Source organism: Vicugna pacos, chromosome 13 (genome assembly GCF_048564905.1).
Source record: "Vicugna pacos chromosome 13, VicPac4, whole genome shotgun sequence".
NCBI lineage: Eukaryota > Metazoa > Chordata > Mammalia > Artiodactyla > Camelidae > Vicugna > Vicugna pacos.
Genome location: NC_132999.1, coordinates 48525161 through 48666400, shown reverse-complemented (window position 1 = coordinate 48666400; position 141240 = coordinate 48525161). Strand labels below are relative to the sequence as shown.

General features: G+C 45.7%; 5 protein-coding genes, 1 non-coding gene and 1 pseudogene across 13 annotated transcripts; 4 read left to right on the top strand and 3 right to left on the bottom strand.

Annotated features, from left to right (window-relative positions):
- The first annotated feature begins 7574 nt into the window (after window positions 1–7574).
- Window positions 7575–8681, top strand: LOC140701011 (Holliday junction recognition protein-like; annotated as a pseudogene).
- A 19086-nt stretch (window positions 8682–27767) lies between these two features.
- WDTC1 (WD and tetratricopeptide repeats 1) lies at window positions 27768–87065 on the top strand. 3 transcript variants are annotated; one of them, XM_072975017.1, is made up of 16 exons: window positions 27768–28190; window positions 42164–42311; window positions 43733–43816; window positions 67211–67257; window positions 67707–67818; window positions 70486–70673; window positions 73008–73190; window positions 73935–74029; window positions 74442–74557; window positions 75833–75908; window positions 76524–76632; window positions 77403–77576; window positions 80660–80895; window positions 82319–82571; window positions 83567–83701; window positions 85072–87065. In XM_072975017.1, the coding sequence occupies exons 2-16, from the start codon at window positions 42264–42266 to the stop codon at window positions 85139–85141; spliced, it is 1926 nt and encodes a 641-aa protein (XP_072831118.1). In that variant the 5' UTR covers window positions 27768–28190; window positions 42164–42263; the 3' UTR covers window positions 85142–87065. The 3 variants fall into 3 exon arrangements, with proteins under 3 accessions (XP_072831118.1, XP_072831120.1, XP_072831117.1); XM_072975016.1 differs by having other exon boundaries at window positions 27771–28190; window positions 83509–83701; XM_072975019.1 differs by lacking the exon at window positions 82319–82571 and having other exon boundaries at window positions 27770–28190; window positions 80660–80892; window positions 83509–83701.
- On the bottom strand, window positions 52538–52644 carry LOC116283024 (U6 spliceosomal RNA). Its single transcript, XR_004192569.1, has one exon. It is a non-coding gene; the product is annotated as a U6 spliceosomal RNA (small nuclear RNA).
- A 7447-nt stretch (window positions 87066–94512) lies between the features above and the next one.
- On the top strand, window positions 94513–108928 carry TMEM222 (transmembrane protein 222). Of its 2 annotated transcripts, XM_006196842.4 has the most exons (6): window positions 94651–94873; window positions 103491–103575; window positions 104865–104896; window positions 106364–106460; window positions 106545–106675; window positions 107843–108928. In XM_006196842.4, exons 1-6 carry the CDS (start codon window positions 94677–94679, stop codon window positions 107928–107930), a joined length of 630 nt encoding a protein of 209 aa, XP_006196904.1. In that variant the 5' UTR covers window positions 94651–94676; the 3' UTR covers window positions 107931–108928. The 2 variants fall into 2 exon arrangements, with proteins under 2 accessions (XP_072831116.1, XP_006196904.1); XM_072975015.1 differs by lacking the exon at window positions 104865–104896 and having other exon boundaries at window positions 94513–94873.
- Window positions 108929–112589: 3661 nt separating this feature from the next.
- SYTL1 (synaptotagmin like 1) lies at window positions 112590–121295 on the top strand. 4 transcript variants are annotated; one of them, XM_072975014.1, is made up of 15 exons: window positions 112590–112737; window positions 114885–115113; window positions 116087–116235; window positions 116458–116530; window positions 116613–116658; window positions 117157–117193; window positions 117444–117547; window positions 117697–117810; window positions 118050–118216; window positions 118497–118593; window positions 118916–119074; window positions 119384–119462; window positions 119583–119682; window positions 120651–120856; window positions 121063–121295. In XM_072975014.1, the coding sequence occupies exons 2-15, from the start codon at window positions 114923–114925 to the stop codon at window positions 121200–121202; spliced, it is 1662 nt and encodes a 553-aa protein (XP_072831115.1). In that variant the 5' UTR covers window positions 112590–112737; window positions 114885–114922; the 3' UTR covers window positions 121203–121295. The 4 variants fall into 4 exon arrangements, with proteins under 4 accessions (XP_072831115.1, XP_072831114.1, XP_072831113.1 ...); XM_072975013.1 differs by having other exon boundaries at window positions 117157–117205; XM_072975012.1 differs by having other exon boundaries at window positions 117121–117193.
- MAP3K6 (mitogen-activated protein kinase kinase kinase 6) lies at window positions 121173–132964 on the bottom strand. 2 transcript variants are annotated; one of them, XM_072975008.1, is made up of 29 exons: window positions 132282–132964; window positions 130820–130959; window positions 130709–130732; window positions 130242–130432; window positions 129959–130127; window positions 129460–129566; window positions 128873–129043; window positions 128671–128783; window positions 128097–128256; window positions 127731–127893; window positions 127535–127654; window positions 127377–127426; window positions 127194–127289; window positions 126970–127057; window positions 126758–126891; window positions 126236–126363; window positions 125865–126001; window positions 125435–125540; window positions 124783–124940; window positions 124487–124679; window positions 124241–124379; window positions 123798–123957; window positions 123482–123658; window positions 123115–123220; window positions 122690–122852; window positions 122491–122603; window positions 122323–122396; window positions 121971–122047; window positions 121173–121745 (listed from the first exon to the last, which is right to left on the bottom strand). In XM_072975008.1, the coding sequence occupies exons 1-29, from the start codon at window positions 132622–132624 to the stop codon at window positions 121667–121669; spliced, it is 3879 nt and encodes a 1292-aa protein (XP_072831109.1). In that variant the 5' UTR covers window positions 132625–132964; the 3' UTR covers window positions 121173–121666. The 2 variants fall into 2 exon arrangements, with proteins under 2 accessions (XP_072831109.1, XP_072831111.1); XM_072975010.1 differs by lacking the exons at window positions 130242–130432; window positions 130709–130732; window positions 130820–130959 and having other exon boundaries at window positions 132282–132417.
- Window positions 132739–137216, bottom strand: FCN3 (ficolin 3). The gene is given in 6 exon segments (XM_015237725.2): window positions 132739–132845; window positions 134525–134637; window positions 134639–134765; window positions 135583–135716; window positions 135817–135950; window positions 137148–137216. Coding segments are annotated over 6 exon segments (684 nt in total).
- Between the last annotated feature and the right edge of the window lie 4024 nt (window positions 137217–141240).

Here is a 141240-nt window from a genome sequence, read left to right as displayed (position 1 = left end):
GAGTTCTTCTTACAAGAATTGCCTCTTCGTCCCTTGCCTGTGTTTCAACTTGTTTGCTTGGCTTTAGTTCTTACCAATTTCTAGGTGTTATTTATATGTAAATTGCAATTATCTTCTCCCAGGGAGTCATTTAGTATTTTAGTTTTGTTTATGGTGTCTTTTGCCATTTATAAGTTTTTAATTTTAACTTAATCATATTTACAAATGGTTTCCTTTATTCTTGGTGCTTTCTGAACTACCTTTTGAATACCCAGCCATGACTCAGCAACTCCCTAACAACCATCAGCTCTCCTGACTTGATTCACATTGCTCCTTTGCCTCAAATGCCCTTCCTCCTTTTCTACTGCCAAGCAAGCTCCTACTTATCTTCAGTGCCGTGAACCAAATGAAACTTTCTGTAGGAAGCCCCTCCCAATTCCCCCAGGTAGAGAGTTGGCTGCTTTCTCCACAGTGCTCCCACAACTTGTCTACATCTTTATTAAAGTACATATCACATTGTTGTCTTGCTCTTTGCTTCATTGTATGTCTTCTTTCCCACTGGATTATTACTTGAGGAGTGGGACCCCATGTAATTCATCTTTCTTTTCTTTTTTTAAAATTGTGTTAAAATATATATAACATTTACCATCTTGTTTTGTTTTGTTTTTGGAGAGGAGGGGAGGTGATTAGGTTTATTCGTTCATTCATTATTATTACTTTTTTAGTAGAGGTGCTGGGGATTGAACCCAGGACCTTGTGCATGCTAAATTCAGACTCTACCACTGATCTATACCCTCCCCACTGAACCATTTTTAAATGCATATAGTTCAGTGGTATTAAAAACACTCACATAAAAAGAATAGAAAAAGAAAAAAAAATTTTTAAGAAAAAACACTTACAGTGTTGTGCAGCCATCACCACCATCCATCCAGTAACTCTTTTCATCTTGTAAATCTGAAACTCTATATTTATTAAACAATAGCTGACCCTTCTCCCTTCCTCCCAGACCCTGGCAACTCCTATTCTACTTTTTGTCTTTAAAGCACCTTATGTAAGTGGAACCATTTATTCTTTTGCAACTGACTTATTTCACTTAGCATACTATCTTAAGGGTTCATTCATGTTGTAGCGTGTGTCAGAATTTTATTTTTTAAGGCTAAATAATATTTCACTGTACGAATATGTTACACTTTGATAATCCATTCATCAGTTAATAGACACCTGAGTTGCTTCCATATTTTAGCTATTGTGAATAATGCTTTTGTGAACATGGGTATACAAATATCTCTTTGAGACCCAACTTTCAATTTTGGGGGGTGTATACTAGAAGTGGAGTTGCTGGGTCACATGGTAATTCTGTTTAATTTTTTGAGGAATTTCCCTACTACTTCCCACATCTTCTGCATCATTTTACATTCCCACCAACAGTGCACAGGGGTCTCAGTTTCTCCACATCCTTGCCAACATTTGTTGTTTTCTGTGTTTTTGATAGTAGCCGTCATAATGGATATGAGATGGCCATTTAATTTATCTTTGGTATCAAACACTGGGCATGATGCAATGTTTATTGAATGACTGAATGAGGCTATAATCTGAAACAGTGGTCTTCAGACTTTTTGCTCTTGTGCCCCACTGAAAGAATTTTTTCAAATTCTGTATTTGTGAGGATTTCAACATGAAACAAATAGTGCACTCAAAGTAAGACAATTCATGAAGGTCATATATGCCAAAGGGCTAATTTAGAAGGCGTAGTCAAGGTGTAGGGAAATCACAAGGAATTAGGCAGGAAGCTGGGAAGGTCAGCAGCCAGGCTGTTACCACCTAAGGCTAAAGGGGCAATTTCTCTGCCTTAAGAGGATCACTAACTTTCTGCCCAGGACCAGGGCCAGACTGACTAGGCTTCCAGGGGTGGGGACAAGGGGAACAAAGACCTTGACCTCACTTTCTTCCCTCCCTCCTGTCTCCTGGCAGGACTTCCCATTGACCAAACCCAAGCCAAAGCTAGAAAGCACAGAGTCATTGATGTTCTCCATCCAAGCCAGCCAATCAGGGGAGAGGAAGGGAGGAGCAGGGCAGAGAATAGATTTGCTGGTCCACATGCAGGTTATCGGGCATGTTTTTAAATTGACAACTAAAATGTTCATCTTAAGTGTAAACCACTGCAAAGGATATACTTGCTAGCACACTGAAAATATTTTAAGTAAAACTGTTCAATCCACTGAATGTAAGTACCATCATGATTTGATACGCGCAGGCACTCAAGAAAATAGCAGAACAAGCTCTACTTTAACAGACAGAAATGCTACATCACTATTTTTTAATCCTTGAATGTATGGCCACATTTTCCTTCCTTTCACAGAATGTTGTCCTGGGGTAATATACTTTATACTGTAACATCTGTTATTGATTATGTAATTCATACTCCAACAGAAATTTACATATAAAATTTCAATTTAAGAAACTTTGAAATTTTAATAATTTAAAATTTCCTTTGATACTAAGGGTCTATGTTTTTAAATTTCTTTTGATCAAAGTATCACCATTATTATTATATAGTACATAATTGACCAAAGCAACACAACATTTATCTTTTGAAAAATGATTATTAAACAAAGAGTAAAATGATATTGGAAGTGCATCTCTTACTGAAATAGATTTTTTCAATTTTTTTCATGTATTTATTGGTAAATGTTACTTATTGCTGAGTGAAGCTGGGTTCAGCATCAATTTTATATCTATTTATAATTTTTATAAATAGAATCTCTGAGGAACCATGTTCAAACAAATAAGTAGATAAAAATGGAGGGAGTTTTGTTACAACAATGTCACCTAATTATTTGAATTCTTTTGGAGTTACACGCCAAAAAATTACATAATGACATGTCATCAAAAGTTATTTTCAATGACAACAAAATCAGAACCTCCTTTAACTCTACTGAAAGTAAAGAACTGGCAACTGCCCCACTTGCAAAATGCCTTATTAACTAGTCATTAGAGTTCTTCACCTATGGTTGGTGCCCTGGGGGTGTCTGCCCACCGAGGTAATGCTGTAGGTAAAATTCTGGGCTGAGAGCCTTTTGTAGAGTGTGAGCAGGGGAAGTGGGAAAGGAGAAGATGGACCTGGACCTCACAGCATCTTCTCCAGAAGATGGGTCTTAGGAAAGAACACAAATAGACTCTGAAGATCTGGATGTCAGTTCTTGGAAGTATCTGTGCCACAAACCCTTGCCCTCAAGGCACTTCCCATCTGGTAGGGGAGAGAAGTCAGCAAATTGCCAAAGACAAAATGTACTTAGAGTAGTGCTGTAAGTGTTAAGGGAGTTTACTTCCAGCTGGGGGGAGGGGGCGGGCAGGAAAGGCTTCACGGATGAGGTGTCATGTCAGTTGCTTTTCAGGTTGGGAAGGATTTTGACAGAAGAGATAGTGGAGAGGACATCCCAGATGGAGCACACTGAATGAACAGAGGCTCAGAGACAAGAAGCCACAGGGCATGTTTCGGGAGTGAGCAGAGTGTAGACATATGTTAAGAACGGGAGAAAAGGCAGAGCCATAGAAATGTAAAATCTCAAGGCTAAAATCTTAAGAATCACCTAATCCAACCTTCACCGTTACCACCACCACTCCACCAAAATCCACTCAGTGCTCAAAAACATCTAGTCGCCACCATGAAAATACAATGTAAGTCACACACATAATTTAAATTCTTCTGATAACTGCTAAAGAAAAAAAAAACAAGTGAAAAGAAATGAGTGAAATTAAAGTTTTTTTGTCTTCTCAGAATTGTTAAATCCCCATTATTAATTTACATGCAGTAAAATTAACCAATTTTAAGTGTATAAGTTTTGTCACATGTATAAAATTAATTTTAATAATGTTTTATTTAACATATCTAAAATACTATCTTAACACGTAATCAATATAAAAAACAGTTATTGAGAAATTTTACATTTTTTTGTACTAAATCATCTCAATTCGGACTAGCTACATTTCATGTGCTCAATGGCTCTATGTGGCCAATGAATGAAACACAGATCTAGAGGGAACCCATTATGTCCTTTGACAGCTCTTGGTAGTTATAAAGTTTTTCCTTAGATGGTAGAATAATACTGGCTTGGCTTCTTCTTTAAACATCTGTATCTTCAACTTGTTTATCAGAAACACATATTAATACAGAATCAGGACAGAAATAAGCACTAGGTATTATGGTTGTTCCTGTGAGGGGCATCCTGTCCTGGCCTTGCAATTCAGGGGAAGGTTTCAGGAGGAAGATACACAGGAATGGACATAATTAATGCTAAAAACAGATTTGATTATGTTCAGCTTATAATTATCCTTTAAACTGTACTTACATGTTTGATGTACTCTTCTGTATATATTTCACAATTTAAATACAGAGGTCTACTCCCCAGTAGCAACAAGCAATGATCCAGCATCTAGATTTTGGCTTCTAAAAACTATTCTCTGATAGAAGAAACCAGGGATCTTTGGAGAAATAGATGATGTTAGAGATGGGACAGAGAAAAGACAAAATGAGCTCAGAGCACCCTGCAGTGCCAGAAAGTAAGGAAGTGTTCAAAAAACAAAAAGGTGGGGCATGGCAAAGGCTTGGGAGTCAATCTGAAAGAACTCCCAATGTCCAAAGATGGGAAAACTTGAACAACCAAAGAAATAACATAGTGTTGGATTATAAGCCAAAGTATAAAATGTGAGTCTATACTGATAAAAAAAATAAATGATTGACTAAATAAATAAATAGGGGAGAAGAGACAATTTTTAAAATTTATCTTATTTAATCCAAGTAATTTATATATCTTCTTCCCCTTCCAGGAGGTGGAGCTTAATCCCACTCCCTAGCCCTTGAATGTCAGCTGGATTTAGTGACTTGCTAAAAGTAGAGTATGGAAAAAAGGGTGGGGAGTAAGGAGTGGGAGTGGGTAGACTAAATTTACAGTGGTAAAATCTGGCAAATATCATGAAGTGATGGAGGTTAACATCACCAGTAAGAAGTCATGTGGATAACATGTGACCCCTGACAGGGTGTGATGAGAAAAGCACTTCCTTTCCATGCTGTTCTTCTCCAAAATGCATAACCTCAGGCTAGTCATGAGGAAAGCATCAAATAAGTCCAAATTGAGGGCCCTCCTGCAAAATACCTGACCCGTGTTCCTCAAGACTTTCAAGGTCACAGACCAGAGGAGACTAAGGAGGCATGAGGACTAAATGTGATGCAGGAAAATGGATGTGGGGCGTGAGGAGGGCCATGTCCCAGGTCTTGGTGGAGCCCCTGGGACGTGCCCCACCAGGTATGGGTCCTTGGCTTCATGCAGGAAAGAATTGAAGTGGGATCCACAGTTGAGTAAAGGTAGATTTATTTAGAGAGATACATACTGCATAGAGTGTAAGGCAAGAGAAAGGCAAGGAAAAAGGTGGGAAATTGGGTGCTCAGGTTAAAGTAAAAATAGGTACACACTCCATAGACAGAGTGTGGTCCATCTCCAAGGAGAAGGGAGTGGGAAAAAAAAGGGCCGCTAGGTGTGGTGTTGCCAGTTTTTATGGGCTCAGTAGCTTCACACGCCTACAGGTGGGACCGTTCCAACTACCATGGGGAAGGGGCTGGGATTCTCAGGAATTGGGCCACAGCCCATTTGGTCTTTTGCAGTCAGCCCTGGGACTGTCATGGCGCCTGCAGGCATATTATCTATCATGCTGTTAAAACGAGCATATAATGAAGCTCAAGGTCTGTTAGAAGTCAAATCTCCCGCCAACTTAATTTTCAAAGCCAACTGAGAGTTGAATCTTCCACCATTTTGGTGTTAAACTGCTGTCATTCCTTGAATGGCTGTGCCCTGCTCCCTTCCCTCCTGTCTCAAATGCAGTGTAGTATCCTGGAGGGGATCCTGGAACAGAAAAAGGACATTGGTTAAATCTGATTAAAGTCTCAGGTTTTGCTAATAATAATGCGTGTATTAATGTTGATTCCTCAGTTTTGACAAATGCACCTTGGTCATAAAAGGTATTAGCATTAGGGGAAACTGGATGAGGAGTGTGTGGGAAGCCTCTTGATTATTTTTGCATCTTTTCTGTAAATCTAAAACTATTCTAAAGAAAAAGCTTAATTAAAAAATATATCACATATATACATGATATATGTGTATGTATATCATATATGAAATCCAGGGGAGAAAGGCACCAGAAAAAAGAAAAGTCTTGCTTACTGGAAGCAGAGGCTGCATTGCAGGGAGCACGGGGATAGGGGGTGGGTGGAGCTGCAGACCCAACTGAAACTATAGGTTGGGTCAGCGTTAAGACTTTGGGACTTTATCCCATGGCAGTGAGGAACCATTGAAAGCTATTAAGCAAGGGTGTGGCCGATTACATAGTGACTCAGCCAAGGCCACACAGTTTGGCTTCCTCTGGCCCCTTTCTACCCTCCCCTACCCAATGCCCCTTCCTTCCATGTGCTCTTTATTCTTGGCCTTCAGACGCCAAGCTGTGGCATGAATCTAAGTCCCTTGCACAGAGATGATCCTCCACTGCCCACCCTCCCACCCCAACCCTATCCTGGTTTAGTGGTCTTTAAAGGTTCAACATTTAGAATCTTCACATGCCACACCTGGTAAGGGGCAGAGCCACCTTTCAACCTACCCAGCCCAGAGACCCCTGGGCAGGGAGGGCAGGGTGGAGCCCTTTGTAAAAATCCCACAAGCTCTAGGTGGAGTCATTTCCACCACACCCTCTCTGCTCTCTCTTCTGTCTCCTCCGGTAGTGATATGAAACCAGTCCCTCGGTGGGGGAAGGGAGCTCAGGGGCAGAAGAAGGAGCTTGGAGACTGAAACTAAGATATCGTGTCACCAGGAAAATTGTCCTTTGTCCATCTTTCTTAGATGGCCTACTTGGAGGAACAAGTATGTCCAGGTCAGCAGCTAGGGGGAAGAAAAGGGGAGAGAAGAAGTATCTGTGTAGTTTGCCCTCCATATCCGTGGATTTAACCAACCGCAGATCAAAAATATTCAGAAAAAGAAGATTCCAAAAATCAAAATTTAAATTGGTTGAGCACTGGCAACCATTTAGATTGTATTTATAGTTATTTACATGGCATTTGCATTGTATTAGGTATTATAAATAAACTAGAGATGACTTAAAGTATACAGGAGAGTGCATGTAGGTTATATGCAAATACTATGCCTTTTTATATGAGGGACTTGAGCTTCTGCGGATTTTGGTATCAGCAGGAGGTCCTGGAACCAATCCAGCGTGGATACCGAGGGACGACTACACACTTTTCCTGACAGCAGTTGTAGCAGTGAGAGTTCAATGCTAGAATTTCCATACCTTAATTAAGACAGTTTTCTCCATCCTGTATCTTTTATCCCTCCATGGACAAAAGAAAACAAAAAGGCTAACACTATTGAGCAATCTGTCCTATGCTAGGCACTCTGCATAACTTCATTTGGTCCTCACAGCAATTCTATTAATATACTCATTTTATAGGTGAGAAAACTAGGTGCAGAGAAGGTAAGTGACATGCCCAAGGCTGTGCAGCTGAGAGGTGGCAGAGGTGGGAGAGAGCAAAACGACTTGAAGTCTTTAGAAACATGGGCCTGAAAATGATCTTGGGAAGGAAAGGAGAGGAGCTTGAGAGAACGCCCCAGAAGCATTCTTCACTGACTTAGGCTCCAGTGCAGTGTTATCACCTTGATCAGGAAAATAGGTTTATGACATTAAAAGTGGTTAATTTCACCTGTAAAATAGCTTCCAGGCCCAGCATACTGAAGGCGAAGGAGGGAATCATTATAGGGAAATGGAAATCAAATTTGACAAACTTCACCAGGAACATTGCTAAAGTCCCAGGAAGTAGCTGTGTCTGACAGCCCTCCAGCTCCTCAGCTGTGGATGTATACAAAGGGGGTCCAGCAAGCTGTGGTAGCCCCTGGGACTTAGAAGCCCACAGGCCAAGTAGCCCTCTCTTCAGAGCAAAAGCTAAGAGGCTAAGCAAGGCTTTTGAAAACTTTGGCAAAAGATCTATCAAAGCGGGTAGCTGCCTGCCAGAGACGGATTCCATCCCCTCCCTTTCGAAGACCGACCCCACACATAGCCTGGGCCGCTGGCTCAGAGCAGACCTCTGCCGTGTTTGTCAAGAAAATGATCTGGGAGGATTGAGAAAGTCAGTATTACTCAGTAAAGCCACTTCAGTACCAAGGATACAACCTCCAGGCTCTGCAAGGGGTTGCTACAATGATATTAAAGAAAAATTTGACAAGCTTCATCAAAAGTATTGCCAAAAATTGCCTCAGCGGACGCAGGTGCCTTCACATACTGGATCATCTCCGGATAAAACTTCGGGACTTCGATGTCAAAAAGAAGACTTAGGAAAATTAAATTCAGACTCTGGCTTCCACGGCACCCCAAAGTTGTCATCATCATCCCTGTGGAGTTTAAAAGAAGTCCCCTGGGCTCAACCACAATTGAGGCCCCTCCAACCACTGGTTTTGCTTTGGTTGCCAGGGGTACCATCAGTTCCCTGCAAAACAAAGCCGACTATCAGACCCGCAGGTGTTCAGACAGTGGCCCAGACCTTGGGATTTCTCCCCTGTGAGCAGTCCCATCCCAAGGTCGGGGAAGAGATCGGCTCTTTGCAGCCCAACTGGGAAGGGAAAAACAGGAAAGAAAAACGTATCTTTCTGGATGGAAGAGAAAAGTGATTTTGTGTTAGAAAAACTCAAAGCTGAAAATCTATAGCCAAGTTATTTTACAATATATCTCTCTTTCCCCTCTTCGTTTTTGTGTATTTTTTTTCATTCTCAAGAATATGTGAGAACTTGCTTCACTTATCCACCCTTCAAAGCAAATTTCAATGAAATTGGTTCCATTGAGATGACTCTGAGTTCTTAATATAGAAATTATTTTAATAAAGTTGCTCACTTAATAACAACAACAAAAAATCCTTGTCTTCTGGAGAGGAAGAAGAAGGCTGCCTCTGAGTTAGGATGCCCCTAGCTCAGGTCCCACCTTTGCCACTTCCTAGTGTGTCACTTTGCTCCTGAGAGATTCAGTTCCCTCTGTAAGATGGAGATAACAGTAATGTCCACCTCATGGTTGTTATAAGTAAAATTATAGATGTTCAAAAACAGTGTAAACATTGAAGTGTTATGTAGACATGAGGATGATTGTTATCTTTCTTGGCACTGTGCTGCTGCAGCACTCACAGGCCGTGACCCACCATTTTGCACTTAATTATACCCTGCCTCCAATTATCTGCTCTTGCTCCTCTGTGGTAGCCTGCTGTTTACAACCAGGGCAGAAGCCAACTGGGATCACATCTCTCACAGCTCTTCTGCATCCCCTAGAGTTCAGAAATCAGTGCTGAGCAGCTAGAAGGTGTATTTTATTACTGTGATTGTAACCAACTACTCACTTTGTTGATCACCTATTATGCACTAAGTACATATTATTGCTCAGAACTAACCAAAAGATAGTTTTATTTTTTTATTTCCACTATGCAAACCAAGGCTCAGAAAAATTAAATAACTTATCCAAGGTCACAGAGCTGTTTTGACCATGGAGGCAGGGCCTTGAGAGTCTTTCTGGAACTGTCCCCAGGTTGATGTTAGGAGGCTCGTGCCTTTCTATCTACTGGCTCTTCCCTTGGCCATCAGCTGAGCTCTATCCAGAGAAAGAGAAAACAAAATCAAACTGGAGGCTTGTCAGAGGAGGTGGCTTCCATGTCATAGGCCACACATAGGGACAGGAGACTTTTGACACGTAAGTTAGGTATGGCTCCACCAAGAGCAGTCACAAAGCCTTGGTCCTGTGGGTGCAGGGGGTGAGAAGCCATCAGGAAGAGCCCTGGGACATCTAGCTGTATCAGCACTGAACAGCTGCCCATGTCTACATGAAGAGAGTAGATAGGAGTGGGATCTGATGGCCAAATTACTCACAGTGAGGGAGAGATCAACTCACAAGGGTGTCTTTCCATCCTCCTTGTCTAGAATTTGATCCAGGAGGAGGAAATGCAGGATTCACAGTACACCACTAGGTGGCACTGTGTGAGGAGGGCACACAAAACACACAATTAGGACCTTTCAACATGAATAATTAGAAGGTATTTTAGAGCAAGCAAACGGTAAATACTTCATTTTACAGAAGACATGTGAGGCACAGAGAAGTTATCCAAATTGCCCAGTTTTGTGGCTAAGCCAGTACCAGAGATCCAAGTTTGTCTGTTTCTAAGTTCAGTGCGCTTCATCTTTAACACTCATCAAATCACATCTAGATGCCCATTTTATCATGGTGTTCTCCTACTCAAGTCACTGATGTTCTTCTTAGCCTCAGTCTTCCTGTGCATAGAAAGATTAGTCTAGATCCATGATGCCAATGTGGCACCTACTAGCTATATGTGGCTATTTAAATTAAAATTAATTAAAACTGACTAAAATTTAAAATTTGGTTATCAGTCACACTAGCTATATTTCATGTGTTCAATAGACAGTTGTGGACAGTGGCTGTCATATTGGACAGCACAGATATACAGAATTTTCATTATTGCAGATAATTTTAATAGACAGCACTGGCTGGTATTTAAGGTTCTAAGCTTTAGTATCCTACGGATCCTCTGTGAGAGCATTGGCAGATGTAGGATTAAGTGCATAAAGTTTTCTGGGTCTCAGCCTGAGTTTTTAACCACATGCCAGCACTGAAGGATACAGAAGAGAATAAGATGGATAAAAATCCTCCCTTAATGGAGATGACATTCTAATGGGCCTAAAGTACTGAGTCCAAAAACCATAGCTCCTGCAATCAAGGTACCTCAGAAACCTGGGTCTTAAACTTGAATATGTATACATATCTAGTTAAAATGCAGTTTCTGATTCAGTAGGTCTGAGGTGGAGCCTATGAACTTGCATTTCTAACAAGTTCTTTGGTGATGTCAATGTTGCTGGTCCCAGAGCACATTTTAAGTAGCAGAGATTTGGAGAATTTTGTGCAGGACAAAGTTGGTATGTGTGAGTCAATTAAAATAATTTGTTTATATTGTGGATCTTCCTGGGAGATCTGGGTTCAAACCTCACTCCTGGGTAGCCCTTTCTTCCTGGTTCTCAAAACTAGGTTAGGAAGGCTCTTCTGGGCATTCCTCACACTTCCCTTAGCCTTGTGCTGTTCATGCTACATTACTTTTCATTTCAAATCTTTGTCTCAGTCGCCCCCATGGAGCATCAGTCTCCTTCACTTCTATACCCCCAGCATCTAGCACACTGTATGGCAAATAGGAATACCAATTTGAGTACTGAGAGTTATTTACATATCTTCTTTACATATTCTAAATACAAGTCCTTTATCATATATGTGAATAGCAAATATTTTCTCTATCTGTTACTTCTCTGTCCTGTCTTTCATACTATCTTGTGAAGAACAGAGGCCTTAATTTTAATGAAGTCCAATTTATCAGTGTTTTTAATTATAGATCATGCTTTTGTTGTCATATCTAAGAAATCTTTGCCTAACTCAGGGTCATAAAGCTTTTCTCATCAATTTTCTCCTAGAAGTTTATAGTTTCAGGAATTACATTTAAGTTTATGATCCATTTTGAGTTAATTCTTATATCTGGTATAAGGTATAGATCAGGATTCATATTTTTGAAAATGGACATTCAATTGTTCCAGCACCATTTGTTGAAAAGACTATCCTGTTTCCATTGAATTGCCTCTGTAACTTGGTTGAAAATCAATTGACCATATGTATTTGGGTCTATTTCTAGATTCTCTGTTCTCTTATATTGATTTTAATATCTATCTGTTTACCTATACCATACCATCTTTATTGCTGTAGCTGTAAAAGAAGTCTTAAAACCAGGTAATGTTACTCCTTCATCTTTGTTCTTTTTCAAGCTATTCTGGTTCCTTTGCCTTTCAATATAAATTCTAGAATCAGCTTATCATATTCTATTTTAAAATCCTGCTGAGATTTTAGTTGGAATTGCAGTGAATGTACTGATCAGTTTAGGGAGAACTGACATCTTAACAAGTCTTCTGATCCATTAACATGGTATATAAATCTCTAGTTATTATCTCTTTTTTGTTTCTCTCATGATCGTTTTTTAAATTTCTGCATATAAATATTTCACATATTTTGTTAGATTTGCCTTTAAGTATTGCCCATTTGTTTATGCTATTACAAATAATACTTTAAACATTTTCAATCTCCAGTGATTTATTACTAGTATATTAGAAATACAACTGATTTTTTGGATATTGGCTTTATATCTTGCAACCTTATTAAACTCATTTAATAGTTCTAGAAGCTTTTTAATAGGTTTTTAGTGACTTTCTAGTAGACTATTATGTCAGCTATGAATAAAGACAGTTGTATTTTTTCCTTTCCAATCTACATGCCTTGCATTTCTTTTTCTTGCTTTATTGCACTAGTTAAGACCTCCAATATAAGACTGAATAGAAGTGGTAAGAGCAGACATCCTTGTGATATTTCTGCTTATAGAGGGAAAGCAGTCAGTGTTTCACTATTAAGTATATGATATTAGCTGTGGGCTTTTTTTTAATGCCCACTGTTGGTTAAATAAATCTCCTTCTATTCCTAGTTTGCTAAGAATTGTCATTATTATCATTGTCATTATTGTTAATGGACATTGAATTTAGACAGATGCTTCTGCTGCACCAATTAATATGATTGTATGGTTTTCCTTAGTCTGTTGATATGGTGAATTACATTGATTGGCTTTCAAGTGTTGAATGAACTTTGTATTCCTAGGATAAGTCTCATTTGGTTATGATGTGTGTCCTTTCATATGTTGCTAGATTTTATTGTTAGTGTATATTTTAACGTTTCTTGCAACTATGTTCATGAAAAATATTGGTCTGTGATTTCTCTTCTTGTAATATCTATTGGTTTCAGTATTAGGATAATGCTGGTCTCATAAAATGAGCTGGGAAGTGATTTCTCATTTTCTATTTTTTGGGAAAAGTTTGTTAAAATTTATGTTATATCTTCCTTAAAAGCAAGGTAAAATTTTTCAGTGAAGCCATCTAGTTCTGGAAAGGGTTTTTTTTGTTGTTGTTGGAAGGTTTTAAATACAATTTCTTTAATAGATTATTCTCAGGTGAATTTTGGTAGTTTGTGTCATTCAAGGATCTGTCCATTTTATCTAAGTAAGCAAATTTAGTGGCATTAAATTATTCATAACATTCTCTTTTTTAAATAAAATATTTGTAAGCTATGTAGCTAAGCCCCCTTTTTCATTCCTGATTTTGGTAGTGTCTTTTCTCTTTTTTGCCCTTATCAGTCTGTCTATAAGCTCATCAATTTTACTGGTCTTTTCAAAGAACCAATTTAGGTTTCACTGATTTTCTTTATTCATTTACTTTCAATTTCATTGATACCTATTCCTTTTCTTTTTAGGATTTAATTTGCTCTTCTTTTCCAGTTTCTTAAGGTGGAAAGTTAGGTTATTTATTTAGAACCTTTCTTCTTTTCTAAATTTGATACTATAAATTTTCCCCTAAGCATTACTTTAAGCTGTGTTCTACAGATTTTGCTACATTCATTATCATTCAATTCAGAATCTTTTCTAGTTTCTTTTGTGACATCCTCTTTGATCCATGGGTTATTTAGAAGTGTGTTATTTATCTTATGGCCCCATGTTCCATGAGCATTTGAATTCAATGTACATTTTGCTATTGGTGAGTGAAAAATTGAAATGTTCTGTAAATGTCAGTTAGGTCAAGTTGTTTGATAGTGTTGTTCTAATGATTACTCAGAGAGGAATGTTGAAGTCTGCAGCTATAATTGTGGATTTGTCTGTTTCTCCTTTTTGTTCTATCAGTTATTATGTCATGCGTTTTGAAGCACTATTGTCAGGACATACATATTTAAGATTGTTGTGTCTTCTTGATAAATTAACCCCTTTATGATTATGTACTGTCTCTCTTTATCCCTGTTAATACTACTTGTTTTGAAGTCTATTTATCTAATATTAGTATAAATATTTCAGTTTCTTTTGATTAGCATTGGAAATAGTAGAAAACAATATTGTTTTCTTTCCTTTAACTTAAAAAAAAACTTTTAACTACCTAGGTCTTTATATTTAAAATGGTTTTACAGTAGACAGAACACAGTTGGATCTTGCTTTCTGAATCTAATATGACAACTTCTGCCTTTCTATTGGGCTGTTTAGGTGTCACTTTTTTAAAGGTAATTTTTCATGTGGTTTGATTTAATGTCTTACCACTTGTTTTCTATGTCTCATCTGTTTTTTGTCCTATTTTTCTCTTTTCCTGCCTTCTATATCAGTTTTTTTAATGATTCCATTTTATCTCCATTATTGGTTTATTAGTTATACCTCTTTAAAATTTTTAGAGATTACCCCAAGATTTATAATATACATATTCAATTCATCACAATCTACCTTCAGATAATATTCTACCATTTTTCTTACACAGTAAGAATCTTTTTTTTTGACATTTTTTATTGAGTTATAATCATTTTACAATGTTGTGTCAAATTCCAGTGAAGAGCACAATTTTTCAGTTATACATGAACATATTTATATTCATTGTCACATTTTTTTCTCCGTGAGCTACTACAATATCTTGTATATATTTCCCTATGCAATACATTATAATCTTGTTTATCTATTCTACATTTTGAAATCCCAATCTGTCCCTTCCCACCCCCTCACCCCCTTGGCAACCACAAGTTTGTATTCTATGTCTATGAGTCTGCTTCTGATTTGTATTTATGTTTTGTTTTGTTTTAGATTCCACATATGAGTGATCTCATATGGTATTCTTCTTTCTCTTTCTGGCTTACTTCGCTTAGAATGACATTCTCCAGGAGCATCCATGTTTCTGCAAATGGCGTTATGTTGTCAGATTTTATGGCTGAATAGTATTCCATTGTATAAATATACCACATCTTCTTTATCCAGTCATCTGTTGATAGACATTTAGACTGTTTCCATGTCTTGGCTATTGTAAATAGTGCTGCTATGAACATTGGGATACAGGTGTATTTTTGAAGTAGGGTTCATTCTGGATATATGCCCAGGAGTGGGATTCCTGGGTCATACGATAAGTCTATTCCTAGTCTTTTGAGGAATCTCCATACTGTTTTCCACAGTGGCTGCACCAACCTGAATTCTCACCAGCAGTGTAGGAGGGTTCCCTTTTCTCCACAGCCTCTCCAGCATTTGTCATTTGTGGATTTTTGAATGACGACCATTTTGAATGGTGTGAGGTGATACCTCATTGTAGTTTGATTTGCATTTCTCTGATAATTATTGATATTGAACATTTTTTCATGTGCCTATTGATCATTTGTATTTCTTCCTTGGAGAATTGCTTGTTTAGGTCTTCTGCCCATTTTTGGATTGGGTTGTTTTTTTTTCTTACTAAGTCGTATGAGATGCTTATATATTCTGGAGATCAAGCCTTTGTCGGTTTCATTTGCAAAAATTTTCTCCCATTCCATAGGTTGTCTTTTTGTTTTACTTATAGTTTCCTTTCCTGTGCAGAAGCTTGTAATTTTCATTAGGTCCCATTTGTTTATTCTTGCTTTTATTTCTATTGCTTGGGTAGATTGTTCTAGGAGAACATTTTTGAGATGTATGTCAGATAATGTTTTGCCTATATTTTCTTCTGGGAGGTTTATTGTATTTTGTCTTATGTTTAAGTCTTTGATCCATTTTGAGTTTATTTTTGTGTATGGTATAAGGGAGTGTTCTAGCTTCATTGATTTACATGCTGCTGTCCAGTTTTCCCAACATCATTTGTTGAAGAGACTGTCTTTATTCCATTGTATATTCTTGCCTCCTTTGTTGAAGATTAGTTGACCAACACAGTAAGACTCTTACAACAGTATACTCTCAGTGCCTTCCAAGCACCTTTTACACTATCATCATGCATTTTACTTTCAAAGGTGTTATAAATGCCACACAATACATTATTGACTATTCTTGCTTTAGTTAGCCAATTATTTTTGAAAGATATTGAAAATAAGAAAAATGTCTTTTCTATGTATTTTTACCATTTTGAACACTCTTCATTTCTTTGTGCAGATCCAAGTTCCCTCTGGTATCATACGCCTTCTGCCTGAAGAACTTCCATTACCTTTTCTTATTGTTAAGTCTGTTGACAATGGATTTTCCCAGCTTTTGTTTATTGTTCCCTCAGCTTTCAGCCACCCCTGCACCCAGGCAGGGGTCCTTGTCCTTGCTCTCACCCTCCTCCTCATGGCAGCCTGCTGTTGCTTGTAACTTGCTACTATGCTGGTCGTGGTGGCAAGAAGCAGGGTGGGTTTCTCTGTTGTCCTGATCCAGTCTGTCTTTATGCGTCTGGGCCCACGGCTGGAGTCTTCTCAGCATCCCTGCCCCTTCTCCTGGGAGAGCCAAATTCTGCCTTGTGTTTTGGTTGGTCTGCAGTGTTAGCAGACCTCAGCTTGGTATTGCTGTAGGATCCTGGGCCTGAGCTGGTTTCCTACCCTTTCTGGAAAGGTAGAGGGTTTCTGCTTCTAGTCTTCTCCAGCTGCAGCCGGGCCTTGCTTGTGTTGTCGGGTGAGAGCATTTTCTTTATACTCACCACTCCAGGCAGATGGGCTTTGCTGCCACTCATTTAGAAGCAACAGATCTTTCCTAGGAGAGACCCAGGCATGAGAGTTGACTTCGTCTACCCTGGAGGCTTAAGGCCTTTGCTTTGTTGAAAAGAAGGAAACGTCTGGAAAAGTGTGCGGGACTTTATGTTCATCCTTCAGCAGCAGTCAGTTATCCCCTACCATGATGGGGCTCTCTGGTCTCCTGCTCTGCCTCCAGTCTTTCTTGTCAGCACCCATTGGAGGCCCTTGGAAAAGAACCTGAAGGGAACACAAACTCCTCTTGTGTCTGGGCCTCAGTCCATACCAAACCTATATGCTAGCCCACGCTTGGACTTCAAAATTTTGTCAAAATTTTAGCTAATTTCTTCTTACCAGCTTCTCTGGCAGCCACTTCTTTCTCTTGTGCTTTGACAAAGGCACAAATCTGTGTGTCCCATCTCACCTCTGAGAAGTTCAACTGACTTGGAATTCAGCTGATGTGGTTGCTCTCTGATGGGCTGGGGGAAAAAAGCATAACCTTGTAGATTATCTGCCTTTTTCTCATTGTTAAGGTGGGGGTGATGTTCTTTGCCATTTTCTTCATCAGAAGTAGAAGTGAAAGCCTATGGAATTTCTTGAAACTTACCTTTTGTTACTAAACAATACATATTGGGGTGTCTTTTTATGGCAGTACTAAAGGATTTACATAGTAACTCAAGACCACTCTGGCTCTAATGGAGTACCCCACACAGGAATGTTGCCAAAATTAAATCTTGAACCCTCAGTGGTGGGTCCAACTTTGCTGCATGTCCAGTGTTTGTGCCAGGCACTGTGGGGCAAAAGATCCATTCATTTACTCAGTAAGCATTTACAGAGAGCATTCTGTGAGCAGATATCTACCAGGCTACCTGCTGGAGATTCTGCAGACAAACATGGTCCTGGCATTTACAGACCTCACAATATAGCAGAGTGAATAGTTAAAAAAAATCATGGCATGTGGGTGGTAAGTGCCACAAAAGAGGATGCTATGGGAGATTATGACCAGTGATCTAACCTAATCTTGTTCAGGGAGGCATTTCAGATGAGAGCTGGAGGGTCAGTAGAAGTTAGCCAGGCAAAGAGAGGAGGTATTCCAGTTACTGTGGGTATGTATCAAATTCCCCCAAATCTTACCGGAATTTATTATGATCATAAGTTCTCTGCATCAGGAATTCAGACAAGGCAGGACAAGATGTCCTCTCTCTACACCAGTATCAGGGGCCTCAGCTGAAAGACTTAAAGCTGAGACTTGGAATCATCTAAAGGTTCAATTATTCACTTATCTGGTGGTTGATGTAGGCTGTTGGCCAGAGGCCTCTGCTCCCCTCCACATGAACCAGTTTGGGATTCCCCAGATTCCAGGGACAAACATCCCAAGAAAGAGAGCCAGGCAGAAGCAGCACCATCTTTTATGACTCAACTTCAGAAGTCACTCAACATCACTAGTATTATGTTCTATTTGTTGAGGCAGTCAAATAAATCCCACTCAGTTTCAAGGGAAGGGGAAATAGACTTCCATCTCTTGATGAAGGACAGCAAAGTTCTGGAAGAGCATGTGGGACAAGAAATATTGCTGTGGCCATTTTTGAAAAACACAGTCTGCTCCAGTGGGAAGAGTATTTCAGTTGAGAGAATTCTTGAACAAGTCTTCCAGTGGGAGAAGGCAGTGCCCATCTAAGGATGAAAAAAGAGACTGGCATGTAGCCAAGAGAAAGAGACCAGTATAAGATGAGGCTTAAGAGGTCAAAAACCAGATGGAGGGTATAGCTCAGTGGCAAAGTATGTGCCTAGCATGTACAAGGTCTGGGGTTCAATCCCTAGTACCTCCATTAAGTAAATAGATAAATAAACAAACCTGTAAAAAAGAGGCCAAAGTCTTCATCCTTGCCCTTGAGGAGTCTGTCATCTTAACAGCCATAGTGCCTCAGTTACTTCCTCATCTGTTTCAAGCAATGATCCTACGAGGGATGTATTATTATTTTACAGATGAAGAAACGAAGCATCAGTGAGGTCAAGTGAAAGGCAATGCAGGAGGGGCAGGGGTACTCAGTGATTTTAGTTGACACATGGATAGACATTTTACATGTTAATAGTTAACATCTTTTTCCATAGAAAAATATGTCTAAGACAACAAATGCATATTATAGTTGGGGACAAATTTAAGACGTGAATTGATTTAAAATGGACTTAAGGGAGAATTATTAAATGAATAATAGTATAGAAGGCTTGTGAATATGGTAATAATGATAAAGATGGAAGGTAAATGAGGAGAGTTTGAGAAATACTAGTAAAGGAGTAAGTGCGTGGGCTCTGTCTGGAGTCAGATTATATCCTGACCAGTTCCAGGGGCAAAAAAATCCCAAGAGAGAGCCAGGCAAGTTACTTAGCCTCCCTGTGCCTCAGTTTTCTCATTTTAAAGCAAAATAATTATAATATTTCTCTTCATAAGATTGTCATGGAGAATAAATTAGTTAATATTCATAAAGTACTTAGAATAATTCCTGGCACTTATTAAGTGCTATGTAAGTATTTATTAAATAACTAAATTAAATCAACTTACTTAAGCATAAAAGGGACTATATTGGCTCTTGTAACTGAAAAGTTCATTGGTGTCTATTTGTCTTCAGGCTGGATCCAGGGGCTCAAAATATATCATCAGTTCTCTCTCCCTCTACCTCCTTTCTCCCTTGTTTCTCTCTGTCTCTCCTCATCTCAGCCCTACTCTGCTCTGTGTTGACCCATCCTCAGGTGACCTCTCACCCGGTATAAACAAGGCGGCCACTGCAACTCCAGGGTTAGAGGAACTGGACACAGCTACCAGTCCAGAGAATAAAGACACCTCCTTGCATTGTTGTAGGAAAAGCCCTTGTTTTAGCTCTGATTCGTTCTACTTGGGTCACATGACCATACCGTAACTAATCACTGTGGCCCCTAGGGAGGATCCCGCTTGGCCAGTTCAGTTACAAATGCAGCCCTGACCGCAAGAGGTAGAGCGAGTTTCTCCAAAACTTTGGACTGAATATGTGTGTGTGTATGTGTGTGTGTGTGTGTTGAGGGGCGGTGGTTCTCTAAGGAAAATCCAGGTGTTCTTCAAAGAAGAAAAGGATTAGCTACTGGAAGAGCAAACAAGAAAACAAAAAGTCTTCTAAATTAAGAAATCTTGTAAATTATCTTAACTCGCCAAGCCTGTTTCCATGTATGAGTGCAATATGAGTGCCCACAGAATAAAGTCATGGTAAGAATTAAATGAGAATGAACATTTAATACAGTTTAGCACCATACCAGTCATACAGTAGGCACTCAATAAATATTAGTTATCAGTAATACCAATGTCACATGTCACAGAGTTAGTAATGATGGAGTTGGAATTTATACCTACATTTTCTGGTTTTAAAGACTAGTTATCTTCAAACATTTCAATTGGCTTTTTATAGCAGCAAACCCTCTCATCTCTGTAGTATTTTATAGTATATAAAGAGACTTCACCTGCATTTTTCTTACTTGATCCTCACAATAACCTCTCTGCCCTATGCAAATGTTACACAGTTGGAGAACTGGAAACTTGAAGAACAATACATTCACTCCACTCACTTCTTCAACAGATATTAAGTGTTCACTATGTTCTATTGAGAATGGTTTCTCCTAATGCTCCAGCTTCCTTCCATATTTCCAATGAAGAGCACTATTTTTTAAGTTGCTGGTCATTATCCACTAGTAGGTCATGAAATCAATTAAGTGAGGTGTTTTAATTTTTAAAATTAAATACAAAACACCAAGTGCATCCCAAATAGTGAACCGGAGTCCTGGTTTGTGAAGCTCTCATTCAATCATATATTTGCATATATATATGGATACTGAGTCATGATGAAAAATGGAGTTCCCTCTGAGACCTTGTTAAAAAAAAAAAGTAAAAGCCATTGACTAGCAGAGGATCTCAAACTTTTTGTCCTAGGACTCCTTTACAATCTTAAAAATTATTGAGAACCTCAAATGCCATTAGTTTTTGTAGGTTGTATCTATTGATATTTACCACGTAAGAAAATAAAGCTGAGAGAATTATAAATCCCAGGAATACACAGAATAACTTTTTTATGCACTATTATGGATATTGTTTTGAATTTGCAGACCACCTGAAAGGGTCTTGGGGACTGGTTTACAGGATATCTGTTTAAATGTTTCTTTCTTTCTTTTTCCCCCATCTTCCTTCACGGAGGCACTGGGGATTGAACCCAGGACTTTGTGCACACCTGAACATATGCTCTACTGCTAAGCTATACCCCCGCCCTGATCCCTGTTTAAATGTTTCTGCCCAATTTCTAACTCACCCTTTTCAAAACATACACACTATTTTCCTCACCAAATCGATAGACCTTCCCAGGGTGCCTGTTTCGTCATTGGCAATACTCTCCTTCAGTGACCCAGGATTCAAACTAAGGATTCTGCTTGAGCTCGGTTTTCTTTATCTATCGGAATCAGTACCACCAAATCTCATCTACCTCTCTTCTCTCTTCCACATGGACAAGGTCTGGAATTATTATTTGGAAGGTAGGCTAGTGTAATGATTAATAGCATAGATGTTGCAGTTTACACAGACCTTGTTGCAGTACTTTGGGAAAGTTACTAATGCATGGCAAAATTAAAAAATACAGACTAAAAAGTAAATTCTTCCCTCTCCCATCCCAGAGCCACCCTTTCCCTCACCTAGGAAGTAGCCACTTCTCCAATATCAGCTCTCAGAGTCTCTAGTTTCATGTCATCCCTTAATTTTTCTGTCTGTCAAACACCAGGCTCACCTCGAACCCTCCTTGGCTCTCCCCTAAGAAATCAGAATCGGTTTCTCCTTCCTGCTGGCAAATGCCACATTAACCTCTACAAACTTACCAAATGTATTGTTTTGAACATAGATACATTCATTGATCTTACTATATTATGAGTGAATAAAACAATGCCTTTTGCCTTTGTAAGCCTGATGTCTACCCAATTCAATACTTAATGCAGTGTGGGTGTTTAGTGAATCTTTGATGACTGAGTGTATTTCCTCCGATCAAGAATTTTCAAAGACTCGCCAGTGCCTGTGGGGATACAGTCTAAACTCCTCATACAGGCTTTCCAGTTTTCTCCATTAGACCTCAACTTCCCTATCCAAACTCATCCCGTGGGAAATTAGGCTATAGCCAGGATAGTCTCCTAATTAGAGCAAGTCTGCCAAATTCTGTCCTACTGCCAAGACTTTGCTTGTGCTTTTGACCATGAGCTGAAATTATGAAATCAAATATATATTTCTTAGAAGCAGGAAATATATCTATTTACTTATCAAATACGTAAATGTTTAATATTTCTCACAAGAAATTGTCTGGTTTAGAAAGCTGCATGATTATCAATACCATTGCAGCATTATTTAAAAACAGCTAAAGACATTGGAAGCACCCTAATGTTTACCAATATAGGAATGGTTAAACATCATTATAGTGTCTTTACTCAGTAACATATTATATAGCTGTTTAATGAGCTAGCTTTAGATATGTCAAACTGAATATATTTTAAATGGGATTGTATTGTGTGCCTGGCTTCTTTCTACACTGTTATGTTTGTGAGATACATCTAGATTGTTGTTTATGGCAGTGATTTGCTCCTTTTCCTTGCTATATAGCATTCCACTGTGTGAATATCTTCATTTATTTCTCCATTCTACTATTGATGATCATCTGGGTTGTTTCCAGTTTTCAGTTGCTATGATTCTGTTGGCTGCTATGAATATTCTTGTGCATAACTTGGTATACTTATTATAACATTTGGTATAACATGTAACATCCATTTTTACAACACATAACACATGTTCACAATCCACCTACAGTGAGAATATACATGTATGTTTAGCTTTACTTGATACTGTCAAATCAATCTCCAAAGTGGCTGTACTGTTTTACATTCCTATCAATACTGAATTAGCATTCCAGTTGCTTCACACCCTCACCAAAACTTGGTAATGTCAATGTTTTTAGTGAGATCTCAGGACATTTTAATTTGCATTTCCCTGATGACTGAGGTTCAACAACTTTTCATATGTTTAACAGCCCTGTGAGTTTTCTCTTTCAGTATGCATCTCTTCAAGCATCTTGTCTGTTTTTATCTTGCCATTAAAGTTTGTCTTTCCTTTATGTATTGATTTATAGTAATTCTTCATATATTCTGAACACGAGCCTTTTTCATTTGTGTATATTGAAAATATCTTCTCCCTCTTTGTAGTTTGCCTTTTTATTTTAGCAGTATGTGAGTTTGCCCATCTTTCCCCATCTTCGTCAGCATCAAAATGCAATTTGAATAAGAAACTTTTGCCCCAAAGTATCTCATTGTCATCTTTTTAATTAATAGATTTTATTTTTAGAGCAATTTTAGGTTTATAGAAAATTGAGCATATAGTACAGAGAGGCCCATAATACCCCATTTCCATCCTCCCAGATTCCCCTTTTATTAATAATTTGCATTACCATAGTATATTTGTTACAACTGAGCCAATATTGATACAGTAACTAAAGTCTATAGTTTGCAGAATGTTCACTCTTTGTATTACACAGTAATAGAGGTTTTGATAAATACATAATGTCATATATTCACCATTATAGTATCATACAGGATAGTTTTACTCCTCTAAAAATTCTATTTCATTCCTCCCTTTCTGATTCCTCTTCAAATCCCACTGATTTCTTTATTGTCACTATAGTTTTGTTGCTTTTAACATACCATTTAGTTGGAATAATATAATATGTAGCCTTTTCAGATGTGCTTCTTTTTACTAAGTAATATGCATTTAAGTTTCCTCCATGTCTTTTTGTGGTTTGATGCTTGTTTCTTTTTATCACTGATTAATAGTCCATTGTATGAATTTACCACAGCTTGTTTATCCACTCACCTTTTGAAGGACATCTTGGTTACTTTCAGTTTTTGGCAATTAGGAATAAAATTGCATTAAATATCTGTGTGTGTTTTTGTGTGGATGTAAGTTTTCTCATTTGTGCAAATACCTAGGAAGGCAATCAGAGGATCAGAGTAAGACTAAGTTTAGCTTTTTAAGGAACCACCAGACTGTCTTCCAAAGTGGCTATGCTATTTTACATTCCCATGAGCAATGAATGGAAGTTAACTGTTGCTTCACATCCTTGACAGCATTTGGTATTGTTAGTTTTTGGATTTTAGCTATTCAATAGGAGTTTAGTAGTATCTTGTTGTTTTAAGTTGAAATTCTCAAATGACATCTAATGCTGAACATGTTTTTGTATGCTTATTTGCTTCTTATATATCTTCTTTGGTGAGATGTCCAGACCTTTGTCCTTTTTTTAAATCTTCGTCCATTTTTAAATTGGGTTGTTGAGTTTTAAGAGATCTTTGTATATTTTGAATACAAGTCCATTACCTGATAAGCGTTTTGCAATTTTTCTTTTTCCTGTCAGTGGCTTGTCTTTTTGTCCTCTTAAGTGTCTCTTATTTTAATGTTTTTAGTTTTAATGAAGTCCAGGTTGTTTTAAGTCTATGATTCATTATAAGCTACTTTTTGTGAAAGATATAATGGCAGTGTCTACATTCTTTTTTTTTTTTTTTTGTATGTGGATGTCCAGTCATTCCAGGACCATTTGTTGAAAAGTTTACCCTTTCTCCATTGAATAACCTTTGTTCCTTTGTCAATGATCAGTTGACCATGTTTGTGTGGGCCTATTTCTGGGTTCTGTATTCTATTCCATTGATCTATTTGTCTCTTCTTTCATCAATACCACACTGTCTTGATTATTGTAGTTTTAGAGTAAATCTTTTTTTTATTTTGTGTGTGTGTGTGTGTTTTAGATTCCACATACAAGCAGTATCATATGGCGTTTTTCTTTCTCTTTCTGGCTTACCTTACTTAGAATGACAGTCTTCAGATCCATCTACGTTGCTGCAAATGGCATTATTTTATTCTTTTTTATGACTGAGTAGTATTCCATTGTGTGTGTGTGTGTGTGTGTGTGTGTGTGTGTGTGTGTGTGTGTACCATGACTTCTTTATCCAGTCATCTGTCGGTGGATATTTAGGTTGTTTCCATGTCTTACCTATTGCAGACAGTGCTGCTGTGAACACTGGGGTGCATGTGTCTTTTCAAATTATATTTTCCTCCAGATATATGCCCAGGAGTGGGATTGCTAACTAAATCTTGAAGTTTGGTAGCATTAATCATCTGATTCATTGGTGTTTAAAATTTTTTTTTTACTTTTTACATTTACGTTTACTTTTTTTTTTAATTGAAGTATAACTGATTTACATTACCTTGGTTTTAGGTGTATGACTTAGTGATTAGATATTTTCATACATTACAAAATAATCACCTTGGTGTTTAAAATTTGAATTCCTTAATTTTAATGTGTTCCACATGGATATTGCTAATTTCTGCTTGTAACTCTTGTCAAGTAGATGGTGGCATATGGTATGCTCTATTTACAGAGGCATAAAAAGGCTAAGTAACCCATCACAGTGCCTTGGCTTTTCAGTGCCTCGATGCACTAACCTGCTCCCTGGGGAAATAACCTTGCTCTAATGTCTGTAAGGTTAACAACTACTCCCCATTATACAGTAAAACATTGAAATTCTATTTGATGTGTCTTATGTGAGTTTGACTAGCACAAGTCATTACCCTGGTTTTGACTGATAACAGGAACCCTGGCACCATGGAGAGTCTAACCATATAGAAGTGGGCGTGGCTCCTGGACTCTGAGTTCTGCCTCAGACTATCATCTTGAAAGGTTCTACTGCAGATACTCCTGGTCTATCCCCAAATCCTTTCATTAATCTCTTTTCCTTTGCCTTTTCTTGCAATATGGAGGCTGGAAATGCTAAATAATCACTTTCTGGACTTTTCCAAACCTATCTTGTAGGCAGTTATAAGACATCACTCTGGCAACTGAGATATAAACAGAAAGCTGCCGGGGGCTTCTAAAAAACTTTTGACTTCTTTTTTTTTTTAATTTAAAAAAATTTATTTTTTATTATGTTAGCTTCAGAAGCTTTTGATTTCTTAGTAAAAGACAGCTAGTGCTGTTTCCTTTCTCCCTATTCTTCTTGCCTTGAACATAGATATGATGCTTGGTGCTGCTGCAGCCATTTTGTTACTACACTGAAAAACTGAAATGGAGGATGCTGGAGCAGAAAAAAATAGAAATGAATTATATTAAACAGCTGAACTAATTACAACAGTCACCTATCTCAGAACTTCTTGTTATGTGAGAAAACCCAATCTCATGTGTTAAAGCCATTGCTGGTCAGGTTATTACTTGCAACAGAAAACAGTCTCAATAAATCTGCTAACTTCTAGTGGGGCCATCATAGCATAGACATTTTTTAAGAGCAAAAGGAATCACATGGGCTACCACTTCTGTTACCTCTTACCAAGTTGACCCAAGTCTTCACAGTTTAGGCAAATATCACCTCATTTAATGCACAAAATCTATGTTGCCACAGAGAACAGAGTTGAGACAAGTAAGTGGAATAAGAACTTTATTACTAAGAAAAACTGTAATGATCAGAATAGTACAACAAGGAAATGTGTGGCACTATGAGAGAGAACTTGCTGAAGGGCAGAAAGCTGGGTATGCAGAGCAGGGAAGCAAATTAAGGCTCACTTGACTCTAAGATTCAGACCCAAGTTTGGGGCATGAGGTTGGCTGACTCATAGTTTAGCTAAGCAGAATTTTTGAGAAGGAACAGATCAGTAAGACAAATGGGTGCAGGAGAGTGATTGCAAGTGGAGAGAATAGCTTGAATACAGGTGTAGTGTGCTCAGGATGAGTTGGGATACTCTCGATGGACCAGTGGGACTGGAGTGAACAATTTGGGCCCTTAACAATTTGTGACTTTAGGCAAGTCACCAGCGTGTTCTAGGCCATAGTTTTTCTCCTTGGTAAAATGATGAGACTAACTGAAATCAGTGGGTCCCATGGAGTGATAAACAGGGTTCAAACACTGTAAATGCTAAATATGTATATACAGTCCTTCCTGAGGGTAGGTTCTTCCTAGTTCTCACTGGAGGGACAGGGAATGTTCAAAAGCTCAAACTCTGGAGTCAGGCAGATCTGGGTTTGAGTCTCAGATTAGTTCCTTATCAGCTCTGTGACCTTGGGCAAGCTGCTTTTAACTTTCTTATGCCTCAGCTTCCTCTCCTGCAAAACATGTACAGTAATAGTACCTATCTAAGGAACTGTACTCAATACAGTGCTGGCATAGTAAATACTCAACAAAAGCAAATTGTTGTTATTATCTGACAGATGGCACCCTATGGGTGAGTGACCAGTTTCCATTCTCTGAAGATGACCATGTCTTCCTTTTCTTTCTTTCTTTTTTTTTTTTTTTTTCATGTCTTCCTTTTCTGACTCGAGGCTCCTCATGGGTGGGACCTGGCCTCTACCTTCCGTAGTTAGGCATTATGATTCCCTTGTGACCTTGGGAACTTCCTTAGAGAGGACGTGTCTCCTCCATCAGACTTGGGACTCCACAAGGCTGGAACTACCTCTCTTTCTCAGAGGTGGGAACAGCAGTGCCTCCTCCAATCTTGGACGCACCTTGTCTCTCCCAATAAACTGAGGGTTTCCAGAGTGTGTGTGCTACTGGCTCCCCTCCAGGCCACCCGGTGTAGACTGATACCTTTTATCCTTTTCCTTCAGGCCAGGGAGACAAGAGTGACGAATGTGCCACTTCAGCAGCTTCCCAGAGTAGGAAGGAGTAAGCTGAGGCTTGGCTCTGGGGAGCCCTGGGGCTCCAGTTTGAAGGGTCCTGCAATTAAGACTCTGAGAAGTCTTGAGGAGGCTCTTAGGAGAATATGTCGGGTTCTGGGGGCAATGGGTGAGGGGAGTGTCCCAGAAACGATGTGAGGGAGCATTTTACGTGGATGTAGGGTGGGAGGTGCGTCCGGGTAACTAATGGCAACTGAGCAGGATGAGCCCGCGCTGCAGGAGCTCTCCGAAGGAGAAAAACTACGACTCCCAGGATGCCCAGGGCTTGGCCCGGCTTTTCCGCCTGCCCACTGGCTGCCGGTCTGGCGAGTGGAGAAGTGGATTGGTCGCGGCGGTGCGGGGCTTCCCCACTAGCAGGTTAGTAGGCGCCGCCGGCAGCGGACGTTGACCGGGCGCGGGGGATTGGAGGGGGGGGCCCTGATCGCCATTCTGGAAACGGCCAGGCGCTGTCTCCGTAGCGTGGCCGCTGGCTGTGAGGCGCGGGGCGGGGGCGGAGACTGCGTGGCGCAGGCGCGGTGCTAAGCTTCTCCTGGGTCCCCAGACAGCTGGAGGAGATAAACAGAGGAGGAGGAGGGAGGGGAGTGCGTGTGTGAGAGCGCGCGAGGGAGTGTGAGTGTGTGTGAGCGCGGGTGTGAGGCGGTGCGCAGGGGCGGGCGGAGGCGCTGTCCGGCCCCGGCCAGGCGCCGGGCGGGGAGCATGGGAAGGGGCTAGAGCTGCCCGGGTCCTCCAGCCCCCTCCCCGGGATCCGCGCCCCCACTCCGGGGAGAGGGGCCGGGCCCCCTGGACGGACATGGGCTCCTGAAGTTGCGACGCCGCCGCCGGTCCTGGGAAGAGGCCTGACAGGTACGGGTAGCCCCCGCCCCCTGCTCTCCGCAGGCGCCGAGGCGAGGACCGGCTCCGGCAGCCCTGGCACACGGGCCGCCCGCTCTGGGCCGGCCCCAGACCTGCTGGCCTGGGGGCCTGAGCCTGTCTGCCTAGGGGCTCCGGGGTGTCCCGAGAGGGGGCAGGCCTCGCCGGGGCGGAGGGCAGTGTGGACCGGGGGTGGGGTGGGGACGGAAGGCTGGCCAGGACGTAGCTGGAAGGCTCTGGGAGTCCTGGGAGGCTCTGCCGAGGGAGAGGTGGAAGTCGTCCCATCATGGGACTTTTTTGCGGAGTTTTTGTTTGACATCTGATCTGGCGCGGATGTTGGGAAGAAGGGGCAGGTGGAAGTGCCGGGAGGGCACCGTTGACCTGACCTGCTCTGCTCTCTTAGTGTTTCTCTCTCTCTCTCTCTCTCTCTCTCTCTCTCTCTCTCTCTCTCTCTCTCTCTCTCTGTGTGTGTGTGTGTGTGTGTGTGTCCCCGTGTCCAGTCCAGGCTTCTGGCAGCTGCAGATGCCTTCAGTGGCCCATCCTGGCACCAGACTGAACTCTGCCAAGGTGTTTCCACCAGGCGACTGTAGCGCCCGTACAAAGGGCCCTTACTTGGGAACTGGCTATTCAGTACCCACTTCAAAGGGTAAATAGGAAGTGTGAAGTAGAAGAGAGACTGCGACCCAGCAGGATCCAGTTTTCTTGCTGAAAACTGCAGTGAGACGCCCCCTTGCCAGCCAGGTTGAATTTGCTTAGTGCCCTCTGGCATTGATCTGCAGGTGTACTTTTGGGGCTTCCAGAAAAGAGGTATCGGGACTTATGACTAATGTCTAACAACCTAATTTGACTATTTCCTCCAAAGCCCTTTTCTGCTATGACTTTCTTTAACTTCCTAAGGTAGTGATGGAGCAACTCTAAAGTTTTCCTCTCAAGTTAGTGGGTTTAGAAGCCTGGCAGGGTGGCTGTAGCTTCCCCATTCTTCCCAAAGATGGGATAGATGATCAGGGTAAAGTGGCAGTGTAGTTTCTCTTTTAATAAAGAAACAGTTTTGAGAAGGAGACTACTGTGAGGGCACCTCTTGACTCAAAGGCTTTATGAAACCCCTACCTAGGGCACAGGTACGCTCAGTGGCCTGCACTAAGCATTTCTGTACCTTACAGTCCTTCTTGAATGACCAGTCTCTGTTCACTGAGTTAAAGGAACTACTTAAGGCTAATTCTGGTTTGAGGTCTGGCTTATTCTTTTTTGTAGTTCTTGTATTTGTAAAGGGATTGAATTGAATCTTGATTGTTGAGTATAGTAATGATAAGCTCCTCTATCACAGACCAGGGAGTAATCAGCAGGGCTCCTTTGGGCCGAGTCTGAGACTAATGATGAATTTCTTCATTACAGGTTGTTATATTTCATTGGCAGGTGGGAAACAACTTTTTCTCCTATAGTTTGTGATCATGCTACTTTAATTCTGGAGTCCCACTGTCCTTCCCTGTTTTGACCTATTTGGGAGCACTTATGTTCAAGTCACATCCCAGTTTGTAGAAGTAGTGCTTTGGGTCAACTCTGAAGAATAATTGAACAACAATCCATATTTTCACCTGGGACTCCTTCCCTTAGAGGTTACTGAAGGAAAGGGAACATGTGTAATGATTGTGGTGATAGAGTTAACATTGACGATTTGCCAGTGGTGAGTTTTAGAGTTGTCAAACAGCTGGCAGTTTTCTACCTGGAAAGAGCTCAGAGTATCCATGACACATGGGACATCCTATTCAGGATATTTCCACACCTGGACTTCAGAATCTGGAAGGATTCAACTGAAGAAGCCCCCTACTAAATGTCTGTGGATCTTGAATGGCTAACTGTTGGGAAGACCCAGAACTGTGACTTTAATTATTCTTTAATTATTTTTATTTTTCTTCTCTCCTTTCTGAATTAAGGAATGTAGCCCACATGTGCAGTCCTGGGTGTCAGAGAGGGAGTCATAGACATGTAATGTGGTGATATTTACCTTTTCTTTTGGGTCACTGGTTTAATGATCCATCCTATTTCCTTTCTTCTTTCATCCTCACCTTTCCAGATTCTCCACTACATGTTTGGGCTGTCAAACCCATATAACTCCTAGGCTGTGCTTTCTTCTCAGCTACCTAAAAAGAAAGCTCTTCAAAAATCCAAGCCCTGACAGTTACCATCAGAAACCAATCCCTTGGTGTTGCATTTAATTCTGGCTAATTTACTTTGAAGGATATTTACCAATTGGAATACATCCTAAAAGGTGACTGACATTTATTGAAGGCCTGGTATATGTCAGGCTCTGTGGTAGGTAGTGTTCTTACTTTATCTAATTTAACACTTATGACTGCTCTGGAAGATGAAAATCATTTTTCCTATTATATATATGAAGATACAGGTTCAGAGACGTAAAATGACTTTGTTAAGGTCACACAGCTAGTAAGGGAAAGGATCAGAATTCAGACCCAGGTCTATCTCCTCAGGGGCTGTGACACATGAGAAAGAGCTGAAAGGACCAATGCTAAGACCTGGGGGAACATATATTTGAAGAGCTGTCTTTGAAAAGGGAACTGGACTTCTCCATGTGATTCTGGAAGGCAGCACTAGGATCAAAAGATGGAAATTCCAAGAGGGTAGGCATTGGTTTGATAAGGGAGAGAATTGGGCTTTCTGAAAACAAAATGGGCTGCCTTGTGAGGGAGTGAGATACCCATCATGGAAGGTATTCAAGCAGAGGCTTTGGCACTTCTTAAGGATATGGTAGAGGAGTTTATACTTACGTAGGTAATTCGACAAGTGGGTTTTTTTTTTTAGTATTTTTAACTCTGTTATTATGTGAAAACGATATCAAATTCTTGTCACTTTGATCTGTAAAAAAAAACTAATATCTGTTGAATACTTACTTTGTACCTGCCATTTGCTAGACACTTTTCCTAAAATATCTCATTTAATCCTCAGAAATCCTCCATGAGGTAGGTATTATTTTTCCCACTTTACAAATGAGGAAACCAAGGGTCCAGAAAGTTGAAAAAAATATGCTGGAGGTTGCATAGCTACCAGTAGTATGGCTGATATCTGAACCTATGTCTGCACCTTCTTAGCTGTGTGGCCTAGGGTAAATCACGTGTCCTCTCTGAGCTGTAGTTCTCTCATGTGCGAAATGAGACTTAAGACAGCTTACCTTACTTACTACCTTACTACCTTACAATGGGTTTATGAGGACTAAATGATGTAATAGACAGTTTTCACTAGACCTCCTTGATTGCCCTCAGGAGCCCGGGGTTTGGAGGTAAAGGGCTACCACTTTGGTTTCTTCAGGGTGAATTCAGGCCTGACTGGAACCCTGGGAGTTCTGGGGTTCATTCCTTGTGCTATTAGTAATAGCTGCCGACTCCTAAAAGGGCTTTGTGGCATTAGTGACTAATACCTTAAAAACTTGAGGCCTGAATAAAGAGGTGGATTCAGCCAACAGGTTGGAGCATTGGAGACAATATCAGAAGCCTTGCAGAAAGAAAAGTCTCACCCTGTTATAGAGTCAGATTCAGGGATCACTGTTTTCATTTTTATATTTAATGTCTTATTTTAGGATGAACAAGGTCACAACGCTAGAGCTATGACAGAGCTGGATGCCAAGAATTATAACCCTTAATCCTCCTGCAGCCATCTGGGGAGGCATTAACCCCATTTTCTTGGGGAAGAGGGCAGAGCAGAATCAGTCCTTGCCCAGGTAGCTCTCCAGAAGCTCTCTGGAGGCAGTGTTAGGATCAGGATGTTGGTAAAGTTTTGTCCTTTTTCATAACCCCCAAATTCTGTTTTCAGAAAGCATAAAATTGTGCTTATTCCTGAACTTTTAGAGAGCCTTTCTCAAAATGGGAGTCAGGCATTTCTGGTCAGGGAGCTTTGTCAGTTGAGGCCTGAGTGTTTGGGTGCTGATGGCTTACCTGGTTCCCTCAGGTTGGACATCTGGATGTAACATAGCTGCAGTTGAATTAGAAAGGAAGCATTTCCAAATTGATTGGCTTAGTTTTCTTTGACCTTTCTGCTAAGGAGTAAAGTTAGAGGTGAAACTTAAAAAGGCTTCTCTATGAGAGTTACTTTTACTCATGGCAGGATTCAGAAAGATGCAAGTTAAAGGCAAAAATTGAAGACTGTGGATGCTCTTAAATACAGTGAGAAGGAACAGCATTATCAAAATACGCTTCTGTTTCTCTTTCTGTTCCCTTCCACTATCTTAAGGTAATTGTGGCCTTAGGAGAAGGCAGATAAATTAGCTATGATCACTGAAAAGCAAAGCTCTGAAAACATCAGGGAAATTTTTTTCACAAAGGTCAGATGGCAATACAGAACTCATACAGGGAGGGAAGACAACAAGGTGAGTTTTCATCCAAGGCCTCCCACAAAGTGAAGCATTTCTTAAGATGGTCTTCCACAGAGAAAGCTTCAGTCAGCCCCGTATAGAATCATTTTAACCAGGAGACGCAAAGACAGCAAAGAACTTTTCCAAACATGCTTTGCTCGTGGGCCTGTCCTACCAGCCTCTCCCAGATGTTGTCCTTGTGCCAATTTAGTTCATGACTCTGAAATGCACTCTTTAAGTTTGTGTTTGAGACCAGCAGAGTCCCGGTGATTTTGATTCCTTTGCCTAACCCTAAGAAATGGTAAGGGACAAAGTTTCTTTGGGGCAAGACTGCATGGACATGGTCTGATTAAAGATAGTTATAGTGACTAGTGGCCAACAGCCTGGGTCCTGGAGTTAAACTATCTAGTTTGACTCTTCATTTGATAACCGTAACTTTGGGCAAGTTAACTTCCCTGTGCCTCACATCCTTTGTTGGTAAAATGAGGATAATAATAGTACCTCTTTTATAGGGCTGTTGTGAGGAGTCTGTCAGGTAGCACTTGTGAAATACATAGAATTTGCAATAAATATTATTTACCAGGCTCACTGTCAGGCCCTTCTATTCTTTATCACTATGGGAAGGTAGGCTTTATCATCCCTGTTTTATGGATTAGGAAACTGAGGTTTAGAAATGCTGTCACAAAGAAAGTAGGTGGCAGAACTGGGATTTGAACCTTAGGTCTGTCCGACTCCACAGCCCAACTGTTTTATTTTTTTATACAAGTTCCAGTTACCTTTATGCATTGGAAGTAGATTTTTTTCCCTCTTCTATAGAATTGCTTCAGTAGGAAAACCATGCCAAACAGAGTGAAAGGAAACTTGCATACATCTTTTGCATAATTCAAAACATTGAAAGGGGGTCAGTTGTCACTCAGCTGGGGGCACCTTGCTGCAGTGGGCAACAGCAAGGCCAGAGAGGAAAGAGAATACAGATGACTTGGGTTCCATTTCCACTTTACTGCTACCTAGCCGTGTGTTCTTAGAATCGTGGGATAGTGGCATTGGAACAAGTTTTGTAGCTCTTCTCGGAGTCTACCTCTCATTTTACAGATGGAGAAATAGGCTGAGGGAATGAAATGCCTTACTCAAAGTCACATAGCCAATTAGAGGCAGATCTTGGCCTGGACCACAGGACCCTAGACCCCAGTTCAGTGCTTGTTCCTTAGTACCACATAGCACTGTGCTGCAGTTCTACCTTGTTAAATGGGGATGATAATAACTTTTTAGCTTCCTCGCAAGGTTGTTGTGAAAGTTCAAATGAAAAGCATGAACAAAAGTGTTGTGATGGGTATAAAACACTGAATGCATGCAAGGTAGTCATGCTGTTGTTCATTCAGCAAGTATTTATTGGCACCTGCTAAGTCCACATCACTTCTTCTTGAAGATACAAGAGGATTAATAGATGAATCAGATAAAGAGCTGGCCCTCAGGATGCTTTTGGTCTTTTGGGGAAGAGAAGCCACATAATAACTTCTGTTCAAGGTAGGAGACAGATGAAGGAAAGGGTAAGAACTAAATTCTCTTTTCATAAGTTGTGATTTTAAGGTAGAGAAAAGGAGAGTTTTGAGGTTTTTCCTTCTTTGTAATTGAGATATAATTCACTCACCCTAAAATCTACCCTTTTAATGTGTGCAATTCTGCACTTTTTGATATATTCATAAAGTTGTGCAACCATCACCAATATCTAATTCCAGAGCATTTCACTCCCCACAAAAGAAACCCACACCCCTTAGCTATCACTGCTCACCACCAGTCACCCCATCTTCTCCTTCAGTCCTCAGCAATTACTGATCTATTTTCTGTTCTATAGCTTTTTCCATTCTTGACATTTCATATAAATGGATTCATAAAATATGTGGCCCTTTGTGACTAGCTTCTTGCAATTAACATAATATTTTCAAGTTTCAACCTTGTTATAATGTGAATCAATACCTCATTCCTTTTTATGGCTGAATAATATTTTATTATATGAATATACCACATTTTATTTATCCATTAATGGACATTTGGGTTGTTCCTACTTTGGGGATATTATAAACAATGCTGCTATGAGCATTCATGTACAAGTTTTCATGTGGACATAAGTTTTCTCCTGGATATATACCTAAGAGTGGAATTCTGGATTACATGATAACTCTATGTTTAATTTTTTGAGAGGAGGCTTTTCTTAAACAATTTTTTTCATATTGAAAACGATACTGGTACTCATACTTAGTGAGTATTCACAGTGTGCCAGTTATCCCATGTAATCCTCACAACAGCACTGAGTAAGTACTATTATTATCTCCATGTAACAGATGAGAAAAAATAGCCAGTGTTTCTTGAGCGCCTACCACATGCCAGATATTGTGCTGAGTGTTTTACAATGCATTATTTCATCACTTTTCCCAATAACCATATGAGATAGATGTTATTACATATACCAACATGGCAGGTAAAAAGAAAAAACAAACCCAGGAGCTTAAAAGTAAATAATTTTGTGCAAGAACACAAACTTGTGTGTGGAAAAGCCAGATTCAAACTTAAGTTTCTTTCCATCCAAAGCTAGTTCCTGATGGCAATTTCTAAATTATTATAAATAATAACAAAATAATAAGTTTTTAGTAGAATACTTGGAAAATACACAGGAATAGAAAGAAAAAAATCGCTTTTGTCCTACCAGAGAAATGACCACTGGCTAACATTTTTGGTGTGTATTCTTGTTATAGCATTATAGATATGTACATTTTTTGGTTTGTCTTTTTTTCCCTAAGCTTGGAATGGCCATATATATGTCTTGAACCTGATTTTTTTAAACTAATATGACTAATAGTTTTCCATTTCATTAATCAGCCTTCCATGTTTTGAGTGATTCTATAACAGGAAGGATTTTTAGACTTTATTAGAGGGAATTCAAAATATATAGAAAGTAAACAGAATAGAACAGTATAATAAATTGCTGTGTGTTCATCATCCTATCAGTAACTGCCAACATTCTACCATTCTTGTTTCATTTGAATCTCCCCTGCATTCCACCCTCCATTCTATTTCTTAGGTAAAATTTACATATATTAAAATGCACTAATTTTGATTATACAGTTTTAACAAATGGATATATCCACGTAACCCATACCCCCAGTACCCATGAAATCACACTCCCAGCGATATATAGAACTTTTCTGTCAAGTTCTCAAATGTCCTTTCTTGTCAGTTTCCACAGCCCCAGGCAAAACATCTGATTTTTTTAAAACTAGTTCTGCCTGCTCTAAAACTTCATATAAATGGAATCGTGTAGTGTGTACTTTTTAAATTTACTTTTTGATTTTTTTAGATTAAAAATTTTTAATTGAAGTACAGTCAATTACATGTCTGGGTTCTGTGTGCTCAGAATCTGTGAGATTTCATCCATGTTGCCTGTATCAGTAGCTCCTTTGTGTGTGTGTGGTTTTTTTTAATATTATAACTTTATTGTATAAATAGTCCACATACCATATAATTCATCTATTTAAAGTATACAATTCAGTGGTTTTTAGTGTATTCACAGATATGTGCAGCAATCATCACAGTCAATTTTAGAGCATCACCTCAAAAAGAAACCCTGAACCACAATGAAATACCACGGGGATGGGTATAATATTTTTTTAAAGCAGGTGTTGGTGAGGATGGGAAAATTGGAACCCTTTACATTGGCAGTAAGATTTTAAAATGGTGCAGCTTCTGTGGAAAACAGTTTGGCAGTTCCTTAAAAAAGTTAAAAGTAAATTACCATATGACCCAGCAATTCCACTCCTAGGTATATACCCCAAAGAATTGAAAACAGGTACTCAGACAGATACTTGTACACAAATGTTTATAGCAGCACTATTCGCAACAGCCAACAGATGAATGGATAAACACAATGTGGCATAGAAGTGCAATGGAGTGGTACTCAGCCATAAAAAGGAACCAAGTACTGATACATGCTGCAACATGGCTGAACCTCAAAACATTATACTGTGTGAAAGAAGCCAGATGTTAAAAAGCCACATATTGTAGGATGATTGCATATGAAAAATCTAGAATAAGTAGATCCATAGATAGATAAAGTAAATTGGTTTAATAGCCAATTTGGGAGAAGAGGAACTAGAGACTAACTACTTAATGGGTATGATGTTTTCTTCTGGGATGATGGAAATATTTTGAAATTAGCCAGAGGGGGTGGCCACACAACATTGTGAATGTACTAAATACCACTGAATTGTACACTTTAAAGTTATATGTTAATTGTATGTTATGTGAGTTTCACTTCAATTAAAAAAAAAAAAAAGAAACACGTATCTTTAACTGTTACTCCTTTATCTCCCATCCCCTCCAGCCTGAAGAAATCACAAATCTACTTTCTGTTTTTAAAGATTTGCCTGTTCTGTACATTTCATATAGATAGAATTATGCAGTATGTGGGCTTCTTTCACTTAGCATAATATCTCCAAGGTTCAACCATGTTGTAGCGTGTATCAACGTTTCATCCCTTTTTATGGCCAAACAACATTCCATTGTATGGATATACCACATTTTATTTATACATTCGTCAACTGATGGGACATTTGGGTTGTTTCTACGTTTTAGCTGTTATGAATAATGTTGCTATAAACATTCTTGTAAAATTTTTGTATGGAGTTTTTTTTGTTTTTAACAAAGTTGCTTTTTTCCTCTGGATCTTACATTTCAAAGCTAGCAGAGGTGATAAAGATATCCTACTTTATTTTTCTTTCTTTTTTTTTTCTCTGTCCGCCTGATATTCCTCTGGCTGGGAAGACATCCTGCTTTCTGTGCCCCACCATCCTACACTAGAAGCCCCAATGCCAGCTTTGTCTCTCTGGTAGGGGAGGAAGTATGGGAGGAATATTGTCACCATGCCACTGAGCATAGAAAACAAGAGTTATCAGGTCTCAGTAGAATTCACATTTGGCTGACGTCTCTTAAGCACCTACTGCGATCCAGGTACTATATTATACTTTCATATATATTTCATCATTTATTCCTCACATTGAAATAGGTTAGCATCCTTATTTTACAAATGAGGAAACTGAAATTCAGAAAGATTAAGTTAACTTGCACAACTAGGAATTCAGGCCCAAGTGCCTAAGTATTTTAAGTCTGCTTCTCTTTCTGCTACATTAACCAGAGCCCAAACAAGGACTATGCACACCTGAAATGGGTGGTTCCTCATGTTTGTGTGTATATTACCATTCCATCCTTGGTTCCAGATGAGTAATCTTCTCCAGGTGTACTTTGTTCTAGGGCTTGTTAACGTCAGGCTTTATATTACTGATACCCTTTGGATTATGAAATATGAGATTAATTCCTCTAAATTGAGTTGTTAATTGAATTTTATTTTCTTATTAGCTTCCTTTATAATAGCAGAGATATGTCCATGGAAGAAAGTTTCCCAGAAGCCTAAATTAAAAGTTTGTGGAAGAGATGGTTTTAAGTGTTCGGCATTTTAGAGCTCCAGGAGTAGAATACCTTTTGGGAGGTGTAACATCTGCAGAGCAGCTCATATTTTCTTTGTACCTTTAAGTCATATGTTTTCCCCTGTGCCTTAGGTATTTTTATATTTTTTGTATTCCTGACTCCCAGAAACTGGCTTCCTTCTTCTGGCTTTTCATTGAGTATCAAGTAGAGTTGGCCTGCAGTATCCTAAATTACAAGAAGATACCATTCTTAAACCTTTGCATTCTAGCTAGAGAAAGTTTTTATTGAGCTTTTGTGTTCTGTAAACAAATTAGCCCTCAAAGTTATTAGAGCTTTAAGTGTGAAAGTGAGGGTTTATTCAGTTGACTGTACTATCCTTAGAATGAAGAAGATACATTGAAGGTTGCTCGCAGTCTGTTAAAGTCCTCATTCTTCATTAGTGAGTTCCCAGTTGTCTCTCTGGCTCTACTGTCATATATTTAGTTTTGTTTCCCCCATTGTCATTTTTGTGCTTTCTTCTAAGATATATGAATAAATTAGTATAAATAAGATTTAATTTATTATTCCATGTTGTTCCTTCTGAATTTACTGTCCTATTTATTCATTTTGGTCATTTGGTTAATTTCAGTCCCTCTGTGGAGCTCTGATTACAATAGCCTTGGTGCCATTGAAATTCAGTTAATGGCACCTATATTGTGTGCTCTTGAAGAGAAGTGTCTTTATTTGGCTTATTCTTTGCCGTATTTTCAAAGGCTAGCACAGTGCCTGGCATAATAGGCATTGACAATTTTTTCTTAAGGATTCTTGAAGTCACTTATTTCAGTCTTTTTGCCTCTTAGCAGAACTGAACATCATGTAATTTGCATAGTGCACCAGAGATAGAAATCCTTTGATGTAGACTTTTATAGGGTTTAATCATATATATTAATATATATATAACTTCCTTTCATCAATTCCAAATCTTTCATTCATATCATTTAATATCTATGAGTTCTTTACTCTGTAGAATTGACTATTTCAGAACCTTCCTTAAAATAATGCTTTTAAAATTTGACCAAGATTAAATCTCATATTCAAATAACTTTCACTTATTGATCTGATTATTTGTATTTGAGAGACTTTGGGCTGAAATATGAAACTTGTATGTATAATGCCCCTTGTATACTTGAGGATATTTTCTCTCCTGATACGAGCCTTTTAAATAATCTCTACTTAGAGATTATCTGCCTCTAAAAGTTTTTGGAAAGGCACTGAATCCCTATTTCCTCAAGAGAGGAGAAGGTGGACTGTGGTCCAGAATGAGTTATCTGCCAGTGTGTTAGCATTTCTTCTCAGGATGGGAACAGAAATGTTCACCAAAATACTAACTAGGTAGTAGGTTTATTAAATTTGACATTTGGGGTTTTAAACCTCTGCCTGCCAGTCTGATACTGTTTTAAATGCCAGCTTCCATTTACCATTTACCTGAATTGTAGTGGTTTTTTGCTTGTCTTGTTTCTCTGCTTTTCTCCCCTCTTGTTCCTTTTAGTATTTCCAAGCCACACACCAATCTTAGCTAAAGCCCCTTGCCTTTGATTCTTTGCTTTCTTAGTATAGGTACTATGTCTTTCATCTCAGTATTCCCCCCTGTCTAGCACAGTGCGTGGTACTTGGTAAAAACCCAGTTAGTGTTTTAAGAAAATTGTTGAGTGAGTAGTAAGAATTTAGTTGGCTCTTTTGGAGATTCTCATAGTTATCATTTCTCTAGGAAATTACATACCATAGTAATTAATTCATATGTACATAGTGGTTAAGAAAATACATACAACTCTGGGTTTGAGTCCGTGCTCCGGATCATTTATTAGCTGTATGACACTGTGAAAATTGTTTCCTATCTATGACTCTATAAAATGATGGCACGAATAGCATCTACAATAAAAGCTTTTTGAACCAGCCTTAGCACTGGTTGTTCTCTCTCTCCAGAAAGATCTCCCCTAGTTTTTTGTGACTTGTCATTCATATTTCAGATAAAATGTCAAATTCTCAGAGAGCCGCTCTGTATCAGGCAGGGTTTGTAGCTGTAAGCAACAGAAACCAACTCTGGCTCATTCTTAAAAGGATATTAGGAATCTCAGAAAATATTAGGGAAAGTCTTAAGGCTAGGCTTGAAGAATTGTCTGAAAGAAGGGAACCTGGATAGCAGCAAGGACCCACAGCTAAAATTATTCACAGAACCAGTCCATGAGGTCACTGCTGCCACTTTTACAGCTTACACCACCATCACCAGCTGACTGGACCTTAATGGCAACTACAGCACCCCTTTGTCGCATGAGCTCTCCATGGCCCTTTGATTCTTTGACAGTGGATCCCAATTAATATCTGGGGTTCATGTGTTCGTTGGCATAACTTGAGCTATTTGTACACACTCTAGGTGGAGGGGAGCATCAGAAAGAGAATCTTAGTCTCCACCATTCTCACTTCATAATGAGAGGGTGCTCTGCCTCCCACCAGGCTTCTTAGATGGTGAATTGCCAAAATATAGGAAGGAATTCAAATGCTGAGCAGCCAGAAACTCCACAATGCTCTGTATCTTCTTTGACCTCACATCTAAAGGTAGCCCATCAACCACTCTCAGATCAACTTGTTTTATTTTCATCATAGCACTTTTCACTGCTGGATATATTCTTGTTTTATTTGTATTATATTTATTATCTATCCCCTCCTGATTGAATATGGATACCATAAGAGTAAGCCTCCTTTTGTAGTTAAATGTCAAAGGAAAGGAAGGAGTCTGTTCACAGATCAGGTGGAGAAGATTTGATTTCAGGAGGATGAGCTCGGAATCTGCAGGAGGCCAGCTGGTTTAAAGTCAGGACCAGGAGATCTAGAAGTGGTCTCAGGAGGTCCTGCTGGCTTTAGAGGGTTGGCAGAGAGGCCTGGTGGGCCCTAAGAGCCATATCATCACAGCACAAAGGACCATCATGGAGAAGAAAGACTAGACCTCCTGTGTAGCTTCAGAGGTGGAACCAGGACCAAAAAGTGGAAATAACAGGAGGCAAAACTTTCTTTTAAAACCTGGTGGGGTTTTTTGCTCTAGTTTTTTTTTTTTTCTGATTGTGAAATTAATGTGTGTTTATAGAAAAAAAAGTGAAAACATCAAAAGTAGGAAGAAAAAAATCAGTCATACTATTATCCAAAGATGGCAATTATTATTTTTATATTTCCTTTTTTAAACATAGCTATGATAATAGTATTTATTGCAAAAGCATCATGTTATTATATAAATATTTGGTGTGATATAAACATTTTTTCCTTCATAAGTAGCATTTCTAATGCTGCGTAATATCATATGGCTGTACATTATTTAGTCTTTTCTCTATCATTGGAAACTTGGCTGGTTTTAATGTTTTTGCTCTTATAAAAATCTGTGATGAATATGCTTGAGTATGGAGCTCTTTTATTTCTCATATTTTGTGCTTTCTTATGGTAAATTACCAGAAATGAGATTACTAGGTCTTTCTAGCTGTCAGAGTTGGTAACAAAGGAAAAGTTTGCTTCAAGAGGTTCTGAGACTGAAAGTCTACCTATCAGGATGTTGCAGAGGGATTTCTTTATGTTGGACACGGTCACCGTTACATTTCCTGCACGTGTTTTGATCCTGTGAATCTGTTAGTGGGTTGAGTGTTCTGTCTGTGATACTGATTTGGTTTTGGGGAGAGCCAAGCTGAGAGTCAAGGATTTTTGAAGCATAATAAAAGTTTCAGACTGGTTGCCACAGATGCCTACTGAGCAAGTGAAACTTGACATCTTTCCTGCTGTATGCCTTTTTCTTACTTTCAGAATATGCTTCCATCTTCCTTCATACTCATTTCCACCCCCCCATCCCCATTTTCTGGAGAAGCACACATGACTACGTCAGTGTTTGTTCCAGTACTTCCTGTGGCTGTGAGTCATTGTTTCTCCACCCTTCTCCTCACCCCCTACTCCCTACAGAGGTTCTTCAACACTATGGAGCAGGGCCAGCCCACCAGGTCATAAATCACAGGCAATTGCCAGTTCACTGGCTGGGGTGGTGGGCTGTTTTAGGGGTGAAATCAGGACTCCAGAGCTACCTTATTCCATTTCCCAAGGTTTGATGGTCTTTTTTCCCCAGGTAATTAAATGTGTGTCTTGTGGACCTGGGCTTGGTTGGAATGCTCAAGTGTCCTGAAGATCCTTCTATAGCTTCCTTCTGTTGAATCTATTAAGAGAAGATGGCAAAAGTCAACATAACTAGAGACCTCATCCGTAGGCAGATCAAGGTAAGCAGCCCAGACGTCTGAACCAAAGCATGAGGTCCTTTCTTCCCAACAAATTCATTTTATAGCCAAGGAAACTGAGGACTAGAGTTGGTGACTTGCCTGAAGTCACAGAAGTAATTAGTGGCAGACCCAGGACTAGAATCAGAGCCTCTTGACTCCCATCTTCTTTTACCCAAGAACATGGAATTCATGGAGACTCCTCTGTACAAGTACTTATATCTAGGCTGCTGAGACTGATGGAGTCTGGTGAGGGAGGGGAGCATGTACATGCACATCTGTGTGTGTGTGTGTGTGTCTGTGTGTGTAGGCATACGTGTGTGGTGGAGGTGGGGTGCAGCAGGAGTAAATAGAGCTTCTTCATGTTGTTCCAGCTGCTCAGTTGTACATAAACCACAACCTGGGAGAGTCTTATTCCCAGTTTAGCTTCAGTTCTTTCTTCTCTCCTTTGAGGGTCTCCTATACCAAAGCCTGCACCTCTCCTTTGCACTTTGTACATAGGAGATACTCCAATACCATAAGGTAAATGGATGCCTGGGCAGCCAAGTTCATTTAGCAAGGTAGCCCAGACTCTGTCAGGGAAACCCTCAGTTAAAGGAGCATAGGGGTTTAATGGAAGAGATTCCACTAAGACGAGATATGCTTCTATACTAAGAACCCCAAGCTGGGGTCAGGAGCTTAATCTCACCACTGCCCTAATTAACTACCTGTAAGACTTTAGTCATTTTACTTCCCTGGTGCTTCAGTTTTCTGTTGTTAAATAGTAATAATGTCTACCTGCCTGCAGGCTGATCTTGAGAATGAAATCCAAAAGAACATGAGTAAGTTCTTTGTAAAGGTTAAGTGCCAAAGATCTTTGAAAATTAAGTGACATGCAGTGTAAGCTATGGTCACCATCCAGCAGGATTGAGTGTATGCCTCTATGTGAGGCACGTTAGTCTGTGTTTGTACATTTTTCCCTGAATCCCTGAATCCTTTTGGAGTTTTGTCCATTTGTGGGTTCTTTTGTGATTTCATTAGACTAGATGGCCCCCCAGAGCAAGGACCAGTTGCTAGAGGCCCAGAATCATAGAGTTGGAAGGACCAAGCGAGTTATTTTTTTTCTTTGTATATACCCCACAACTGTGTGCCAACGATAATGCCCACCCTCTCTGACCTAAACATGGAAGCATTCCCTATTTGTTGTTTCAAATTTTCCCTTTCTTTTTTGTAACCCAACAAGCACAACTTAGTGCTTAATTATGTACTCTCTTCTATTATTTTCTAATCCCTGCCCAAGTAGAGTACAAGCTTCTATAGGCCAATTCCTTGTTCTCCTTTCTAGCTCCTATGGTGCCCAGCACAGTATGCTGTATATGTAACAGGCACATAGTAAACCACGTTAATTGAACCAGTGAATCTATGAGTTTATTTCTGCCCCCCAGGAGCGGGGTGCCCTGAGCTTTGAGCGGCGCTACCATGTCACTGACCCCTTTATCAGACGGCTGGGCCTGGAAGCAGAGCTGCAGGTAAGAGATCCGATTTGTACCCTAGATGCAGATGGCTGGCTCTCTATTCTCTGCCTGCAGAGAATCCTCTTGGTACTATTCGAGGCATAAACAGTTTTTCTCTGTAGGCTGTACCTGAAGGTTACCTCTCCTTTACAGCAGTTTCATTAGGCAGACAAATCTGAATCAAGGTTAGTGATCGACATGGTCACGCAGAAATTATTTTTTACTCATATTACTTCCTTTGTGCTTGGAAAAAGACTTGAATTGCATACCCACTGTTTTTACTGTTGGCTTGGACAATAGTGATTCTTACCTTTGTACAGGAATTTAGAGTTTACAAAGTGTTTTCATACACACATACACAAACACAAACACACACGCTTTCTCATTTTAGCTTCAAAGAAATACTGTGTGGAGGTAGATAGGGAATAGGTATTTTTTAAAGAAAGGTTTAGAAAAACCAAACACCTTGGTCCATGGAGAGCCAGGCCTTCAGTCCAGAAATTCAGCTTTTTCATTGTGTCTGACACAGAGACACTCCGTAATGTTAATTCCATCCCTTTCCTTTCTCATGATCATGTTATGAATCCAACTTTTAGCTGTCCTGTCCAGCTTAGTATCATCTTCAAGTTGAATAAGAATTTTCTTTGGTTCCTTCACATTCGGTTTGCAAGTGATTGTATTGATCTTAGAAAAAGACTAGAAAGCAATTTGTTGAATACTAAGAGTGTTATTTGAGGTAATGAAATTAGAGATGATTTTTATTGCTTTCTTTTAATTATAAACTTTTATCCATTATCAAATAAAAATACATTAATAGTAATATGGAAAAAATAGGTAAAAATTACTACTTAATCCCACCTCTCTAATATACTTACTATTAGCATTTTGTATACTTCCTTTTATTTCTTGCATATTTCTACATAAATGTAATCATACTTTACATTGAGTTTTGTATCTCTTCTGTAATAATTCTTTTCTCCATATTACCAAGTAGTCTTCACAACTTTCACTTAAAATTTTTTTCTGATTATAGAAGTAGTAAATTTCATAGTACGGAATAGAAAAATATAAAGAAAACAGCATCACTGTTAATTCTACTCTCTGGAGATAAGCATTGTTAACATTTGGTATACTACTTTTTTGTATTATGAAGCAGAATAGTAGTTAAGAGGTGGGCACTGGAGCTGGATAAATTTGGTTTCAAGACCTATCTTCTCTACAGTTATATAGCCTTGTGCAAGTTACCCTAGTTTCTTCATCTGTAAAATGGAGCAATAGCTGAGAATTGTTGTGAGGATTAAATGAGATGATTTTGTGAAGTGCTTCATACAGTGCCTAGATCATAGTAAGCTAGTTCAATAAATAACAATTATGAGTCTTAAGTATTCGAGGTTTTTTTTTTCATGCTTAATGTAATTTTTTTTTCCCCTCCAGAATTGGGCTCGTACCATTTACACAGTTTGGTAAACCCTTTTATACTTTTATAAAATGATTGTTTTCCCATATCTCTAAAGATTCTTTGAAAACATAATTTTTTGATATAGTGTATTATTTACCCTTTACTCATATTTCCTTTGGAACATAACTCGAAGTCCATCCCTCTAGTGCAGTTGAGGGTGGGGCATAGAATGTTTTACCTCCAGTGGGACATTTGGCAATGTCCAGAAACAATTTTCGTTGTGAAAACTAGAACTAGAGTAGGATAGAGGGTAGGGATGCTGCTAAACATCCTACAGTCACAATACAACAAAGAATGTGCAACAAAGAATTGTGCAGAGCCAAGTGCCAATAATGCCGAGGCTGAAAAATGCTGCCCTGGTGGATGCTGAGTAGACAGTTACCGCTAGCTGGCTGGGCTTCTCCTTTTAGCTGTGCCTCCACCCAGCCCACATTGTCTCCATCATCTCTTCCTGGTGTGATAACTTTGTTCACAATAGACGTGGAAACTTATGTGAACACAAAACAGAATCCTACCTATTGTTTCCAAAGGTTTGGAACTCAAGTATAAAAATATGTTAAGGTAAAGGAATTGTTTGAGTTTGCACTTGGCTAAAGGCCACCTTGGGAAGGACCTATAGTAGCAGTGCATAGTATGAAGGAATGCCCACAGGTTTAGATGTTAAAAAAAAAAAAAGAACAGTTTAAATCTCAGCTTTGCTACTTGTGAGACTTAGAGAAGTTAGAGCAGCTGGAAAGAAGACTGGGAGAAATTTATATGGTTTATTAGAGAATCAGGGGTTGAATCTGTTAAGTTTGGAAGCCTGGATTGAATAGCTTTGTGGAGATGTCAGGTAGGCAGTTGACAGTACTAATCGGGGGAGAGCTCTGGACTGTAGAGAGCATCCATGGAGCTTGGAGAAGAGGGTCCAAGATTTGGCTCTGGAGACACTCTAGTTTTCAGAAATTGATTATAAGCTAAGGAGATAAAAACTTAACCAAGAAAGAGAGTCAGTGAAGTAGAAAGGAAACAACCAGGAAAATGTCAAGGTCAGGTAAGGAGAGTATTTCAAGAAAGAAGGAGTGGTCAGTTCTACTCGGAGCTTCTGAGAGTTTGAGTAAGTGAGGACAAAGCAGTGGCTGTGGTCTTGACTGGAGCAGTTTTGTTGAAGTGGTAAGAATAGACACAAAAATTGGAGGGAGGGCTTGAGGAGGGAGGAAGAGTGAATTGGAGGTGAAGCAGCAGCAACAGCAAGTAGACAAGTCTCTCTTTTATTTTATATTTTTCAAAGAGGGTGATGGGAATTTATTTTATTTAGTTATTTAGTGATTGCAAACTTTCCCCCTAGATGAAAGGAAAGATAGGATATAAGCAGTAAAAAGGGTAAACTATAAAAGATACCTTCTCTTGCTCTACTAATGTGCTCTTCACCTTTTCTTCAGCTCATTACCTGGGCAGCTGACTTTCACAGATATATCAGTAGTCTCTCTTGTCCTCTGTCTTCTTGTTGGCTTTAACCAGTGGGGAGTCATTTCAGGAGACTGGGGAAAGAATGACATCTTTTTTATTTATGATGCTTCCACCCTTCAAAGTCATTTTGTTTTGTTTTTATTTTCCAGCTTTATTGAATTGTGTAGACAGCTCTTGAAAGACTTTGTTTACAAAGGAAAGGAGAGAAATGGGGCAGTAACTGTAGGGGCCTATGGGATCAAGGGAGGGATTCTTAAGAATGGGAAGAAATACTAGAGCTTGTTTGTGTGTTGATGAGAGAGAGAGGGATTGCTGATATAGGAGAAGAACAGAATGACTGAAGGAGCAAAGTGCTAGGAAAGGCTGGAGGGGATAGGATTCAGAGTTTAAGTAGAGGGCTTGTCCTTTAATAAGCACCAAGACATTTCTTTCACTGTTACAGGATCCAGTGGGTCTGAGACAAGGAAAGAAGCATAGACTGGAATTAAAACTAGAAAGTCATTGTAATGGTCTATAGTAGCAGTTTTCAGAGTGTGGTCTACAGATCCCTAGGGATCCCCACAACCTTTTCAAGGGAATCCATGAAGTCAAAGCTACTTTCATAGTAATACTAAGACATTATTTGCAAAAAAAGGGAAACAGTGTCCTTGATGTGAAGCAGAATAGTTATTAATCAGCTATTATGGAAAACAATTTGGAGATTCCTGAAAAAGAACTAAAATTAGACTTACCATATGACCCAGCAATCCAACTACTGGGTGTATATCTGGAGGGAACTCTAATTCGAAAAGATACATCCACCCCATTGTTCATAGCAGCACTAGATACAATAGCTGAGACATGGAAACAACCTAAATGTCCATTGACAGAGGACTGGATAAAGAAGCTGTGGTATATTCATACAATGGAATACTACTCAGCCATAAAAAATAATAAAATAATGCCATTTGCAGCAACATGGATAGACCTGGAGGTCATCATTCTAAATGAAGTAAGCCAGAAGGAGAAAGAAAAGAACCACATGATATCACTCATATGTGGAATCTAAAACAAAAAGAAGACACTGATGAACTTACCTGCAAGACAGAAACAGACTCAGACATAGCAAACAAATTTATGGTTACCAGGAGAAACGAGAGTGGGAATGGGTAAATCAGGAGTTCAGGATTTGCAAATATTAACTACTGTATATAAAATAGATAAAAAACAAATTTCTTCCATATAGCAAAGGGAACTGTATTCAATATCTTGTAGTAACATAATGAAAAAGAATATGAAAACAAATACATGTATATACATACAAATATATGTATGACTGAAACATTATGCTGTACACTAGAAATTGCCACATTGTAACTGACTATACTTCAACTTAAAAAAAAAGGAAAAGTTATTAATTTTAAATACACATCTTAAAAATACACATCTTTTTAGTATTCTGTACCATGGGATGGGAAGAATCCATAAAATTACTATTGCTGCATACTGAACTATGATGGTCTTGAGGAAAAGTACGTGTGCAGTTGTTTGAGTTGCAAGCTCAACTAGTTATTTTTTGTCATGGAACCATCTGAAAGAATGGCTAGCAAAGAAAACTGTGGTTATTCAGACATGGGTATTTGGCAGACATTTTCTTAAAAATGAATGAAGTAAGCTGTCACTTCAGGAAAAATAACTGACAGTATTTGTTGCCAAGGATAAAATTTGAACTTTAAAGAAAAAAAAATATATAGGAAAACTTGTATCTGCCATCGTGAGCTTGATAGCTTCTCAGTTTCTTGATACTTCTTAAAAGACTTTGATGCAATCTGTGGTAATATTAACAGATGTCAACAATATTATGTAATAAATGTTAATGTTTGATGATGATCTAATTCAATGAGTCACTGTTTTCAGAACTAAATCATATATGTGTAAAAGACCCAGGCATAATGCAAATTGACTAATGTATTTTAATGTAGCAGGATACCAAGAGCTGACTGATATGGTTTCAGATTCCACATTGTTTAACATTGAGAAACCATTATTTGTCCAGTTTTGGTGCAGAATCCAAGAAAGATATCTACAATTATCTGAAAAGGCCACTAAAATACTCCTCCCTGTTCTACTTATCTTTATGAGGCTGCATTTTCTTTTATACTTCAACCAAAATAACACTGCAACAAACTGAATACAAAAGTAGATATGAGAACCCATTTGTCTTCCATCAAGATAGACATTAAAGAGTTTTGTGAAAGTATAGAGCAATGCCACTCTTCTCATTAAATTCATTTGTCTTGTAAAATAGTTACTTTTTATTTAATATATGTTAACCATATCATTTTATTGTTATTTTTAATGAAATTAATCACTTTAATTTCATTAAATTAAAATTATAATTAATAATCTTAATTTTAAATGAGATTAATATTTCAGTTTTAATTTCTAATATGGTGAATATTGATAGATAACCCATATAAACAAAAGCTCTTTGGGATCCTCAATAATTTTTAATAGTGTAAAGGGATCTGGAGGCTAAAAGGTTTGCAAACCAATGATCCATAGGGCCATGAAACTAGATGACTAGATAATACCAATGAGAAAGAAAGTAGGAAGAGAGAGAGTGTTCAAGACCAAGAACCAAGGTGTTTCAGCATTTAGAGATTATCTGTTTCTTCTCTTCCTCTACCCACAGGAGACAGAATAACATAGAGGAAGGAGCACATGGTATCGTAGAAGCCAAGGAGGAGAGAAAATTCAACTGTACTGATTTTTACAATCCTAACTTTCAAAAGGCTCTCTTATTTCCCTCTTTTCCTAATTTGAAGTTGGAGGGGATACCTTTTTTGACATGCCCCTCCCCACAATAGTAATAAAAATGCCATTATAAGCCATATGACCTTGGATAAGTCCTTTAACTTCTAGGCCCCATTTCATCATCTGTAAAATAATCCTGTTTGTCTCTTAGGTTTGAGAGGTGGAATAAATAAGTTAATTTACGTAAAGTACTTAGCACAACACCCTGTATATTATAAAATTCATGGTGCATAGCACTCAAATATTAGCTGCTATTACTATGGTTATTTATAGAAAGCTCTTAAGGTTTACTAAGATGCTGTTCCTAAGATGCTGATTTGATGGGATCTAACTTTTTAAAATGCTTTATAATCATTTTCTTCCCTTGTTTTATTTCCCACCCGTTGTCCATGGACCCTGTTTCAGTTAACAACAGCTGATTTTTGGCATTAAGAAGACGTGATTTAATAAGGGTTGGGAGTGGGATAAAATAGGTAAAATCAGCAGTAAACACTCTTACCTTTTTGTGGTTATTGATTATAATGTTTTCCTCTTTATTATCTGGGGGAATTTTTCCCCTGGATTTCCTAATTTATTACTTTGTGTACTTTTGAAAAATACAAAAGGAAACTTAAAGAGAACTCTTGGGACCTAGTCGTGACCATTTAGTAGAGGCTTACTAAAAGCCTGTTGGTTTGATTGGCTTTTTTAATTTTCTGTATTAGAGTTAGCTTAAACGTTTAAAAGATTGTCTACTTTTCACTTTTTTTCCCAGCCACCAAATTCACTTCCCTGAAATCAACTAATGTATTCAGTTTCATCCAGAGAAATTTTATGCATAAAATCCTTACCTTTTTTTTTACAAATATTAGCCCAACATATTTACTACTTTGTACCTTACTTTTTGAATTAAAAATATACTTTCATGATTTTACCATATCAGTACATAAAGATATTTCTAATGTCTAATTCTTTCATGGCTTCAGAGTATTCTGTTGTGTGAATGTACCATAATTTATTTAAACTATCCCTGTTGATGGATATGTGGGTTACTTATAATCTTTTGAAGGTACAGTGTTACTCCTTGCAACATAATTTGGCATATGTGGGTGAATAGTTACAGAATAAATACCTACAAGTTGAATTAATGTAGGTCAAAGGGTATGATATATGCATCTGTGATTTTGATAAATATTAACAAAACTGCCTTTCATGGAGTTTGTACCAATTTATACTCTTAATCACACTTCTTCATTCTTTTAAACATAGTGCTAAAAAAACATTTATTCTTTCCCCAGCCTCAACCTCTTCTCCCTGATGTATCATCATTATTCTGAGAAATTTCACAAATGAGTAAAACATGATGGGCCTGAGAGATCTCAACTTGGCTCTTAATAGTAATGTATTCTAGACTATACCTGAAAGATGGATGAGAGGAACTAGTTAGATTTGGGGGAGATAGGGAGAGAAAAGGTTCTAGGTTGGGGGAACAGCATATGAGTGATGCAAGAGAGAGTAGCGGGTACTCAGTTCAAGAAAACAGATGAGATGGTCACGGAATACACGTGGAAGAAGGATGGCAGATGAGGTTGCTGAGGTGAATGTGCGTGGGATGTTCATAATGATGGATATTGTGAGCTGTGTTAAAGACTGTCAATTTTACTCTAAGGGCAATGGAGAGCCACTGAGTGGTGTTTACCATTGGAGCATATGATCAGCGTTAAGGTTTTTTTTTTTTAATTAATCTTGGCTTCAAAATGAAGATTGCAGAGGGTTTGAACTGGGGATAGCCAGACCACTTAAGAGGCAGTGGCAATGATTCAGGGAGAGGTGATGTGTTACCTGAACCTAGATAATGGTAATCTGGATGGAGAGAAGTCAGGGAATGTGTTTTTGTTGTTTTGAATTTTTTTTAAATTGAAGTATAGTTGACTTACAGTGTTGTGCTAGTTTCTGGTGGACAGCATAGTGATTCAGTTATTCATATATTTTTTTCATATATTTTTCATTATAGGTTATTACAAAATATTGAATATAGTTCCTCATATTATACATTAGGACCCTGTTGTTTATCCATTTTACATATAGTAGTTTATATCCACTAATCCCAAATTCCTAATTTATCCCTCCCCCCTCTTTCCCCTTTAGTAACTATCCATTGTTTTCTATGTCTGTCTCTGTTTTGTAAATAAATTCATTTGTATCATTTTTAAAAATTCCACATATAAGTGATATCATATGATACTTGCCTTTCTCTGTCTGACTTACTTCACTTAGTATGATAATCTCTAGATCCATCCATGTTGTTGCTAATGGCATTATTTCATTCTTCTTTATGGCTGAGTAACATTCCATTGCATAAATATACCACATCTTCTTTATCCAGTCATCTGTCGATGGACATTTAGGTTGTTTCCATGTCTTGACTATTGTAAATAGTGCTGCTGTGAACATTGGGGTGCATGTATCTTTTTGAATTAAAGCTCCCTCTGGATACATGCCCAGGTGTGGGATTGCTGGATCATATGGTAAGTCTATTTTTAGTTTTTTAAGGAATCTCCATACTTCTTTCCATAGTGGCTGCACCAATTACATTCCCACCAACAGCATAGGAGAGTTCCCTTTTCTCCGCAGCCTCTCCAGCATTTATCATTTGTGGACTTTTTAATGATGGCCATTCTGACCAGTGTGAGGTGATATGTCATTATAGCTTTGATTTGCATTTCTCTGATAATTAGTGATATTGAGCATCTTTTCATGTGGCTATTGGCCATCTGTATGTCTTTGGAGAAATGTCTATTTAGGTCTTCTGCCCAATTTTTGATTGAGCTTTTTTGTTGTTATTGAGTTGTATGAGCTGCCTGTATATTCTGGAAATTAAGCCCTTGTTAGTTGCATCAGTTGCAAGTACTTTTCTCCCAGTCTGTAAGTTGTCTTTTTGTTTTGTTTATAGTTCCCTTTACTGTGAAAAAGCTTATACATTTGATGAGGTCCCATTTGTTTATTTTTGCTTTTATTTATTTATTTATTTATTTATTTATTTATTTATTTATTTAAATATGGAACGCTTCATGAATTTGCGTGTCATCCTTGCGCAGGGGCCATGCTAATCTTCTCTGTATCGTTCCAATTTTAGTATATGTGCTGCCAAAGCGAGCACATTTTTGCTTTTATTTATATTGACTGGAGAGACTTACCTAAGATAACATTGCTATGATTTATGTCAGAGAGTGTTTTGCCTATGTTCTCTTCTAAGAGATTTATGGTGTCCTGTCTTTTGTTTAAGTCTTTAAGCCATTTTGAGTTTATTTTTGTGTATGGTGTGAGGAATGTTCTAACTTCATTGATTTACATGTGGCTGTCCAGCTTTCCCAACACCACTTGCCAAAGAGACTATCTTTTCTCCATTGTGTATTCTTGCCTCTTTTGTTGAAGATTAATGGACCATAGGTATGTGGGCTTATTTCTGGGCTCTCTATTCTGTTCCATTGATCCCTATATCTGTTTTTGTGTCAGTACCATGCTGTTTTGATTACTGTAGCTTTGTAGTATTGTCTGAAATGTGGGAGGGTTATGCCTCCAGCTTCATTCTTTTTCCTAAGTATTGCTTTGGCAATTTTGGGTCTTTTGTGATTCCATATAAATTTTAGGATTATTTTTTCTGATTTTGTGGAAAATGTCCCTGGTAATTTGACAGGGATCGCATTGAATCTGTGGATTGCTTTGGGTAGTATGGCCATCTTAACAATATTAATTCTTTAAATCCAAGAGTGTGGATGTCTATTTCTTTAAATCATCTTTAATTTCCTTTGTCAGTGTTTTATAGTTCTCAGTGAATAAGTCTTTTACCTCCTTGATCAGGTTTATTCCTAAGTATTTTTTTGGATGCAACTTTTAAAAGGATTTTTTTTAACTTTTCTTTTCTGATATTTCATTATTAGTGTAAAGAAATGCAACAGACTTCTGTAAGTTAATCTCATGTCCTACTACCTTGCTGAATTCACTTATCAGTTCTAGTAGTTTTTGTGTGGAGTCTTTAGCATCATGTCATCTGCATATAGTGACAATTTTACCTCTTCCAATTTGGATCCCTTATATTTCCTTTCTTGTCTGATTGCTGTGGCTAAGACTTCCAATACTATTTTGAACAGAAGTGGTAAGAGTAGGCATTCTTGTCTTGTTCCAGATTTTAGCAGAAGGCTTTCAGCTTTTCATCATTGAGTATTATGTTGACTGTGAGTTTGTCATAAATGGCTTTTATTATGTTGAGGTGTGTTCCCTCTATACCCACTTTGGTAAGAGTTTTTATCATGAATGAATGTTGAATTTTATCAAATGCTTTTTCTGCATCTATTGAGATGATCATGTAGTTTTTGTCTTTTCTTTTGTTGATGTGGTGTATCACATTGATTTGCAGATTTTGAACCAACCTTGTGATCCTGGAATGAAGCCAACTTGATCATGATGTATAATCTTTTTTATGTGTTATTGGATTCAGTTTGCTAATATTTTGCTGAGAATTTTTGCATCTATGTTCATCAATAATATTGGTCTGTAATTTTCTTTTTTGATAGTGGCTTTGTCTGGTTTGGGGAACAGGGTGATGGTGGCTTTGTAGAATGACTTTGGGAGTGTTTCCTTCCCTTCAGTCTTTTGGAAGAGTTTGAGAAGGATTGGTATCAATTCTTTGTACTTTTGGTAGAATTCCCCAGTGAAGCCATCCAGTCCTGGACTTTTGTTTGCAGGGAGTTTTTTTTCTTACAGATTTTATTTCAGTTCTAGTGATCAGTCTGTTCAAATTATCTATTTCTTCTTGATTTGGTTTTGGTGGACTGTATGCTTCTAGAAACTTGTCCAGTTTTTCTGGGTTGTCCAGTTTGTTGGTATATGATTGTTTATACTATTCTCTTATGATTCTTTGTGTATCAGTGGTATCGGTTGTTATTTATCCTGTTTCATTTCTCATTTTGTTTATTAGGGTCCTCTCTTTTCTTCTTGGTGAGTCTGGCCAGAAGTTTGTTGATTTTGTTTACTCTTTCAAAACAACCAGCTCTTGGTTTTATTGATTTTTTTCTATTGTTTTAAAATCTCTATTTTATTTATTTCCTCTATGATCTTTATTATTTTTTCCTTCTGCTGACTTTTGTTTGTTCTTCTTTTTCTAATTCTTTTAAGTGGTATGTTAGGTTGTTTATTTGAGATTTTTCTTGTTTTTTGAGGAGGTCCTATATCACTGTGAACTTCTGTCTTAGGACTGCTTTTGCTGCATCCCACAGATTTTGTGTTATTGTGTCATTTATCTTAAGGTATTTTTTAATTTCTTCTTTGATTTCATCATTGACTCATTGGTTTTTTAGCAGCATGTTGTTTAGTCTACATGCAATTGTTTTTTTCTCATTTGTCTTTCTGTGGTTGATTTCTAGTCTCATACTGTTGTGGTCAGAAAAATATGTGTGAAATAATTTGTATCCTCCTAAATTTGTGGAGGCTTGTTTTGTGCCCTAGTATGTGGTCTATCCTACAGAATGTTCCATGTGCACTTGAAAACAATGTATATTCTGGGTTTGTTTTTTGGGTTGTTTTTTTTTTTTTGATATAATGTCCTGAAAATATCAATTAAGTCTAACTGTTCTATTTTGTCATTTAGGATCTCTGTTACCTTGTTGCTTTTCTGTCTGGAAGATCTGTCCATTGATGTTAGTGGGGTGTTAAAGTCTCTGCTACTATTTTATTCCCATCAATTTCTTCCTTTATGTGTGTTAGTATTTGTTTTATGTATTTAGATACTGCTAGAAGTCAGTGAATTTGAAAGGCCTTTAAGAGATAGAATTAACAAAATTTTTGGTGACTGAATGTGGAAAGTTATGAAGAGAGAGGAGTCAAAGATGAAAGTCAAGTTTCTGGTTGGCTGAGTAAATGATAGTGCCATTCACTGAGTTAGGGTGCACTGGAGAAGGAATAAGTTTGAGGGAAAAGATGAAAAGCTTGGTTATGGATGTTCTGGAGCTTTCTAGATAAGTAGTTGGAATATTTAGGTCTAAGTTTAGGATAGGGGTACCCACTGGAGATGTTGATTTGGGAGCAGTAAGCAGCATATAGATTGAAACAATGAAAATGAGTTGTGATTGCCTTTGAGGAGTGTGTAGAGTAGGAAGAAAGCATAGGATAGAGCCATAAAAAAAAGACCAGTATAAGAGCCAGGTAGACAAAGAAGAGTATGCAATGGGGGGTATCAAGAAAGAGCAACTAGAGGAGTAGGAAGGAAAACAGAGAGGATGATGCCACAGAACCCAGAATAGGAAAGTTTCATTGAGAAAGAATTGGTCAGCATTATCAAATACTACCAGGGACCAAGTAAAATGAGGACTGTGAAGTGTCCCATTGACTTACGGCAAGGAAGTCACAATAATAACCTTGTCAAGGGCCGTTTTTGTGTTATAGATAGAATTGGGTTGAAGAATTATTGGGAAGTGAGGAAGTGAAAATATCGAGTATGGACTATTCTTTCAGTGTGGCTATGAAGAAGAGAAATGGAAGGCCATAGCTGGATGTGGATTTGCATCAAGGGAGGATTTTTTAGATTAGAGAAACTTGAGCATGTTTAATCCCAAGTAGAAAGAGTCAGTAGAGAAGGAGAAAGCTGGTGATACAGGAAAGCTAGAAGATCATCTGTGGTTGGGGTTTTGTCAGATGAATATTGCAAGAGAATGATTCTAATAATGAATCATGGATTATTAGGGGGTTAGGGAAGGAAGTGAAGGCATGAGGTAGCATGTAAAGAGAAAATAGACTGTCTGAACTTGGAGGACTTGTTGAGGATGAAGAATCATTGAGGAATTAAATATATTCTCTTTTTTCTCTTAATATATCTTGGAATCACTCAAATCAGTTCATGATAGTTCTTTTTACAGCTGTATAGTACTCTATTATGTAGATGGACCAAGATTTATTCAATTAATTTCCCATGTATTGACTGTTAAGAGTTCTTTCTAATAGTTTGTAGTTATAGTACTATAATGAATAACCTTATGCATATGCATATGTATTTTAGTATTGCTAGAGATGTATCTTTAGGGTAAAAACCTAGAAGTGGGAGTGCTGGCCAAAGAGTAAATGTATCTGTGGTTTTGTTAGATATTGCCAAATTTCCCTCCAAGGAAATTGCACCATTTTGCCTTCCTGGTAACAAAGCATAAGAGTGCCTGTTTCTCCATAACTCACCAACAGACTGTGTGGTTAAGCTTTTGAATTTTTTACTATTCTAACAGATGAAAAATGTTATCTCAATATAGTTTGTTACCTTTGTGTTATGAATGAAATTGAATATCTTTTCCGTATATTTAAGGGCTATTTTATTTGCCAATTTTTATGTGACGGAGAGTAAGAATTTATATATGTACCTACATATCCTTGCAGACACAAGCATAGAATGGATTAGCAAAGGCTAATGAAGTTGGTCACTTCTGAGGGATAGAAGGCATAGAATGGAGGGGTAGAGAAAAGGGAATAACTCTTCTGGACCTTTTTGTAGAGTTTTTACTTTTATAACCACATTGAGGTTTTGCACATTCAAAAAGTAAAATTAAATCAGCAACGATGGGGACGGGGATGCCAAATAACTCATAATTGAATATATATATTCTTTGAATTTATGTATTTTAAAAGACAAAATAAACTAAAGAAATCTTGACTGAACTCTAGTTAGTAGATTTGTCATCTCTACTGGTATTGCTGCAGTAATTCTGTAACTATTTTGTGTGTATTGTAGAATTGAGCAAATGAGTAAATATGTCAGTGTTGCTGGTATAAATATATCAATGTTAATATAAATATAACTTAATATTGATATAATAGATATAGCAATGTTGTTCCCTTTTCACTGGGAGAAGGAAAATTCATATGTGTAATAGGGAAAGGCAAAGAAGGACTCTGAGGTATTGGATTGGCATTAGCAGTATCAGTATGAGCTCATGGTTTAAAAAATACATATATTTTAATATATTCTTACATATTATTTCCAGCTCTGTCTTCTCAAAGAGTCCAGAAGGAATGATACCCAATTAGCTATGAGTTACTGGTTTCTAAATGCCATTCCCCAGTAGAAAGAACCAGGGGTCCTTGGAGGAATAACCAATTCAGGTCTGGAAAGGCAAGTATACAAGATGAGCCTACAGTACCTTGTGGCAGAAGATCAACAGAAAATAAAGAAATAAAAATGATAGGGACATATCATAAGGACACAGAAGCAAGCTTGAAGGGCATGCTTCTGGTCAAATTCATGACAATTTGAATGTCTGAGTTTGCACTGATAAGAGAGAAGGAAGGAAAAAAGAAGGGGAGGAGGAGAGAGAGAGCAAAAAGCACTTCATTCTAGTAGACTGCCAACCACTAAATGAAGAAATGATAAAGTTGGAAAAGTCACCATTTTATCATCCCACATCATACCAGTAATTGACTCAGGCAAGAATAATCAATGAGTGATTGAAACCACTGGGTAGAAATTTGATGGAGGACAGTATACTTCACAGGTAGCAGAGAGGAAAATAGTAACATTACAGTAGAGAAACCTGATAGATACACCTTAACATCAGATGCCAGCTGATAGTGTGCACTGAGGAGGACACAAAATCACTTAGGTGGCATTTCTGTCGAAATGTGTTACCTAAAACTAATCACGAGGGAGTAATCTGAAGAATCCAAACCGAGAGACATTTTTCCAGAGCAGCTGACATATTCTTCAGAAATGTCAGTGTCACAAAAAAATGAAGAAGGGTTGAAGCACTCTTCCAGATTAAAGGAGACTAAAAAGTAAATGACAACTAAATGCAGTGTGGGATCCTGGATTAGATCCTGGGTCAGCAAAATCAAAGGGATATTATTGGGGCAGTTGGTGAAATGTGAATATGGACTATATACTGAAAGGTAGTATTATATCAGTGTCAGATTTCCTGATTTTGATAAATGTGCTCTGGCTAAATAAAAGAATGACCTTGTTCTTTGAAATACATGAAGTAGTTAAGTATGTAAAGGTTCCTGAAGTCTGCAATTTACTCTCAAATTGTTCAGGAAAAAAAGTGTGTGTGTGTGTGTGTGCATGCGTAAAGAGAGAGGAGAGGGAGAGAAAGCAAGCAATGTGGCAATGTTGACAGTTATTTAGGGGAAAGGTATATATATGGGTATTTTTGTACTATTGTGCCTTTTTTAATACATTTGAAATTGTTTCAAAATAGAAAATGTTAAGAAAGAACAAAGTGTTATAGTGGCAGCAACTGAGTAAGAGAGCCAGAAAGGAGGTTGAGATTAGAGGATTTAAGTTTAATGTTAATTAGGATAAATTCATAGGTGCTTTGGTATATAGACCAAACCACTTCTCTATATCCCTTGGACATCTTAGCTGCAGGTTCCTAGTCTCCCTTTAGTTATATGTGCTAGTTCATCTTGTCTCAGTGAGCTTTATTGTCATAACCAGACAGAAGCCAAATATCCTGGGATTTCAGTTTGTGGCCTGCAGTCCTTTGGGGGCAGCGAGGTACTTGCTTTCAACATCACCAGGATCTTCTAAGTCCACCTTAAAGTTCTGATCACATTTTGATCCATCCTATTTCTCTAACTTGTGGGATTTCTTGACACAGTGTCAGGCATTAACATTGAGAGGTAGAGGAAGAGAAAAGTAACCTTACTTTACAAATAAGGAGAGTAAAACTGAGCACTTCCAAGGTCACATAAGTGGTAGAAATAAGATTAATAAGACTTACATCAGTCCTGTCTGGCTTCAGAGTTCATATGCTTTCCACCTCAACCATGTGTCCACTTTTTTAAGGGACTTAACAAAAAATAGTTCTTGGCTTGGTGGATTTATTCTCTTGCCTTATTAGTTTTCTTAATATTTCCCTGAAACAAGTTGCAAACATTATGTATCTTACCTTCATAATCTGGCTTTATTGCTTTTTTTTTGTTTCTATTTTGTTTCTTGTATAATTTGAGCATAAGTACATTGGAAACAAATCAGGTCAAACTACATTGGTTTTCTTTTTGAATACAGTTGGTATGGTAGACCAGGACAGTTTCATAGGTAACCTGATTCTAACAAAGATTTGTCAGAGTTTTTTTTTTTTAACAATATCAATTTAGAGAAGTAAATTAGATAACAAGTTAATTAAGTAGTCACCCTCAAAGGAAAAGATCGAGCAGAGATCTGATTTTCTGAGAGATTTCAATGACTGTCCTTTAGATCAGGGATCAGCAAATTAGGACCTGCAGGCCAAATCCAACCTGCCACCTCTTTGTCGACTTGGTTTTTTAAGTTTATTTTTTATTTTATGTAAGTGGATTTTTAAAAAATATATTCACAAAGTTGTGCAGCCATCACCATTATCTAATTCTAGACATTTTCATAACCCCAAAATAGAAACCCTTTACCCATATGAGCAGTTACTCCCCATCCCCTACCCCTGATACCACCCCTAGCAGCCACTAATCTACTTTCTGTCTCTATGGATTTTCCTATTCTGGACATCTCATATAAATAGGATCATACAATATGTAGCTTTGTGTATCTGACTTAGCTTTGTGTATTCACTTAGCATGATTCATCTGTACTGTAGCATGAATCATACTTCATTCCTTTTTAGGGCCAAATGACATTCCATTATATGGATATACCACATTTTGTTTATCCTCTCATCAGTTGGTGGACATTTCAGTTGTTTACACTTTTTGGTTATTATGAATAATGCTGCCGTGAACATTTGTGTTCAAGTTTTTGTATGGACATATATTTTCAGTTCTCTTAGGCATGTACCTAAGAGTGGAACTGCTGTGTCATGTGGAAACTCTAGGTTTAATTTTTTGAGGAACTGCCAAACTATTTTTCAAAGTAGCCGCACCATTTTACATTCCCTCCAGAAATGTATGAGGGTTCCAATTTATCCATACCTTCACCAATAGTTATTATCTGTCTTTTTTTATTATAGTCATCCTAGTGGGTATGAAGTAGTATTTCACTGTGGTTTTGATTTGCATTTCCGTAGTGACTAATGATGAGCTGCTTTTCATGGGGTTATTGGCCATTTGTGTATCTTCTTTGGAGAAATGTCTGTTCAGATCCTTTGCCCATTATTTAATTGATTTATTTATCTATTGTTGAGTTGTATAGAGCCAGGATAGGATATACAAAGAAAGAAAGACCCTTATCAGATATGTGATTTGAAATTTTTTTCTCCCATTGATTTTTTCTCCTCTATTGATTTTTTCACTTTCTTTTTTTTTTAATTGAAATATAGTTGATTTACAATGTTATGTTAGTTTCTGTTGTACAGCATAGTGATTCAGTTATACATATAAATTTTTTAATATTCTTTTACCATCATAGGTTATTATAAGATACTGAATATAGTTCCCCATGCTAAACAGTAAGACCTTGGTTTTTTTCTAGTTTATATATAGTAGTATCAGTTTTTTCACTTTCTTAATAGTGCCTTTGACACAACATTTTTAATTTTAATGAAGTCCAAATTCGTTTTTTTCTTTTGTCATTTATGTTTTTGGTGTTATATTTAAGAAACCACTGTCTAAAAAAAAAAAAACACTGTCTAATACAAGGTCTCAAAGATTTACACCTATGTTTTCATCTAAGAGTTTCACAGTTTTAGATTTTATATGTATGTCTTTGATTCATTTTAGGTTAATTTTTATATTGGTGTCATGCAGGGGCCCAGTTTCATTCTTTGCACATGGATATCCAGTTATTTCAGCACCATTTGTTGAAAAGACTATTCTTTTCCCCATTGAATTGTCTTGGCACTCTTGACGGAAACCAGTTAATCACATAAATATCAAGATTGATTTGTGACCCCTCAGCTCTATTCCATTGATCTAAATGCCTGTCCTTTATGTCAGTACCACACTGTTTTGATTACTGTAGCTTTGTAGTAAGTTTTGAAATTGGGAAGCAAGTCTTCTACTTTGTTTTCTTCTTCTAGATCATTTTGGCTATTTGGGGTCCCTTGAATTTACATTCAAGCTTTAGGTTCAGCTTGTGAATTTTTTTTGGAGAAGGCAGATGGGATTTTGATAGGGATTGGGTTGAATCAATTGTCATCTATTTTTATAAATAAAATTTTATTGGAACACAGCCACACTCATTCATTTATGTATTGTCTATGGCTGCCTTAGTAATTCAACAGCAGAATTGAGTAGTTGAAACAAAGATGGTGTGGTCTGCAGAGCCCAAAATATTTACTATCTGACTCTTTACAGAAAAAGTGCCAACCTCTGCTTTTGATGCTAGAGTAAACTCAATGTTCTGAAGCACCAGAGGGCAGAGCTAGGAGTCATTCATAATTCATTCATATGTTCAAGCATATATTGAGCACCTACAATATACAACATGGTAGTTGTAAAGTTTAATTCAAAGCATAAATGAAGGGCACAATATTGCCTGTGGTACATGGGGAGATAGTGCTTAGTATATATTAGCTACTACTGTTGCTATTATTATTATTACCTTTTCCCCTCTCTTTATTGAGGTACGATTTACATAAAAATAAAGTACATATGTCTCAAGTATTAAGTTAGATGAGTTTTGACACTTGAGTGACTATCACCCACAACAAGATAGAAAAAGTTATTACCCTAAAAGTTCCCATGGTGCCCTTTCCAGTCATCCCTCCTACCTCAGAGCAACCACTTTTTGGCTTCTGTCTCCATATGTTAGTTTTGCCTGTTCTTGTACTTTATGTAAGTGGAATTATATAGTATATATATATTTTTTGTATTTGGTTTCTTTTGCTTAGCATATGCTTTTTCATCCATGCGATTGCGTGTGTCCCTGGTTAGTTCCTTTTTATTTCTGAGTAGTATCACACTGTATGTATACAGCAGTCACTGCATTTTGTGTATCCATTCTCCTGTGGATGACCGTTTGGGTTATTTCCAAGTTTGGGGCTTTTAAAAATAAGGCATCTATGGATATTCTTCTGCCAGTTTTTATGTGGGCAAATGTTTTCATTTCCCTTGAGTAAATACCTAAAGGAATGGAATTGCTAGGTCAGAGGGTAGATGTAAGCTTAACTTTATATGCAACTGATAAACAGTTCTCTAAGGTGATGGGAGCAGTGAAGTCTCTTTTTAATAAGAGTGGCATTTGAGGTAGTCCAGCACAATTAAAGAAATACTTTGGAGTCATAGAGATCTGGGTTCCCATCTGGGGTCTGGTGTTTACAATTTGTGTGACCCTGGATAAGTTATTTAATATCTGAGACTTGATCTTACCTGTAAAAAGGGAGTGACAATGAGATCATGTATATTAATATCTAATATTCTACCTAGCAGTGGCATATCAAGATGGGGGCAGCAGTGCAGGTTTGTAAGGGGATGCAAAGTCTGTAAAGAATTTAAAAGCAGTAATAAAACCAACTAAAAGTCCATTTGCTTTTTATCATCATTATGTACCTACAGTTCTAAGCAGAGTCAGTGATAAAATGCTTCTCCCTGCCTCCTTTTCCTCCCGTACACCATGCTACCTAGCAAATTATAGGGTCTTATAGTAAATAGAAATTATAATCAATATTCAATGAAGTTAAGCAGGAACTAGAAGTTAGATGTAACTGGGGACTTAAGTGAGATTTGGAGCTTTTATTGCAGGTTCTTTCTCTGTGCACTTTCAGTTTCCTCCAGGTCCCTGGTGTGCAAGGCCCACATTAAGTAGAAACATTTCCAGGGTTCCAGGGAGGCACATGGAAGTCTACTTCTCTCTGGGAGCCATCTGTAAACAGTCCCTCCTCTAAATTCCTTTAAATTTTGAGGTTTTCTCCCCTTCTTTTTAACCCACTGTTTAATTCTATGTCATAGGCATATTTTGTTCCATTGTATTCTTCAACGTACTTACAGATCATGTACCTATATCTAAGCCAGTCTTATTTATCAAGGCCAAAATAAATCCTCTTCAACACTCTGTGCCTTGTAAAGTAGCTGTTCAAATACGTATTGTAACTTATAAAGCCCTTTATTAATATTTTTTCTCAGTAGTTACTTCGTATTTTTGTAGAATCAGGTTTGAGCCTTCTGTCTATACTTTTCCAACTTACCTGCCTCTTGAGCTATTTTTTACTATGTAAAAATGTATCATAAGTATTATATTTGTCTACTGGATGGGCTATTGATTTGAGGACAGATAGGGTAATTGTAGAAACATTCATGCATTTTTCAGACAGCTCTTGAGAGCCTGAGCTCTTGAGTTAAAACCCCACCTCCTGGCACCACTGCTACCTGTGCCACATTAAATGTGTCCAGTTGTGTGGGTATTTTTTCTTTTACACCACCAAGCAACTCTCCAACACCAGCTGGGTTCCCTACAATTTAACTCAGTTCTGATACTATCTTCCTAAAGATAGCATCCAATCTCACATGTTAAGTGTCGGTCCTGTAAGACTAACCTGCTGCTCCCCACCCCTACTTAAGATGCCAATTGCAAATCCAAGTTGTCACCTGTGATTCTGATTAATTGGCTATAGATTCGGGGTTCTAACCACCTTTTTCTTGGGTTCGATTAATTTGCTCAAGTGGCTCACAGAACTCAAAGAAACATTTTTTACTTACTAAATTGCCAATTTATTATAGAAGGATATAACTCAGGAACAGCCAGATGGAAGAAATGCATAGGGCAAATTATGTGGGAAGGGGTGCAGATCTTGTGTGCCCTCTCCAAGCATACCAGTCTCCCCAAATTTCCACATGTCTACCAACCCAGAAGCTGTCCAAACCGTGTGCTTTTGGGTTTTCCATTACATCAACATGGGTGATTAAGTTATTGTACATTGGTGATTGATTAAGCCTTCCCTGGAGGTCAGAGAAGTGGGACTGAAAGTTCTAACCTTCCAACCATGTTTGGTTCCCCAGCCACCAGCCTCCATCCTTAGGTACTTTCTAGAAATCATCTCATTAACATAAACTCAGATGTAGTTGAAAGAAGTTTGTTATGAGTATCACGACACCTTTACCACTCTTATTACTTAGAAAATTCCAAGGGTTTTAGGAGGTCTGTGCCAGAAATGAGAATGAAGACTAAATATATATTTCTTATATATAAATATAAAAATGTGCTATATCACAATATAGCAACAGATTACATAACCTCTCCGAGCACTGTTTTTCTTATTCGTGAAATGAGTAATGATACCTGTTTTCTTAAACAACATAATGGACGCAGAATGCTGTATTAGTTTCCTATTGCTGCCACAACAAATTACCACAAACTTAGTGGCTTAAAACAACACAAATTTATAATCTTACAGTTCTGTAGATCAGAAGTCTGACATGGGTCTCACCAGGCTAAAGTCTTGACAGGGCTGTGTTCTTTCTGGAGGCTGTAGAGTGAGTCCATTTCCTTGCATTTCCCAGTTTCTGGAGACTGCTGCATTTCTTGGCTCATGACCCCCTTCTTCTGTCTTCAAAACTAGCAACAGCAGGTCAAGTCCCTTTCAAATCTACATCTCTCTATTCTCTGAAGCCAGGAAAGGTTCTCTGGTTTTCAGGACATGTATGATTATATTGGGCTCACCTGGGTAATCCAGGATTCTCTCCCCACCTCAAGGATTTTAACCTTAATCATGTCGGCAAAGTCCCTTTTGCCACCTACCACAACATACTCATGGGTTCCAGAGGAGCAGGACGTGACATCTGTTCTGCCTATTGCAAGCGCTAGGTACTGTGCCTAGTTCTTTGTAAGCCCTCAGTAAGTGGCAGTCATTCAAGGCCCTCAATACTCTGGGAAACTGCAAGCTGAAGATGTGACCTCCGGGCACAAGTAATTTAAAGCCTGGTGGGAAAATAAGAAGGGTGAGGACAGAAATGACTCTGATCCAGAAAGTGATGAGAGCCATATGTGGGGCTTCAACCAAGTGCCGTGAGAAAGTGAGAGACCTCAGGTCAGCAAGTGGTCTTGCAAGTTTGAGCAGAGTGAATGTGTCAGTTACTGTATTTAAGTGCAGAACCTGGAAAGAAATGAGGTTCAACCCAAATGAGAATCTTTATAGGGTAAGAGGGAAGGAGAAGGCAAAAGAAAAGCCTCTTCTGACTAGAGAGTCGGGGAATTAGATTTGTTTGTATTTCTTGATTCTTCCCACTAGTCCCACTGGACTGATTTGTTCATTATGCAGCAGGTACGTGCCAGGCACTGCACCTGGCCTTGGGGATACAATGAACACAGTACATAAAGCCCGCTTTCTCAGTCTGGTGAAGCAAGGAACCATGTCGACACAGAGCCCTAATACAGTGTGACAGTACGAGCCCACAGGAAGGGCGTGCCTCCCTCCCAAGTTTACAGGACAGGAAAGGCTTCTTGAGGGAAATGCCTGTAAACTGAGACCTGAAGAATGAGTTAATCAGGATGCTTTGGACCACAAGTAACAACCCAACTCAAGTGACCTTAAACAACAATGAATAGACAGGCTTCTGAACTGAAAGTCCAGGAGTGGAACGGGCATCAGCGTCAGTTACTCTGGTCAGTCTGGCCCCATTTTTCTGTGATTCCCTTGGCTGGGCTTTCCTGTCCATGTTTATTTCACTCTCAGGCTGGCTTCCCTCATGGTGACAATTCTAAGAGTCACAGTAGGACACCCAGCATCCAGAGAAAAAAAGGCATCTCTCTCTTATAGACTCTGTCCTGAGAATGTGAAAGCTCCTTTTCCACACACTCCCAGCACCTGTCCCCCTTGCATCTGGTTGGGGTCACAGGCTCATTTCTGAGCCAATCCCTGTACCCGAGTGAACGCTGTGTCAGTTTGGCTTAGGCCAGAGTTCACGAACCTATCACTGTGGAAAGGACCATGGACTTACACTTCCTGAAACATATGGTCTGATCTGGGGCAGGCAGATAATGAAATGAAAATCAAGGTGCCTTTAGGAATGAGGGATGGTGGGGGAGCAGAAAGAACAGTATGTAGAAATGGAAGAGACTTGTTCTCTCCTCCACCCATGTAAGACTCATTTCTGCTACTTTATACCTTCTGCTTTTTATGGATTCTGTTTCTTTGTAATTGTAGCTTTGCTGTGATTACTCTCTGTGCATGCTTTCAACTTAGGCATTTGTTGTTAACTGCCTCACTCCTCCATGTTTCTCAGTTCAGATCCCCATGCTCAAGACTCTGGCCCAGTTTCCCTTACTACACTGGGTTCCATCTACTTGAAGTAATCTCCAGAAGATCGAGGACTTTGTTTTGTAACCTGCTGTACCCCCAGCATCTGAACAGGCATGCAGTAGTGCTGGTTAATTAAATATGTGCCAAATGAATGAAAGATCTGCCTTCTAGATGATTGACTGCCTTCAGTCAGAGGCGCCTCTGAGCAAATTTTCTGTGGCCAAGGGGATGTCCCTCAAATGGACTGTTGACATGTCCCCTCTAGTGATAGGAGCAGTGATTTGTTTGGATATCACTTCCACTACTGTTATCTGAACTTAAGTTTACTTTTCTGCAAAGTAAGATCAATGAAATCTGCCCTTTAAGGCTCAGGGGTGTTCAGTACCACGTGAGATCATGAATATGAGCATACTTTATATATTGTAAGGTGCCAGGCAGTTTAATTCACTTCTGGTCACTCACATACACCTGGAAAAGATTGATGATGGAAAGGCTGCTGTACCTGTTCAGTTCGCCTTCTTGGTGTTGAGTTCTCCAGGAGAACCTCTAACTGTCTCTCTCCTTGTCTCTCTCCATTTGCTCCCCCAGGGTCACTCAGGATGTGTCAACTGTCTGGAGTGGAATGAGAAAGGAGAGTAAGTATGAGCTCCAGCACCTGGAGGGGCGCTGAAGAAGGGTGTGGGGAGGCTGGAAGAAGGGCACTTTCCTAACTTTGTAGATCTAAGGAAAAAAGGGGACCCAAATGAGGAGAGACTGCTGCTCTCTACTATATACTGAAGTTTAGTTCATCATTATCAGTACAGAGTTAAACAGTGAATCCCAAGTATAAGGAAGGTTGGATGACCATCCAAACCCTGTTTTGTTTGGTTTGGTTTTTGATAAGCTAATACATTTAAGGAACAATGGAAAATTTCTCAGGACAAAATAGAAGAAAATCAATCAGCGTTTACACGATAACCTTACATTCTGTGACATCTGCCGTTCTCCAAATTCTGTGTGGCCTACGTCCTTATCAACACGGGGAAGGGAGAGGGGACCAGGAACTTGAGGAGAGGTCAGAACTGTTCCCTCGCTCTGCTTGCAGCTTGCTGGCCTCTGGTTCTGATGACCAGCACACGATTGTGTGGGACCCGCTGCACCACAAGAAGCTGCTCTCCATGCACACAGGACACACTGCAAATATCTTTTCTGTCAAGGTGAGCAGTTTAAGCCACAGAGAAAGTGAACGGTGTCACCGGGCTGTGCGCACGATCATGTTCGCATGTGTGTGTCCCATGTTCCCCTTGGGGTCACAAACATCTTTGTGATCTGAGCATCTGCTGATGATTCCTGAAACTCCATCTCTTTTCCACACTCTACTTCCTCTTTTAGAGCCAAGAGGCCAGCTCCAGATGAATTTGTATTTATGTGATGGGAGGTATGATTCTGAGCATAAACTTAAAAAGCAGGCAGACCTGTGTTTGACTCCTTTATCTGCCTCTTGGAAGCTGTGTGAACTAGGCAAATCACCTGACCTCTCTGAGCCTGTTTACCTGTCTGTGAAAATGAAGTAGCTAAAGAAAATTCCCCACATTCATGAATAAATGAGGAAATAATTTAATTTAAAAAGGAAATAACAATCCACAGAGTTGACATTACATTTCAATGAGATGATTGATTAAAAAAAGCACCTGACACAGGTACTTTTAGCTTTTCTACTTTTCGTAGGAAATGAGTCTGCTGATTTGTTAGTGGAGGGGAGTTGAGCTGAAGAAGGGGAGGGAGGAGACTTACAAGTGTCTTCAGACCTCTGAAGCCCTGTTATGTGGAAGTGATATGAACGTGTCACTTTTGGTCCCACAGAACAGACCTAGGACTAGTGACTATAAGTCTACAGAAGCAAACGTGGACCTGATGAAAGAAAGAATTATCTACTGCTCAGAGCTATTTGAAAAAAGTAAAGTGGGCCTTCTGAGGATGTAGTAAATGTCTTAGCACTGGGGTAGTCTCCTCAGTAGGAATTTAATTTGCCAGGTTTAAGGGTGAAGGAAATGGCCTTTTAAGTGTTGTTCCCAGCTCTGAAATTCTGTAATGGATATATGTGAGAGTGAGACTATCCTTTGGAAAGCCTCACTAATGTAAGAAATATTTTTCTAGTTACTATCAAGAAGAATTACTAGGTACCTGACAAAGAAGATAGATTGAAGAGTCAATCTCAACTTACTTCCCTAAACCCTCCTCTTTCCCAAGCTCTGATTCTTATCTTCTGCTCCAGGGACCGATCCAAGATGAATTTCTGTGATTGGAGAGACAGAATAATGCTGATTCACCTCTTGCGTGGTGAACAGAGATTGCTTTCTACCCCTGAAAAGTGTTAGATCCAGTTTAAACCTGTGGGGTCAGATCTGGGGAAGGGACCTACCGAAGCCATCAGTTTGGCATTGTAGAGCAAAAAAGGTTGAGTTCAGAGTCTAAAATTTCCAATACTCCCTAATATTAAGACCTTGGATAAGGCACTTGCATTCATAGACCCTCAGCCTCCTCTTTTATTTAAAAAAAAAGTGTGGGAAAGTGTTCCTCTCTCTCCTGGTAATAAACCACCACAGATATGTTTGTTTAACCCACGATCTCCCCCTGGTGGCAGGAGTGTGGGACACGTATGGCAGCAGCCACAAACTCTTCCTAAAGGCTCTCCTGTTCATCTTTGTTGTTGTCTCAAAATGGGATTAAAGACTACTCATTGTCCCTAAAAATTATTAAATTCCGTCTGTTTAACCTCGCCCTCATCCTGGTGAGCCATTAGAGAAGCGTATGTGGAAAGAGTAAATTGTTGCTCTTGCATGAACTTTTAAGTAAAGGGGGATTTCAGCTATTTAAATGCAAAATAATGCCCCCTACCCCTCCAGCACCATTTGGCCTTGCTGTGTGTGGGTTGTAGGAAACTCTTTAATTAATTCAAAAAAAAGATAATCAATCTTTTGAACTCAAGAAGAGAAGAACTCACCTGACATCCCAGATATTTCTCTTCCTCAGCGCTTGGTGAAAGAACTGTATACTTTCATAGCTGTGAGTCAGTTATGTTTGTGGCTATTTACCCTTTTCATATGTGATCTAAAGTATTTTGTCCTCAAGTTCATCAGAATGATTGGGTTCTCATTCTGTATAATAGCTGCATAAAGGTGTATTCTCCTGATGCTCAGCCCTTGCCCAAGGTCTGACATTTGAGCCATTTCCAGCCCTTGCCCTTGTAAGGAGTGCTACTCGAAGCATTTCTACACTGGTCCCTTTCTTCTTTTAGAATTATTTCTCAGAAGTAAAAGTTTTGGGTTGAGAGATAGAAATTGTTTTTATCTTTGTTACCTTTTGGTGGATTGTTCTCCAATTTAAAACACCCACTCCCTTAAAACAGTGAAAATCCTTTTCATTTTAAGATTAATTTATTACTTAACCCTTAGGTTATTAAATAGTCATAATTTATGGGAGGCATATGGGAGTCAGACAGACTTGAGTTTGAACATAGTCCTGCTGAACTTCAGTTCTTAATGGGGTTATTCTAAGTATCAGTAAATTACCTGCAGGATATCTAGCACATGGTAAATAATTAGTAAATGGTAACAGCTCTGATTATTATCCTTTTAGCTCTTACCTGGGAAGAATCAGAGGAAGAGGGTTCCATAGGTCAGGACCACTCTGGCAGAGTAAAGGTGTAGTCCCGATTTTGACCTTTAGGCCTGTGGGCCGATGCTCGAGATCCTAAGTTTCCTTGGTGGATTGTCTTGCTTGGGCTCCATTTCTTATCCGGTTTGAAGAGGGAAAGAAGCTACTAACATTTCATGACCTGCCCCCACCACCTGCTGACCTCTTCTTCAATCTCTTTTGAGCAGTTCCTTCCTCACGCTGGGGACCGAATCTTGATCACAGGGGCAGCTGACTCCAAGGTGCATGTCCACGACCTGACAGTAAAGGAGACGATCCACATGTTTGGAGACCACACCAACCGGGTGAAACGCATCGCCACGGCACCCATGTGGCCCAACACGTTCTGGAGTGCCGCTGAGGATGGGCTCATCCGGTAAGGGCCTGAGGCACCCAGTGGGGCCTGTGCCTCCCCTGCTCCCCTGCGTGTCTGTGCCCCCATCCCGTCTGCCCTACCAGTTCTTTCCATAGACCTGGCTCCTTCCCTCCAGCAGAGTTCCAGCCTCATTTGTCTGCCCAGGATGGTTGTCTGTGGACAGATTCAGCTGGGAACCTTTACTTATCCTATTCTTCACCTTCCCCACTCCTTACCCTGTCCTGAACCACGTCCAAGCCCACTGGCCTTCTCACCACCTCAGACACAGTCTGCTGCCTCTGAGCTTTCACGCTTCTGTTCCTTCTATCTGGTTTTCTCAGTCTTTGTCACCCTAAGGAAACAGCTTAACAGTTACCTCCTCAGATGCACCTTCTTGGACCATCCTACCTAAAGCAGACCCCCACCATTATTCTCTGTCTCCATACCCTAAGTGTATCCTCTATAACTCTCATCACCATCTGTAGTTCTTTCATTTTATTTATTTGTTGGTTGACTTTTTTGTCTGTATCCCTCACTGAATAGTAAACTCTATCAGAGTTTTGCCAGTCTTCTCCGTCTTGTCTGTGTCTATCTTGTCCTTGGTTGTGTCCCTAGAGCTGAGCACAATGCCTGGCACATAGAGGTACTTGATAAATCCCCCTTGATCAGTTGGTCAGTGGGCACATACCTGGAAGGGGGGTAGCCAGCCAGAAATGGTTACTGTCCCCCTTTCCATTGGCCTGTATTGTCACACCTCTGCCTCTACCTCCCTTCATCTTAAAGTGGTCTCATTGCCCTCCTTTAACTCCTTTCTTCAGATGTGACCTTAGAACTTCTTCCTTAGCTCCCCAGTCTGCCTTACTTGCCTCCCTTGAGATACTATGGGACTTTGCACCCTCTTCCTTGTTAGAAAGGTGGAGGGGTATCTAAGTACGTTATGCATGAACTATAACTCGGGTAGACCCCCCGGGACCACAGTTTCCTCATCTATAAAATGGGAATTATCATAGTATCTCTTTTGTTGGCCTGAGCATTAAAATTGAGATAGTACCTGTAAAACTTTAGCGTCGTACTTAGAAGACAGGAAGCACTTAGTCGGTGGTAGGTCCAGCTCTGTGTTGCACTTGCTGACCTTGACTGACCAGACTGTGCCCGGGCAGCAGGTAGAGGCTAAACATCCAGGGCGTTCAGTGGGGGCCTAGTACTTGGAGCAGGTGCAGCCAGGGAGGGCGCCCCAGCAGAAGCTGAGCCTTTCCAGAGAGGGGGTTTGGAGGATTTGGGTTGGCAAGGAAAAGCAGAGTGGACCCCCAGCCTGAGCAGAGTGTGTGAAGGCAGGGGTAGACGTGCCACATACAGGCACAGAGTCTGTAGGTATAACTGACCCACACTTAGAAAACTGAGGAACAAAGTTGGAGAGGTGTGTGAAATCATGTCTTGAAAACTAGACTGAGGAGTTTGACAGAAGTGAACTAAAAGTAAACTCATGCTAAAAGTGTTGAGGAGTCTCTGTAATTTTTTGAGCAAGAGAGTGATGTAACAAAATATTTTAGGAAGAGCAATCTGATGAGAGTGGCTTAGAAAGGTAAAGTGAACAATGAAGAGATTATTGCAGAGGTGGGTGATCATGTGGGTGATGCCCTCACCAGTGCCTGAATGTGCCTGTGTCCCGGCAGTGGGAGTGTGCTGGGGCCCGCGGGACATTGTGGCATGACCTTTACCACCAGATGGGACTCGTGCTTGTCCTGGCAATGGGTATTTCTACGTAGCTCTTAGATCACCAGATTCTCTTTTCTGTCACCTCCATACTTCTTTTGTTTCCCATGAGAAACTAGATTAAGAATAGCATTAAGAATTAGAATCAAGGAGCAAAGCAGAGCGGTTAAAGTGCAGTCTTCCCAGCTCTGCACTGTCTGCAGGGTCATCCAGGCAAGTTATTTAACTTCTTTGAACCTCAGTGTTCTAGTGGTACCTAGGGATATTATGAGAATTTAATTAGATAATACATGTACAACACTTAGGGGCAATACTGGACACAAAGCAATTTCTCACTAAGTGTTAGTAGTCACTAGTAATAGTACTTAGTAGCAATAATATTGAAATTTGTTTTTTAAAAATGCTACAATAGTATCCACCTTAAGGAGTAATGTTAGAATAAAACAGAATGTGTGAGAAGCCTACTACAGGTGCCTGGCACACAGTGGGCACTCAAGAAATGGGAGTGGTTTTGACATTCTTAGTATTTACAAATAGGTCCAAAGCCCCTCCCAGTTCCCTTACACAGGAGTCCTTGGCTTCTCCCCTGCCCTCCACCTATGGACACGACCCCCCATCCCCTAACTGTGTCCTCTCTCACAGCCAGTATGACCTTCGGGAGAACAGCAAACACTCAGAGGTGCTGATTGACCTGACAGAGTACTGTGGCCAGCTGGTGGAGGCCAAGTGCCTCACTGTCAACCCCCAGGACAACAACTGCCTGGCAGTAGGGGCCAGCGGGCCCTTCGTGAGGCTCTACGACATTCGCATGATCCATAACCACAGGTATGAACAGCATGGCCTCCCGTGGGCAAGTCCCTGCGAGCCTGCAGCCCCTTCCCCTCACTGTCATGCCCTCTTCTTTTTAAAGCGGGTTTTTAAAATTTTGTGATTTTTGAAAAAAAAATTTAATCCCTGCTTGTTTTCTAAGATACGAAAAGTATATTGAAGAAATTACCCATAATCCATCACCTGAAAGAAATCACAATGTATAATATTTTCTGCTTGTTCTTTTACTATAAGTGTATGTACAGAATTATAATCTTGTACATGTCATTCCTTTATTTGTATGTGTGATTTTACTTTACTCTTTTTTTTTTTAAACAAAAGACATCCCAGACCTGAGCAGCTCCACCAGCCTAGGTGTTCAGTGGACTCCTGGGGCAGGTGCAGGGACGTCTGGCCTGCTTTCCTTCCATTTGTGGATTTGGGCCACTGTTGTTGCTCCTCGCACACGACATGACTTAGCATGGACCTTGAGCCTTAGCCTCCTCATCTGTAAAATGAGGCTAACAGGGTGGCCATGAGGACCAAGACAGTTGGCAGGACATACTTAACAGAGCACTGTAGTGTATGTGTCCACAGCTGTCTAGCTGCTGGACCTTTAGGGGTGCTGAGATAAGGAAGAAAGGTACCTCCTCCCACATCTCTCCAGGGATAGAGACTTAGGGTTTTCTCTAAGGAATGCGGTCTGGTCTAGCCAGGAGAAGTGTTAGGTATTATAACCTATATGATTTGCTTTCCCACCAGGAAAAGCATGAAGCAGAGCCCTTCAGCAGGTGTGCATACCTTCTGTGACCGGCAGAAGCCCCTTCCGGATGGTGCAGCCCAATATTACGTAGCAGGTAGGGCTCAGCCCAACTCTGGCCCCAGACCCTTGTCTGGGTGCTGCCTCTCTCTGGGGCAGTGCAAGGAGCCAGCATGGCGCAGTGATCAGGAGCAAGGGGCTTAGAGTCAGACAGACCTGGGCTTTAATCCTACCGACCTTTGACCAGCCATCATGCGACCTTTGGCAAATTACTTACCCATGATGAGTCTTCATTTCTTTTCTGTAAAATGGGGTTGTAATGACTCGATGAGATAATGCATGTGAAACAGTTGGTCCAGTGCATATAGTAAGGACTCAGCACTTGAAGCTGCTTTTACGATGACGATGATTGCTTTCACCATTGATGTGGCTGACTTCACACAACTCCCTTGCCCCTTCTGGGAGGGACTGGGAGCCTCACACTAGGGTGACTGGGCTGTTCCCTGCAGGTCACCTGCCAGTGAAGCTGCCTGACTACAACAACCGTCTGAGAGTGCTGGTTGCCACTTATGTAACCTTCAGCCCCAATGGCACAGAGCTGCTGGTCAACATGGGAGGAGAGCAGGTATGGATGGCTGCCCACGGTAGCTCTGCCCGACCCTGCTCCTATTACCCAGCAGCCAGGGCTGTGTACCCCACATCCACCGTCATGAGACAGACAAGAAGCCTTGTTGTAAATGACATTACAGTGAAATGTGGAAGTGACATGACATCCTTGGAATTCCCAGAACAGTGCCCTGACCTTGAGTGTAAGCTTTAGAACTGACAGACTTACCTCCAAATGCTGGCCTCCTGTTCACTAGCTGTGTATTGTGACATTAAACAAGTCTTTTCATTTTTCTGAACATTGGTTTCCTCATCTGCTATTTTCCTAGGAGGAAATCCTGAGGCTGAGAGCATGCAGCCAGGCTGTAGTTTAAGGCCAAGTTTGGGAAGTATTTTTTGATAATAGGAGGTTGCTTAACCTTCTGTTTACATGCTCTCAGTCAGGATATGTAGTAAGCCTTGCATGAGTTCATTTACTCTACAAACACTGAGTACTTACTCTGGGAGAAACGTTATCATAAACATGAGGGAGACAAATGTGAAATACGACCCCTCCTAGGCTGATGGGAGAGCCGTAGCAAGCGAAACTGTTGATGACATTAAAAGACAAAGTGTGATGTTGTAGAAGAGAAATGGGATGGAGAATGGGTGAGCACCTGAGTTAGGAATCAGACTCTGGCTTCAGATTGCTGAGCTATCACCTGGCGTAAAGATAGCAGAGTGGTTTGGAGCCAGACAGACCTGGTTTTGGGTGCTGGCTATGCCACACTGTTGCTTTTGTGGCCCTGGATAAATCAATGAAACTCCAAGCCTACATTTCTTCATCTATAAAGGAGGTGATGATAATAGTACCTTTTTGTGGGGTGGTTTTTAGAATGAAATAAGAAAAGTCATACAAAACACTTAGCAGAGGTCCTGGAGCAAAGTAAGAATTCAATAAGTGTTAAGTAACAATAGATAATATTTACCAAGGGAGGTAACTAGCAGTGTTACTTTGGACAACTTGCTTCCCTTCTCTGAGGCTTCAGTTTTCCCAGCTGTAAAATGAGACCTCTGAGGGCTTTGTCAGCCTAAACACATGATTCTAAGTAATGACAACATTTCAGGCCATCCACTCGAACGGCCAGGAACTGGAATGGCTTTCCTGCCTGAGGTTTGCTCAAGAGAAACCCCTCCCGCCTCAGTTGAGGGTTCCCTGCTCTACACTCAGCTGTGTTCCTGGAGCCACCTAGGTGTGGTCCAGCCACATTCCTGCCTCACGGTGTCCATTCTTCTCTTGACCCCTCCACCCTAGGTCTATTTGTTTGACCTGACTTACAAGCAGCGGCCATACACCTTCCTCTTGCCTAGAAAATGCCACTCCTCAGGGGGTAAGTTTTCTCTTCAGGTGTCCTTCAGGGCAGCTCTGCTGGGGAGCGTGAGTGCGCGCTGCCTCTGCTGAGAAGCCTGCCCCTTCCCGTGTGCTGTGGCTGTGATCCTCCAAAAGGAGTAGGTTCTCTGAAATAACACTGTACAGTAAGAAGGAAGGTAACACTGGGTCAGAGAGGTCTGTCAAGGAGGTTTGCTTCACAGCCCTTCTCACTTCCCTCTGAAAAAACAGGTTCTTTCCATGGCTTGGCTCTTGAGAACCTGAAGTAGTTGCCCTTCCCTTCTCGCCCTGGATCAGTCTCCTCACTGACTTCTTGCTGAGGCATAAGGTTGATTTAGGCACCTCCTCACCACCCATTCCCATCCCCACCCCCAGCCAAGGGTAATGCCAAGTTGAAGTTGTGTCCCTCTCCAGCCAGCAGAGGGCGCACAGGCTTTTCTTTATGTCCTTGCTTGCCTGCTTGTCAGAACTTGCTTTCTGGGAGTGGATCTTACCCTGGGAGGATAGCCCCACAATGGAACTGTCAGACCTTGTGATGGAAGCTGGAGGGCTGCCGAGGGGAAATGGAGACCTCCTTCTAAGTTGTTGCTGTTCCTTTCTCCCCATGCCCTGCCAGAAGTTCAGAATGGCAAGATGTCTACCAATGGTGTGTCCAACGGCGTGTCCAATGGCCTGCACCTTCACAGCAATGGCTTCCGGCTCCCGGAGAGTAGGGCACATGTCAGGTGAGGCCAGCATGACTTACCAACCCTCCCAGCCCCAGTTACACCTTATGGACTGGAGGGAAGGGCATGTCCTGTAAACTTTCTTCCTGACCCCCTCCCAGGCACATACCCCAGAGTCAGGGAACTGGGGCAAAGAGGCTTCTGGAATGTGGCTAGTGGTCCCAATGCCACTTCTACTTGGTAGGACTCCAGTCATGTTCAACTGAAGCTCTGGTCCCTTGATACCAGTAGCTGGGATCAGGACCCAGGGGCTAGCTCCTGTTAGCACTGGGCCCCCTCCTAAAGGGGTCCCACACAGATGGGCCTCCCCCATTTTATTTTCTCTATCCATAGCATCTTCTGGCCTTTGTTCACTGCCAGGCCCTGTGCGGGCTTTGGTTTCAATGTGCCCAGATCCTCTAGCCCTTGAGAAAAACAGAATTATCTATAAAGAGATCCACAGGAGGGACCTGGGTGGAAGCTCAGCATGGAGGCAAGTGATGTCAGCTACTTTCATGCCCAGGAATTTGATTAAGAATTCCCTAAACCTGTCCAGGATAGCTTCATTTCTGCCTGTCTGGTTTTTTCACTGGCTCAGAGCATCTGGAATTGTGATCATTCCCTCTCACAGTATCCCAGGCCAAGGATACAAATGGAGCCCTCTTCTAGATGACAGTGCAGATCCCAAGGTCCAAGAAAACCTGAGTGGCCTTCAGGCAGGGCTGCAGACTTCCTGAGGGACTTCTCTGACTTTCCTTGGTTGGCCTGAATTGGCTCTGCTTCCCCCATAGCCCCCAGGTAGAGCTGCCCCCATACCTGGAGCGCGTGAAACAGCAAGCCAATGAGGCTTTTGCCTGCCAGCAGTGGACCCAGGCCATTCAGCTTTACAGCAAGGCCGTGCAGAGGGCTCCTCACAACGCCATGCTCTACGGGAACCGAGCTGCTGCCTACATGAAGCGCAAGTGGTAAGTGGGCCTGGGCCAGGACGAAGGATGAAGGCAGTGGGCCTGATGGAGCCAAGTTGCTGAAGCATCCAGGAAGGTAGCAGTAACATCCTGCTGCCTCTTAGGGCTTCTTAGGCCCAGGCTTCTCTATCCCACCTCCAGGTTGGTGGTGGGTTGGCGCCTGACCTGTTAGTCAGGAAATCTCAAGCACCAGGAAAGCTCACAGTTAAGTGGAACATGTTCACAAGAGGCATCAACATGGTGCTTTGTTATAAAGTGCTATGACCACTGGGGAAGTGGGAATTGAGAGAATGATTAATCCCAACTCTTAGAGAATTTGGCCCTGAATTGGACTTTAAAGGAGCAGTAGAGTCTTGCTAGATGGAAATGAGGCATTTGGTGAATTCAGTTTGTATCTATTTGAAATGATTCTGCAGCTCAACCCTGGGGTTTGCTTTCCTGTGCTCTTGGACCCTTTAGACCAAGCACAAACGAGATCCCAGATATCTGAAGCTAGCTGTGGGTCTTGCTGTGTTGTAGTGGCTAGTGGTAAAGGAGTAGGTCCATATCCTGAAGAACCTTTATCTTTGGAGACCATAAGGGCCCCCAGCCCTTCTGCCTGCAGCACCAGCAGGCAAGCAGGCAGGCAGACCCCATCCCCCAGCCAGGGCCAGGACGGGAGATGGATAGAGCTGGGCCCACAGCCATTTCTGCTCCGTCTGGCATCCGTCGGCTCTGCCCAGACAGACAGGCCAGCTGGTGTGCCATCGTCTGGCTGCAACTAGGCAGACCAGAGAGAGAAGCTTAAGAAACCCACCCAAGTCAGCAGGATGGTGTATGGGGGTTTGGGAAGATGCTGTCCCCACAGACCTTAGCTCAGGCGTCAGGAGTTTGCCAAGGGCTCAGATGGCAGCCAAATCCAGGAGATGACAGTTTGGGGGCCATCCTGAGATGTTTTGCCTCCCTGTCCCAGAAAGTGGGTAGAATGCAGTGGTCTTCATCCAGGCTCTATGCTGAGAGCTGTCTCACTCCTGCATTCTTGCTAAGGGAGACTAATGGTTTCCCAAGCCATGTTCTATGCACTAGGACCTAGGGACACAAAGGTCTGTCACTCTCAGTTCCTGTGCTCCAGAGTGCCCAGCCTTTGGATGGAGGATAAAGATGTGGACATGGTTCATTACCAAAGAGGCAGGAAGCAGTAAGTCTTTGAATGGTCAGGTGAAGTGCTCTGGGCATCAAGGAAAGTTAGGTCACTTTAACTGAGGATCAGGAAAGCATCAGGAAGATGTGATGTCTAAATGGGCTTTCAGTGTGGGCAGGCTTAGACAAGGAGATGAAAAGAGGAGGGGACTGTGGGGGAAGGACATTCCCAGGGAGATGCAGTGGTGTGAACAAAGGCATGGGGGTGGGGGACTGACTGAAGAGCTTGTTTGCAGAACAACAAATCCATTTGGCTGGAGCAGAGGGTTCTGGAAGGGACTGGCAGGAGATGAGTCTGTGAGGTAGCCTGGGGCTGGCCTGGGAAGGACTTGGAATGCAGAGCGGTGGCGTTTTGGCCTCAATTCAGTGGATGATGGGCAGCTACTGAAGAGTTTTGAGCAGGAGAGGGATGTGCTGAGGGCTGTCTTTTCAGGGAGATCGATCTGGCAGTATGTCTGGATGGGTGAGCCTCCCTATCCCCACTTGCCTGCCAGTGACCCCTAGAATGTCACATTCTGTCCCAGGCCAGTCTCCCCAGGGCTGCCATCTGCTCCTGGATGCAGTGGGAGCTGTCACCCTCCGGCTCCTGGCTGGTCGCTGGTCTGGCTCTCCAGGAGCTCTGAGGGGCACCTTGCAGACGGTAATTGGGTTTCCAAACAGCGCCTGCTCCTTCGTCACAGCCACTCGTTCTGACGCAGGCCATGCTATTGAAGCACTCTGTCTCCTGCCTGCCCCCAAATGGCTGAGTTGCGTGTCCTAGTCTGAGCATGGCTGCTCCAAGGACCAGATGCTCCCTCTGAGTGCTGTAGGGGAGGAGGGTCAGGAGGACATCTCCCATGTTGGGCCTGCTCTGGCCCCACTCAGGAGGATTGTGAGCCATGCCTTCATGGAGGGACCACCAGCTCTGGGGAGTGCTGCTTAGGACACCTGGGTCCTGGGCCCACCTCAACCCAGCAGGAAAAAAAAAAAAAAAACCAGCTCCCAAAGGAGAAGTGGCTCCTAGGGACCCATCCGGCTCTCCAGTTGAGAGGTGGGAACTGGTCTCCAGAGCTGGGGGAATGTGTATCTTACATTCTGGCCCACAGTGGGAGAAGGAGGGGCTTCTCCTTTGCCTCCAACCCCCAACTACTCCCCGCAAAGAAAACCATTCCCACTTCCCCGTATCTATTGCTTTGGGGGCTTGGAGAAGTGAGTGTGGACGATTTGGAGCTCCTGGTGTGCAGCAACCCCCCCACCCCAGCCATCAGGTTCCAGAGAACTGACTCTGCCAGACTGTCAGGCCCCATCCTCCAGCCCCGGGAGGTAGAGGCCACAGCTGCTGTGGATCAGTCAGCCAGGACGGAGGGGGGTCTGGCTGAGGGTTTGCTGCCTGCTGGTCAGACCCTCAGTCCCCAGCCTGGCACTTCTGGCTTCACCAGACCACAGAACTGTCCTTGAGGGCCCCCTGCCTCAGACGTGGCTTTGAAGGCCAGCCGGGGGTGGGGGGGTGGGGTCTGAGGAGGTGGATGGAGGAAGAGAGAAGGAGGGCTTGGGGAGCCTGAGGCGGGCAAGATGCCAGGCCTTCTGCTGCAGAGCTGCGGGTGCCTGGTGTGAGTGGATGCGCAGTTGCACGCTGTGTCCAGCAGAGGGCAGCCAAATACTGGTTTTTGCCACCACCTACCTCCCATTTCCTACCTACCCTAGACCCCAAGGTTCCTGGCTTGCCTCCTTAACAAACCCTGTCTTCTGGGGAGCAAGGCCTGGGCTGATCCAAGATTCTCTTTACCCCTCCCCCAATACCTTTGCCCTGAGATCTCTCAAAGGTGGGGTGGGGTGGGGTGGCCACTGAAAGTGAAGGAGACTGAGTGGAGACTCCTGCATGCCACATGGCCCCACCTCCAAGCCACGTTCCCTTGCTTTTCTAGGGATGGTGACCACTATGATGCTCTGAGGGACTGCCTCAAGGCCATCTCCCTAAATCCATGCCACCTGAAGGCACACTTCCGCCTGGCCCGATGCCTCTTTGAGCTCAAGTACGTGGCTGAGGCCCTGGAGTGCTTGGATGATTTCAAAGGGAAGTTCCCAGAGCAGGCCCACAGCAGCGCTTGTGATGCATTGGGACGTGACATCACGGCTGCCCTCTTCTCCAAAAATGATGGTGGTGAGTGGGTACTGAGGGGGGGTTGCTGTCAGTCTTTCTATTTAAGGTACTGCATGACGTTCTGGAGAGGACGTAGTTCTGGGATTGGAGATACTGACTGAGAAACCATGTGACCTTGAGATAGTTACCTGGTCCCTTTGAGACCAGGATTAGCAGTAACATGTTGAGGCACCTGGTGTAGTGCCCACAACTTAGGATAAAAGTCAGCTGAACCCAGTGTGCCTTGCAGGTCATTCTCTCCTGCTCACAGACAGTCCTTGGCCACTCCATTGGGGTCTAAATTCAGGGTAGTGGCTGGAATGAGCTTGCTCCTGTTTGCATGGGTGCAGAAGAGACAGCAGCACAGGACAGTAGAAATTCCTTGGGCACAGATGTGGAGCCTCAGTTTCCAAGTTCAGCTCTGCCACGTGGTAACCATGTGACCTTGGGCAAAGCACAGCCTCTGGAACCTGCTGCCTTACCTGCATAGAGAGCATTTGAGGTCCTGCACGGCTCACCAGGGTAGCATTGGAGAGTGAGCTGGGTAACTGTGGTCTGTGAATGTGAGCAGGGAGCTCACTGGGGACAGGCATGGATTCTCCCACTCTCCTTTGCAGTTTGCTAACCATGGATTGATTCATTTGTCTAAATAGTGCCAGGCACTGTGCTGGGTCCTGGGAATACAGCTGGGAATAAGTCAGGTGGAATTTCTGTACTCATGAGTTTATAACCTTGGGAAGGAACTAAGCGATGAAGGAGAAACAATGCCCTGGGGACCTGACAGGGTGTAGGTGTCGGGGGAGGGCTCGATGACAGACTCGGGTTCTTGAGGAAGAGACATTAAGGCTGAGGTCTTGAGGATGAGGAGGAAGAATTAAGTAGATACAAAGTGTAGCTGGGGCAGTAAAGAGTCCTGGCATAGGGACCGGCATGTGCTAAGGCCTTGAAGCAGGCAGGAACAAGGCACTGAGAAAACTGGTATTTTACCCAAGGCATTTAACCAGTCAGTACCTAGGTTGGGATCCATGATAACTTGTCCTCTAGAGAAGGGGGCTTGGACCTTACTGCCTTCAGAGCTATGAATCTCTTTAGAAAAATCACCCCCCTCAAAGCTCTCTCAGCAGTGCTTTACCCTCCCCTCTCTACCTCTCACTTCCACAGAAAGAGACCTTGGGCCTGTGCCTCCTTGGGGCTTCCAGACATTATTCAGGGACCTGAGCCAGGGCCTTCCTGGCATCAGAGGTCTCCTCTTGAACACCCTCAAGGGCCAAATCCAAAGATGCTTCTTCCCCATAGTTGTTCCCAGTTTTCCAGGGTAGGGGTGGAGGCAGGTAGCCCTACATTTCTTACTGCTTGGACTGAAAACTGTGGAGTGGGGATGGAGGGGAGGTGGGGGAGGGGAGAGAGGGACAGGACTCTCACCTTTCCTGTTCTCTTTCCCCAGAGGAGAAGAAGGGAGCTGGTGGTGGTGGTAGTGGTGGTGGCGGCGGCGGCGGCGGCGGTGGCGGCGGCAGTGGTGGCGGCGGAGGTGGTGGTGGCGGTGGCGGCGGCCCCGTCCGCCTCCGCAGCACAAGCCGCAAGGACTCCATCTCAGAGGATGAGATGGTGCTGCGGGAGCGAAGCTACGACTACCAGTTTCGCTACTGTGGCCACTGCAACACCACCACGGATATCAAGGAGGCCAACTTCTTTGGCAGGTCCGAGGCCCTGAAGAGGAGGGGGGCACAGCCCAGTTGGCAGCAGGAGGTTGGAAGGGGAGGTGTGGGGACATAATGCTTTCAGGAAAGAGTCTCAAACCCCAGCCCTTGGGCAAGTGGCTTCACTTCTGTGGGCCTCAGTTTCTTCATCTGTAAAATGAAACCAGCCCATCCTACTAAGGGGCCATAACAAGGACTGAGAGGTAATCCAGAAAGCATCCAGCGCAGCGCCTGAACTCCCCCTTACCCCCCACCTCTTGCTCCCTTTATCTCCATGTGCTGGAGCTTGGTTTCTTTATCTGGATTCCTGGAGCCTTCCTCTGCTGGGGGCATGAGGCAAGAGCCCTGAGAGGCTGGCAATCTTATGTTCCTAGAACTGTGCCCCCAGTACTGAGGGTCATGGCCCATGTCTCAGACACCACTGCCCCCAATCCTCCTTTGCAGATGATGTGCTTGCTTTGGATAGATTAGGTACATGACTGTGAATCAAGAATCTCCCTCAAGATCCCTTCTAAATGTCAGTGGTGTGTGAGGGGCAGATGTGCTGTAGGATTTTGGGGTCTGGATCCAGGAAAGCTAGGACTTCTGAGGAAAGCCTCAGGCAAGAGTGTTCTCAAGAGTTTTCCCAGAGACCTAAGAGATGCAAGATCCTGGTACCCAAGGACCTTATAAAGTAGTTTTGGGGGAGAGTAAGTTGGGTGGACCCAAGCAGTCCCTGACACTGAGGTTAAGGGAACACTTGAGCAGTGACAGGGCTCTGCAGTGTGGAGAGAATGGCCATGTACATGGGAGCTCTGAGTCAGGGGAAGGCCTCAGAGTTCGGGGGGCTGATGGGCTCCAAACGTTCCTGCTCCCCCTTTCCCTGAGCCGCACAGCCTCTACTTGAGGCTGTAGGGCAGTACCCCACCTGACCTCCCTGCCCTTTGCCCCCCGCCAGCAACGCTCAGTACATCGTCAGTGGCTCTGACGATGGCTCCTTCTTCATCTGGGAAAAGGAGACCACCAACCTGGTCCGCGTGCTCCAGGGGGACGAGTCCATCGTCAACTGCCTGCAGCCACACCCCAGCTACTGCTTCCTGGCCACCAGCGGCATTGACCCTGTTGTGCGGCTATGGAACCCCCGGCCAGAGGTGAGGGTGTGGACAGGTGGCAGAAGCTAGACAGGAAGGAGGGTAGAGATGGTCCCTGCAGCTGAGCCTGTGAGGGTTGAAGAGGTCACCTGAGTTATGCAGAGGCCAGAGGCTGCTAGAATGAGTGAGCTGTTACCCCAGGGCCCAAGGCTGTGTCGAGGTGGGGAGCCAGCTAGTTCTGAAAGCTCCAAATGAAGTGGGCAACTCCTGGGACACGTCCTTGAGCCAGCTGCAAAGATGAGACTCACGTACAGGGAACTAACCGCAGACTGGGTGCAGGAGGGCAGGGAGGGAACGGACCAGCTCCAACACTACCTCATGAGAACGGTACCTCAGAGGCTCCCTAGGTGCTCTGCCCCTCATAAACCACTGTGCCGTGTCCCCCAGAAGCTGTGCAGAGGCCAGTCCCTCAGTCACACGAGAAGGATGTAGGCTTTGGAGTCTAGTGGGCCTAAGTTTGAATCCTGGTCCCCTCACTCACTGCCTGAGGGACTTAACCATCTCTGACTCAGGGTTTTATCATCTGTACATTGGAACGGGAATGACAGCACCACCTCAGAAGGTTGCTTTGAGGATTAAAGAAGTGATGCCTGTGGTGTGTCCAGCCCACAGGGACACCTAGGACAGTGTAGTCCCCTCCACTTCCCCCATGGGTAGCCAGGTGGACCAGCCTGAGGCCTCCCCAGGCCTCTACCCCACCTCCCCCTCTTCCCAGCTGGCAAACAGAAGTCAAGAGGTGTATCTAATTCCAGAGGCAATTTTCTATAAATTTTAAGGAGACCCCTACAGGACCCTCCCTTGACGGGAGAGGAAAAGGAGGATAAAGGAATCCTAGTTGGCAGTGGTAGCAGACGAGTGGGGTGGGGGGAGTTGTGTCCATACCCTCACCCCAGGTGTCTAGTATGTGTGCCCAGCATATCCTGGTGTGAGTCCTCCCTCATTTACGTCCATGTACGGGCCCCCATGTATGTAACCCTGTGTGGTGTGTCCCCCATATGTCTCCATGTGGTATGTCCTCATTTTCCCAGTGTGGGGCCTCCGATGTACACCCTGGTGTGTGTACTCCCCCTAGTAGGTATCTATCCCAGGGTGTTGTGTCCCCTCCTGGTGTGTATTACTGTGTGGGCCTCCCCAGCATGTATAACCCGTGTGGTGTGTCATCTCCCTCACACATGTCCTGGGGGGTGGGGGGGTCCCGCATACATCCCAGGATGTGTTCCCCTCCAGCCTTAAACACATGTGGATACACCCGGGTGTGTACGTGTCCCCCCATATGTACCGCTCAGCTCTGTGTGTGTGGCCTCTGCACACATATCCCATAATATGTGTGCCTTCCCCTCCAGTATGTCCTGGTGTCGTCCCCCCCCCAGAGTGAAGACCTCACAGGCCGCGTTGTGGAGGACATGGAAGGCGCGTCCCAGGCCAACCAGCGGCGCATGAACGCGGACCCACTGGAGGTGATGCTGCTCAACATGGGCTACCGGATCACGGGCCTGAGCAGTGGGGGCGCCGGGGCCTCGGACGATGAGGACAGCTCCGAGGGCCAGGTGCAGTGCCGGCCCAGCTAGAGCCTCCCGGCCTTGGCCCAGCCCCTGCTGTTGCTGGATCCTCGCCCGGGCAGGAGGTCAGGGGGTTCTGTTTTGGTTTGTCTTCCCCTTCCCTCCATTTTTTCATTTTCCCTGTTTTGTTTGTTAGTTTGGCATTGGGGTGGGGGTTGCTACAACTTGCTGGCTTTCGGACTTTTGGGCAGATTGCCCCTTGACTGGCCCCAGCCCTGAGCAGCAGAGCAGGAGGGGAAGCTCCTCCATATGCCCCCCACCTCCCACTTCCCTGTCCCTGGAGGGCACTGGCCTGTGTCAGGTGGGGAGGCAAGGGCTGAAGCTGTCTTCAAGGACTGCCCGACCCTTCAGTTGGCAGCAGGATGGGGAGTGGGATTCCCAGGGTGTCAGGGCTAGCCTTGACCACTTGCTGCGTTTGCTCCTGGCGGGCAAAGCTAGCTCTTTCGTGGTCTTCAGGGAAGGTTTTGAAACAGGATAGGGTCCCCTCCCTTCCTCCAGAGCCACTGTGTCAGGGTGGAAACAGAAGTAAGGATGTGTGCCCTGGAGCGGGCATGGCCAGGCCACTGCCTCCTTGCAGTACAGAATCCTTGCCCTCGTCCCAGGCACTGGCTCTGGGTCCTGCGCCTGCTCTCAGGGGCTCAGCCTTTCCCAAGGGCCCTGGCAGAGGGTGGGGCACCGCACCATACCCCACCCATCTGCGCCAGCCCTTCTGCACTCGCACTCGGAAGGGCCACTCTCCTCCCTCTGGCGGGCGCTCTTTGGCCTCACTGTGACCTTCCTGCCAGAGCTCCCAGCCAGGCCTACTCTCGCTGAGGTGGCACTCCCTGCTAGGGCCTTCCAGGCCCTCTCTGCCCTCCCTCCCACCCCACATGCTGAGCCGCCACAAAGACCAAAGAAGTGATGGCTTTTCTAGTCCCCTGCTGCTCTGGGGGGAGGGGGTGGGTCTCCTGAGCCACTCAGATGGGAAAGCCCCTAACTCAGCCCCCTCCCTCCTCAGCAGCCTGAGCTTTACACTGGATGCAGCAGTCACCCCACCACTCACCAAGCCTCCCTCTTTACCCCCTTGGCTCTCAGCTCAGGGGCTGCTCCCGGTAGTTGGTTCAGCCTTCCTCCCCTCTCCCTCCCCTTTCAGCGCTCACTTGGCTCCAGCCCTCCAGCTGCAGCCTCTGGAGAGAAGCGGCCTCCCTCCCTCCCTCCCTCCCTCCACCCTGTCTCTGCCAGGTGCCTCCTCTCAGTCAGGCTTCAGAGAAGCCCTGGAGACGGGAGGACCATGTTAAAAGCTTTTTCACAGTTTTAAGAAGATGAGGGGTATGAAGGGTGGTGAGGATAGTGGTGGGGGGTCTGGCACCATCTAGTCATTGCTTTAATCCCAGCAACACAGGTGGCAGCTCCTCCCCCTTCCTCTCCACCCCATCCACCCCTCTCTTCTAGCTTGGTAATGAAGTATATTTATTGGTGAAGGAAACAGCTGCTGCTGCTTCTCCTGCTGCTGGGACTTGCTCCCCATCTCTTCTCCAAGACCTTTCTCCAGCCGGGAGGGGAGAGCGGGAGCACTGGGGCTGGGCCCTGGGGCCCAAGGACCAGCAGGGGCCCCTTTGCTTTCCTGTGTTCGAGCCACGCCATTTCCTCTCTCCCTGCCTCCCACCCTCCTCCCTGCCTCCTGCCCCTGCCTGCCCAGCCTGGGCCCTGCAGTGTGGAGAGACACATAAGCCTTACTGTCCTCTGGGGGCAGGAGCCGAGCCTTTTTGTTGCTCCGCTCCCAGGAGAGTGAGGGTGACGCAATTGATTAAAACCATTTTGTTCTAGGTGTGGCTGGTGGCGTTTGTGGGATGCAAATGGGTCTTGGGATCAAAGTGAGGGTATCTCACCTCTGTGGCTCTGAGACTTTGTGTAACCACAGCTCTACCAGGTAGAATGAGGCCTCCCTTGGAGGGTCCCTGTGGACAGCAGCCACTCAGCCTAGCAGGGCCAAGGGCAGAGCCAGGCCTGGTGGCTGTGATTTGCAATAATCAGCTTTCACTCTCTGGTTTGTTTTCCCATCTGTAAAATAAGGAGATTGGAGTCTTAGTGGTTTTTCAGACTTTTAAAATCAGAACCCAAACAGGAAATAATACATTTTACTTTGAGACCCAAGATACTCTTAAGTTTATTATGTAAGAATCTTACACAATAACATTTACCCTTGGTACATGCAGTATGTTCTATTTACCATTCTATTTTATTAAGGAGGAAAAATGCTGATTATAACCCATGAAATTGATTTCACAACCCACAGTTTCTTGATGGGCCCTGGATTAGAGGAGTTCTTAGAACAGAGGTTCCGAAACTTTCTCAGCTCACTGAACCATTAGTGTCTCAGTAGTTTTTCTCAAGGACCCCCTAAGCCAAAAGAAATACCTTATTAGTTAAGCCCAAATCACTTAAGAATTAATGTCCTACCAAAAAATACATATAAGTTAGAAGAAACTATTTTTATTTCATTCTTAAATAACTATAATAACTAATCGACTCTGAGTGCTTGTTGGGTGCTGTAAAACTTGTCAGACTTTCTAATCACATTGGACACCGCCATCCTCATTTCCTTTTCCACATGGGCTTTCATTTGCTTTGTATCACAGGAACCACTAAAAACACAGCCTCTCAAAGATGACATAATCAAAGGAATGTAGTGCAATCTATTGATGAAACTGTGAACCACCTTGAGCTAGAGGTTCACTCAGCCAACAGATGCTGAGTGTCTCTCAAATTTAAAATACCCTACTGTGCTGACTTTGCTGTGGCACCCTAAGGTGCCTTGATGCCCAGTTTGGGAACTGTAGTTCAGTACTATGGTAACAGTAGTTTCACCAGTGAAATTTTGTGATTATTCTCTTTGCACATTTGGAAAGAACCAGGCTGAGGCCAGCAGGGCATACTCAGGTTAGTACAGAAGAACAGACAGGAAAGAGATCCTATCGGAAGCACAAGAGGTGATACTATAAAGCAGGTGCTGTGGGCTGGTGTCATTCTTCCAAAAGTGAAATCTGCAGAAGCTTCTTCAAGACGTTTCCAGACCAGGCAAGGAAGGGACGATGTACTAGGTGCTGGAACAACTGGACGTCTACATGCAAAAAAAAAAAGGATCTAAACACTGACTTCACACCAGTCACAAAAATTAAAATGGATCATAGAACTAAATGTAAAAAACAAACTGATAAGATTTCTAGAAGCTAACATAGAAAACTAGGTGACCTTGGGTTTGGCAATGAGGTTTTAGATACAACATCAAAAGCACAATCCATGAAAGAAAAAATTGGTAAGTTGGGCTTCAAAAACTTACGCTCTATGAAATCGCTGTTAAGAGAATGAAAAAGACAAGCCAAGGACTGAGAGAAAATATAAAACTCTTACAACTCAACAATATGAAAACAAGCAACCCAATTAAGAAATGAGCAAAAGATCTGAATGGACACCTCACCAAGGAGTCTATTCGTGTGACTAATAAGCACATGAAAAGATGCCCAGCGTTACATCACTAGGGAATTGCAAGTTAAATCAACGTAGATACCACTCTCCAGAACTCTCATTCATTGCTGGTGAGAATTCTTCCATTTGGAAGACAGTTTGGCAGTTTCTTACAAAGATATATATAGTTTTATCATGGGATCAAGCAATTGCTCTCCCTAGTATTTACCCAAATGAGTTGTACTTACGTCCATGCAAAAACCTGTACACGAATGTTTACAGCTTTATGAATAATTGCCAAAAACTGGAAACAACCAAAAAGTCCTTCAAAAGGTGAATGGATAAACAAACCGTGGTACAGCCATACAATGGAATATTATTCAGTGAAATGAGCAATCTCAAGCTACAAAGACATGAAGGAAACTTAAATGCATATTGCTTAGTGAAAGAAGCCAATCTGAAAGAAAAGCCTGTGATTCCAAATATTCCAACTGGAAAAGGCAAAACTGTAGACAGTGAAAAGGTCTGAGGTGCTCCAATTTTAATGTGCTTCCACAGGTGTGACCCAGCCCTGCTGAGAGACCCTGGGGCCCAGATAAGCCCACAGGGTGGATGTAGAGCAAAACAGACATTAGAATTGGAACCCCTGTGTTTGTGGTGGGTAGGTGTGACCCCAGGGGCCTGCTGCCAGTCTCTGTGCTTAGGAGCATGCTGAAATGTGGTTGCAGAACTTGAGACATCACCTAGCTCAGAGGTTCTCGGTCCTGGCTACACATCCAAACCACCCAGGTTACTTTAAAAACTACCAATGCCCCACTCCAGAGATTCTGTTTCAGCTGGTCTGAGGGGGTGGGGGAGGGGGCAAACATCCATCCATTATTTTAAAGCATCCCAGAGTCATTCTAATGTAGGGCCACAGCTGAAAACCACTGATTTAGTCCTATCTCCACATTGTACAAATAGGGACAATGAGTTCCAAAGAGGGGCAGGAAGAGGGAATGGGCTGCCTAAGGACCCCAGTGAATTAGATGCAAAACCAGGACTGGATCCCTAATCTTTGATTGCTAGTCCAAGTCTTAAAGAATCATTTAATGTCAGGATGCTTCTTGAGCTCCTGTTTGTCTGGCCCTGACTTAATGAAAATGCATACAACAGGTTAGTCCCCTCTGTCCTGGGCCCCTCCCCCCACATTATCTGGAAAATGTGGAATAGCAAATACAGGGGTCGTACACGGTCCCTGAACGTTGGATTTCACTAGAAATTGTGAGTCCTTCCCCATACGTTCTGCTGTGGAGTCTCCGGTTGCAGGCCAGGCTCCAGGACTGGCAGGGCAGGTGGGCAGGAGGAAGGCATTCTGATGGACGTGATGGCAGGCCTGAGGCACTCTGTTGTTCGACCACTTTCTGCCTCCTGTATGTGACCCATTTCTTTTTATATATATAAAACAGGTCCTGTCCTAATGAGGCTATAGTTGGCACCCTTTTTTTTTTTTGGTGATTTACAGAATCTCAGGTCTTGGCCTTATCACCCTTTAATGACACTAAAAGGGCTTACCAACAGAGATTGCCCAGGGTCCAGGTTCAAAATCCCAGCTCTGTCTAATATACGCTTAGACTTTGGGAAAGTTCCTAAACCTTTCTGGGCTCTTTTTTCTCATCAAGAAAATAAGTGCCACAGTATCTGTTCTGACTACTTCACTGCATTGTAAGGAGGCTCCAAATCATAGTGAGATTATGGTGCATCAACGTGCTTTTTAAGTGGTTAAGAGTCCTATGATGGTGAAGAGTGGGGTTTTTTTTTTTAACATTTTTTTATTGAGTTATAGTCATTTTACAATGTTGTGTCAACTTCCAGTTTAGAGCACAATTTTTCAGTTATACATGAACACATGTATATTCATTGTCACATTTTTTTTCACTGTGAGGAAGAGTGGTTTTAATTGCTGTAATAGCCAACATTGAGTGTTCATATTGGGCCAGGAGCTGTTCAGCTATAGCCTATCAAATAGACCTTACAATTATCCTGCAAGTATTTCCCATTTTAGGGCCAAGGTAACAGATCCCTCTACAGGTTCAGTTACTTTCCTAAGGTCTGACAACCACTGACAGAGCCAAGGGTCAACCCTGGACTTGCTGGCTGACTCCTGAGGTCACATGCTTAACCATCGTGCTTTACCGCCCTCCTGGGTGTAGCCCACTTAGATTCTGGTCCTAGCTGTGCTTTCTATAATCCTGGGTAAGTCTGCTGATCTACAAAATGGAATGGAGAAGGAAGTCATTTTGTAAACTCTGCTGTCTAAAAGGGGTCAGAGGGTCTGTTCTCAAATGGTTTCTTGCTTTGTATCAGCCCCATTGGTCCCCTCCCCACCATGGGAAGGTTTGGAGCCATCCAGGAAGACACTTTAGGGTTTAATGGGGGGAATCGGAATCGCAGTCTCCAGGAGCCCGGGAAGGTAATGAATGGAGCAGAAGCAGAAAGGCTGCAGAAAGAGGACACTGAACTCACACACACACACACACACACACACACACACACACACACACACTGCGTCACACCCAGCAGCTCTTCCAACTTGCGCTGTGATTGCCCCAGGCTCAGCCCTGCTTCCCTGGATTATTGATTGAGGTGATTCTTCCTCAGAGCCCTTAAGGAGACCATCTATGGTCAACAAATAGCTCTGGTGCCATACCCTGAGCACTTCCTATCTGCCAGGGGCCATGCTGACTACAGGATCCAGTGGATCCAGTCAGTCCCCTTCTCAAGGAGTTCAGGGTCTTGGGGGAAACAGACATGTAAACAGCTAATGCTAATGCAAGTACACATGAATATTCAATAGGTAGAAACAGCCTTCGTGCTCTGGGAGCAAAGAGGGAGGATTTGCTGGAAACCTTGAAAGTGGTGTAGGAGAGCAGGGAAAGGGCACTCTGCTGAAGGAACAGTGCGAGCAAAGACAGGAGGTATGAAATGCAGGGCTCATTCTCTGAAGGGCAAACAGCCCAAAGGTGTTAACTCCAATTAAGTCCTGAGGGAGACAGATGAGGGTGGAAAAGATGGTTGGGGGTTGGGGCCAGACCATGGGAGCCTTGAATGCCAGGATGAGAAGTGAAGGCTTGCGGAAAGAATATGTGAGCCCTGGGGACTTACACCTGCAGCCAATTGAAGGGGTGCCCTGCCTCCCACCAAAAGAGGACGTGCCCCAAGTTCACCCTTCAAAAAGCAGCATCTTACCCTCCAAGCTTTCCTAGCTTGATGGTTACAGATCTGCCATCCTTCCCTCCCCCAACCAGTCCTATAAGTGGATCCAGATGGTCATTCCTATTTTAGGTCGGGTTGTGTGTTGGGGGAGGGGTAGCCATGAGCTCTATGAATCCTTTCCTGAGCTCTCTGTCATAGGAGCTTCTTCCAGGACCCTGCTGGGATCCTCTGAGCCTGGAAGGGAGTGTTAAGTCTTTGGTGGCGATTTCCCATCTGTCTGTGGGTGACAGGGGTGGCAGCAGCAGAGGAAGCAAGGACACAGGCCAAGGAGGCTTTTACATCAGGTAAGAGAACCAAGGTGACATGTACATGTGAGAGGGTCCTGTGCATGGCTGTGATTGGGACAAGCCTGGGAGAGAGGCTCCAAGAGGAGTCAGAAGGAACTGGTTTCTCCCTCCAGGTACTGGCCCTCCTCATGCCCCTGCTTCTGCAGCTGCCTGGGCCAAGGGTAGAAGGATGCAAGCCATAGGGAAGGGGGCTAGAGCTCTCTGGTCAGACCCTACTCCTGAGCACTGTGCCTGCCAACATCCATGGGCCCCTTAAAAAAACTTTGGGGGCACTGCAAGGTAGCAGGTAACAAGCTAGGTTCCTGCCCTCAGACTGTCTGTAGCTAGCATATGATACCAAGCTTATATGTTTGCCATTCATTCAATTTAGCAAACATTTATAAAGCAGATGCTATGTGCTAGACACTACTAAGCACTGGGTTTACAGAAGTGAACAAGACAAATACAGTGTCTGCTCTCTAGGAGTTTCCAGCCTAATGAGGGAGTCCAACAATACAGAGCCACAGATGCGCTATGAAGGAAAAAAACAGGGTATTCCAGGGGAGATTGGGGGCTTTCTAATTGAGATAAGGAGGCAAGGAAGAGCTCTCTGATAAAGTGACATTTAATCTGAGACTTGAAAGATGAATGAAAGCTAACCAGTATGGTGGGGAAAGGGGTTCAAGCAGAAGTGTGCCAAGTCCATGGGGTATAACAGCATGGCACATGAGAGGAAATGAGAAAAGGCCAGGGTGGCTGTAGTACAGTGAACAAGTAAGAAAAAAAGCATAATGCAGGGACTTGTAAGCCATGGTATATCTGTGTTTTATTCAAGTGCAGTGGGAAGCCTGCAAAGATTGCCAGATTAAATGTGTACTTGTGTTAATACTACCAAATCTGTGGCAGACCTTAAAAAAGACTTTGGTTGTTTATGCATTCATACATGTAATAAATGTTTAAAGGGCACACTCCAGCCCTTTGCTAGAATTATGGGTTGACAGTGACAGCAGAGGAATGTCTAAGGTATAGACCTTCCATGGAGCCTGTGATCCAGAAGAGATGAGACAGCTATAGTGATTGAATCAAGATGTAATTTATTCATTCAACAAACATATACTGCGCACCTAATCTATTTCACACCTATGCCAGATGCTGGTTGTTGCCCTTCAATGTTGCCCTTACACTACACATGGGTTACAGGAGAGGGACAAACATACTCAAAGAATTTTGGGTTAAAATCATTTTCAGCTGTGATATCTGTGAAGCCTTTATAAAACATCCAATCGGTCATTCAGTAAATCAGCAAACATCTAGTGGGCATCTGCTCTGCACTAGGAACAGTGCCAGCTACTGAAATTAAAGATCTTAGACCTTCCATAAGAGAGACAGACATGCTGCACCGCCCCCACCAAATGCATTAAAATATTAGGTGCTAAAAACAGGACAGTAGGCTTTCTATAGCTCAGCATTGAGGGAGGGTAATTCAGTGGAAGAAAAATCTTCCCCAAAAGGTATAGCTCCCACCTTCCTGACCGGGTTTGTCCATGCCTCCCTCTAGCCTGATTTGTAGCTTCTGCCTTTTTACTTTGTTCTCCCATTACCCCTTCCCATCCCAGCAGATTCCATTTTGTCTATCTTGGCACCCGTAAAGAAGCCAAAGAATCCAAGATTTGAGCCTAGCTTCTTTACGTGGCAGTGTGTGACCTCAGATAATCACTTAACCTCCCTGAGCCTGTTTTCCCATTTGTACAATGAAGGGATCGGATCACATCTAAGGCTTGTGATTTACTCCAGCCAAGGTGATATTCACACTCCTGCACACTGTGCTCTGCAAGGCCTTTCTTTGCACGACTGCACTCATCCCTCCACCCTCATCCCCGAGCCACCTGGCAAACATCAAGCCTCAGCTCAGATATCTTCAGGCAAATCTTTCCTGCCTCTACACACACGCCACACGTTAGTTTAGTCCATCTTTCCTTTATGCTAACATCACCTTGTGAGAGACCATAGAATGAAAAAGATAAGGGAGGCAGCCGGGGTTTGTGTCGTGCCGCTTACCTCTTAAGCCTGTTTCTGACTTGTAAATTGGGGGAAATATCTAAATTCGCATGTCTAACCAGCTTATGGGGATTAAAACAGTGTTTGGCACCTAAGAAGCGCTCAACAAATAGAGACTGTATCACACCTCTTAGGAGCCCTCAGCGTACTTCAGTATAGAGTTCTCGGTTAGCCTCCCGCCCTAGACTGCGCGCCACCTGAGGGCATTCCTTCAGTTTAGTAACGCAGGCGCAAACACCCTGGGATGGCTGGTGCCGAAGGAGGGGGCCCGGGCCTGCCCGGCCCAGAGGGACGCGGCTCCTATTCCCGGGGGGAAGGCCAAGCCAAGCGGACTCCACCTCCAGGAAGTGACGCCACCGAGCAAGCGGCAGGCCTGAACGGGGCGCGCGCAGCATGGCGGAAGCGGAAGGGAGTTCGTCGCTCTTGTTGCCGCCACCGCCGCCACCCCCGCCCGGGATGGCGGAAGTGGAGGCGCCGACGGCGGCCGAGACGGACCAGAAGCATTTTAACGGCGCAGGCGGCGGCGCAATGGACGTGGAGCGGAGCCGGTTCCCCTACTGCGTGGTGTGGACGCCCATCCCGGTGCTCACGTGAGTCTCCTCTGGCGTCCACTCGGGACCAGGAGAACCGGGTTCCGCGCGACATCTTCGGGCGGCCCCGGGCCAGCATCCGGCCCCGACGCGCAGCAAACCCTTCTTGCGAGTCCGGGGTTCACCAGAACCCCGCCACCCGCGCGGTGCCAGTTCTGCTGACAGATGGGACAGGCTCCCCGTCCTCATTACACCGGGTCTAGTCAGGGAAAACGACTGTGAGAAAGGTTCAGTGGTTGGGAAGCTCAGGACCTGTGGCCGTACAGAAAAGTGTTCCCTAACCGGGTCAGAGAGAGACGTCTTCGTTCATGCACTGGCTTATTCATTCATTAAAGAAATGCTTGCTGATCACTTACACGCAAGACATCCGGCTGGGTCTGGAGGCAAGAGTGGGAGTTTGGCTAGGACCTCACTGACTCCTGAGATGTCAGTGGAAGGACCCCCCAGAGGTTGGAAATCACTCACACACGTCTCATTTGCAAAGCTGGCTTAGGCCTCAGGGTGGCTGCCTCCCAGACCAGGGTTCTTTCTATGGCATCAGCCTTTGTCAGAAGAGAACGCAGGTGCTCTGGTACTGCTGGCGCCTTTTAGCAAGGAGCTCCTGGATGAGGGGAGCTGGTTTGCCCTCCTGCTTCAGCCTCGACAGCGGATAATAACCACTTCTCACAGTGCTTGACAGTTAGCCAAGGTCTTTCACACCCATTTTCTGAGTTTCACAGCCACTTTCTAAGGTAGGAATTCCGTTCTCAGGTGATGAAGCTATACCATTAAATGTCTTGATCAGGTTCACAGGACAATAAGCAAAGGCATTCCAAACTCAGTTTTCTGACTCTATTACTTGCTCTCTTTTAACTACATCCTATCTCCTCTCACCTGATGGGATAGATTTGCTCCCTATGTCAAAAACCGCCAAGGGAGTGGAGAAGGGATGGTTTTTGTACTTATATATTGCTGATCCTAAATTCTTGTGTTATGTTAAAATACTTGTTGTTTTCATTTCAGTGCTTACGCATCTGTTTAACAACATCCAAGTCTGAATCCTTTAAAAATAAAAGTTTTAAGATTAGTGTTTTCATTGATTCATTCAGTGTTCTTTTTAACACACCTGCTGAGTGACTCCTGTGTGCTTAGAATAGTTCTAGGTGATAAGATTATACAGTTGTGAATAGAGCAGGTATGATCCTTGATCTCACAGAGTTTAAGTCATGGTGGAAGAAGATAGACAGTAACAAGTAAACTAATAAAAGAACTGATAGTAATTAGTACCATGAAGAAAATAAAATGTTAATGTGAAATTAACTAGGAGGGAATGTATTGGTTTTGCTAAAACTTGTCTTATTATCCAGAGACCTCTGGTTTTTCCCTGTTCTCAAAAACACATTTGTGGAGTCCTCTGCTCTTCAGAGAGCTGGTAGCCAAGTCCAGTGAAGACATTGTGATTCCCAGTCATCTGGGCCAGAAGCAGCTCACACCCCATTTCTATTCAGATCTATGTACTGGTGGGTTCATAAGATGAGTAAGCCCACAGTGTACCTGTCAAAGGACTTATGTTCCCATCAGGGGACTTGCCCTCCAGAAGGAGGGAGAAGGGACAGGTGAACTAACCATTGTAGTGCATTGTAATGATTTCTGACCTAAAGTTCAGAGCTGGCAATAGATGTGGCACAAGAAAGTGCCACCTGATTTCAGAGGGGGGATCAGAGAGGAGGCAACTGAATCCAGAGAGCTACCTATTTGTCCCCTCAGAGATGTTGCTAATTCTGCAAGAAAAGTCATATAACATCTACTGCTGCTAATACAAACAGAGCTAAGATTGGATGCTTAGTCGGTTCCAGGCTCTGTTCTAAACATTTTATATTATACACTCTCATTCAGTCCTTATATCAACCTTTTATTTCATTCAGTCCTTATGGGGATACTATCATCCCCATTTTATAGATGAGGGAACAAAGGCTTAGAAACCAACATAGGGCTTTTTCCACTGGATAGTCTACCTTACCAGGTAGAGCTCCAGGGTCAGTAACTCATTCATTCAATAAATAGTTACTGAGGACCTATAACATGCTACATCTGAGTAGATAGTATCCGCAAAGCAGCTTTGGAGCCTCCAGACTGACAGGTACTTGGAATTTCTTCTCTGGGGCTTCCCCAGGCACAGGCTCTGATGTTGTCTCCAGCCTTTATTCTCATTTCCAGCGCAGCTGTGGTATGTGGAGTACCAGTCAAAGCCAGGCCTTCTCCCCCACCAGATGAAAGAACTAGGGGTAGGAGGAGGAGATGGGTCTTGAGATTAGGGTCTGAGAAGCCGGAGGAGCTACTTTCCCATAATTCTGAGTGTCTATCTTGTGGCTACAACGGGTCTTCAGCAACCTATTCTACACCCATCCAGCCAGTCAAATAGCACATATTTATTGAACACCTCCTGATAACACTGAGCAACTACCAAGTGCAAGGCTGTGTGCTAAGCACTTTGCAGGCATATCCTACTCAGTCTTCACAATAGCCCCTCACAAGATCATTATCATTCCTGTTCACCTCTCACTGACATAGATGGGAAATGAGTGAGAACCTGCCCAAAATAAAGTCAAGATTCATCCCAGATCTGACTTCAGAGCCTGACTCCACTCTTAGATGTAGGGCATTCATTCATTGTCCTCATTTAGTCAAGGAATACTCAGCTCCAGCTGTGTGCCAGGCACTGTCCTGGGGGCTACTCTAATTCATAAGTAAGGGAAAATCCCAGCTTCCTTGGAGCTTACATACTAGTGAGGAAAGACAGTAATCATGTAAGTAAACAAGATCATTTCAGATAGTAGTACATACTCTGAAGAAGTTAAAGCAGAGTAATGGGGCTGGGGTTTCCTGGGGTGTGTGGCCACTCTAGGAGGCATTGTCAAGGAAGAGCTCTGAAGTGGTTGAGCTGAGTCCTAAATGATAAGAAGCAGCCAGCTGTCCGAAGCTCGAGGAGAAGAGGGTCCTGGATGGAGGCAAATGCCAAAAAAAGCATGAAGATGGGAGGATTTGGTGTGTTTGACAAACCAGAAGTAGGCAGTGTAGCTAGACAGAGTGAGGTGACTTCAAGGGGTGAGTAGGGCCAAGATGTAGTGAAGAGTTTGAAGTGTATTTTTTTTTTGAGTGGTCATGGCATTCTTTCTTCTTCGAATTGACTTTTTTTTGACATTTTTTATTGATTCATAATCATTTTACAATATTGTGTCAAATTCCAGTGTTCAGCACAATTTTTCAGTCATTCATGGACATATACACACTCATTGTCACATTTTTTTCTCTGTGATTTTTTTAAACATTTTTTATTGATTTATAATCATTTTACAATGTTGTGTCAAATTCCAGTGTTCAGCACAATTTTTCAGTCATTCATGGACATATACACACTCATTGTCACATTTTTTCTCTGTGATTTATCATAACATTTTGTGTATATTTCCCTGTGCTATACAGTGTAATCTTGTTTATCTATTCTACAATTTTGAAATCCCAGTCTATCCCTTCCCACCCTCTACCCCCCTGGTAACCACAAGTCTGTATTCTCTGTCCATGAGTCTTTAGATTCCACATAATGAGCGATCTCATATGGTATTTTTCTTTCTCTTTCTGGCTTACTTCACTTAGAATGACATTCTCTAGGAGCATCCATGTTGCTGCAAATGGCGTTATGTTGTCGGTTTTTATGGCTGAGTAGCATTCCATTGTATAAATATACCACATCTTCTTTATCCAGTCACCTATTGATGGACATTTAGGCTGTTTCCACGTTTTGGCTATTGTAAATAGTGCTGCTATGAACATTGGAGTGCAGGTGTCATCCTGAAGTAGATTTCCTTCTGGATACAAGCCCAGGAGTGGGATTCCTGGGTCATATGGTAAGTCTATTCCTAGTCTTTTGAGGAATCTCCATACTGTTTTCCATAGTGGCAGCACCAAACTGCATTCCCACCAGCAGTGTAGGAGGGTTCCCCTTTCTCCACAGCCTCTCCAGCATTTGTCATTTTTGGATTTTTGAATGACGGCCATTCTGACTGGTGTAAGGTGATACCTCATTGTAGTTTTGATTTGCATTTCTCTGATAATTAGTGATATTGAGCATTTTTTCATGTGCTTTTTGATCATTTGTATGTCTTCCTTGGAGAATTGCTTGTTTAGGTCTTCTGCCCATTTTTGGATTGGGTTGTTTATTTTTTTCTTATTGAGTTGTATGAGCTGCTTATATATTTTGGAGATCAAGCCTTTGTCGGTTTCACTTGCAAAAATTTTCTCCCATTCTGTAGGTTTTCTTCTTGTTTTATTTCTGATTTCCTTTGCTCTGCAGAAGCTTGTAAGTTTCATTAGGTCCCATTTGTTTATTCTTGCTTTTATTTCTTCTAGGAGAAAATTTTTGAAATGTATGTCAGATAATGTTTTGCCTATGTTTTCCTCTAGGAGGTTTATTGTATCTTGTCTTATGTTTAAGTCTTTAATCCATTTTGAGTTGATTTTTGTATATGGTCTAAGGGTGTGTTCTAGCTTCATTGTTTTACATGCTGCTGTCCAGTTTTCCCAACACCATTTGCTGAAGAGACTGTCTTTATTCCATTGTATATTCTTGCCTCCTTTGTCGAAGATTAGTTGACCAAAGGTTTGTGGGTTCATTTCTGGGCTCTCTATTCTGTTCCATTGGTCCATATGTCTGTTTTGGTACCAATACCATGCTGTCTTGATGACTGTAGCTCTATAGTATTGTCTGAAGTCTGGGAGAGTTATTCCTCCAGCCTCTTTCTTTCTCTTCAGTAATGCTTTAGCAATTCTAGGTCTTTGATGGTTCCATATAAATTTTATTATGATTTGTTCTAATTCTGTGAAATATGTCCTGGGTAATTGAATAGGGATTGCATTAAATCTGTAGATTGCCTTGGGCAGTGTGACCATTTTAACAATATTGATTCTTCCAATCCAAGAGCATGGAATATCTTTCCATTTTTTAAAGTCTTCTTTAATTTCCTTCATCAATGGTTTATAGTTTTCTGTGTATAATTCTTTCCCCTCCTTGGTTAGATTTATTCCCAGATATTTTATTACTTTGGGTGCTATTTTAAAGGGGATTGTTTCTTTACTTTCTTTTTCTGTTGATTTGTCGTTAGTGTAAAGAAATGCAACTGATTTTTGAACATTAATTTTGTAACCTGCTACCTTGCTGAATTCTTCAATCAGCTCTAGTAGCTTTTGTGTGGACCTTTTAGGGTTTTCTATATATAGTAACATGTCATCAGCATACAATGACACTTTTACCTCTTCTTTTCCAATTTGGATCCCTTTTATTTCTTTCTCTTGCCTGATTGCTGTGGCTAGGACTTCAAGGACTATGTTGAATAAGAGTGGTGATAGTGGGCATCCTTGTCTTGTCCCAGATTTTAGTGGGAAGCTTTTGAGTTTTTCATCATTGAGAACTATGCTGGCTGTAGGTTTGTCATATATAGCTTTTATTATGTTGAGATATGTTCCCTCTATACCCACTTTGGCAAGAGTTTTTATCATAAATGGATGTTGAATTTTATCAAATGCTTTTTCTGCATCAATTGAGATGATCATGTGGTTTTTGTCCTTTCTCTTGTTGATGTGATGTATTACATTGATTGATTTGCGTATGTTGAACCAGCCTTGTGTCCCTGGGAACCCCACTTGGTCATGATGTATAATCTTTTTTATGTGTTGTTGGATTCTATTTGCTTAAATTTTGGTGAGGATTTTGGTGTCTATGTTCATCAGTGATATTGGCCTATAATTCTCTTTTTTTGTAGTATCTTTGCCTGGTTTTGGTATCAGGGTGATGGTGGCTTCACAGAATGAGTTTGGGAGTATTCCCTCCTTTTCAATCGTCTGGAAGAGTTTGAGAAGGACTGGTATGAGTTGTTCTTTGTATGTTTGGTAGAATTCCCCGGTGAAGCCGTCCGGTCCTGGACTTTTATTTGGAGGGAGGTTTTTAATTGCTATTTCTATTTCCTTTCTAGTGATCGGATTGTTCAAGTGTTCAGTTTCTTCTTGATTCAGTTTTGGTGGACAGTATGTTTCCAGAAACATGTCCATCTCCTCTAGGTTATCCAGTTTGGTTCCATATAGTTTTTCATAATATTCTCGTATGATATTCTGTATTTCTATTTTGTTTGTTGTAATTTCTCCATTTTCCTTTCTTATTTTGCTAATTTGTGCTCTCTCTTTTTTCTTCTTTGTGAGTTTGGCCAGAGGTTTGTCGATTTTATTTACTTTTTCAAAAAACCAGCTTTTGGTTTGGTTGATTTTTTTCTATGGTCTTGTTAATCTCTATTGTATTTAATTCCTCTCTGATCTTTATTATTTCCTTCCTTCTGCTGCTTTTTGGGGCTTTTTGTTCTTCTTTTTCTAATTGATTCAGGTGGTGGGTTAACTTGTTTATTTGAGATTGTTCTTCTTTTTTGAGGAAGGCCTGTATCGCTATAAACTTCCCTCTTAGCACTGCCTTTGCTGTGTCCCATAGGTTTTGAGTGGTTGTGCTTTCATTATCATTTGTCTCAAGGTATTTTTTAATTTCAGCTTTGATTTCCTCATTGATCCATTGTTTTTTCAATAACATATTGTTTAATCTCCATGCTTTTCTTTTTTTCTCCTTTGTTTCTCTGTTGTTGATTTCCAGTTTCATGGCATTGTGGTCAGTAAAGATGCTTGAGATAATTTCTATCTTCTTAAATTTGTTGAGGTTTCTTTTGTGTCCAAGTACATGATCGATCCTGGAATGAAGTGTATTTTGAGTGTAATACGAAGCCCTTAGTGAATGTTAAGCAGGGGAATGATGGAATCTGAATCGTGTTCTTAAAAGAACACTCTGGCCCCACCACCCTTTCAGGTGCTCAGACCGCAGATGTGGAAGAGCTGTCTATCCTGACTGTCATAAAACTGCCCAGGCTTCTTTTTAAAGATCTTCCAAAGCCATCTGCTTCTCACCACCCACTGCCAGTGTTCCAGTCAGGGTCACCGTCGTCTCCTGCCAGTATTCCAGAATAGCCTCTGAACTGCCCACCCTCCTTCCCTCTGCTCCGGCCCCCCTCCCATTCTCCAGGCACATGCAGCACTTTGCTGCCTTGGAGTTTTGCCTTCTGCCTGTTGACAGCCTATTCTTTCACAGGTCAAGGTTAAAAGTCACCTCCTGTGTGAAGTCTTTGCTGACTCTGCCCTGGCCCCACATAGTCATTTCCTTGGGCCACATCTCTGTAGGTTTTGCCTTCCCCTCCCTAGCAGGTGCAGCCTTAAGGTCAGCACTTGGCTGTCGGCCCTGTGAATCTTTTTTTCTCCTTCCCTTGTGAGTCCTTCTTAAACTAGTTCAGTCTGTCCAGCACGTAGGCCCCGTAGAGCCACGGTTCTCAGACCGCAGACAGATCTGGAGTTCCTGTGTGTTTTGCACAGTGGGGTCCAACTGAGATTTGGGATTTTTTTAAATGCCCATAGCTTTTAAAAATGTGAACTTACAGTTCCTGGAACACACCATGTTCTTGTCCTGATTTGTGCCTTTGCACATACCGTTTCTTCATCATTTCATCAGAAAGGCCTTCTGAGCTCCCCCCTCCCCCAGTACACACACACAAACATGCACACGCACGCACACACGCATACTGTTTTAAATCCATCCCCCACATTATTTTAAAATTTTTCTACTGAGGTATAAGATATACCATAAAATGTACAAATCTAAGTATCCAGCTCCATGAATTTTTGCCTATATGTACACTCATGTCACTCAGGTCAAGAGGGAGAAGATTTCCAATATCCAGAGGGCTCCCTCGTGTCAGTCAGTTCTGCCACAGAAATAACCCCTCTTTTGTCCTCCAGCTCAATAGACGAGTGTTTAGCCTTTTCTTGAACTTCATATAAACAGAATTATATGCATGCACTCTTGTGTAAGGTTTCTTTTGTTCCGCCTTATATCTGTGAGAATCTATTGTGTGTCGCAGAAGTTTATCCTTTTTCATTGTTACCTACTATTTCACTGTATGACTGTACTGCAGTTTACTTACTCATTTCACTATTGTTGGGTATGTGGATTATTTCTAGTCACTCTTTTAATCAACTTTATTGAGCTATAATTTACACAAAATAAAGTGCATACTTTTTAAGTGTGCAGTTCACCAAGTTTTAACAAATGATGTTTCCAGGTATTTTGAATAAAGTTACCGTGAATGTTCTTGTCCACAATTTTGGTGGACGCAGGCGTTCGTTTCTGTTGGGTGTGTACTCTGAAGTGGAATTGCTGAGGAAGAGGGTATATTGCCAGTTTTCCAGAGTTGCGGGAAGAATGTTTGGTCCCAGCAGCAGTGAAGGAGAGCACCACTTCCTCTGCGGCATCACCATGCTTGGTGTTACTGTCCTTAGAGTTTAACCATTCCATGGGTTGCTCTGGTACCCCACTCTGCTTTTTGTATGCCCTTGCCCCTTGTCCTTCCCTGGCCCCTCCAGCCACCCTGATGGGCACTCCTCACACAGCATTTATTCATATGCTCTCACTCTGGATGGAGTGTCCCCTGCATCTGTCTGACCAGCTGAAAGACCCCCCACCCCGCCAGCTCTGACCCTTCCCTGTCTTTTTTTCTTTCAGGTGGTTTTTCCCCATCATCGGCCACATGGGCATCTGCACATCCACAGGAGTCATTCGGGACTTCGCTGGCCCCTACTTTGTGTCGGTGAGTCCCCATTCTGCACCCCTCTGGAGGGTTTCAAGTATTAATTGGAAGGCTGGCCTATCTTACCTGCAGGCAGCCTTCCTGTCTCCCCAATACCCAGAATAATGCAGATACCATGCAGTCCTGGCCCTGGCCCTCTGTTCCTCACCAGTTTTTGACCCATTTTCCCCTTCTCTTGCCTCCAGGACAGGCCGGGAGGGCAGTGTGGCCAGAAGGATTCTTAAGTAACTGACCCAGCCCTTTGCCCACCCCTGGGGTACCAAGACATGGGTAGGGGTTAGAGGCAAGAGTGGAGAGTCAGACCATCCAGGAACCACAGCTCTGGACCTTCAGAAGGTGGGAGTCACAAGGTGGGATCTTAGGGGAGGCAGCCATGGTTTCCTGGGTGTGGCCGTGGAGAAGAGGGGGTGGGCCTCCTAGAATCAACCAGCTGTGTTCTCAGGTCTGTTCCCTGGGGATGTGCTCGAGAAAGGGCAATGGACTTTCTCCAGATGAACAGGCAGCATCCTGCCTATCTCACAGCAGCAGCTTCATCTGCATCAGAGGCTGGGATGAATGGGGTGGCGGCACCAACCTGTTTATATTAATAGTTGTCATGATCATCCTAACACCGCAAAGGCATTTCACATCCATTATTGCACTGTCACATACTTTAATGATCACTCATCTTTGCCCAGCTCTGTCAGCAGATTCTGAGCTCAGAATCTGTCCCTGCGTAACTCCTGTACCTCACATCTTATGTGGCAGGTCTGGGGCTTAGCTTAAACACCTTCCTCATAGGAGTTCTCTCGAGGCCCAGCCACTGTGTCTCTCCCCTCATCCCTGCCACCCTCCTAGATCCTGCCCTGACTGCTCTCAGAGTGCCAGATCCCATGTGGGCCACCACTGTGGGGGCGGGAGGTCAGAGGGTATCCTCATTCACACCACGAAGGAGACCACCTCCATGTGGGCAAAGATCAGAGGTTGTCCAGAGAACTTGGAGAAAATGAGGCCCAGAGAGGGTGAGAGAATTAGCTGGGAGCCACACAGAGGGCCGGTCGTTACTGCACCCAGAGTCTGGTCTCCAGGTGGACTGATCTGTGTGCTCCTGCCGCACTGCCTTCTTCACACAGAAAAGCTGCTGATGGCCCTTCAGATACCATGCCGGCCCCTGCGCAGGGCCTGGCCTCACTTCTGCCCATCGCCCAACATACTTCCTTCTAAGTCACTACACTTCTACCATCAGCCCAGCACTGTATTTTGGGCTGGATGCAGGTTCCCCACTGACTTCTGCTCTTATCCCTCAACAGGAAGACAACATGGCCTTTGGGAAGCCTGCCAAGTAAGTGATGAACATCCATGTGACTGGCCCTAGAGCCAGGTTCCTCCTGCCTGGAGCAGCAGGCCAGGCCTTCTGGGACACAGCAGGAGCCAGCAGCCTGAGGATGGGGGGTGGGGAGGGACAGCCAGGGTCTGTCAGAGTGTCTGGCCTTGTACCGCACACCTCCTGCTCCATTCCCTGGCTGGGTCCTTTACCCACAGGCCATCTAGGCTTTGCCTCAGCTCTGCAAGGTCGTGTTTTCAGCTCCATTGGAAAGGTGAGGAAAAGGAAGGAACTTGGTCAGGATCACACAAGAAGTGGCAGAGCTGGGACTCACGTGCAGGTCTGTCTCACTCCAAAACCTTGACTTTTTCTCCTGCCTCTCAAGGAGCAAACACGCCATTTCAGGTGTAATGGAGGCATTGTTTGGAACTCTGCTGGAAAGCTCTGGATGGAGAGAGTAAAAGCAGTTCAGACCCTCTGGGAGCTATTGCTGGTTTGCATGGGGTTTTTAGACTTTATTTTTTCTGTCTTGGGAGCCACCTCAGCCGTGGGCCTGGTGACAGTGCCTCAGTCATCAGTCTGCTCAGAACAGCATCAGGTGCTCTGTTGCCCAAGGCAGCACCCAGGAGGGTATGACCCAAGGAGACAGTGTCACACATAGCAGAGATAGCATGGAGCAGGAATCCCTGACCCCTGCTGACTTCCTCAGGCAGGTGGAATGTGAGCCAAGGGCCTCTGGGCTGAGCGTCTGCTGCCAGACTGCTCTTCAGCAAGAGTTAAAAGGGCACCCCTTTCCAGGCAGGAACCCCTGAGCAGCCCAAGCCTCAGCCACAGTGGTTTCTCACTGGTCTAGTCTGTAGACTTCTCCACCAAGCCATTCATTCCCTACACAGCAGCCAGAGGGCGCTCTGACACCCCCGCCCCCTGACCCAAGGCCCTTTGGGGTGTCACCCTGCTTGAGGTTCATGAGCTTTAGCTCCACTGGCTGTTGTCTCACTCACTCTAGTCTCCCGTGTGGGGAGAAGGGGAGAATGCTTTCTGACAGATACACTCCTCAGGGTGACACTCAAGTCTTCCATGACATGGCCCCACCTGCATCCCCCTTTTCCTCCCTCTGAATCCTCCAGCAGGGCCCAGTTACTTAACTTCTGATACACACTGCACAGTTTTGTGCCTCTCCTTCTGTTCAGACTCTTCCTTTGCCTAGAATATTCACTCCCCATTCTGTGCCTGGCTAATTAATCCTTCTTCCTTCAGACTGGACTCAGGTGTCACCCCAGGAAGCTGCTGAGTGGGTTCATATCCTTCCAGGATCCACGTGGCAGTGGGCATGCCACACTGTTATAGTCGTCTTCTGCGTGGCTCTTTCCCTGGACCTGGCTCACCCCTGTAGCCTCAGCACCCAGCTCAGAGCCCTGCACAGAGCAGGCATCAGGGAACATTCGTAGAGCTGAGCCAGTGCCCAGAACCCCCCTCTCCCCTCAGGTACTGGAAGCTGGACCCAGCTCAGGTGTATGCCAGTGGGCCCAATGCATGGGACACAGCTGTGCATGACGCCTCTGAGGAATACAAGCACCGCATGGTAAGCGGGCTGCTCCCGAGGGCGGGAGCCAGGGTGGGAGGCTCCCCACAGCCTGGCCTGACCCAGCCCTTCCTGCATCCCCAGCACAGTCTCTGCTGTGACAACTGCCACTCGCATGTGGCCTTGGCCCTGAACCTGATGCGCTACAACAACAGCACCAACTGGAACATGGTGACGCTCTGCTTCTTCTGCCTGCTCTATGGGAAGTATGTCAGGTGAGCGGCCCGTCACCTGCCTCTGCCATCCTCCCCTGGGCTGCCTACCCCAGGATCCCAACAGGGCCGTCTGGAGTCCTTCAGCCTGCAGGGACAAAGCAGGTGCTGGTTGGAGCCACAAAGGATCTCAAACAACTAGCTGAGTTCCTTGTGGGGAAGGAGGTAGCTGTGCAGAAGTCCAGCTCCACCTGAGTCCCAGACCCAGCTCTGTCCCTTGCTCACTGAGATCTTGGGTAGCTGCTTTGGCCTCTCTAAGCTGCAGCTGCCCATGGTAAAATGGGGATAATGATTCCCATTATCTGGGAGGCTGAACGTACAGAGCCCCACGCTCAGGTCAAGTGAACGGGTAGACCCACAAAAGAGGGTGGGTGACCACCCTACAGGGTCCCTGTCCAGCATCTCTTGTCAGAGGCAGGCTTCTGGGCAGGTGGGCCCCAGTGATGGCATGGGAGGAACTTTGAAGCCACAGCCTCATGACCTGTGAGGTCAGAGTTCTTAGTTCCAGCCCACAGGTAAAGGGAGCTCAGAGAGGATGAGTGACCCGTCCACTTGGGAGCCAGCACACACCTGGGCTAACCCGGCTGCCTCTCCAGGCTTTCCTTTAGCTGCAGTCATTATTAAGAGCTTCTGAAAAGGAGAGTCTCAGGGTCTTTTTTGGCCCAAAGGCTTTTTAGAGTTCCCCTGAGAAGACCTTAACTGTGGTCCCACAGAGACTGAGGCAGAGCTCGGGTGAACCCAGGGCCCTGACTCCCACACCTTGGCTCCAGCCACAATGCTGTGCTGACTCTCGCTGACCCCTCCTATCCCAGTGGACTGTGGGCAGAGGGCACTCCTGGCTTCTCTACCCAGACTGAAGAGTTCCTGGTCTTCTCACTGGAGACCTCTCCCCAGACACAGGGGTGATGTGGATGGAGTCAGGAAGGCCCAGAAGGTGGGCATGTCTCCTGTACCCACCCAGAGAGGTGTCACATCTCCCCCAGGGACCTGCAGCAGCCCCTGCCCAGGTCCATAGGTGGTGGTCCTCCATAATGGGCTTCGGGCCTGGCCCAGTCCCACAGTTGGCCAAGTTTGGGGGTGAGGGAGTGGTTTCAGGAGCTTCCTTAGTGGATTTGGGGGTGGACAGTGTCCTGGGCCCTTCCCTCCCATACTCCCCTCTCTCTCCATCAGCGTTGGCGCCTTTGTGAAGACCTGGCTACCCTTTGTCCTCCTCCTGGGCGTCATCCTAACTGTCAGCCTGGTCTTTAACCTCCGGTGATGGCTGCCTGTGGCCCTGGGCCCAACAGACTTCTGAGGAGGCAGCTGCCATCCCTTTTGGTTCCAGATTCTTTCTCCTCGCCCCAAAAGGCAGGGATGGGCCTGCTGGTTTGACCCAGGGGTCTGGGTGGCGGGATGGACTAAGGCACAGGATAAGCATGGGGTGAGGGTGTTTACATGTTGTGTCTCACTGGTTGCTCGGAAGCTCCCTATCCCCGTCTCCCTGGCCTCGTGACCCCCACCCTTGAGGCAGCCTTTGTTCATCCGTTGGAAAAGCCTTAGCTCCCCTCTGTAGAGCTGTGTCTGCCACTGCCTGCTGAGCTCGCTCTGCCTCAGCCCCGTGCCTGGTTGGGGAAGGAAGGATGTTTGGACCCACCGGACAAGGCAGCACAGGGGCCAGAGCTGGATTTGAAACCCCTCCTCCTGCCAGGGCTCTGGTCCCACAGTGGGGGAGGGTACACCAAGAAGTCTCCAGGAGCTCAACTGCCCTGGGGTCTTCACCACTGGCCTCTAGAATGGTCCAGTAGCACTGATGGGCCCCCTTCAGATGTTTGCCAGAAGTTGCACTAGGGGTAGTTTGTGCCCCACTCCTGGCGTCCTCCTGCCCATGCCGCCCCCTCTTCCTACTCTCCCAGGGCCTCCAAGCACTTGGGCCCATCTCCCCCTGCAGTTCAGAGCCTGGGCTCCCCCAACCGGGCTGGAGAGATGAGTGACAGTGATGTATCCAGAGTGACCCTCAGGTCAGAGTGATGTAAACGAAACTTGGCCCTGGCCCCAGGTATAGGCCTCGAACTGGTGATGGTACCCCTTGGGTCTGAGATGTCAGGAGTCCATTAGAGAGCCATGGGGGAGCTGAAGGGAAGCCGTTTCCTCCCACCTACCATGGCTCCCCCTTCTCTTCCAGTTGTGGAAAGGGCCTATGCTGCCCCCCTCACCCCCACTCCAAGGATTCCTTTGTGCGGGTCTCCCTGGGCAGGACAATAAAGAGTTTTAACTCCAGACTGTGCCTTGTCCTTGTTTCTCCCTTCGGTGGTCCCTGCTTCCACTGAAGACATGCGCTCCCTTTGGCCAGCTCCTATCTTCTTGGCGAACTTGGTTCCTCTGCCCCTGGCAAGGGGTCTGCTTACCAGGGACATGGTTGAGTCCTCAGCCCGTGCCTGGAGCTTACAGGAAGTCAGCATCCCTTTGGGATATCCTACTCTGAGCCTGAGCTCTGGGAGTGCCTCCCCACGCCTCCTCCACCATACCAGAGTTTTCTCCTCGAGGCAGGTGAGTACTAAAACCCCTCCCATATTCCCTGTTGGGAGGAACTTGGTAGTAGGATTGGGAGTTTAGGGCTGGACAGACCAGAGCCGTGGACCTGGCCCCTCAACCAGGGCTACACAGTTCAGCATAAGCCATGGGAGTTGCTCCAGCCCCAGCCCCCACCACATCCATTGATCATGTAGCCAAGTTCCTCGTGTGACCCCCGGTGATCAGGTCACTGATGTCCTCCGTGGTGCCTCTGCTTCTCCATGGCCTTCTGGACCTACAGTCTCTCACTCTCAGTGCATCCCGCTCTCCAGCCAGCCAGAGCAGCACCTGCTCTCTACCTCTTGAAATCAAAATCATGCCCTTCTCCAGGCCAACTTAAAAGCCACTTCCTTGCTGAAGTCTTTCCTAAACTTGCCAGGTTACGCCAGGTATCACTTTAGTTGAACTAGCAAAGGATTTGGTCTCTGGGTCCTGAGAGCCCTGTGTGTTCACCCTGAGGATGGCCTGAGGACAGTTCTAGCTGCAGCCCTCAGGGCCCTGATCAGGTGTCTGTCAGCTCATCGCAGACCCTGCAGTGCTGTGGTTTCCACGTTGGGGTTTCTGCAGGGCAAGACAGAGGTGTCCCCTCCCCTCTTCCGAACAATTCCATTTTCAAAAATCTGATTTGTGTATTGGAGTCTACCTGGGAGTTGGTAGGGGTGGGTAAGTTCCAGTGAGGAAGACAAACAGCAAAATGGATAGAAATAAGGCCTGCCTGCTTCCCCTCAGCAGACCTTTAAGTCAGCCTTGGGGAAACGGGACACAAACAGGTAACTTACAAATCACCAGCTGTTACTGAGCGCTTACTGTGTGCTGATCAAGTGTCTCATTTATCCTCACCACAGCGCATGAGCCAGGTGCTCTCATCCCCACTTTAAGATGAGAAAAAGAAAGCACAGAGAAGTGATGTGATCTGCTCAAGGTCACAGAGGTAGGAAGAGCGGAACCAGGATCAAACCCAGCAGAGCCCCCACTGGAAACTGCCCTGTGAGATGGCCCCACTGGAGCACACAGGGCTGTGACTGACAGAAAGTGAGAACTGATGCTGGAGGCAAGAAAAAGGAAACTCTCCTTATGACAGTCCTATGAGATGGCTGCCACTGTCCCTGTTTTACAAAGGGACAGAGTGAGTGAGGCTTACAGAGATTGTCATTGACCCAAGGCCACAGGGGACTGTGTGACAGAACCAGAATTTTAACCCAGATCTGGGGCCTCAACCATGGGGGCTTACCCTGGAGACTGGCCAGTGCAGAGGCATTGAACCCCTGGAGGGGTGGCAGCAGGTGGGGAAGGCATTCTGCAGCCAGAAGCAGGGAGCACAGATGGACTAGGGTGTTGAAGGGACAGGAAGCGGAGCCTGTAGGTAGAGCTGTAAGGATGGAGGAGACAAGGATCAGTCCAAGCCATATAGGGGTTCTGTGGGTTAGGCAGCCCAAAGGAGGATGGACTGTCTTGGGAGGTGAGGAGACGCCTGTCAGTGAGTGTCTAAGTTGGGCTGGTTTGGAACAGATTTGTTAAAGGCTCAGAGGGTTCCCCCTGGCACCTTCCAAAGCTGAGGAATGACAGCTAAAAGTAGGGTGTTGAAAGGGCTCTCTGACAGCTGTGCGGTAAAGGGCTGGGTAGGGGGGTTGCTGAGTGTGGAGAGCAGGAGACAGGGAGGAGGAGGCTTGCAGAAGATCCTGGGCAGGGACTGAAACCCGGGCAGTGGGAGGGCAGAAGAGATGGGGGACAGATGGGGAAGCTCTCAGAGGGAAGAGAGGGCAGTCCGGTGATTGGCAGTAAACATCAGGAGCGTGGTGCCAGGACATGGGGGCTGTTCACAGAAGTGGAAACTTGAAAATAGAAAGTTTCAGTTGGGGAGGATTAAGCGGAGTTCCAGTACAGAAGACAGCAGGAGAGGGTGGAAACATCGGATTCCAGAAGAGTCGCAGATAAAAGGATAGGCGATGAGAAAAAGGATGGGAATTTAGAAGCCAGAAGAATAAACAGTGAAGTTTGATGCCTTCCAGGGGTGCTAGCCGAGAGGTGGGGGCGGGTGGTGGGGGATGGTTAGAGAAGCATCCTTGGGAGGAGCCAGGAAAGAATGATGGGGAGGGGTGAGGATGCTTTTGGCCACTCTCCTCCCATTCTGGGAGACCTGCTGGAGGAAGTGGGCATCACAATAACCACTCCCATGTTCCCCTGGTGGACACTTAATGAATATTACATATACAAATGCATATATGTATTTATTAAGGACCGGCAAGTGTCTCTTTGAACTGCAGGGAAGGATCTGAGGAGAGATTATTACCCCCATCTAATAAATGAGGAAAAAGGCTCAGAAAATAAGACTGGCTTGCAAAAAATAAGTGGGGAAGCCTGGACCTTGGGCTAGGGGTGGAGGAGGGACCCTCAGGTGCTCAGAGTGTTGGTAACATTCAGGACCCGGTTCCAATGAGGGGGAGGAGGAGTGGGTTTCATTTAGAGTCCACACCTTGCCCACCTTCTCTCTTGCAGGTCTGTGAGATGCCCTCTGACCTTTAAGCCATGGCAGCAGGTTGGTCAGGAGAGGCAGGATGGAATGAAGCTGAATTAAGGGGTTTCAAGCTTGGGGAAGCTTTGGTGGGGCCTCAGGCTCATGATTCTGAAGCAAATGTAATCTGGGCCCAACCTTCTCAGGATGGGACAGAATCTGGGAGCAGAACCCTGTCTGTCAGAGGAGATTGTAGGAGCCTCACTTTGGCCCTGGAAGAGTCCAGGCCTCCTCAAACAGACGGGGCCCAGAGTGGCAGAGGGGACAGAGAGCAGCTCTGCTGTGGCCAGCACCTCCTGGGAGGTATAGGTGGACATGGAGGGGCAGTGGTTGTCAAAATGGACTATGTTGGCAAGGGGACACCAGTACCCACTATATGCCAGCTTGTGCCAAGCACTTTCATTTCCCTTAGAGGCTCTTCGCACTCTGCAGCCGGCAGTTTGCATAGGAGGAAATTGCAGCTCAGAATAGTTAAGAGACCTGCTTAAGGTCACACAGTGGTAGAGCAGGAACTACTCAGGGTATCTGAAGACAGCCTTCAATCCTTCCACTACCCTGGTTCTTAAAAAGCTCTCTAACTTTGCTTTCAAAGTAAGTTCCTGTCAGCTCATCAGTGGGCCGGTTGGGGCTGCTACTTACTCTGCAGATGGGGCAGCCGAAACTCTGAGGGACTGCTGCCAGCTCTGGTTACTGGAGTCACAGAGCAAGTCTGCAGGGGAGCTGGGGCCAAGCCCCAGTCATCTCCCTCCCGCCAGTTCTGCTCTGGGTTTGCTGAAAGCACAGGCTGGGCCACATCTCTGGGGAGCCAGAAGTCCAGGCCCGGTTTTGCATCAGGCCCTGTGAGAAGGTGTTTCCTCCTCCTCAGTGGGGCAGCAGGTCTGCTGGGCTGCCGGTTGAGTCAGCCTTCGTCCCTCACTGCTCTTCTCCTGGTCCCTGAAACTCAGCTGCCAGGAGAGCCGGAGTTACCCTACGAAGGTGTCCCTTCCATACTGGACCCCTACAGGTAATACACCTTAGGGCTGGGGGTCCCCTGCCAGTGTCCTGAGGAGCAGGGACAGCCACCTGGTATCCTGAGCACCCTCTAGGACTTTGGGGTGGGGGAGGTGGTGCGTGTCCAGGGCTGGAACAGCCAGATAGATGGACAGACCCTTATACTAACCAATGGGTCTGTCCCATCATGTTGAAGCAGAGTAGGGAGGACCATTTACTGGATTCTGCCTCTGGAATGAGAGGGTACTGCAGGGAGAGGGGTGTTGCTGGGGACCCTGGGCTCAGATCCCCAAAGCGCAGCCCAAGCTGACCTACAGGACAAGGGCAGGGTCAGTTCTGCGGACCTCCACTTCCATAGTCACACATAAACACCTGGTGGCCCCCGAGACACCAGAGCATACACCACAACACACAGCCCAGTCACACAACAGACAGTGTAGGAGATACACACACGCGCATACACCACACAGTGCTGCCACACAGCAAGTCATTGAACGTACCACATGGCTGACAGTCAACCATGCAGCACCACACTGTGACATGACACAGACACACATGCAGTGATACAACATCCACACCCACAAAGTATACAGGTTCATAGATCCCACAGGATGCAGACATGCCTGCCGAACTGAGACTCACAGTGGCACGAGGTAACACAGGGAGAGCCACATGGGTTTGCCCATTATGCCACAGAAGAGCCCCAAACAGTGCGTCTGCTACACCCAGGACCAGCACACAGTAGATGTTCAGGAAATACTGTCAATATCGGGCACACAGGCATTCACACAATGCTACACACGACACCTGGTAGAGACACCCACCCACCTCTGGGGTGAGGATAGGGCAGCAGCGGGGAGAGGGCTCCCTCAGCTGACTCACTGACTCAGCTGGGAGCGCAGAGCATGGGCAGCGGCCACAAGCCGGGACTTGCCTGCTGAGCGTCCTCGTTCCATCTCAGCCCTGCCTGGTGCCCCAGGTGGGAGGGGACTGGAGGGGCGGGAGGGGAGGAGAGACCGCCCAGTGGGCTCAGGCCATGGCTCTGCCCACATCCCAGGCACGCGCCCCTTGCCACGTCCACACGCCCCCTCAGGGCTGGGCAGATATTTTCCTTCCGGAGTCACCATGGTACCTGAGCTGCTTGGCAGCACTCAGCCTCCACCGCCAGGACCCCAGCCAGGTCCCGAGCGGGGGCGTGGGGAACCCATGTGGCCAGAGCAGAGGAGCCCAGGGTCTCGGAGCAAGAGGGCCGGGCTGACAGCAGGGGCATCCCTGGGCTGCAGGCCTCAGTGGGAGTGGGTGCAGTGGTTACCTCCTGGGGAGGAAGTTGGGCTGTGGGCTGGGGAGGAGGTTGCCTCAGACAGGAAGGCCAAATGGGGCAGGGTGGAGGTGAAGGGTGGAGGAAGACCCAGGTTGGGAGATTCCCAGGGCAGGGGGCGAGCAGATATGCGTGTGCGCCTGTGCACCTGGCTGCGTGTTGGTAGGTGTGTGCTCCTCCTGTGTGTGCAGGTGGATTTCTGCATTTAACTTGTCAAACTTTTACCAACTGTCTGTTTTGTGCAAAGTTCTGGCTTTGGGGGTGAGGCCCTGTCCCTACCTTTAAGGAGACGGCAATCCAGTTTGAAGAGGTAGTGTGTGTGTGTGAAAGTCTGTGTGATTTGTATATGCTTAGGGACGTGCCTTTGTCCCCAGGCTTATTCTTGTACCGGTGAACCCACCTGTGGGTCCTTGTCTCCCTTGTGTACACGCGCCTGTGTGCAGGTTTAAGAATATGTTAAGTCCATCTCTTGGTCTGGATATGGGTCTGGGCCTACGACTGCATAGGGGCCTGTACAGGGGAATGTGCGTCCATGTGCCTCTTTGTACAGGTGTCAGTGTGCATGTGTGACCCGGTATGCATCTCACTGTGGGTAACTATCTACATGTGTCAGTGTGCGTGCATATATGTCTCAGTACACGTCTTTGCGGGTGGCCCTGACTATGTCCATGGGCCACTGTATGTGTGTCCACAAGTGCATCTCATGCCACCTTGATCTCAGTCTTCCTGGGCTTGTACCCTGCCCACCACCTGGCCATATATTTAGGCAGAAAAGGGCAGTCGGCCCCAGGCTGTGCCCTGTACATACGCAGGGCTTAACCTGACCCTTGGTCTGCCCCCAGGGAGCCACACGTGCCCAGCCGGGGCACTGCCCCAGCTGATGCCCCAGAGGGGCCACCCACCTCAAGAGGGCCTCTGGGCCCTGGCTGGCCCTTTCATGGAGCATGAGTCAGATCCTGAGGCCGACGGGCTATTGGACCTCAGCTTCCTGACACAGGAGGAACAGGAGGCCATTGCCGAGGTCCTGAAGCGAGATGCCCACCTGCGCCAGCTGGAGGAGGGACGAGTCAGGTGAGGCAGAGCAGGGGAGCCCAGGAGGAAGGGGCCTCAGGCCCTGGGGGACTTGGGTGGCCCCCCACCATGTCCCCTTCCACCATGCAGCCTGTCAGATACTTGGGTAGGTCTTATATTTGCCCATTGGTCCCCTCTACCCTTGGCCAACTCAGCTCATCACCTCTCCCAGGGTGGCTGCACCAGCTCCCTTGCCAGCCTCCCTGCCTCCAGGCCCACCCTTTCCAGCCCACCCGTCATGCTGCAGCTGGAGCTCTCCAGGCTGGTCCTTAATATCTCCTCCTGAGACCTCTTATGGCTCCTCAGCATCCCCTGTCAGGGGCAGGCTCCTAAGCATGGTCCACAAGGCCTCCTTGGTTGGTGCCTGCCAGCCTCTCTGATCTCATCTTCCACCAGTTACCTCCACCCGCCAACACCCATACACAAAGTGTCCACTACAGCCATCCAGGCACTCCACAGTCCCTGAACACACCCTTCACTTCTATACTGTTCTTCCTGCCTGGAAGAGCACAGTGGCAGAGGAGCATGGGACTTAGGAGTAGTGTTTGGGGACAGAAAGATACCTCTTACCTTGTAATCTTGGACCACTCCAGCACCACTCTCCTCATCTGTAAAATGGGGCTAAGAAGCCCTACCTCACAGAATTAAGAAGGATTATACACAATCATTTAATGAATTATAACTCATTTTCTTTACCAATTTGTCTTTAAGAAGCAATTCAAATGGTACTTCTTCTGGGAAGTCCTCCTGGATTCCTACAGGCAAAGCTGGCCCTCTCACATGGCTCCTACCTCACTATATTGTACCTATTTATTCTGGACTCAATCTCCCCACCAAATTGAGCTCCTCCAAAACAGAGATCAAGCTTGATTTGCTGTTATATACAGGCCCCAGGTACAGGGCCTGGCACAGAGTGGGTGGCAAGAATGTTGATTGCATGAATGGTGACAGCCACACCCTCCCCATCCTCTAGCAAGCTCCGGGCCTCGCTGGCAGACCCTGGGCAGCTGAAGATCCTAACAGGGGACTGGTTCCAGGAAGCACGCTTCCAGCGGCACCACCATGTCCACTTCGGTTCTGACCTTGTCCGAGCCTCCATCCGCAGGAAGAAAGGCTCCAGGGGTGAGAGGAGATCCCCAGAGTGGGGCAGGCCTTGCACAGCCCAGGGCACTAGATGTATGTGGACAGGGAGAGAGGGACTCTAGTTTCAGTTCCAGCTGCCCCTGGTACTGTGTGACTCTTGGGTGGGCATCACCCCTCCATGGGATATGGGAGGTGAGTGGGCCTCTCCAAGGGCCAGGTATCCTGAGAACAGGGGTTCACAGAACTTCTCACCTGGTGCAGGAGGCCAGGCTCAGGGCAGCAATGGCGAGGCTGAGGCTGCTGAGAAAGAGGCTGAAGAGGCACTGGAGCCCAGGTGAGGAGGTGTGGCAGGGAGTGGAGGGTGCCTACCAGTCATCTGGGGCCCATCCCTGACAACCACCTCTCCCTTCTCCCAGTCTCCCCAGAGATGAGGCCACCCAAGAGAAGCTCAGTGAGGCTGAGGTGAGTAATAAGTGACCGAATAGGCTAATAAGTGAACCTACAGTGTCTCTGGAGTGAAGGTGGGATATGCTGGGGAAAGAGCTCAGCCTGAGAAGCAGGACACCCTGGCCTGGGCCTCTATCATTCTCCTGTCAAATGGGGGTGTGGGCCCAGCCTTAAAGGGAAACTCTGAATCCAGCTATTAGGGGCAGAGTGGGGACTGAGCTGGCAGAGGTCCAAGACTCAGATGCTACTGTCCTCCACCAGTGGGACCTTGGGAGTCAGGCAGGGCAGGCCCTGAAGCGTGAAGGGGTGTGAAGTACAGGCCAGACTGGTTCTGCAGCTGGTTGCCAGTCCTGCCCTGAGGGCTGTGCAAAATCTGAAACTGGAGTAGCCAGCGGGAGCCTCTGACCTCTGACTCCATAACCTTTGAACCCTTTACCACTAGCCCCCACTGTGACTTCTACCCTCTGTTTCTTTTAGGGACCTAATTTCCCCTCACCATATGTCCCCCTAAAGGCTTCAGAAGATGAAGAGGAGCCCCAGGCCCAGGAAGGTGAGCGGGAAGGTATGTGTTGGCATAAAGAGTTTTCAGTGATCAGAGGTGGCTCTTAATGACCCCAACCACCTGTGTTCACTTTCCTCCTCCCCCTCCCCCGCCCCGCATTGGGGATGGGTAGGTGTGGTTTCCATGGGCAACCCCAGAGCTGCACTGGGGCCTGAGTGGGGGTATAAACCAGTCCCTGAAAATTTGCTCAGGGGCGGACAGGGTAAGGGGCTCGCTGAGCAGCTTATGCCCCACCCAGCCCCTGGCTCAAGGGGCGCTCTTGTCAACGCCGCGGAGGAGGCGGACCCGGAGCCGGAGCGGCTGTCGCTAGGAGAGGTGGAGCCGCAGCCCCCGCCAGCCCAGGTAGGCGGGAGCGGCCCGCAGCTGCTCTCAAGACCCGGACCGGATTTCGGGCGGGGAGTGCCGCTACCCAAGGGGCCGAGCCGTCAGAGACTGAGAGCGGTCGCGGGAGGCGGGGGGAAGGGCGCCGCCGTCACTCCCCGTCTCCCCAGACACAGGCGACGTCCGAGATCCTGGAGAATGGGGAGGAGGCCCCGGGGCTCGACCCTTCACTCGACCGCATGCTCAGCAGCAGCTCCTCCATGTCCAGCCTCAACTCCTCCACGGTGAGGGAGTGAGGGAGAGGGCCTGAGATGAGGTGGGGGATGCCTCCCTCCGCATACCCCGACCCGTAGCCCCTGCATCACCCCCTCCCTTTTCCCGGACCAGACACTCCAGGCCCCAGGCAAACTTCCTAGTTATACCCCTCCATGCTCTCCCCATCTGAACCCTCCGCGCTACCCCGCCCCCAGCCTCGACGTGAGCCACCGCAGCCCGCCCTGACCTCTCCACCCTCCGCCCGCAGCTGAGCGGCAGCCAAATGAGCCTGTCCGGGGAGGCGGAGGCGGGCGCGGTGCAGGTGCGCGGCTCCGTGCACTTTGCGCTGCGCTACGAGGCGGGAGCCGCCGAGCTGCGCGTGCACGTGATCCAGTGCCAGGGCCTGGCAACCGCCCGTCGCCGCCGGTTGGACCCGTGAGTTCCCAACCCGGGCGAGGCGGTGGGGGGGGGCGGTGAGGGAGCGGCCCTCACTGCCCAGCCTCACTGCTTTTCCTCCTCAGTTTCCTCATCTTCAAAATGGGAATGACGTTCTTGGGCGGCATGGGGGTTGGGTGAGATAACTCCTTATAAAGCGCTGCACAAAGCCTGGCACGTGAAGCTGTGTTCCGGCCTGTGGCCGGGGAAGCCCCGCGACAGGGGAATAGGCGCTGGAAGGGCCTCCCTTTACCTCCAATCCTCACCTCCCCCTCCCCAGCTATGTCAAAAGCTACCTCCTCCCGGACAAGCAGAGCAAGCGGAAAACATCGGTGAAGAAACGGAACCTGAATCCGGTCTTCAACGAGACTCTCCGGGTGAGGCTGCGACGACCGAGAGGGCCCCCATTAATGAACCGGGCACCTCTTCCTGCAGGGGGACGGGTGGCAGGGACAGCATGGTATCGTCATTGCCTTCTGCGGAAGGAACGGCAAGGAGGCCCTAGCATAAACGTGCTCTCCAGCGTATCAGTCTAGAGATGGGCATGGCGCTAGTCCAGACCTCATTAATGTCCTCTGGGGCTCCCCAGGATCCCTTCCTGAGAGGAGTGTGGTAGGAGAAGCCCCAGCTAACACTCCCACAGCACTGGAAGCCAGGGCCATCGACGCTGCTCCATTAAGGCGCCCCTCCTGTCCGCAGTACTCTGTCACGCAGGCCGAGCTCCAGGACCGCGTGCTGAGTCTGTCGGTGTGGCACCGCGAAAGCCTGGGTCGCAACATTTTCCTGGGCGAAGTCGAAGTGCCTCTGGACACGTGGGACTGGGACTCCGAGCCCACCTGGCTCCCCCTGCGGCCCCGGGTGAGCAGCTGACCCGCATGGGGGTACCCGCGGCACAAAACTGACTTTACTACACTGGGCTTTCCCTCTCAGCCTGTCTTCTGCAAAGCCTCCTTCAGCCTCGAAACCTTACGGCCCCATGCGAAGCTCTGAGCCCGGACGGCAGGTTCCGTGGGGGTGCTCAGATTCCCCAGGTGGTTCCCAAGGGAACTGCCCCGACAGACCCCCGCGGGGATAGGCAGGCCCGGTGGGTGTTTGGAGACTCCGCCCTCTATGGCCGTTTTCCCTAGGACCCTGTCCCCGCCCCCTTGACGAGCCCGCCTCCCGCAGGTCTCGCCCTCTCCCGACGACCTTCCCAGCCGCGGGTTGCTTTCTCTGTCTCTCAAGTACGTCCCCGCCGGTTCCGAGGGTGAGTGACCATCCGCGAGAAGCCAAGCTGAACCGGCCCTGGGAGGCAGGGAATCCCTGCCCCACAAGGGTAGGGGGGACTCTGTCCGTGGGGCTGGACCTCAGCCGAGCCTCTCCGCAGGCGCAGGACTACCCCCGACTGGGGAGCTGCACTTCTGGGTGAAGGAAGCTCAGGACCTCGTGCCTCTGCGCTCAGGATCCCTGGATACTTACATCCAATGGTGAGGAGCATCGGGACCTCCCGTTTGTCTGCCTTTCTACTAAAGTGGAGCTCACTGCCTCCAACAGATTCCTTCTAGTCACTCACTTTGATTCTGCAATATGAGCACAGCCTCAGCTTTGTCTGGGGACAGCCTGAGCAAAGGCCTGGAGTCAGGAGAGTTGAGGACGACTTTGAAGAGCTGCATTTCAGTGACTGGCACCTAGAGGAGTTGTTGGAGAGCTGAGGCTGAGACCTGGGAGGTCTCAGGGGCCCTTCAATGGAAGACCTGGAAGGCCAGGCTGTGGGGCTTGGCGCTGAACTTGCAGTTCAGTGGTTTTCTTTGTTGTTTGTTTGTTTGTTTTTGTTTTGGTCGGGGAGGTAAATAGGTTTATTTATTTACTTATTTATTTTGTTAGAGGTACTGGGGATTGAACCCAGGACCTCACGCGTACCACGCACTCTACCACTGAGCTATACCCCCAACCACGTAGTTTTCAAAGTAAGCTTCCAGGGAACTCAAGGGGTGCCTCCAGGTGCGGCCCCACCCTCAGAGTTAAATGGAGGTAGGCTGATGAGATTCTGAGTCCTCAGCCCTGATTCAACCAGAGACATTGTTTTTCTTTTAGGTTTTGTATTTCTGAGCAATATTTTGTCTTACAGAAGGGGCTCCAAGGCTTTAAGAAGTTTGAAAACTACTTCTGGGGGGCCACGAAGTTATTAAGCTAAGGAATAGCAGAATTGCATTTCAGAGACTTCACTCTGGGGCCCTGTGAATAGGAGCTATAACTTTCAAAGGCAGGAGATCTAAGAGGAGGCTAGTACAAAGGTCCCAGGGTAGCAAGGGTTTGAGGCCAGTTCTCAGACAGGAGCCAGAGGACATGGACATTGTGAGGGCATATGGGTAGGACTCATTGGTTGGTTGGTTACTGGTTGGTTCTGGGGAGTGTGAGGGGGTGGCCACTTGATGCCAGCCCACCTCCCCCACAGCTCAGTGCTGCCTGATGACAGCCGGGCCAGCCGCCAGCGGACAAGGGTTGTGCGACGCAACCTCAGCCCCGTATTCAATCACACCATGGTTTACGATGGCTTCGGGCCTGCTGACCTGCGCCAGGCCTGTGCTGAGCTCTCCCTCTGGGACCATGGGGCCCTGGCCAGTCACCAGCTGGGGGGCATACGCCTCAGCCTGGGCACCGGTGAGTGGGGCAGATCCCTGGGGGAAGATGACACTAGGAGGCAGGGGCTTAACTCTTGGCCTTGGGCACTTCTCTGCCCTTTCCTAAGCTTTGGTGTCCACTGAGAACTGGGGGTGATAGTGCACAATCTGGACCAGGCAGGTGTTCACTGGGACTGGGGGTGGCCAGAGTGACCTTGCCTTCCACCCCTGCCTGTCCACATCTAGGCAGCAGCTATGGGCTCCAGGTGCCCTGGATGGACTCCACATCTGAGGAGAAGCAGCTATGGGAGACCCTCCTGGAGCGGCCATGTGAGTGGGTGGACGGCCTTCTGCCCCTCAGAACCAACCTGGCCCCCAGGACATAGCTGCCCTACAAGCCCTACAACACCCCTCTTTCTGGACCCCCATCTCAGAGCCTGCCCATGGCTAAAGTCAATAAATTCTGTTCTAAGAAACAAGGGGCTGATGTCTGCTTGGGGGCAGGAAAGAGTCAGGGAAGTGAAGGGTGCCAGATGAAGGAATTTTAGACTCAGACATAAAGACCTTAAGGAACTAATTCCAAGACCCATACTTCAGAAATTGCCAAGGTCCACTCCAGGGGTACCAAAGTGTTCTGTTTCATAGTCTTGCCTGGTGGTACTCAGTGAGCTTGGGGTGTCTCTGTTGTTGGTTCCTCCCACTAAGGTTAGGCCTGGGCACTACCCAGCCTCCCACCCACCTGGCCTCTTCCAGTTGCCCCTGGGTCCTGGGGCAGGTATATCAGAAGCCTCTTGTGTTTTCTTCATTCATCCATCCTTGGGTCTGGCCCCTGATGTCCTCATTCAGCCTCCTAGGGGCTAGGGGGAACTGGCGTGGATCTTGCTCGCTGTGCCAAGATGGCTCTCCAGATGCGGCATACCATCCCTCCCCTGAGGGGTACCAGGCTCAATGTGACTCAGCCAGAAGAAGGCCCTGGGCTCTCTCTGGTACCCACTGTCTGCCTAATGACCCCTCTATCCCCAAGGGACCCTGGTATCCCTGTAGTTTCCAGAGAGGAACCCAGGCAGGCCTGTAACTAGGGGTTGGGGAGGGTGTCAGGATCTGGCCAGCATGAGGCCATATGTGTAGGTTATCCCTGAGGGCCCAAGACATACCTGATGCGTGTGTAGATGAGGTCATCTCTAGTGGCACAGGTAAGTAGCGCATGGAGGGTGAAGCTGTGGTTCAGTAGCTGGTTGTGTACATAGAAACAGGGAGAGGTAAAATCAGAGAAAGATGGGTCCAGAGACTCAGGAACTAGCTCTGTTCTACTACCAACATGCTAAGACAGATCACACTCCTTTCTGGCTCAGTTTTCTCATCTGTACAATGGCTGGGGTATGCTAAGTGCTTATTCAGTACTGAGATGCTCTGTGTCAGAGGGAGAAAGTGAGAACAGCTCAAAGATGGGCAAAGATGAAGTCTTGGTTGGTGGGGGTCAGGTATAGCCAGCATTCTCCCCCTCACCATCTGGATGGTGCCTGAATCCACCTTCAGTTCTTGTAGCCACTGCACCAGGCCCTGGTCCACTGTGAGAGCAGCTGTCAAGGAGAAGCCAGGTGGTGAACCCCAGGGTGCCTTTGTCAGAAGCTGCCTCAACCCACCGTTAGCATTCTCCAGCCAGGTCTCACTCACCTGGGGGCTCTGAGGTCAGAGCACAGGTCCTGGCCTCCCCACTGATCCGCTGTAGGGCTTGTTGCACCAGGGCCTGGCACTCCCGTTCCTTCTCAGCCAGGACATCTCGAAGCCTGTTGGAAGGCGGAAGGCAGTAGAATGCAGGGGGAGTAGGAGTGAAGCTCATTCAGAGGCTGTGGGTGAGTCCCAGGAGCTGTACCTGTCAGTCTCTGCTCGCAAGAGGCCCAGCTGCACCATCAGAGGTGGGGTGTCCTGCTTGGGTTCCCCAGGGCTCTGCTGGTCTGGGGTCTCTTGCTTCGGCTGGGACTCCTCTTCTTTACGGGACTCCTCGGACCTCAGTGGGACTCCCTCCTTCTCCGCCTCTGCCAATCCAAGTGGGGTGAGCTCAGGCAGGGCGAGAACACCCATTTAGGACCCCCAGACATTGGCAGAGGGCGTGGAGCTCTGGGTATGGGCCAGGCAGTATCAGTTTAGGAGATATCCATTTGGTCACATGCCAACCCCACCTCCCTTGGCACTGGGTCAAGCTAGGCTCCCACTGTCCACCCCTATTTGTGTTCACCGTCCCCCAAGGAACACAGCCTAGCTCTCGGGCAAGCAGGCAGGCTCCACTCCTCCACCTACCTGGGGCCAGCACAGCCAGGGCTGCCCGTACAGCCCGACTGAGCAGGGAGTCCAGCACGAACATCCAGTGTGGGCGAATCTGGCGCCTGCGGAGGATCTGCTTCACCTGGAGTGGGAGAAAGAGTGCAGCTGAGGCTGCTGAGCTTCCAATAGAGGTAGGGCTTCTGTCGGAGGCAAGTGGGGTGGGCAGACCCGGAGTAGAAAGAGGGGCTGGGAAGTTAAGGCCGGGCAGATATCCCTTTTCCGATGGCTCTACCTTCATAGGGAAGACATGGAATCATGCAACATCAAGTCCTTACATATTCTCAAGCACTGGGAGTTCACTACCTCTTATTGAGCAGCCCTAACTGTGAGAAAACGCACTCACCGCATCCGGGAAGGCGAAGAGTGGTCCTTGCAGAAGCTCAGGCCCAAAGCCCTGGGCCTGAAGCTGCTCTTGCAGCGCCCGCAGCTCCTGGGCCAGCTGCCGGCGGTTGGGAGTGTGGATGTGCGCCCCGAGGCAGCGCAGTAGCTGTTCCACATAATTCCTTTCCAGACAGGGACCCTGAGAAGGAAGAGACGGGTCATCAGCGGATATTCCCACCTGAGCCAAGAGAGATGCTGTTGGAAAGGTGGGCGGGAGGCCATCAGCAGGAGTCCTGTCGGTGCTCGACCAGCAGGGGGCGCTGGGGCGAGCCGCCCACCTGTTCCTGCTCCAGACTCAGAATCTCCGCCAGCGCCGGCAGCTCCTGCTCCAGCACAGTGACCAGCATGGCCCGGCGTTTGCTTTCTTGGTGCAGGAGGCTCACTCCTGAACTCTCCTCAGGGGACGCGGGCTCCTCGACCGCAGACTCCTGGGGCACCCTGATTGCAGTAAAGAGCGGATGATGGAGGGCAGGCAGCAACCCTGTCCAGCCGTCTCCACCCCCCGAATTTGAATCCTGGCTTTTATTTTGATGCCCACCTCACAAGGATAAGAGAGAATAACCCAGTGTTGAGAGGGCATGATAAATATAAGGAAGAGCATTTGGGAGGGGGGCACCAACCGTCATCCTTGCATGTAGTCAAAGTGCCCAGGTCCCCTGGAGGGAGTACACCGAGACAAAACCAGATGAAATGAACCCACCCTGAGCCCCTGGGTGCTCACCGGAGGTGGCTGGTGTCCCCATAACTGAGGCAGCGCTTGGGGGGACTGGGAGGATGCTGAGAGGGTGCTTGAGGGCGAGGGAACGTCTGGGACTGAGAGGCTGAGTCAGCTGAAGGAGTGGGGCTGGCTGAAGGGGCATCTGAGGGAGGGACAAGGCTGTCAGCCTGGGCCTTCATGTAGCATTTTCACCACCACAGCTCCCCTGCCCTCACCCCAGTGTGCTCACTCTCTCCACCCACTTTGTACCTGAGGGCCTTAGAGCATGTCGCAGGGAGCTGGGGCTGCGGCTCCGCTTCCCAGGCTGCAGGAAGGGGTCCCCCAGCAGAGCTTGAGCACTGGCTCGGAGGCGGGGGTCTGGCTCAAAAGTTTGGAGGAGGAAGGCTTGAGCCTCAGCTGACAGAGAACTGGGCATTGGTGGATGCACCTTGTACATGCCCACCTGGGAGGGGGGCAGGGAGGGGAAACAAGGGACAAGTTTAGAGGTGTTCAGGGCCCAGACTGTCCCCACTCCACCTCATGAGCCAGGCCCTAAGGGTTCTCACCTGAAACATGGCAGCCTGTGGGCTCCCTAGCTCATGGAATGGTGGGCGACCTGTGGCCATCTCGATTACAGTGCAGCCCAGTGACCAGATGTCCGCCGCCTTCCCATACCCTCGTGGGCCCTGGTCAATGATTTCTGGGGCCATATACTGTAGGGTCCCTAGGACAGGAGCAGTAGCAATAATGCTCATCTAGGCTTTGTCACTGTTGGAGTGGCAGGGCCTCTCTCATCCTCCAGTCACCTGCTCCCACCCTGAACTCTATCATCCAAAACAGTTTCTGCTACCAGCCCTGGTCATTAAGCATCTATCCTGAGTTTCCTCATTCATTTTAGGTTCCATCTCATTCCTGGGCTCCATCACCCAGAGTAGGTGCCGCCATCTGTCCTGGGCTGCATCATCCACTCTGAACTCTGACTCACATCAACACTTCTGGGCTCCATTTCAGGCACTAAACTCAACATCATCAGCTACCTAAGCTGCAGTTCTGGAGTCTATCACCTCACCCCTGGCTCAATCACCTGCCCTGGGTTCCACACCACCCTCCTCATTAGGACTCTAACTCCATGCCCAGGAGAAACGCCACTCCCTGGAGCACCCCAAGAGTTCTCTGTCCCATGTCAGCAACCCCACTCACCACCCTACACCCTGTTACCTGTGAAGGTCTCAGTGCAGGGTGTGATGCCTGCTAGCCGCTTGGAGGTGCCAAAGTCAGAAATCTTGAGCAGCCCACTGAAGGTGTTGATCAGCACATTGTCCCCCTTAGGAGAGTGGACACTGTGATCAGCGGACATCAGGCTGGGCTCCTGGACCCTATCCTGAGATCTCATCTCTTGGGAACCCCAGCCTGACACTGCCTCTATCAGTCTCCTCCCCCTGCCATCCCACTACTGCCCCTCTGGGAGCTGGCTTCAGATCTAAACGTCTCCCCTTCTCTAGGGAACCTCCCTGATGAATTTCCCACCCTTTGCAAAGAGTCTGCCCACTTAGTCTAAACTGCCAGCCTCTGTCTGGAGCTGTATCTCTCCCTCCCCCCTTGTCCTCCCCAACCCCAGCAAGCTAGAGTGGGCCAGCTACAGGCTGACCTTGATGTCTCTATGCACAATGTGGTTGTCATGCAGGTAGCTGAGTCCCTGCAGGATCTGGCGGGTGTAGAAACTGATAGTGCTTTCGTTGTCCTGCAGGGGTCCCCACACTGAGCGCAGCAAGGAGGACAAGCTGCCTGGGCAAATGCAGTTCAAGGTCATTGTTGGCACCCACCTACTCCAGCCGACGACTCTCTGCTCAAGGCCCAGGCATACTAATGCCATGGCCTAGACGCCATTACCCAACCTCCAGGTGTCAGCTAATTGTGGGCTACACCACCCACACAAGCTAGGGTTCATTCTCCCAAAGGGGACTCCACCCCCATGCCCCACAACTCCAGTTCCATTCCCATCCCACGCAAGGCAGGTACCTCCAGGCACTTCCTCCATGAAGATCTTGAGGTAGCCGCCCTGACTGGCTGAGCCCAGATAGCGCACGATGTTCTTGTGGCGCAGGCGTTTGTGCAGAGCGATCTCCTCATGCAGGGGCTGAGAGAACCTGGGGGTGGGGTGGGGAGAGGAACAGGTCAGACGGAGGCAGAGACACTTTCTCAACTCCAGCCCCCACAAGGCCAAACCCCGAGGATCTACCCCGCCCACAAGCTCCCAGACCTTCCGCACCTTATCACCCAGCCCACAGGCCTCTCCAGATGGTAGCCCGCCCGCCTGGTCCCTGCGGTTCTGCACACAGTCCTGGGCCCACTGGGCTTGAACTCTCGCTTCTATGACCCCCTGCACTCGGGTCGACCCCGGAGGCACTTGGGCATCCGCGTCGCCCCTGCCTACAGTCCCGCGCACAGGACACTCTTAACTCGTGGTCCCGCCCATTTGACACCTCCCACCTGGTCCCTCGCGAGCCCTGAGCCCCGCCCGCGCGACCTTGGGCACGAAACCTGCTGTCCCGCTCCGGGATCTCCTTGATGGCGATGCGTACCCGCGTGTGCCGGTCGCGGCCCGCGTACACCACCCCGTACGTGCCCTTGCCCAGCACCAGCCGCTCTCCCGACTCCGTGTACTCATAATCAAACTGCGGGGGCGGATGAGATAGGGGATTCAGCAGAGCCCTCAGCCCTTTCCCTTCCTGGAGCTGCACCCCCTTGCTCACCTCCAGCACCTCTCCCACGCTCTCTGCCTCCTCCGCGGGCGCCGTGGAGTCCGGATTCGTAACCAAGGCCTGGATCAGGCCACAGAACCTGAGGGCGGAGAAGGTCAGATTGGCGATTGAGGCAACTCTTTGCCAAGAGCATCTAGGGAACATGTTCTTTCCTTTCCCTCAATACCCCGGCATCCCGACCCTCAGAGCACCCCGACCCGAGGGACTGCGCGCACCACTGGCAGTGCCCTCCGCTGGGGAAGCACAGCTGGACGTCCTGGGCCGGGGGAAGTGCGTAGAGGAAGCAGCAGCGCTCATCCTGCTTGGAGACACTGGGAGGGATGAAGAACCCCAGTGAAGTCGGGGCTGCCCAGCACTGCCACCCAGCCCGGACCTCCCCACCTGACACCACTGCTCACCTGACACCACTGATGGAGACAATTGGGAAGGTCCAGCTGGATGGAACGTCCTGTGAGAAGAAAGGGGTCCGAGGGGGTGCTGGGGACCAGGAGAGGAGTTTGGGGATGGGGGAAATGTTCAAGAGAAAAGGTCATAGATGTCAGTAGGGGCAACTCACCGGCGACTTCACCTGTGAATTGGGCTCCAGCAGGCTCAGGGTCACTGCGTTCACGGGATTTGTACCCTGAACCTCCAGCCTGGCTGGCAGCAGCACCTTGTTCATCTCTAGGACCAGCACCTGCAGATGATGGAGGAGAGGGGTTGGTCAGAAGCGGCCTGCCCCTCTCCCAGGTCCCATGCCCTACGGGCCTCACCAAGCACTGGTCTTCTTGGGGACAAGTGGTCTTGAGTGGCTGGCAGGACTGTAGCAAGAAGTGGAGCCAGAAGTGTGCACAGTGTGGGGTTTCTCCAGGCGGCTCTAGCGTGGGTCTGAAGTGCTGGTACAGCAGGAAGGTTTCCATCACGGACACCAGGTACCTGCAGACACAGCTTTATCCTCAGCTCAGCCCAGGCACCAGCTAGCACTGCCAGGGAGAGTAGACTGGCTTGGATGCAGCCAGAATGTGGGCATTGGGTGTCATGGGTGCTGGTCTGGAACAGGCTCAGGCTAGATGCCAGTGGACATGGGTGTAGAAGCTGACAGCCTAGGCCAGGCCAAGACTGCAGAAGGGGCCACCTACCATATCGGGGCATTGAGCTTGTACAGCTGCTCTGCAGCCAGTGCCACCTGGGTGAGGTCATTGGCGAGGATTTGAGCTCCCAGGTAGAAGCCTACATCCCAGTAATACTGCATCTTCTCCACACAGCCTTTTCGGGCCAGCAGACAGCCCAGCTTCATGCCTGAAAGAGACGGGCCTGGGTCATAGTGAATGTGGTTGCAAGTTTGGGCAAAGCCCAGGTGTAGGCCACAAAATTCATGTGCACAGGAACATAGAAATGGGTGAAAACTTAGGTATGGCCAGATCTCAGGTGGGAGTAGGAGTTCAAGCACAGGTGAGAGTTAGGAAACAAGTGTATGTGGAATTCAGTGTGTAAGGAACAGAGGTGTGGGCTCAGTTCTGGGCTCAATGGCTCATGAGGGCCCTGGACTGGACAGGTATGAGGACCCGGGTGTGGGTTCAGGCAGAACAGGTCCAAAAGGGGATGGATAAGGTCAGACCCAGCTCCAACCCAATGTTCTCTCTCCCTGACCTCTCCCAAGGCCCCTCTGAGCCCCTGTGGGTTGGGGGTTAGGGGTGCAGGATTGTGGCTCACCTATAAGCCTGAGCTCCTTGGAGTCCTCAAAGCGCTGGCCGGCAGCAATGAGGAGCACAGCTGCATTGATGCCCGAGTGGAGGCTGGGCTCTACATCAAAAGCCTTGCGATACCTGGGGTGAGGGTTGGGGGACACAGGGCTGGACTGATGCCCACAGCCCCATCCCTCATCTCATTAGCACAACCCACATGGGCCCCTTACCAGTGATATGCCTGCTCACGGTACTCAGCATCCTGGAAGCCAGAGCTGAAGAACATGTCCTTGTAGACACGGCCACACATGCAGTACAGGTCAGGTGCCACCAGGCCCTCAAACTGTACCAGTGGCAGTAGCACGGCCAGTGCCTTCTCACGGTCCCCAGGCCTGTTCCTCCTAGGGAAAGGGGAAGATAGGCTGGGGACCTACCTGATGGCCCTGCCCTACTCTGTCCAGGAACCCCCAGACCCTGAACAGCAGGGACCCTTCCAAGGGTCTGACAGTCATGAACCCAGAAGAGCAGCTGACTCTGGTCAGCACTGACCTTCCTAGAGGTAGTGACCCCAGATGGAAGTGGTTCCTAGCTGCAGTGACTCTGAGGAGCAGTGGAAAGCTGTGACCTCTCCAAGAGCAGTACCACTACCCCACCCCACCCTAGGCAGCAGGAACAGAATGATAGGGACCATTTGATATCAATGTGACCCTGGTCAGCAAGTTCCCTGTACAGCAGTGGTCCCAGACAGCAATGACCTCACACAGCAGAGACCCATGTCCGCATGTGGCTATGACCTGCACCGTGCTCTGCCACCCACCGGTTGAGGGCAAATGTGTAGTGGAAGCAGACGTTGTGCTGCTCGGCCACATCACAGGTGGGCAAGGCCTGCAGTGTCTCCACCAGCTCAATGATGGCCGAGTAGTCCTGCATGAGGGAAGAGCACACACTGGCCTGATGGCCTCTGGTGGGTCCGGTCGGCCCAAGACCCTGAGGAAAATCCTAATCTGGGGCCCCTTCCCACCCCTGTCACCCCATTTTCCCACGCACCATCCTCTGCACACTTCCCTCAGGCCCAGTATGTAGTGTAGAAACCACACCTTACATAGAGAACACACCGTGTGCCCCAATCTCCCAAATACCCTGGGAGACAGTGACGTGATCATCCCCGAATATGAACAAGGAAACCGAGGCTCAGAGATGTCGGATTATTTGCTCAGAGTCACCAGTGAGCCAGTGGTACAGCCAGGAGCTGAAATCCCATTTGTCTGACACTGAATCCACTGTCCCGAGTGCCAGCCTCTCGGAGCACCACACACCTGCACATCACGGTAGGAGAGTAGCAGGTTCATGATGATGTCGGGGGTCAGCAGCTCCACGCTGTCCAGTCTCCGCTGCAGGCGAGCCAGCTCCTGCCGCAGCTGCTGTCCGCTGAACCGCTCCCGAGCCAGCCGGATGTCCTGCCGAATGGTCTCCCGGAAATAGCCACTAATGCACATAACAGGGGAGGGAGAGAGAGAATGGCAGGGCTTGTTCCTCAGCCCCAGCCCCCTGTACCCTCACCAGCCTCCTTCTGGTGCACCTTCTATGGGCCCCCATTACCGAGAGTCCGTGGGAGTGGCCTCCAGCAGGCGGGCAAGCCGGCCCACCAGGGGTGTGAGCAGGGCCTCAGTGCCCACCCCAGCTGATACTAGTCCATCAGCCAGGCCCCTCAGGAGGCCTGCATCACCACACAGCACCCGACCGGTGGCTGTAACCACATAGGGGATCAGTGTGTAGCTGCCAATGCAATCCTGGTGGGAGGAAGGCAGGCATCAGTAGAGGTCAGAGATCAGTACTAGGTTAGAAAGGGGCAGTGAAGGGGTCAGTGGTCAGCACCAGCAGGGACTGGAGTAGCAGGGAAGGGGCATACTTCATAAAGGGAAGCAATAGGGAACAAAGGGTCTTATGGATGTCAGGGGGCATTAGGGAGGGCAGAGGGGACAGACGAGGCCAGGAAATGTAGTGGAGGTCAGAGGTCATAATGGAGGTCAAAGGACACACTAGAGTGAGGGATGGATTCTGCTCACCGAGTTCTTCTGGAAAATGTCCTCCTGCAGGGGACAGACATTCAGATACTGGTATTCTGGTTAAGGCCACCCCAGTCCTTGGCCCACCACTACCAGCCCCCGGCCACCTACCCTCAGGGCCTGCAGGTCAGGGAGGTCTGCCTGGGAGCAGAGGAGCACGTTGTTGGTCATGCTGAAGCTCTCTCGCACGCCCAGGTGGTAGAAGAGGGAGGGCTGTGCCAGGGAGCTGCTCACCTCCAGCACCACCACATCTGAGGGCACACGGCAGGAGGCTCTGAGCCCTGAAGCCCAGCAGGGGGAGAAGGAGCCTGGGGACCCATCCTGGCTCAGCCTGCCTTCCCATGTGACTCCAACAGGGTCCAGTTTTGCTCTGGGCCTCAGTTTCCCCCTTTTAGAGTCCCTCTGGCTCTTATACAGAAATTACATCTGTGGTATTGCAAGAAGAGGAGGGGAACTCACCTGACTACCATTCACACCCCACTGTTTAGAGCCTGGGGACCCTGGGCATGGAGAAGGAGAGGCTGTGCACCAGCCCACAGCCTGTTTCATGCTATTCGAGAGGCAGGAGTTGTGCAGAGATGTCCTCTTCTCTGGGTGCTCAACCCAAGTCTCTTGAAAGGGGCTGGCACCAGCAGTGTGCTGTACGTATACACATGTGTATACACACATGCCGTGTGTGTACAATGCTGTGCCTGTGTGTGTGTCTGTATCTCTGTGTGATAGTGTCTGCGACAGCCTATGTGAGTCAACATATATGCGATTTGTGAGTCTATGATTCTGTGTGTGTGTGTTTGTGTCCTCAAGGTCGAGTCAGCCTTCATTTTTTGGGCTGAGATTTTATGCAAATACGTTCATTGGGCTCCTGGATGAAAAAATAAATATCGGGGGCGGGGCATCCGGGTTGGTGGGAGGGCGGGGTGACCCGCGCGGAATAGCCGCCTTCTGGCCCCAGTACCTGACCGTCCGACTCAGCCTCCGGTCCCGCCCAGCTCCACGCATTCTCTCGGAACTATGGGAGCCTCATAACTTAAGCTCCCTCGCTTAGAATCCAGTGCTGTTGGGTCCCTCTGTTTCTCTTTCTGCCTCTTTAGCCTAATCTTCGGAAGCAGTATGCTAGGAACCCTGAACTACAGCCCCACAAGTGCGGCGCCACTCCCCAGTCCAAGTTCTAACTCCCAGGATCCTCCCTCATGAGCTCCGCGCGAGATCATCCTGAGACTGAGTTCTTCAACTCCACTCCTGAGATACCACACCCTGTCCCGTTCCCAGCCTCTCCCCAGTCCTAGCCTCGCTCCCTAGGCACGGTGCCGACTCGAGAACTTAAGCTCCAACCCTGAACCCCGAGCCGGGCCTGGATCCGCTAAATCCCTGCCCAAGCCTGGTCGCGCTCCAGATCCCCTAAACTTCCCTTTTATCACGTCCACGCCTCGAGCTCCTCGTCTTTAGCTCACTTTATGGTCCCATATCCCGGGCACCCACCTCGGGGTCTCCCAGGAGTTGCCGAGACACGCCCCCTTCGGGCCCTCCCCAGCCCCCTAAGCCCCGCCCCTTCCCCGCCTCCAAACACGCTCACCCGCGTTGTAGAAGGAATCCAGAGCCGCGGTGTCTCCCAGTGCTAGGGTCCCAAAAGGCAGGCTGCGCAGCTGAGGCCGCGGCCGCTGTCCGAGTAGTTGCGCGCAGGCCTCACGCAGGCAGCGCAGGGGCAGCGGCTCTGCCTCGGCTCCCGGCTCTGGCTCCACCCCGGGCTGGGGCTCCCGGGTCAGCACGTAGACCACGCTGAGCGGCCGGCTTCGCGCACAGCCCCGGCCGGGGGATGCAGCGAGCGGCCGGCCCCGGCTCAGCGCCTCGGCCAGCGGATCCTGCCAGCAGCTGCCGGCGCGCTCCAGGGCTCCGGAACGCGGGCACGGCCCCGCCATGCGGGGGCGCTCTGGCGCGGGCGCCCGGCTTTGGGCACCCGTGGAGGGACAGGAGCCAGAGGCGACAGATCCAGGGATCTTAGGATCGGGAATCGGGTCCGGATAGGGAATCTCCTACGGGATCTTAAGTTCTGGAGATCCGGAGTACAGCCGAAGGCCCCGTACCAGGAATTTGGTATCCAGGACGAAATCCAGGCTCCGATTTACAAGGTCCTGAGGATCTGAAATCGAGGGTCCCAGGAATCTAGGGCATCCAGGGATCCGCCGCTTGGAGTCACATGGGGGATCCTGGGAATCCGTCCGTCTGTGCCCACCAGCGCCGGCCGCCGCTGTCTCCTGCCCTCACATGTAGGCCGGGCCCAGCCCTTTCCCGGCCGACCGGGAAAGCTCCACCCTCGGCCTTGGGGCAGCACCGCTCCCTAGCGGCCTGGGACTCGGCCTCTTCCCTCCCTCCTCTCCCGCCAGAATCTCTGAGGCAGGCTGCTTCCGGAACAGCCTGTGCTCCTGTACACGACAACCATTATGGATTGCTCACAGCAGGCGCTCATAGGATGTGTGCCCAGGCCAAGGCTGAAGCAGAAGTGCGAATTGCAGGCCCTCTCTGTTGAACAAATGAATCTCCAGAGACGTCAGGGTGTGTAGAACATGGTGTAGAGTGCCTGTTCTCCAGGGCCCTGTTGTGCAGGCAGGGAGGGATTGGAATGGGAGAAGTCTGCTTCTTGGCCTGCAAGGAGCATGGGACTCTGCATCTGAACCCTGCACCCTTTTGCCAGGAGGCTGTTTTCCCCAGAATTCAGTTGGCTGTGGAGCCCTGGTGACCTTTGACCTCCACCCAGAACATGACCATAGGACGGGAGAAGAGTCCCCATGTAGATGTTTCTCTACCTACCTGAAGGAGAATCCCAGGAACTCCAGCTCTTGGGTACAGCAGCTTCCCAGCTCCAGTCCCCAAGAATCCCTAACCTAGTGTGAATTAGTGAGGCAGCAGCCTGGTGTAAACCTCAGAGGACTCTGAAATCAGGAACTGGGAACTTAGAGAGGTTGAGTAACTTGTCCAAGATCACTCAGCTGCATAACAGAGCAGGATGCAAGCCCAGGACTACTTGTCAGACTGCAGAGATCAGATTATTACCCATTTATTGCTCTGCCACTTTCTAGAATGTGACTCTGGCAAATTAACTAACTGCTCAATAAATACTCGTTCAGCAACTGCCATTTCACTGTCTTGTTGCCCAATGGAAGAAAAATGTACCTTCCTTGGTTTGACTGTGAGTTCCCATCAGCCCCTAATGGGACAGGCAAGAAGTAGCAGAGAATGAGAACTCAACTTACAACAGGGCCTGGAAAACCGACAACTTATAAGGGACAGGCAGGAGCAACAAAGAGAGTGAGATAGCTGTGCAATTCCCATCACAAAACTATCTACTGGCAGGACCTGTAGGGCCCAAGAGTACTTTCAGTGGATGCTTTAATCCTTCCAAGTCCTTCGCTAAATGCTTCTCTGGTGTCCTCAGCTTGCACACCTCTAGAGATGAAAGCCCCACTACCTTTTTTTAAAATTTTATTTTTTAATATCCCTTTCTTAGTTTATTTATTACTGTATTATTTAATTATTTTATTTTGGTGGGGGAGGGGAGGTAATTAGAGCCTCATTACCATTTGAGGCTGACTCTCCCATCTTCCTGACTAGAAGGAAGGTCTTCCTTGAAAGAAGCTGAAACCCGTATCCCTGCTCTGCACTCTTGAGTTTCTCCCAGTAACTGAAAGAGGCTTGAAAGCTAGGAAAGGGTTAAAATGATTTTATTTTTAAAATGTGGACAGGAGACTAGCAGTGGTTAGCAATGGGGAGGGGTAGCCAAGGGTACGGAAGCTGTAGAGGAGAGATAAGGATGCTGGCTACCCGGGTGCTCTAGGGGAGGCATCATGTGAACTCTTCAGTAAGGGTGGCCTATTCCTTGGCCTGAGGCCCAGTTGATGCCATAGTTGTGGGCGGTGGCTTTGGACATCCAGTAGATTGAACTGATAGCAGGATCCGCACCACCAGGCACCATGGACAGTCACCACACGGTTGCTCCCACTTGTATCCTGGCCGGCATCATAGGTGGTAAAGGGCTTCCCACCGTGGAAGCTCAGGGAGTCCCCTGGCAGGAAGGGGATGAGAGGCACCAAGGTGCCAGCACCATGCCTGGCACCCTTGAAGAGATGATTTCACAGGAGCCTCAGAGAAGCTGTGAGGTGGATGTTTTCAGCCCCCATGAGAAAACAGCAGAGCCAAGGAGCAAGGATGTTTGCTCAAGCTCACTCACTAGTCACAGGGGTACTGGGACTTTGGCTCAGGACTGTGGCTCCAAAACCACTGGCTCTTTTCCCAGCCTCGTCCCTTCCCAGAATCCCCAGCTTCCCTCTTGCTCCTCTGTCTCTTCCCTCATCAGCAGTTGGAGCAACGCTGCCAGGAAGAGCTGGGAAGGACTTCTCAGATGGCTAGGCAGGAAAGGGGGCTCCCCTGGGGCACCTCCTTATAACCACTTCCCTCTTTCAGGTCTCTCAACAGTTGGTGTTTCTCTGAAAAAAGTCTTCCCTGGTTCCTCTTCCAAAGCAGATAGTGTTAACACTCACCAGAATCTCAAACGGCTCCCACAACCTCCCTCCCTGCCTCCTTACAGGTTTTATAGGGGAGGAAACTGAGGCTTTGACCCTGGAGGGACTTGCCCAAAGTCACAGAGTTAATAAATGACAGAGCTGGATTTAAACTCAGGATTGTTTGCCTCCAGAGCCCAGCTTCTTCACTCCTTCACATCCCTGTCTGATGATTGCTGTTTTGCAGATGAGGAAACTGAGGCCCACAGAGGGGAAGGAAGTGCCCTGGGTCATTCCTGGAGGCTGTGGCAGCACTGGGAAAGGATCCAGCCTCCCTCACCTTCTTTTTCTACTTCAGGGCCACACCTTTAGCTCACTCACCTGCAGTGCCCTCTGAGAACTTGCCCAGAACCAGCTGGTAGTGATCTGCCTCCCTGAGGAGGCGGAAGGCCCCATAGTGAGCAATAGTGCAGTTGCCTTTAAAGTCCTCCAGCTCCATCCACAGCTCCCAGGTACTTGGGGGTTGGGGAGGCAGACAGGGAAGAATCCTCATGTCCTGGGTGAGGAGTCAGAATGCCAGAGGGATGCCCGTCAGGCTCCCTAGCCGTCGAGAACCTACTCTGGAGAGTAAGCTGGTGCAACCTCTCATTCCCCAGCCAGAAATCAGACTACTGACCCCCAAAACCTGCTTTGTAGGAGGACAAAGAGTGGAAGAAATCCATGGAACCATCCTGTCACCTCTTTAACATCTAGGGAGGCAGAGAAGGCTAGCATAGCAGCCATTTCTCTAGGCTGAGCATGGGATGAGGAGAAGCAGGGGCAGTGGCAGCTGAGAAGTGTGTGTGCTATGAGGGGTGGGTGGACATGTGCCTCCCTCTCTTTTTTTTAAATTAAAAACAAATTTTAATGAAGGTACTCGGGATTGAACCTAGGACCTGGTGCATGCTAAGCATGCACTGTACCACTGAGCTATACCCACCCACCATGTGCCCCCTCTTTGGATTGAGGGCTTGTTGATAAAGTGTGTGTCCAGGTGAGCCTTGCCTGTGACTATACTGATGAACTCTGCATGTCCTTATTAACTCTTACTGACACTCAACTTCACGCCGCAGCCTCGAAAGCCCTGGGAGGACTGAAATGGTAGAAATATCATCCCTGCCCTTGGGAGATGGGGGGGGGGTCACATTCAAAATAACATGCTTTAATTTATTATGATAAAACCAAGATATTAGAGCAGAGAGGTCACCTCCAGAGGCCTTACCCTGATGCTCCCTCTGAACCCCAATTTCCTCTTCAAGCCAAGCAGTCCCCAGGCCCTGTACAGTTTCTTTTCTCAATATCTTTCAGTCTAAGAGCCTCTACTTCCATTGCCACCACTGCCCACATGCTTGTTCTGGTAGGGTCCCTACAGCCTTCCTAACTTGTGTCCCTAACTCCATTCTGGTCCCCACTGCAATACATCTTCCTTGGTGCAGCCTGAGTCTTCTTTCTAAAACATAAGTCTGGCCTGGTCCCTCCCTTGCTCAAAACTCTCCCATGGCTCCCTATTTCCCTCCATGCTCCTCAGTCAGCCATTCAGTGCTTGGCCCACACCAATAGACCTCAGCCCACCACTCACACCTGCTCTCAGGTCATTCACACCATCTCCCCATGCCTTCTTGTACTCTCCGGCCTCCCTGCATTTGTCTTTCCCTCTGCCTGGAATGCCCTTCTGCACCTCGTATGTCTTGAGAACTTCTACATAGTCTTCAAAGCCCTTTCAAATGGCATCTCTTCTATGAAGCTTTCCCAAACTTCTTCAGGTCCTCTGGGAGCTCAGTAACCATTTGTTAGTGAATTGTGTTAAAGAATGCCTTGGCTCCAGTAGGCTCTGGCTCCCCCTAGGGGCCAAGGGGAAGGCATGCCCACTGGGCCTGACCTGCAAGTCCCTTCTCTCTGGCACTCACCAGCCAGCCGTCCTCTGTGCTGTCCATGTGACAAAAGACAGGGATGGTCCCATCCTTGGGTAGGCACATGGTAGGTAGGTAGATGGTACCAGCTGCTCAATCCTGGCAGCACCTGGGGCCTGGGGAAGGAGAGAGGGACTCAGGGGGGCTCTCAAATTACAGTTACTCCCCAACACAAACCCCAGGTAATGGAGTAGGCCAAGTGTGGGAACCCAGGAGTCCTCTTGACTCCTCTGGACCCCTTAGGATGGGTTTTGGGGCAGGCTGGGCCACGCCTGGTGGTCCACCAACACCCCAGCACCGTCTGATTCCAAGTGCCTCGCTCCTGCAAAGGCAGCCTCACCCTCGTGGCACTGGAGCAGTTTCCCTGGGTCTCCTGCCCCATGCAAAGATGAATGTTGGCTCTGAGGTCTGAGTACCCCCAAGGGAATGCCCATGACCCACCAGAGGGGAGATCGGCCGGCCCTTCTTCTAACTCTCCCCACTGCTCCCAGCCTTCCATCCCCTGCTGCAATCATAGCCAACTCCTGAGCAGCAGCCAAGCAGAGACATCCCTCTCTCTAGTTCAGGGACAGAGCAAAGAAAGGAGAGGAGACTCCAGTCCCACACAGTCACCAGGCTCACCCTTGGAGCCCATCTTGCCCAGTGGTCCTGGTTGCCCCGAAATCCCAGAGGCAGAGATGCCTTAAGTCCCATCCCATGCCCGGAGCCAAAAAAAACATTGAGGGATTTGGAGCCAGAAGTCAAATCTCAGCTGTACCCTTTACTGGCTCTGTGAATAAGGGCAAATGACTCCCCTCTCAGCTTCAGTTTCTCCCTCAGCAGAATGGGGATCATACCACTTACCTCACAGGGTCAATCCTAGGATGCTGGGTGTCCAGCCTGGAGCCTGACACACAGTAGGTTCCTTGCCCCTTTGTCATGGCCTCTCAGCACAGACTGTGATTGCTGCATCCCCACCCTCCCCAGTTTACCCCAAGTTCCTGCCCCACCCGCTGGCTTTTCTCACCTTGAGGACCTGGAGCTCTCTATTCCCCAGAACTTCCTAGGGCACCAGGATAACTTAGCAGGAAGACAACCTGGCTGGCTTCCAGTTCCCTGGGTTCTGCAGGGAGACATGGGCTGTGTGGGCATGGGGGGAATAGGCATGTCTCCCACAGAACCCGCTGCATTTCTCATTCCCTCTCCCAGATCCTAGCTGGCAGGACACTTGCCTCCAGAGCTGACAAGGGTTTTCCCCATTTGCATCTACTTGCATACATTTTTGTGCAGAGCTCAGATTATCAAACCCCACCCTGCTCCTTGAAGCTAGTGAGCCTGGGTGAGAGAAGGATACCCAGGGAGGGAATGAGGGTGGGTTGGTGGGGAGGGCATCCTAGGCCCTTTCCTGGGCAGCTGGAGTGGTCCTGGGTCCTCAGACAGGCAGGGTCTCCAACAAGAGGAACAAAAGGGAGAGTGAGGGCCACACTGGTCCCATCTTGCTGGGGCCCCTTAGGGAGGGTGCCAGTTTATATGGGGGTCAGGCTGGTGGGGGGCCATGAAGCAAGACTTCCTCCCAATTTGCCTCCCCAGGGACACCCCATGCAGGCTAGAACCAGCAGGAGATGGGGGCATTTTCTCCCTCAGCACTGGAGAGAGCGGACATATCCCTGCCTGGTCTAACCACGGTGGAGCCCAACTTCTGATCCTGGCCACCAGGGCTCCACAGCTATCTCTCCAGACCTCTGGATTCACATGAGTTTTTCCACCTTTGAACCTTAGCTTATTCGGTACCTTCCACCTGTAATCCTCCTCCTCTCCCTATGAAGCTCCGCCTGTCCGTGAAGGTCCAATGCTAATGCCATTTCCACTAGGAATCGTTCCTTAATCCTTGTCACCTGCAGCAGGGATGACCACCGCTACCATCTGTTGGGCACCTACCTACTGCACCCCACGGCTCCTGCTGGGTGCGGTTTGAATATCACCTCCCATCCTTACACAGCGTCACTCATGGTTGTTATTATTGGCCCCAGATTAGAGGCAGGTACAAAGCAGATGCTCAATAAATGTTGGTTAAATGAACAAATGAACAAGGAGAAACTGAAGCCCAGAGACAGGATATGACTTGTGTTCTCTCTGGCACTTATATGCCCAGAACCACAGAGATTTTGCCCCAATCCATTCCCCTTACCAAGGAGAAGCACCCCTTGCAAGGTGACTTCATGCCTACCCTCAGGTCCGTTGAGGAGCCACCAGGAGTGCCTAGAAAACGTCTGCTAACATGGCATGGGCAGAACATGCAAGGCAGGTGTGGAAGCTGGGAGGCCAGTGAGGAGGTAGTAGCCTTGGTCCAGTTGTGAGGGGTGACGTCTGAGCTGGAGAGGAGCCTCTAATAATAGGGGAAGGGAGGAAAGGCTCATTCATTCATTCACTCATTTATTCATTCATCAAGCCTCCCTGAGGGCTTCCTTTGTGCCAAGTCCAGTGCTTGTCGGGGTGGGGAAGGCTGAGGTCGAGGGGGTGTTGGGGAAAGTGGAGGCTGAGTTTGCCAGGCAGGATGGGTCCATGAGATGGACACTGAGACTGCAATTCCAGCTCTAGGAATCTGTCCTCCCCACACTTTCTCACAGGTGTTTAAGGATCTGTGGACAAGCTCTTTTATCATGATGCTGTTTATAATAACCAAAGTGGAAATAACCCACTTGGACATGGATAGGATGCAGGCAAATAAATTATCACCATCGGGACAAGTCATAGGGCAAATCTGATCTATAACAAAAGGGGCGAAGTTGCAGAACAATATGTAAAGCGTGTTCTCACTTTGTATTTTAAAAAAGCTAAATGTGTGTAGGTGTGTATGTTGTAGGTTAATTCATAGAAAAAGGTCTGACGCATCCTGTTAAGCATAGTTATTTCTGGGGAGTGGGACCGGGGGAGAGTGATTCTCATTCTTTATATAAACTTATATATAGTCCTTTGGTTCCTTACAAGCATTTACTACTTTTGAAAAAGAAAACATCCAATCAAGAAATTTCCTTAACTAGGCGGAAGGCAGAAGGAGGTGCGGGCATTTCCTCCCTCAGCCCCGGAGAAAACGGGCATCATCCCTGCCAGGATTAAGTGCTTCATGGAGAAGCCAGGGGAGGGTGAATCTGGCAGGAGAAACTGCGGGTGCAGAGGCTTGGAGAAGAGAGAGAGCAAGGCAGGCCGGGTAACAAGCGGTAGATCCGGATGGCTGGAGGGGGACTGATGTCTGAGTCTATGGGGGGTTTCGCTGGAAGTGAGTGTGGAGGGGGAGGGATGAGGCGGTGGACGGTGTTTGGTATTGTCTGTGGTGTGTGATGTGTAAGCAGGTGAGTCCTCTGTGAGGCCCCATAGTAGCTGGAAATACCTGCGGACCCCAGGGGCCCTCAAAGCCCTTCTAGTTGTGGCCAGAGACCCTGCAGCAAGGCTAGGCCCTGCGGAGGAAGAGGGGCAGGTGGCTGACCTGGACACCGCGCAGCTGGAAGGGTGGATGGGTGCCCTGCAATGAAGCAGACGGAGCACATGTGCCTGCTCTGAAACTTTCCCACATCTCACTGAGATGGATACTGCTGTTACCCGACTTTACACATGAAGCAGAGGCCCAGAGCTATTAAATAACTTGCTCCAGTTCACTTAGAGCACTGGGGTTCCACAGGCTGAACACTTGCCTATTCCCTTCTGTTGCCTTTACAGCTTCCTAGGACAATCCTGGGACTAAATCAGAGACTGATGTCAGATTCCTAGCCACATGCCTGGTTTCCAGCAAGTACCCCATCGGTGGGAGATGTTATTTGTCCAGGAAGACTTCTGGGCCCAGGGATGGCGGGGTAAAGAGGGGGAGGTGGGCATGGGTGAGGGGGCTTTGGGGGAGGTGGGGCTTTCCAGGAAGGCCTGCATGAGGAAAGCCAGAAGCACAAAAATGGCTGTAGAGGGTCCCAAGGGCATCTCCATCTTGGCCCTGGGGCAGAAACCTAACTTTAGAAGCCAAAAGAGCACCAAAAGAGGGGTGCCTCTGCAGATGAGGTCTGAAGCTCTGTCATTCTGGAGTCAGAAAAACCTGCATTTCAATCCCAGCCCTGCCCCATCCCAC

Bases quoted from the DNA above. Each gene is read 5' to 3' on its own strand.
- TMEM222 (XM_072975015.1), top strand. From the start codon at position 94,528: ATGGCTGGTGCCGAAGGAGGGGGCCCGGGCCTGCCCGGCCCAGAGGGA. The intron at 94,874-103,490 runs GTGAGTCTCCTC...TTTTTCTTTCAG, and splicing joins ACGCCCATCCCGGTGCTCAC to GTGGTTTTTCCCCATCATCG. The intron at 106,676-107,842 runs GTGAGCGGCCCG...TCTCTCCATCAG, and splicing joins CTCTATGGGAAGTATGTCAG to CGTTGGCGCCTTTGTGAAGA.
- WDTC1 (XM_072975016.1), top strand. From the start codon at position 42,264: ATGGCAAAAGTCAACATAACTAGAGACCTCATCCGTAGGCAGATCAAG. The intron at 76,633-77,402 runs GTGAGGCCAGCA...CTTCCCCCATAG, and splicing joins GAGAGTAGGGCACATGTCAG to CCCCCAGGTAGAGCTGCCCC. The intron at 83,702-85,071 runs GTGAGGGTGTGG...TCCCCCCCCCAG, and splicing joins TATGGAACCCCCGGCCAGAG to AGTGAAGACCTCACAGGCCG.
- SYTL1 (XM_072975011.1), top strand. From the start codon at position 114,923: ATGCCCCAGAGGGGCCACCCACCTCAAGAGGGCCTCTGGGCCCTGGCT. The intron at 117,206-117,443 runs GTATGTGTTGGC...TGCCCCACCCAG, and splicing joins CCAGGAAGGTGAGCGGGAAG to CCCCTGGCTCAAGGGGCGCT. The intron at 119,683-120,650 runs GTGAGGAGCATC...CCTCCCCCACAG, and splicing joins CTGGATACTTACATCCAATG to CTCAGTGCTGCCTGATGACA.
- MAP3K6 (XM_072975008.1), bottom strand. From the start codon at position 132,624: ATGGCGGGGCCGTGCCCGCGTTCCGGAGCCCTGGAGCGCGCCGGCAGC. The intron at 127,655-127,730 runs GTGAGGCCCGTA...CATCATCTGCAG, and splicing joins CCCAAGAAGACCAGTGCTTG to GTGCTGGTCCTAGAGATGAA. The intron at 127,058-127,193 runs GTGCGCGCAGTC...CTCCGCCCTCAG, and splicing joins AGCGGAGGGCACTGCCAGTG to GTTCTGTGGCCTGATCCAGG.